Below are 144,179 nucleotides of genomic sequence, written 5' to 3'. Positions count from 1 at the left end.
GTATTTGGCTAAATCATAGTTCTGGCGTAAGTGTAAAGTCTAAAGATGACCCTGCAGACGTTGTCCTGCACAGTAGGCGAGAATGCGATCTACCTTTTTAAAATTTCCATACAAATTTTATTTTCAATTTTTCATATTTTTTCTAATTTTGGTCGAGATTCTTACATGAGAAAATATTCTGTAAATCCGTCGGACATGTTGATAAACAAATTTGTTGAGGAAATGAAGAAAATATATCCAGCCGTTTCTTAGTAATGCACAATACAGACCAATTCATTTTTTATATATCAAGAAGAAGAAGAAAAAGATGTTCATACGGCACTTATGTCAAGCTATGTCACATATATGTTGCAATGCAACCATTAGAGCATGAGTTATACTTTCAATTACCTAAATAAAATTCTGCCCCATTTTGCCCCTACATGTATGCAGTTAATGTCAAAATGCTCATTTTTGAACCGAAAATCGTCAATAACTTCGTCAATATTGAAAATAAGAAGAAACTGTCTTCGAAAGGTTCATGTTTTTTATCGCGACGGACATTTTTGTAGAACATTTGAAAAATCTAAAAAATATATTGACGAAAGTATCGTGAAAAACCTGTTTTTTGGTGGTCGTTCATAAATAACGACCCATATCTCGACTTATATAGCAGATAGAAATAAAATTTATATAGCAAAATTTTTCGTAGCAACTTTTTCTACAACTTTCTCGAAGACACCAATGATGTATCTTCATAATTGAAGGAAAGAGAATTTCCATCTCACTTTTAGGGGGATTAGTCAAAAAATTTTTTTTTCCAGAATATGGAGCTTAACATACTGAAACTTTTCTCCGAAGTCACTGAGACTCTAAAATCAACTTTTCATGGCCAAAACATTTTCGATCACGAATTCCTGGGTTAGAAAACACTGTGCACCGTATCGAATGACAACGGCCAACGATGCATAAACTTCGCAGCCTCCCGCGGAATGGTAGTCCGAAGCACCTTCTTTCCCCGCAAAAATATCCACAAGGCCACATGGAGATCACCCAACCAAGAAACGGAAAACCAAATCGACCACGTTCTAATCGACGGTAAATTCTTCTCCGACATCACGAACGTCCGCACTTACCGCAGTGCGAATATTGAATCCGACCACTACCTCGTTGCAGTATGTACAACACGCGTCGAAGTCGGACGCCGCGGCTTATTATTGGGCGGCTACAAGACGGTAGACTAGCCCAAGAATACGCGCAGCAGCTGGAAGTGGCACTTCCAACGGAAGAGCAGCTAGGCGCAGCGTCTCTTGAAGATGGCTGGAGAGATATTCGATCCGCCATTGGTAGCACAGCAACCGCTGCACTTGGCACGGTGCCCCCGGATTAGAGAAACGACTGGTATGACGGCGAATGTGAGCAGTTAGTAGAAGAGAAGAATGCAGCATGAGCGAGATTGCTGCAACACCGCACGAGGGCGAACGAGGCACGATATAAACAGGCGCGGAACAGACAAAACTCGATTTTCCGGAGGAAAAAGCGTCAGCAGGAAGATCGAGACCGTGAAGAGACGGAGCAACTGTACCGTGCTAATAACACACGAAAGTTCTATGAGAAGTTGAGCCGTTCACGTAAGGGCCACGTGCCACAGCCTGATATGTGTAAGGACATAAACGGGAACCTTCTTACGAACGAGCGTGAGGTGATCCAAAGGTGGCGGCAGCACTACGAAGAGCACCTGAATGGCGATGTGGCAGACGAAGATGGCGGTATGGTGATGGACCTGGAGGAACGCGCGCAGGACATAATTCTACCGGCTCCGGATCTCCACGAAATTTAGGAGGAGATTGGCCGGCTGAAGAACAACAAAGCCCCTGGGGTTGACCAACTACCATGAGAGCTATTTAAACACGGTGGTGAGGCACTGGCTAGAGCGCTGCACTGGGTCATTACCAAGATTTGGGAGGAGGAAGTTTTGCCGCAGGAGTGGATGGAAGGTGTCGTGTGTCCCATCTACCAAAAAGGGCGATAAGCTGGATTGTAGCAACTACCGCGCAATCACATTGCTGAACGCCGCCTACAAGGTACTCTCCCAAATTTTATGCCGTCGACTAGCACCAATTGCAAGGGAGTTCGTGGGGCAGTACCAGGCGGGTTTTATGGGCGAACGCTCCACCACGGACCAGGTGTTCGCCATTCGCCAAGTACTGCAGAAGTGCCGCGAATTCAACGTGCCCACACATCATCTATTCATCGACTTCAAAGCCGCATATGATACAATCGATCGGGACCAGCTATGGCAGCTAATGCACGAAAACGGATTTCCGGATAAACTGACACGGTTGATCAAAGCGACGATGGATCGGGTGATGTGCGTAGTTCGAAATTCAGGGGCATTCTCGAGTCCCTTCGAAACCCGCAGAGGGTTACGGCAAGGTGATGGTCTCTCGTGTCTGCTATTCAACATCGCTTTGGAAGGGGTAATACGAAGAGCAAGGATTAACACGAGTGGTACAATTTTCAATAAGTCCGTCCAGCTATTTGGCTTCGCCGACGACATAGATATTATGGCACGTAACTTTGAGAAGCCTACATCAGACTGAAGAGGGAAGCCAAGCGGATCGGACTAGTCATCAACACGTCGAAGACGAAGTACATGATAGGAAGAGGTTCAAGAGAAGACAATGTGAGCCACCCACCGCGAGTTGGCATCGGTGGTGACGAAATCGAGGTGGTAGAAGAATTTGTGTACTTGGGCTCCCTGGTGACTGCCGAAAATGATACCAGCAGAGAAATTCGGAGACGTATAGTGGCTGGAAATCGTACATACTTTGGACTCCGCAAGACGCTCCGATCGAATAGAGTTCGCCGCCGTACCAAACTGACAATCTACAAAACGCTCATTAGACCGGTAGTCCTCTACGGACACGAGACCTGGACGATGCTCGTGGAGGGCCAACGCGCATTCGGAGTTTTCGAAAGGAAAGTGCAGCGTACTATCTATGGTGGGGTGCAGATGGCGGACGGTACGTGGAGGAGGCGAATGAACCACGAGTTGCATCAGCTGCTGGGAGAACCATCCATCGTTCACACCGCGAAAATTTTGACGACTGCGGTGGGCCGGGCACGTAGCCAGAATGTCGGACAATAACCCGGTGAAAATGGTTCTCGACAACGATCCGACGGGCACAAGAAGGCGAGGTGCGCAGCGGGCAAGGTGGATCGATCAGGTGGAAGATGACTTGCGGACCCTCCGTAGACTGCGTGGTTGGCGACGTGTAGCCATGGACCGAGCCGAATGGAGAAGACTCTTATATACCGCACAGGCCACTTCGGCCTTAGTCTGAATAAATGAAATGAATGGTGTAATATTTGGGATAGGTTTGGGCGATGTATACGTTGTGACCAACATATTGAAGCAGTGAGATAAATTTAAGAATTAAAAATCAACAACATGCTCTACTTGCAAGGTAAGATCCATCCGATTAAAATGAATTAAAACTGTGTTTACATCATCGTCAAATATTCTACTAACAACCCGTGACTCAAGACACTCATTTGGATCACTTTGAAAAGTGATTTTTGACGTTTTTTTGAAGATTGGTCCTTCTGTGCGGCCCCCTGGATTTGTCATGCTGAAATCAAGAATGAACAATTTAGTCTTCTTCATGATTTCAAAAAGTATCAAAAACCATCCAAACTAAATCCAATCCAAATCCAATCTAATCCAAATCCAATCCAAATCAAATCCAAATTCAATCCAAATCCAATCCAAATCCAATCCAAATCCAATCCAGATCCAATCCAAATCCAATCCAAATCCAATCCAGATCCAATCCAAATCCAATCCAAATCCAATCATAATCCAATCCAAATCCAATTTAAATCCAATCCAAATTCAATCCTAATCCAATCGAAATTAAATCCAATCAATATCCAATCCAAATCCAATTTAAATTAAAAAAACAATGCAAATCCGATCTTTATCCAACTTAAATCCAAATCCAATATTAAAAATAGGGTCAGAGAGGGTAGTATATTCTATAATCGAGTGCGCTGACTTGCAGATGCAGTTAGTTCAATTTGAACATGAAGACACAATTGTGGCTTTAGGGGTGTGCCGAACACCTGCCGATACCCTATCGTATTTTCTTTCAATTAAAGTGAATTTTCTATGATGCGGGTATTGACCACCCAACATGGTTATTAACAGGGTTTGCAGAAATCGATTTCAATAGATAACGAACAACGATAAAAGAGAGGAAAAAACCTCTTCGAATCGAACAAGATCATATTTTTTTCGCTATGTAATGCATCATTAAAACCGGTGCCCCCCAGCCCCCCCCCCACCCCTAATTGGGGCTTATTAAAATAAATTTATCATGGGTTGTTGCCCCCCGAATCAGCTCATTATCGTAACAGCTACCGAAAAACTTCTCTCACAGTATGCTACCTATCCAGAGTATATACAGACATGATAAGTGAGAGTTTCTCTCACCCCCCTGGCGTCCTATACTATCACAAGGGGTTTGACAATAGCCACCATGTCCACGGACGGTAGCTCATTACCGTCCGTTGTTATTGTACGAAAATAAACATCATGTGTTTTGTTTACTATTTGTTTTGGTTAAATCTGAAAATTGTTTTCAAAATAATTTGCAAGATTTACATCATTGACCATGGGAATTATGTTATTTGATGATAAAATATAATAAACTTACGAATTGGAGGGAATCTACAGGTGAAATTAAACGCTACAAGAAATCATATTTCGTAGCTTGTTCTCCCGCTCCGAATCAAACAAAAGATATTATTATTATTTATACTGTGACGAGCATCACAGTTGAAATGGTCCGGGGATGCAAATCGAACAACATTCATTAGTGAAAATGAAATGAAATAAATGGTGTGCTGAAAGATGTTTCTCTCATTCATCTTTGGATTCAAACCCTGGTTATTAGATCTTGTGTTGACTGGATTGAAGAATAAACTTTCCTTCGATGGGACTCGAACCCACGACTCTCAGTACGCTAGACTGATGCTTTTAACAAACTAAGCTACGAAGGATCTCCGTCGACCTTCGCAACTTAGCGGCTACTGAATTAGCACGAGATTCCCAAATTGAACGCATAGTCGAAGCACTCACAATCCATTTGTGAAACCTACGCTTCCATATGTGGAAGGAAAGTGGTTACCTCCAATACACATATGTATCTACACTCTAGTACATATTTACATCGGAGTTCTTTCCTTTATTAGATCTTATTTTTACAATGAGTTGAGTTCTGCATCCATGTAAGTAAAACCACAGGACATAATTTGAAATCAACCACGAAACCACTAAATAATCCCCGGTATTCTTGCCTGACATGTGTTTGACTATAAACTGGACAAACATCTCGTTTCACCACATTCTGTTTGTTATGCTGCTGTAGTATCAACATCGTTTAGGTACCTCTTCCTGTGCTATTTTAGCACTGTAACATTCCTGTCCGTGACCGTGGCAGACCAATTTGATTCATGTCACCTCAGGAAAAAGATGGACACTGATATGGGAGGGAAGCAAACATTAATAACAACCTGAACAAAAAAAGGAATCCGCTGGAAATGAATTCGCTGCCCGCAGACGATAATGGCGCTCGGTTCTGACAGGACAGAGTAACACATGGAGCTGGTTCCGTGATGAAAACCTGTTGGTATTTGCATGCTCGATGTAAGATTCGGTCACTCTTGGCCAACGGGTCCGGATAGAATACAAGCGGAAACAAATAGGTGAGTACATATCTCACAGATTTTTTGTTCGGTTCTTGTTTGGGACCGTTGACATCAAGTTGTAAGCAAAAAGAAATTTGATTGTAACACTTTTGTTTTTATTTTCAGGGGATGTGTCCCGGGACAGCTATTTGTCCTGATATCTGAAGCATCAACGGATTCGGTACAGTTTCCCGTATCGCGATAGGTTGTATGAATTCGACTTTTAAGCAACTTATCAATTCGTTTTATGAGTATTTAGCACTGGTACGTTGGTGGTTGACAATTTGACATCGTGATAACTTCTTTTACTATAACGTCAGAGTGTATGTAATTAAGAGTGGCGACACTGTCAGAATTGGAACAAAATTCATCTGTCATTCCCATACAAAATCGCGTTCTAAACGAGCAGGAGACCTGTCAAATGCGGCACATGTCGCCACTCTTAATTACATACACTCTGTATAACGTGATAGCTAAGTCTTCTTTGCAGTTCGTCTGCATTTTTTGATATTGTAGCGTTCATAAAAAATCTACTCCGCAACGAAAAATAAGCGCCAGAAAGTCGCCTAAGAATAACATACCTCCAGAGAAAAGCAACTTTGATATTGAAAAAAATGGTTGCCACATGTAGGCTGACCAGATCATTTCGGTTAAAAAACGTATCAAAGGAGCTTGCAAAACGTAACATGTCAAAAAGCCTAAAAAATGATAAAATTAAAAAGCTGTGAAAATTTCAAAATTTATAAACTTAATTTTCATTTTCCGTGTAAGAAATTAGATATATTTTAGAATAAATCGTGCACCACCATAACCTTCTATTGTATTTAGTTAGTTGTGGAAAAATACTAAACTACAAATATTTCACTCTTCAAAGGACAAAAACACGAAGGAAAAGAAAATTACGCCTCTACCCATATTTAAAAAAAATTGGGAATTTTGAAATTTTATTCTAATCTACTCTTAGGCATGCATTAAGGATTTTATTATTGATCAATATCAAATACTTTTTTAATTCTGAATAATTGAAAATAACAAACAATATTCGAAGTACCCTGCCTAAGGCCGGCTTGGGCGTTAGAAGGCTAAGAAAAAGTAGTTTTAAGAAAAAATGTCAAAAGACAAAAGCGAAAGAGCAATAGGGTGGGATTATTGATTTCTCGTTCTAAATCCCCTTTTCATCCCTTTTCAAATCTGCGGATAAGAATAACAAGAATCTCAACAAGGAAAAAACATTAGTTAAATGTAATTTTCATTATTTCCATGAATATGGCTGGCGCATGAGAATAAATGTCAAATTTAATCAATTCACAGTCCTTTTTGATCGAAATTGATTTAAATGACGCTAAAAGTAGCCTCACACCTCGGGAATCTTGTCCATTGATTTTGTTCCCATGTGCTCCCAAAAAAAGCGGGACTCATGCAATTTCGTCGCGAAAAGTTAAAAAATCCTGGTCAATTTATAATCTGGTTTACAGCTCGGACTCTCGGAGATTTCTACCGGATTGAATTTCTAATTATTCATAACGGAATCCCATGAACTAGCCTTAAAGTACGTGGAGACCTTAAATCTAGACTTTAATCCGATCAAATTTTCCCTACAGGGTGCGGCAGAAAATAATGCGAAAATGTTTAAACTTGAATATTGGGTTGATTCGAGTAGCTAGTAACTACTTCTTGTTGAAAGTGTATTTGTTTATGTTTACTTTCAAATGGTTTAAAATGTGACTCGTTCAAAAAGATTACTTTTTTTGTTGAAGAAGAAAAAAAATATAATCCTTTTCTCCGACGCGAAAAGCTTTTCAGCATCGATGCTGACGCCAACGATTGCACGGACCAATTCATTTCACCGAAGAAAATTGTGGATGTTCTGGAGAAAATCATGTTTAAATTCCAAACCAATCCGACTGATGTAATGATGTTTGGCTTGGTGGCCACAACGGTTTGAAACTGCCGCCTGTTTTCATTTATGTTGGGTTTAAAATCAATACCGAATTATTTATCGGTATTTTAAAGGACCAAGGCTTCTCTGGGTGATGGCCAAATTCTCCGATGATCTTAACGTTGTCCTACGGCAGAAGAACAAAATGAAATGTTGGTTGAAAGTTTTGTGCCCCCCTAGCAGTCCGGATCTTAATCCGCTGTGTTATACGATTGGGCGTATATTGAAGCACGAGCCTGCAAATCATCGCACCCTTGTGTGAAGACCCTAACATGCACACGACAGTCGATGTCGGAGGACTAGACTAGGTTCGAAAAGGGTGTTTTAGCTCCGGCGTCGTCTTGAAGATATTATTAATAAAAATAGAGCACACATTCATTCACAATTTGCTTGAAAGGGCCTTATAATGTATGGTATCCCCCCGCTTATCCGGACCTCGCTAGTTCGCTGACTCGTTAGTCCGGATCTCGCTAATTTGGAATTTTCCGGATTAAAAAGTATCAACACCCATTTAAACACATTATGCTGTCAGTTTTCAAATTTGTCCTGTGATTTTGTTTTGGTTAATTTGTTTGGATCTGATAGTTCGGCCATACATTTGTCGGATCAGCGGGGGAATACTTTAACTGAACTCGAATGTTTATATTATTGCTTGGAGCAGTTCAAATGGAATTTGTAAGAAATAGAACCAATTTTCGCATTATATTCTGCCGCACCCTGTAGGTTTGAAACGGCTTTAAGCTCGACTTTGTTCAGCTGATTTACAAATTATTTTTTCTTGTCGTCGTTTTTTTACAGTGGGTGATTTAGAAACCTTTAGAATTAAGGGAATGATTGAAAATTAACTTAATCTGATAATTTGAATTTCTGTCCCTGCGCTTGATTTTATGGACGTTGAGGCGTGACCTAATTTTCAGGAAATACTTGCCTACCAAGTTACTAATTCCGTTCAATTCACTGACGAAATTGGTCAAATTTTAATACCTCCGGAATAAGCGGAAAAAAAATCATAGCATCTCACACTTTTTTATGGGAGATTTCTTTGTTGAGAGATGAGCCAGCCGAGGGACGCAAAAGAAGAACACTTTTTATGTGTGATCAATGAAAAAACGGGACAAATTGAGGATTTTTTAGATAACGGCGAGACAGCACAAAAAGGTCTAAAAAACGAGAGTGTCCCGTTAAATACGGTACGTATGGTCAGCCTATGACCTGGTGGATTCTGGTCATGAATGCTTTTATATTACGTGGATAGCAATGGAGGTCACATTTCCATTATTCGCAAAAAAATACGGCCACGCCAGCGAGTGGAGAAGCTTTTTCATAGATGGGTCAAAATTGGAAGACTCCACTGGCTTCGGCATTTTCAACGAGGTGGCGCAAAACGGAACACTTGCATGTAAATTAAGGCTTAACGATGCATGGTGGTGGTTTGGTTGATGTTTATAAACCTGATTTGATTGAACGAAAATCTTTCGGGTGAGATGGAAGAACGAGCCATTGTTGATTTTCAGTGAAAATCAAAGGATTTTTCTCAATCTTTGTGGTGCATCTTGATAATGAATATCTAATATTGCATTGTAATTGTGATAATTGCTCAGAAATGTCATACAAAAGATTATATGATTGATTTTGTGAGGTAGGCCATTTTGCCCCATTGGTGGCGAGCTTGGTGGTGTAGTGGCTATCGCTTCTGCCTTATAAGCACGAGGTCGTGGGTTCAATTGCAGGCTCGTCCCTTTGTATTTCTATCTTAGTTCTTTCTGGGTTTCACGTTCTACCAAAACGTTTCCTACTGTTATAACCTCCCACACATACCAAAAACCTCCCGTGGCACCTATGAGAGGTCGTAGAGTTCTCTGCATCTTTCTTAAGTAGGTGTCCAATAAACCATCCTTCCCCTTCCTCAGCATTCGCAAGGACGTGGCCAGGACAGATCTCGACTATTGCATTGCTTCCATCTAAGAGTTAGTGATTAGTCCCAAATCAATATCTGTGGTTACGGATGAAAGTGATACTACTCTCATACAATATTATTGGCTTGTACCACCTACGAATTTGTGCAAACTGCTAAATGCTAATGCTAATGCTAGGCCATTTTGCCCCATTGGTGCGTTTTGCTCTGTTCATCCCTATCTCCTGACCATTTTTCATCTTCTCCGACAGTCGACATCTGCACAGACCGGTCATTCACAATCATCATGGCTTGACGCTATTTTTTGCAATGACAAAAATTGCATCTTTCATCTGGTGTATAGCCCAAAGGGAAGCGTGCCAGTCGAATAGCGCTAGGCTTGCTGGGGAGGGCTTCGGTTCAATGCTCGTCTTCGGCCAAGTTTTTTGTAAGTAAATAAGGTTGGCGATGTGTATAAATAATCGTTTTTCGACGGAAGATTACAAATAGATTCTATGTAGGCACAAATACATACCTATTTCTATTTTTCTCTCGACCATAGACCTAATGCAATGGTATATTGATTTAATGCAATCTGTGCATGGGCCTCATTTTTCGGAAGGGTTTTTTTTATTTCTTCGAGATGTTCTTTGTATTGTACATAAGAAATCCTTCGAAAGTTCCATGGGAAAATATATAAAAAAGAAAAGCGTCGTCGACCAAATGTCATTTTAGAACAAATGACTTTGGCTTAGTTGGACTTCGGTCAAAGGGTGTGCTCGGTCAAACTACATATTCGGCCCAACAACTTTCGGTCTTTCTCTGTAGTTCGCACGTGATGATGTAGGAATCATTCTACAGAAGTTCGTCTGAATCTTCAAAATTTGCACGGAAAAGAGTGCGTGTTTTTTCTCTTGTTTTGGACAGCAGAACGATCGCGCAACCTGCCAAAATATTGTGTTCTGCATTGAGCGGCCGGTTATTTTTTTTTATTCCTTTATTTATTTGGTAGGCACTCTGTGTTACTTAACCGCTACTGTGCCGAGATCTACTGTGGTATTCTGTAGCCAGAATCCACACAGAATCTATTTTTAGATATTTCCATTATTCATTGTTGTTGCACTCTAACTTTCACCCTGAGACGAGACCTGCAAAGATGCTGCTTCTTTTCTCTTGTTTTGACACTTGTTCTTCTTTTCATCACAGTTGACCATCGAGTTTCAACTGTTTACTTGACTGTTTCACCTAAGCCCCAGGTGGACCCTTCTGAGCACAATAAAAGTGTATCCAATTCACGAAATAGTTAATTAATTTTTATAAGGATTTTTATACCGGGAACAAAACACAGGTTTATTACTGATTATTAACAAGCTAAACGGAAGGTTTGGAATACTCGTTAAAGTAAAAAAGGCTTGGTAAAACAAAAATGATGTGGAATATTTTATTTGGGATACCAATACTTTCACTCAAAAAGCTGCTGGTTGCACCTGACAGTTCGTGACAGCAGTTGACTGGCAGCAGCTGAAGTTACATTTTTTCCTCTTTGCAGGTCTCGTCTCAGCTTTCACCTACTCAGTGACTGAGTCAAATTGTATTGCCGTCTCTTTTCTTCCCACGGAAATTTTACTCAATTTCCGTCAAAAGCAGGATTACTCATAGTTTTGAGTTGTCCTGCTTTTGACGGAAATTGAGTAAAATTTCCGTGGGATAGAAAGAGAGAGCAATACAATTTTACTCAGTCACTGGGGTAGGTGAAAGTTAGCGTGTGTCGTTGCTGGTCCATCTCGTCGTGAGTCCATTGTGTTCGTTTTGTCCATGTCGTGTATCCAATGATCGTTGCATTGTCCGGTTGCTATATATCCGGGTAACGTTGGAGGAATGCCTCCGATAAGAACAAGGTGTCAGTCGTCATCAGGCAGCCGTGACGGTGAGGCGTGCACCCCAATACGCCACCGCATAGGCTGAGCATCCGGCGACTGACGAGGGTTTTGGTGGAGGGGCTGGGAATCGAACCCATGACCATTCGCTTGAAAGGCGAACGTGTAGCCAACTACGCTACGGGACCCCCCATATAGCGGCCGGTTATAAAATTAATCAGTTCAGTACGCGTTTTCTCTTGTTTCGGGCAGCAGTTGACTGGCAGCAGATGAAGAGAAAGGGATTTTTTTTCTTGTCCTATCGTGTTTCTCCAGTAGCTCTGCCGGCCGGTCGTCGAAGTTTAGTTTTGCTTTGTGCGGGAAGCGAAACGATCGGCCGGTCACCGAAATTTTGTTCTGCTTTGTGCAGGTACACGGAGAAAAAAAAATGGTAAACTCAACCATAATCTAGCTTATTTCAACTAATATCTTAGGTTGAATTGGAACCAAACAAAATTTTGGTTTGATTTGACCAAGGTGATAGTTGAAACAGACTAAAACACTATGTTATTATTTTCGCATCTTTTTAGTACATTCAACCAACATTTAGTTTGTTTTTACCAATCTGTTGGTTGTTTTATTTTGACAGTTCATCAAACAACCTAAATTATTGGTTGTTTCTAGCCAAAAGTTTAGCTGAATACAACCAAATACCAGCCTGTAACAATGCAAAATAATTGTTTGGTTCAAACAGATATTTTGTTTGATTCTACAAATGTTTCCATGCTGTTCCCCTTGCCTCTCCATTTAAATTGAATTCGTTTTCCAAAGTGAAATAAAGACAAATCATGTTTACAATTAATCATTTTATTTATTTTCAATAATGCTTGAATGTTTTATACTTTAGCGAACCCAAATATTGTTTCCGGTTTGATAAGGAAGTATGCTATAGTTCCGGTCGAATATGTCTATGTTTATCGATGCCCCTCCTTGAATTGGAAACAAAAAGGAAAACAAACGATTAATTTAAGGATGCTTACTTTAGTATTTCGTATTCTTACCGCGACTAGTATCAGAAGAGATATTACTAGTACATAAACCAAACCAGGTGTGACGGCCATTACCGAAGCAATATACCTGTATACTTATTATACCTGCAAACATGATTATCATAAGATGGTAATGAATTAGTTCTAGAGCAATGTTATACTTACAATTTGGAAAAATCCGAAGGAAAACTGCAATCACGCCTAAATCAATTTTTTCCCGAGGTTTGGTGCTTCCGAGTAGATCGTTATGTTTTTTTCTTTATATTTTTATCACATCAGTAGTCAGGCAGAAAACTCACTGACAATTGAACAAATTAAAAGTTTAGTTTGTTCTAAACTCAGTTTTTGTTTGTTTTCAAAGTTTACAAAGATGGAGTTTGAATCAACTTATTCTTCACGCTAAATCAACCTAATATTTTATGTTGGTATCAAGCTATCACAAGAGAAACAAATAAACTAATTATTGGTTAATAAAAACTAAATTTTAGATTAATTCAACAACAAAAAAAGGTTTGAAACAACCAAAATCAATGTGGTAATGACATATTTTTTCAGGTAGAATTAACCCAAAAAGAAACTTAATTTCAAACAAAAAGGTTGGTTTGCATTTACAAATTAACATTTAGAAACAACCAAAATTGTAGTTTGAAAAACAACCAAAATTATGGTTGATTCAAACTAACCCGATTATTCTCCGTGTAGGTAAGTTAATCAGAAATGAAAATTTAGTTCGCATTCAGCTGTGTAGTGCGGTCGATAATTAAAATAATTAGCGTTCGTTCGATTGTTTTAAATTAAACTACACGCTATACACGGCAGACCGTTTACCAAAAGGAACCCTGCCACACTCCCTACCCCATATATTCAACATCCCAGTGATTGCTTGTGGAAGTGCAGATGACTCGTCGGCTTCTATCAAAGCGAGTATCACGTCAACAATTCCCTTCCTATTCCTAAATTGACCTGCATTCGGACACGGCTGGCGCCGGTATTGCTTATATTTGGGTCACCAGTTCTTACACAATGTTAGTCCCAAACTTCATCTGTTGTGATTAATTATTTTAGAGCGTCTTAGGGGAAATGCTACAAGGTTAAAAGACTATTATTCTTCCATTTACTTCCACTATTAACTTTTTATGTATCAACAAGCAGATACGTATTTTGTTTCCTACTTGGAAACTTCTTCAGTGTTTGTTATCGACTACAAACACTGATAACAAACACTGAAGAAGTTTCCAAGTAGGAAACGAAATATGTATCTGCTTGTTGATACATAAAAAGTTAATAGTGGAAGTAAATGGAAGAATAATAGTCTTTTAACCTTTCATCTGTTGGTTCTCTGTGTAATTACAACTGACCTGGCAATAATGGAGTAGCAACCGTGGGCTGTCAATCATACTCATGCTCATCTTCGAAATTTACACGGAAAATTCTGCGGACTTTTTCAAATGTAAATTGGCGTAGTAAAATACAGGTCAGCGACGTGATAAATTTTAAACGACGCACATAGGAGTAAATAAGCCAATTCTTGGCCAAACTATTTTTTGTGGTTATTTGCGCCTGATATTCCTAGGACGAAGTAATAATTGCCAATTATGCAGGAAAATGCAATTTTTTGGCTAAATCTATCCACCTAACAGTGTAAAACCAGATAAAAATGTCACAATACATATGTTTTCAAATAAACCCTCGCGTTTTATGTAAAATCTCTTGCTTTCGCTACGCGAACGGTTCTAAAATTGCTATATTCCACAAAGTAGCAAGATACCCGTAGTTAAAGCTCTATCCTTAAATGGATTTTCTATCATTTACATAGGAAAAACACATTTAACTTATTTTAACCCATTACTAAAGATCCCAAAAGAAAAATGGTTGTATAAATTCGCATGCATAAAAGTAAACACTGTTTTTTGCTTGAACACTCTTTTGTCCTTAACCTTAAAAATTAGGGTCTGAAAAGGTGAAGCCTGTAGTGAAAAATATAAATCACCTGTATTTCATATACCGTGGCTTGAAACAACAACGATTACCATGTCCGAGTCGAAGCCCACAAAATATCATAGCTAGCCTTGACGAAACTATCATAATATGGCACCGTTCATAAATTATGATCACTTCAATGAAAACGAGTTCATCCTAAATCTAGGTAGTAACAGCTTTCTCTACAATGCAGAATTTATAGATAAGCGATTTCAATATAAGGTTTTCAAAAGATATCATCGCAACTCATGGGAGGCCAATTATTCTATTTGTGTCTTGACAAAATCCATGCTAAACAGCATGCTTTTTACTTTTTTTCTTTGGATTCGTTATATGTGGTAATTTACGAACAAATGTAAAAAATTTTGTTTAAAATGATGAAAAATCGCATTTTATTCAAATAGCTCTGAATCTGATTTGCGGACGTTTGCGGACAAGTTTTCACGTGGAATGCTTAGTCCATATCTTGAAGTTACACCCAAGTGATTTATCTTTGCCGGATCTTGCCGTATAGATTAACTTTTCCTCTAAAGAAAAACATAAAAAATAGAAAAAAATAGTGATTTTTAAGTGGTCATCACCTGAAACATAATATTTATAATTTCACCATGAACATGAACAACATGGAGACATACAACTGTAATCTACTTATTGTGTACTAATAATAGCTTGTTGATAACATTTATGTTGTGTAAAAATCAGATTTTCCAAATAATCCACAAATAAAGTAGATAAAATCCATTCCAATACCTCATTTTTGATCCATAATTATATTTTTGCCTTTCTCGTATACTAAGTATACGTAAAGGCTATAATTTCACTCCAAAACCAAACTTTTGATAGAAGGCTCGGAGACCCATAGTGTTATATACCAATCGACTCAGCTCGACGAATTGAGGTGATGTCTGTTTGTGTGTATGTATGTATGTGTGTGTGTATGTGTGTATGTGTACAAATTTTGTAGACACACTTTTGGAACTAAGCATTACTCGATTCACTCGCAACAAGTTGCGTTCAACGAAGAATGCGGTCCCATTGTTTGCTATTGAAAATTAGCCCGATCGGACATTGCGTTTCGGAATTATTGAAAAATCATTGTTTTTTCCCAAGGGTCCCCCCTTGGAAAAAAAATTTCAAAACCGAAAAAAAATTTTTTTTTCAAGAATGGTGGGAATGCATAGTAATTAATGCAAAAACATGCAAAAAGAAAGAAAATATGCGATCTATCCCCCTAAAGTGCTTTTTTGACCTTTCCTATGTGATTTTTTCAGTACATTTTACGATGCACGAGAAAGGCATCATCGCCGCTAGGTGGATTAATCTGGGTTTTTTACTTAATTTTGGGTCATTTCTAAAATTGCCATAGTATGCAGAATGTTTTTAAGTATCTAAAAAAAATATAAGAATGTATAAATGTTGAAAAAAAAATTTTGGGTTTTGTCCACGAATTTGTTCTAGTTACTCTTCTGTGCGACGGCGTGCCAAAAACTGTCAGCAGTGGCGCACATCTCTAGGTGTATGGATCGCTATCGGAAGACATTTTGGTTGAGTAATATTACTGGAATAGGCGAATAAACCACTAATTTCGTGCACACCTTGAAAATGCCAGCATGTAGGATAATAACCCAGTGAAAATGTTCTCCGATAGCGATCCGACGAACACAAGAAAGCGAGGTGCTCAATGTACAGCGAGCAAGGTTGCTCAATCAGGAGGACGTATTTTGGAGAAGACTTTTATGTACTACAAAGACTCTTCCGGTCGTAGCCTGAATAAATCAACGGTAATCAAACCTTAAAATGGGACGGTACAAACTCGTCTAATGACAAGTCAAGACGTTCCACTAAAAAGCTCAAAATAATTTTCTTAACAAACAAAACTTGCCCAACACACAGATAATATGTGTGAAATTCAATCAAACTTGAAGTTCTTATTTCAATTTGAAATTGATGGGAATGACACTAAACCTCAAGCATATTGTTCAGATGACTTTCATATATTTACGCTTTGGTTTTTCAATGCTTCTCATAAGATGCCTTTCTAATACGTTTTACTGCGAAGACGATTGTTACTTTCAGTTACTGCAAACCATAAATAAAACTCAATTGCATTATATTTGTTTTACATCGATCGTTTTATTTCGTTTTTTATATTATTTGAAATTCTTACGAAGCGTTACTTTCAAAGCAGAAAATTATATTTCCCTGCTGTTCTGCTAACAACGGTTTCATTTACAGTCATATAGTTGAGTATCACTTGTCAAGTTAGTAGAAATTAAATATATTTTCAAGACTAGTAGACGTCATTATACCTAGGCTGATTGACATTGTACTGCTCGTTTTGGTACTGAGGCTGATAGTTGGCGTAAGCCGCTGGAAGATAGGCATTCGTTGGTTTACAGATGGTACTGGTCACCGCTGGCAGTGTGATTGTTTTTGTAATGTACTGTGGAACAGGGGTGGTCACGGTGTTGGTAATCGTATTCGTAATGATCTGCGTATCATGCTGGGTCGATGTTTTGGTCAGAGTTTGAGTTCTGGTCTGCGGTGGTTGAGTAATGGTGCTATAACTGGTTTGCGTGATCGGTGGTGGGGGTGGCAACGTTGAAGTAATTGTGTTTGTGATTGTGCGGTAGACGGGAGATGGTGTAGTGATTATAGAGGTCGAGGTTGTTGTAACAGGAGGCAAAGTCGTTGTTTTTACAACCGTTTGGGCAGGAAGTGTACGTGTAATCGCTGGAAGAGTGACAGTCGAGATCTGAATAACAGGAGTAGTTGTGGTAATATACGATGTGCTGAAGCTGGTAACCGGAGGTAAAGTTTGTGTTTCAGTTCTAGTCACTGGTGGCAGAGTGATAGTTGGCCCAGGAACAGTGACAGAACTCGTGATTCTAGTCACAACAGGTACGGTTTGTGTATAAACGCTAGTCTGCACTCTAGTAACAGGTGGTTGCGTAATGGTATTAGTTATTGTTTGGGCTGGAAGCACTATCGGAGGCTGGGTTATCGTTACTACGTCCCTTATAGTTGAGTACACTGGAGAGGGCTTAACTAGGGTAGAAACGAGGGTTAATAACACTGGTGGTTGAGTGACAGTATTGTAGATTGTCTCAGGTGGAGGAGGAGGTAGAGTTTGGATCACAGTACTGGTACTTGTCACAGTGTTGTAAATAGGAACAGTTTCAGTGTAGTATTCGGTATGTGTGATTAGTTCTGGAACATATTGAGTGATCGCTGGAGCTTGAATAGTGATAGTTTGATAATCTACTCTTGATACAGTTGAGGTGATGTATTGCGTATCGTATTGCAGTTGGCATGACGGTTTAGGATATTCATATCCACCAAACTGCGCACGTGCTACATATCCATTATACTGCGACCGAGCTGAAGTCACTAGAGCTGCCAAAAATAATAGCAAGATCTCCTGAAAGAAAAATAAAACAAACAATAACAGATTATTCCTCTAAGAAAACAAGGTTCTTCCATCAACATGACTTATGTTGGAAAATCTTATTATAAGTTTTAGTCGGCAAAACATACTTTTGCATATAAACAATAAAGACGGATCCATAAAAAAATGAAAAACGATCCATAAATAACATCTGAATGTTCCTTAAAATGCTACCATAAATCCATAAAACAGTTCAGGAGATTCCATAAAGAATAATTTTTTGATCCATAACTAAGCTAAAATTTAGCAATTAATAGGGAAATATGTTCCATTAACATGGTCAAGAAAAACAATACAATTCTTGCTATTTTCCCATAAACATATGACAAATGATCCATAGATCTTTGGAAAATGATCCACAAAAAACTATATTTTGATCCATAAAACTTCAAATTTGCGCATTTTTTCGTGATGATGATCCATAATTTCAGTAATATGATCCATAATTTTAGTCATATGATCCATAATTCTGGCCATCTGATCCATAACTTTGTTCAAATGATTCATAGTTTTGGTGATGTGATCCATAAACTTTGATAAATGATCCAAAGATTTTATAAAATGTGTGGACCAATTAATATAGTTTCATTGGCCTTCTTTCCAAGCATTATGGATCACATTATCAAAATTATGGATCATATGACCAAAATTATAGATCATATTACTAAAATTATGGATCATCAACACGATAAAAAATGCGCAAATTTGAAATTTTATGGATCAAAATATAGCTTTTATGGATCATTTTTCAAAGTTTTATGGATCATAAAAATATTCTTTATGGAATCTCCCAAACTGTTTTATGGATTTATGGTATGAAACATTCAGATGTTATTTATGGATCGTTTTTCTTTTTTTATATGGATCGTTTTTGCACATTGAACGGTGCAAAGTAAGGGCTGCCGATTTAGTCATCTATACAATGCTCGCGAAAAATCTCGCTTGATATTCATGCAGAGCTACATCGTTTACCTCATTTGCATTTGCATAACTCAATTACATGTTTAAAAACCCAATTCTCAGTACCCAAACAATCTGCAGGACAAAATGAATTCAGGAGAAACTCAATGCGGCTCCCCAGCGGCAGCATTCCGGATTTCGAGCTGGAAGATCATGTGTGGTTAACAAATTTAAAGAATCTCATTATTTGACTGCCAGGTGGAAGCAACAATTCGAGACTTTGTTGAATAGTGGAAGTGACGGTGCACCGGCGAACAGAGTAAATATTAGCGACGATGGACAAGTTGTGGAGTTGCCTACACTAGATGAGGATAGAAAAGCTATGAAAGAGCTGAAAAACAATAAGACTACGGGGAAGGATCAGCTCCCGGTTGAACTTCTCAGACATGGAAGTGAGCAGCTTTATGAAGTTCTGCACCATATTATGTCGAAAATATGGGAAGACGAGGAATTGCCTGCTGAACTGGTTGGACGGCCTCATTTGCCCTCTCTTTAAGAAAGGGCTCGGACTGAAAAGCGCCGATTTCCGAGGACTAACCCTCCTTAATTCGACGTACAAAATTATGTCCCGTATTCTGTTCAACAGATTGAGACCGCTTGATGAGTCCTTCGTCGGCGAATACCAAGCGTGTTTTCGTGAGGGCTGATCAACGACGGATCAAATGTTTACCCTGAGACAAATCCTTGATAAATTTCGGGAGTACAACTTGCAGACACATCATCTGTTTATTAATTTCAAACCGGCGCGCCGCGTATGATTCAGTGAAACGGAATGAATTATGGAAAATTATGCTTGAACATGGTTTTCCGGCGAAACTGATACAGCTGATTCGTATAACGTTGGATCGAAATCAAGTGTAAGGGTTGCGGATGGAATATCGACATCATTTGCTACCTTAGATGGATTAAAGCAGGGTGTTGCACTCTCGAATCTACTGTTGAATACTGCACTCGAGAGAGCTGGTGTGTAAAGAAGCAGTACCATTACCACAAGATCGCCTATGCTCCTGGGATTTGCGGACGATATCGATATTATCAGGATTGATCGCCGTGCCGTGGAAGAGGCTTTTAAGAGAGAGACAGCGAGGATTGGACTCACGATCAATACCAGCAAAACGAAGTACATGGTCGCTGGCAATCAACGTGAGTTCATTAGTGGTGTGGTAGCGAAATGGTGCTGGATGGTGAAAAATTTGAAGTGGTAGAAGAATATGTGTATCTTGGAACATTAGTGACGTGCGATAATGATGTTACCCGGCGAGGTGAAAAGGCATATTGCAGCTGCAAATAGGGCTTATTACGGACTTCGTAACCAGCTTAAGTCCCGTAGTCTGTAAACGAAAACAAAATTCGCACTGTATACTACTCTAATTCTTCCGGTGGCTTTATACGGAAATGAAACACTTTATTTAATTATATCTTATCTAGATTGCTTTGAGAATGGGTCGTGTGTAGGGGATAGGCTCTCTTTGTTCACGCTCTCTTTCGCTTGCACATAAGCTAGTATTGCATATTTTGCCACATTTTTACTTCAGATCGCTAGACAAAGCTATAATCTTTAGATTTTTGCCAAGAAATCTGAAGTAAACTTTAATATACATCTGTAATAATCGAAAGAGAATGAACGCAAAGAGATACGCGTTTCTCCAGTAAGCAGAGCGATCGGCTGGTCACCGAAATTTTGTTCTACTTTGTACCGGTGAGTAAGGTAATCAGAAAGTGAAAATTTAGTTCGCATCCAGTTGTGTAGAGCGGTCGATAATCAAAATAATTAGCGTTCGTTCGATTGTTTTTGTTTTAATACAAACTACACGCTATCCACGGCAGACCGTTTACCAAAACGAACCTTGCCACATTCCCTACCACATATATCCAACATCTCAGTGATTTCTCGTGGAAGTGCAGATGACTCATCGGCTTCTATCTAAGCGAGTATCACGTCAACAATTTCCTACCTATTCCTCAATTGACCTGCATTCGGACACGGCCGGCGCTGGTATTGCTTATTTTTGGGTCTTGAGTTCTTACACATTGAAGATGATGTTAGTCCCAAACTTCATCTGATGGTTCTCTGTGTAATTACAGCCTACTTGGCAATAACAGAGTAGCAACCGTGGACGGTCAATCATGCTCATGCTCATGCTCGAATTTTTGAAGTCAAAATTGTTCTAGAAACTTATTCACCGCATAAAAATACAGCATTCAACTACTAAATCATAACAATAATTTCAATTGTTAGAAGCAAACTCGAGATTTACGAATAAAATCTCACATTTTTCACGCCAAAACATTTCGCAAGGTTGCAAAAGTGGCAGCCAAATCAATTCCCATTCAAAACAAAAGCTTCAAAACTTTCTACTACAAGTGTTTTTATTTGTATCTCGTTATATCCTCGTCAGATATTTGTTATTGAAAAATAACTATTTTTCTACATGTTTAAATCATTCTTTGGCATAAGATAAATTTTTATGGATAACAAATCAATCTTAATTACTATGTCTGAAACTCGATTCATGCATATTAGATTGGCCCAGCCTAGTATGGGGAGAAAAAATAAGTCATCGGATTCTACGGGGCACCCTCCAGGATTTTGCCTTTAGATAAGAAAATCATTCTCTGAAAATTTCAGCCTGATCGGTTATTGCATAAGCTGGCGCAATTGATTTGAAGTTAATATGGGGGTTTCGGCCGAAATATAGGTATGGAAAAATACACCTCTGTTACTATTTCGTACAGGAAATTGGATGGAAGAGCCCGATTGAGCCCAGATTTGGAGGAAATGAAGTTAACATGCCCATGAACAATTCGACATAAAATTCTACTATTACTAAATAAACTTTAAATCAGTTTTTTGCTGATTTATTTGGAGTTGGGTTGAGCACACACCGCCATAGATGACCATAAGCACCCGTCTCTCGAATACTCCGAGTGCTTGCAAGTCCTCCTCGTGCATTGTCCATGTTTCATGTCCGTAGAGGATTACCGGTCGCACCAGCGTCTTGTACATGGCACATTTTGTGCGGTAGCGAAGCTTTTGACGTAGGACTTACGTCTTTATTTACTATACTGGGTGTCATTTAGATTTTTAAAAATCGAGAGCGTTACGCTGAAAGGGAAGATTTCGAACGTTACTAACGCCTTTATCTTTCGATGGATTTTTAAGATTTATATATCAATCGACTCAGACACTCTCCAGCAATTTGCCTATTTCATTGAAACTTAAGATTATTAACGATAAGCTATTGAAAAATTTCAATTTTTGCAAAGCCAGCAAAAATTTTATATGTAGCCAATCCCGTGTATTCCTAACATGGACATCAGAATGCGGTATGTCTACCGCAAAATTTTCTTGGTGTATAAAAGAAGCAGTGCCTGCCGTGTGCGAGTCATTACAATTTGTGACAGCAGCGCTTACTGACGTGTTTTTTGCTCGCGCATTTTTCGTTTCGTTCGCTGTATTTACCTACACAACATGCAGTCGCCAGCGGTAGAACCGGTGTGTCTGCAAATATGCATGAAAGAAGTGGGCGCATTTTTTGTCATTCTATCCTTGATGATGGTCGGATGCAGGGCCAGTGGTGTCGGTTGCTATGGATGCAATCGCCCATCGCATCGCTCGAAGTTCACGGCTAGAGGCCGATGATGGCTGAGGCAGCGAGGGCAGCGGTGGTGGATGAAGAAGAATAAAATTAGAGAGATTTGGTCTGCTCATCCACGAAAAGTGATTGGTTTCATAATCCACATGATCCCGGGATGGGTATGAGTCATGGCATATGACGGACCATATGTTAAGTTGTGCTTGATATTAATAACGACACGTACATTAAAACATTGTTATAATATAACAGTTCTTTCCCCAGCAAAAAATCAACTTCACTGATAAAAATAAAAAGTTGATTAAAGTAATTACTTTCATTTATTCGCAGAAGGCAATTAGTAATTGCACAATCAACAATAGTGTTAATATCCATTTTAGATTAGATAATTTTGCTGTATTACATGTGAATGTTATAAAAAAGACCGTAAAAAATAATTTCCAGAAGAATATTTCAATAAACATTATGTTATTCTTTGTTTTTCATTTTCTGAGAATTTATTTTATTAAACTTGACGCAGACTCGAAGTTTGAAATCAAAACATTCAATAATTTTTCGTTGACGTATTAGCAGTACCTCCTCTATTTTAGTAGAGTTACTGCTCCTTGACCTGTTTCTTATTGTTGTGATTTTTTCAGCAGTAAGCACGTATGTTAGCGAAAAGAAGCAACGAAATTGGTGCTGTATTTCTTTGTTTGGAAAATGGGACAGTTTCCTATATAGTACATTTAGCATAGCACAAGTCTGAAAATTTTATTAATAGAATTTTTAAACTTCAAATACTACACGCAAAAAAAAGCGTTCCCGAATTCGTGAACCAGCAAAAATACACCGTGATTTAATTCATGAATTCGGGAACACCAGTCACGTTTTCCAGAACGTCCCAGAAAACGTGGTTGTGTTCCCGAATCCGTGGCTGTTGTTCACGAAAAAATACACCGTGAACTTGTTAGTTCACGAATTCATGAACGCTTTTTTTTTGCGTGTACCTTCAATAAGAAATCTATAAATGCCCTACATTTGCTGGAGTTAATGAGGGCTTAATAGTTAGAAACAAAGAAATTCTTATTATGTACTTAATTATTAGTTTTATTTCCAGAACTTGTCGTTTCCAATGTCAATACCTGTGATCAAACTCCATAGATCCAAAAGTTAGAAGTTAAATGTAAATACGTTACGATTATACAAGTCCTACGTCTACTCGCGGTTATGTTAAAAACATTATCCATTGCTCGTTTTTTAACGCAGTTTCTTCTGGAGCCCGTAGTAGGCCCGACATCTTCAGATGATGCGCCTTCGTATTTCATGGATAACATTGTTATCAGCCGTTAGCAAGGATTCAAGGTAGACGAATTCCTCGAACACCTCGAAGGTGTCCCGGTCTATCGTAACACTGCTTCCCAGGCGGATCCTGTCGCGCTCGGTTCCACCCACAAGCATGTACTTTGTCTTCGATGCATTCACCACCAGTCCAACTTTTGTTGCGTTTCAGGCGAGTGTACAGTTCTGCCACCTTTGCAAATGTTCGGCTGACAATGTCCATGTCATCCGCGAAACAAATAAATTGACTGGATCTGTTGAAAATTGTACCCCGGCTCTCCTCTTGATACCTTCAAGCGCAATGTTGAACAACAGGCACGAAAGTCCATCCCCTTGTTTTAGTCCCCGGCGTGATTCGAACGAACTGGAGTGTTCGCCCGAAATCTTCACACAGTTTTGCAGGCCATCCACCGTTGCTTTGATCAGTCTGGTAAACTTCTCAGGGAAGCTGTTCTCGTCTATAATTTTCCATAGCTCTACGCGGTCTATATTGTCGTATGCCGCCTTGAAATCAATAAACAGGTGGTGCGTTGGGACCTGGTATTCACGACATTTTTGAAGGATGTGCCGTACAGTGAAGATCTGGTTCGTTGTCGAGCGGCCGTCAACGAAGCCGGCATGATAACTTCCCACGAACTCGTTCACTAATGGTGACAGACGACGGAAGTTGATCTGGAATATCACTTTGTAGGCGGCATTAAGGATGGTGATCGCTCGAAAGTTCTCACACTCTAGGGGTGGCATTGCGCGTCTCGATTCGAACGAAATTTTATCGAGTCGAACATGTTTGGCATTACGGCTTGCGATTCGATCTCGAAAACGATTTATCGTTCGAGAATGCCTGGGGAGGTACAAAAATGATGAGATATTTTGGCATTATGGATACTCGACAGCACACTGGAAAACGACTCAAGTAGAATGAAAAACTATACCATTGATACCAATGATACCATTCTTGGCAGCTGCTTTATTCGTCTTTAGCTATTGGATCGCATCCTTAACTTCCCTCAAGGTGGGTGCTGGTTGGCTTCCATCGTCCGCTGAACTGCCGTGGCCATCTCCTCCGCTGCCTTGACTTTCACTGCCTGTACTCTCAGCGCCATTCAAATGTTCCTCGTAGTGCTGCTTCCACCTTTCGATCACGTTCGTCCGTCAAGATGCTCCCATCCTTATCTCTGCACATTTCGGCTCGCGGCACGAAGCCTTTACGGGATGTGTTGAGCTTCTGATAGATCTTGCGTGTTTCTTGAGAACGGAACCATCACCTCGCACTCCGCTTCTTCCAGGCGGCGTTTCTTCTCCTGAAAAAGCGGGTCTGCTGCCTCCGCTTCCGTCTATAACGTTCCACGTTCTGCCGAGTACCTAGCAGCAGCGCGACCGCCCACGCTGCGTCCTTCTCCTCCAGAATCCGTCTGCACTCTTCGTCGAACCAATCGTTCCGTCGACTTCGTCCCACATACCTGACGTTGTTCTTCGCTGTGAGTGCATGATTTGTTTCGGATAGCAGAACGATCGCGCGATCTGCCGAAATATTGTGTTCTGCATTGCGCGGCCGGCAAGGATGTTAACGATCATTCAGTAATTTGCGTTCGATCATTTAGTAGTTTGTCAATAACACATTCCAGAAGCTGAATTTCAAAATATGTTGTATGGTGGACTTCCAGTGCGAAAGTTTTTCTACAACTCTGCCTAATTGTTCGTTGTTTGAATTTCACTAGTAACGGAGTTATAGCTATAGTTTCAGTAACTTAGACTAAATGATAACAAAATTCCAATCATTTAGTTAAAGTTACTGCAACTAGCGCTCTAACTCCGTTATTTGTTGAATTCTAATAACGAACCGTTAGGCAAAGTTGTAGGAAAACCTTCGCACTAGAAGTCCATCATACAACATATTTTGAAACTCAGCTTCTGGAATGTGTTATTGACAAACTACTAAATGATCGAACGCAAATTACTGAATGATCGTTAACATCCTTGGCGGCCGGAAATAAAATCAGTTCAGTGCGTGTTTTCTCGTGTTTCAGATTCTCCAGTAAGTAGAGCGATCGGCCGGTCGTCGAAATTTTGTTCTGCTTTGTGTGGGTGAGTAAGTTAAGAAAGTGAAAATTTAGTTCGCATCCGTGTAGTGCGGTCGATAATATTTGGCGTTTTTCGATTGTTTTTGTTTTAAATCAAACTACACGCTATACACGGCAGACCGTTTACCAGATCTTACACATTGAAGATGATGTTAGTCCCAAACTTCATCTATTGGTTCTCTGTGTAATAACAGCTGGCCTGGCAATAACGGAGTAGCAACCGTGGGCGGTCAATCATGCTCATGCTCATGCTCATTCTCTCATACCTGACGCTGTTCTTCGCTACGTCGTTAATGGCTGCTTTAACTGTATTTCAGCAGTCCTCAAGAGGGGCCCCATCGAGCTCGCCTTCTTCCGGCAACGCTGCTTCAGTCGCTCTAGGTCGTACCGCGACGGTTGTCGGTAGCGAACATTGTTGATGACGGATAGTTCTGGGTGCAGTTTAACCATCACCAGATAGAGGTCAGAGTCGATGTTAGCGTCACGATATGCGTAATCAGCTTAAATTGTATGTTGGGGTTGTCCTGCATAATGCGAAAACGCGCGTTGTGAACTGCTCATGCGAAATTCCAATACAAATCTTTATTTTAGTTTTTCACGATTTACTCAACTTTACCTACTAATGATTTTCACATGAGAATATCTATCCATGTAAAACCAATCTATGTATGCATGAAGGTTCGCTAACTATACTTTTGAACCACTTGGCCGATTTCAACCAAATTTGGTACACACATTCTCTATCATCAGGCTAATTTAACAAAGGGGCGGGAGGCCATTTGGAAAAGGGGGAGGGTTGGCTGGTAGGGGTTTTGTTCAAAAATGAACTCTCATCTCTCAGGACTGATTTCAACCGAATTTTTTACATATATTCACTATGGGGAGCCGATCATATTGGAGGATAATTTGGGAATGGGGAAGGGGTCTGGAGGGAAGGGTATTGTTCAGAAAACGACCACTTCACAGTAACTTCTGAACCCCTGGACCGATTTTAACCAAATTTGGTACACACATTCTCTATCCTAAGGCGAAGATAACAAAGGGGGTGCAATGGTCATTGGGAAAAGGGGGATGGCAAGGGAGAATGGGTTGTTTTTAGAAAACGAGCACTTCTGTGTAACTCCCTTCCATACGCGGTAGATCTACCTCTGTGGGTTTCGTGCTACAGCAATGGACATTTTAATTGCATAATTTACTTTTCAGTCCCTAGCAAAGCCAAGGGAACATATAGCTAGTATCATATAAAGAAGATAGATAACAGATAGCAGCTAGTTCAACTCTAGGTCAAAATTTGAAAAGGCGGTAACAGTCAAAATTTAATCTTTCCAGTTCTTTGTCTATGTATATAAGTAGCTTCGTATGTACACGAGGAATCGGAAAGAATAAATTTTGTCTGTTACGCCCTATTCAAATGTTGATCTAGAACTGAGAGTTGAGTTTATGTATTTGCGTGTATCAAATTAGGGGGTCAACCACAAAGGGGTGTAGGTGACAAAAACATAGTTTTGAGGAAAATGAGAGTAAAGTTATTCAATATTTTTCGTTTTTTTTACAAATCTTATGAAAGTTCATAAAAACCTAATTTCTGTAAATTTTCACATTTTTTACAAATAACGTACAAAAAAAACACCAACATATTCCAGACGTGAATGACCGTTACGGGTAAAAGCGCCAAAAAAAAAAAAATTTTAAAAAGTAAATAAAATTTAAAAAAATACCAACATATTGCCGATCAAATCATTTTTGCTATAGTCCACTCAAATTTAACCAAAATGTTACTTACACCCCTCGGCTAGCCTCTCGAATATTTATATGAAAATTTAAATCATAAATAATTTTCATCTATATATGCCTGCCATTGCATGAATACGTATTTTGTGTGGCAAATACAATTGATACACTATTCCCAAACGATTATGTAGATCCCACATCGAGGAATTATAAGATTCATCTAATACCATTTATTTGCACTGGTTTTCATTATCTTTTGATTGATTATGCATTTCGCAATCTAGTTTATTTATTATTTATTCCATTTGTAAATTTTAAAAATTAAGCAGCTCTTCACTTAGTCTCGCTCCGATATCCATAGTTTAATATCACACACCCACACGAATCAAAGTCACAAAGAATATTCCCAAGGATGTTACTGAGTAGTTGCATCTTTATTTTGTGCAGCACTATGAAACCTTTCAACAGTCATATTTTGTTATTTTTCCTTTTTCTTTTGAGAAAAATAATTTTTATACGTCAGAATCACTGAAGACTTCCATGTTGAACCAATCATTGTATACCACTATTTTTAAATCACATTGAAATTATGACAGCATTGAACATTGTTGATTTTCACTGATATCACTTCCTTCCACAGTTTAATGCACTTGTTATGCATTTTGTTTGCTACTTTTGCACACTCACCATTTCAAGGCAATTTTAGTTTTTCGTCGAATTTTCGCACTGCACTATATCCTCATTCAAGTTAATTATCACTTCAAATCAATTCGAGTATCTGCATGCGTCCTTCAGCTGGTGCCACGTGCGTCTGGATGTTGCTCCTATCGTGGTCGGCGACACGAAGTTCTTGCCATCGATCTCCAACGATGGCTAACTTATAAATCTATACTAAAGCCTCGGTTGACACCGGGGCCTTATTTATATCTAATCGTTCTAGAAAAACAAAAGTATATGAAAATATATAAAGCTGATTCAGATCACCAATTTCTGGTGATATAAAGAATAAGACTGCTCAGCAGTGTGAAATGACCCTAGCGATCTGCATGCACATCGCAATGTGCTAATTTTATCACCACATTTGATAGCCATGAAATGCAATATAGTGAACGCTGATTGATACGCATTTTTGCAAGTTGTTGCATGCTGCATTGTATTGACCACGTCAATGGAGTGCAAATCTTTTCACTACTACCGGAAAAGGTAACATAACAAATCTTTACTTCTGTGGGCAATTTTTCTTGCGCTGTTCTTTTTTTGGTAAGAAGCCGAAAATCTCTCAAGAACCTTAATTTTTCAGCATGCCAAAACACCCACTTTCATTTGCCCGGGAATATAAACGAACCACTATATACAAGTCACTAACTATAAGGAATCAGGGGTCGAGTGAGAGGAGATGAAATCTCGAGACAATTCTAATTTACGATGGATGGTATTCCAAACAGATTAGTCGTTCTCTGAACTCACAGCTATGCATAGAAGCGTGCTGAACTTTATGCAAATTTTGCTTTTTCTAAAATTGGTACTGTCCAGAATCTTTATTTTCACTTTATTGTTTTCGAAGAACGTCTGGAGTGACTACAAATCCAGTTCCCCAATTTTTCTTCGGGCTGGTTTTGTAGTTCGGTTCAATGCACTGTCTGGGAGAAAATCCAAAGATTGAGAGAACACGTTTGGATAAGAAAAAATATTTCAGTTAGTTGGGATGTCTCAGATTGGGATGGAACCGGAACTTGAATAAAACTGATTCATTGTGAAATTTTGACATGTATTTTTCTCGTTGGGTTTATAAAAAGAACCAAATCAACAACAAATGGATTGAGCATATATGCAACATGATTTATTAGTTACTACAACAACAACAAGGATTGCATAGCGTAGACCATAATATGGTTGCATTTTATTAATGGTTTGCTTTTTTTCCATTATTTATAGGTATAAATAAAAAGCAACCAAAGGAAAATATGTTGCTGTTATTTAGACCCCTTTCAAATAAGAATCTCCATATGGGAAGCGACTTTGCTTCTTCCTTAAATCCAAATGTGATTAAAGTATATATTCACATGGCAATGACTATAAAGACAAGATTCCCAGATCATCAATAGCTGATCTATGGCAGAGTGGCAGCAATAAATAAAAAGCTCCTTAATACTTGTTATGGCAATCCACATTTAAAAAGTGAGCAGTTTGATGTTTTTATATTCTCTTAGCAATTTCTAGTCTATATTGTTGTCTAGTCTATATAATTGATTAATCCACCTAGTGATAATTGTGCCTTTCTCGCGCATGCGAACGTTTAAAGGTAATCATACCATCTACCAGAACTGCGGCAACACACGCGAGCTGGGAACAGCTTTCATAGTGATGGGCGACATGCAAAGGCGCGTGATCGGGTGGTGGCCGATTAACGAGAGAATGTGCAGGTTGAGGATTAAAGGCCGGTTCTTCAACTTCAGCATAATCAACGTCCATAGCCCACACTCCGGAAGCACTGATGATGATAAGGACGCATTCTACGCGCAGCTGGAACGTGAGTACGACAGCTGCCCAAGCCACTACGTCAAAATCACCATAGGAGATTTGAACGCTCAGGTTGGCCAAGACTAACATCGACTCTGACCACTTTCTGCGCCCAAAACTATCCGTCATCAACAATGTTCGGGCGACTGAAGCAACCTGATGTCGCCACCGAATACGCGCAGCATCTCGAGGCAGCGTTGCCAGATGAAGATGAGCTCGATGAGGCCCCTCTTGAGGACTGCTGGAATACAGTCAAAGCCGCCATTAACGACGCAGCGGAGGAAAACGTCGGGTATGTGGAACGAAGTCGACGGAACGATTGGTTCGACGAAGAGTGCAGACTGATTCTGAAGGAGAAGGACGCAGCGCGGACGGTCGCGCTGCAGCAAAGTACCCGGCAGAACGTGGAACGTTATAGACGGAAGTGGAGATAGCAGACCCGCCTTTTCAGGAGAAGAAACGCCGCCTGGAAGAAGCGGAGTGCGAGGAGATGGAACAGCTGTGCCGTTCTCCAGAAACACGCAAGTTCTATAAGAAGCTCACCGCATCCTGCAAAGGTTTCGTGCTGCGAGCCGAGATGTGCAGGGATAAGGATGGGAGCATCTTGACAGACGAACGTGTGGTGATCGCAACATTTGAATGGCGCTGAGAGTACAGGCAGTGAAAGTCAAGGCAGCGGAAGAGATTACTACGTCAGTTCAGCGGACGATGGCAGCCAACCAGCCCTTACCTTGAGGGAAGTTAAAGATGCCATCCAACAGCTAAAGACCAATAAAGCAGCTGGTAAGGATGGTATCGGAGCCGAGCTCATCAAGATGGGCCCGGAAAAGCTTGCCACTTGCCTGCACAAACTGATAATCAGAAACTGATCAGCTACCGGAGGAGTGAAAGGAAGGGGTTATGTGCCCCATCTACAAGAAAGGCGACAAGCTGGAGTGTGAGAACTTTCGAGCAATCATCATCCTTAATGTCACCTACAAAGTGATATCCCAGATCATCTTCCGTCGTCTGTCACCATTAGTTAATGACGGCCGCTCGACAACGGACCAGATCTTTACTGTATGGCAAATCCTTCAAAAATGCCGTGAATACCAGGTCCTAACGCACCATCTGTTCGTTGATTTCAAGGTGGCATACGACAGTATAGACCGCGTAGAGCTATGGAAAATTATGGACGAGAACAGCTTCCCTGGGAAGCTTACCAGACTGATCAAAGCAACGGTGGATGGTGTGCAAAACTGTGTGAAGATTTCGGGAGAACACTCCAGTTCGTTCGAATCGCGCCGGGGACTAAGACAAGGTGATGGACTTTCGTGCCTGTTGTTCAACATTGCGCTAGAAGGTGTCATGCGGAGAGCCGGGTGTAACGGTCGTGGTACGATTTTCAACAGATCCAGTCAATTTATTTGTTTCGCGGATGACATGGACATTTTCGGCCGAACATTTGTAAAGGTGACAGAACTGTACACCCGCCTGAAACGTGAAGCAACAAAAGTTGGACTGGTGGTGAATGCGCCAAAGACAAAGTACATGCTTGTGGGCGGAACCGAGCGTGACAGGGCCCGTCTGGGAAGCAGTGTTACGATAGACGGGGATACCTTCGAGGTGGTCGAGGAATTCGTCTACCTCGGATTCTTGCTAATGGCTGATAACAATGTTAGTCGTGAAATACGAAGGCGCATCATCTGTGGATGTCGGGCCTACTACGGGCTCCAGAAGAAACGTCGGTCAAGAAAGAATCGCCACCGCACAAAATGTGTCATGTGCAAGACGCTGATAAGACCGGTAGTCGGACATGAACATGACATGAAACATGGACAATGCTCGAGGAGAACTTGCAAGCACTCGGAGTATGCGGGAGACGGGTGCTTAGGACCATCTTTGGCGGTGTGCAAGAACGGCTGTTTGTGGCGGCGAAGAATGAACTACGAGCCCGCGCAGCTCGACAGCGAACCCAGTATCCAGAAGGTAGCTAAAGCCGGAAGTGTACGATGGGCAGGACATGTTGCAAGAATGCCGGGCAGCAACCCTGCAAGAGATGGCGTTGAGCGCAGCGACCGAGGTGGGCAGACCAGGTGCAAAACGACTTGGCGAGCGTGGGGCGTATTCGAGGATGGAGAGATGCTGCCTCGAACCATGTATTGTGGCGTCAAATTGTTGATTCAGTGTTATCTGTTTAGATGTAGACTAAATAAATGAAAAATGAAATGAATTTTGACAATAACTTTTGAGCCCACAGTATGATTCGGTAAATGTTCAATAGGAATAAATGGGATAAGATTTCCCCAGCGAATGGGATCTGTTAAGAGTAATTTAGTTGAAAAGTAAGCTAAATTTCTTTACGCGTTTTTGGCCTGAAAAACTTGTAATTTGGCCATAACTTCTGATCCCAAAGTCCGATCCGATCAACAGAAACAGTGGGACAGAATTTCCCGTCAATTGCAAGCAAATCGGATAACGGTAAGTGTCAAGAAACTGAGCTAGGCTATTTGCGCTCACACACATACAAACGCACGCACAGACATCACCTCAATTCGTCAAGATGAGTCGATTGATATATAACACTCACTATGGGTCTCCGGCCCCTCTATAAAAAGTTCACTAATACGATAAAGCGAAATGGGTTGGTGTTTTTTTTTTTGTTATGACATAAGGGAACTTCTCCTGGATTTCATCTCATAGCTCTGATATTCATCCTATCAAAAACAAAGGAATGGAAAGGTATTTGATTTATTTCTTAATTTTGTGATTTTTTCAGCAGTGGGCACGCATGTTAACAAAAAGAAGCGACCAAATCGGTGCCGAATTTCTTTGTTTCGCGATGAGATGGATATACCGCGGAAAATCAAATTTCGGACACACTCAAACTTCGGACACTTCAATTCGTATGGGAAATTTTCTGAAATATTTCATCGAAATGTTTCGTCAAGCTGGATTTGGATGACTAATAGTTTTAGCTTGTTTTAGTATAGTTACATTCTAATAAGACATGTTAAAACAATGCGACGAAATGATTAAAAGACCGTCTGAGCTGTGCAGTGCGAATCATTTTCATTTATTCTTCCCGGTACTGTGTAATCAGGTGTCCGAAGTTTGAATCTTTCTGTCCGAAATATGAATCCAACCCCGCCAGTGTCCGAGGTTTGAATCAAACAGAAGCCGGACATTTTCATAAATTGCAATTTTTTCTCGTAATATCTTGCACATATTAAATACGTAGTTCAAAGATGAATACTATACTTAGTGATTGCGATGGTGATTTAAACGGTGTGACTTAAAATGTCGGTAAACAGGGTGATTTTATATCAGAAAGTGCTTAAGCGTCCGAAGTTTGAGTTTGCACGGTATGTTCAGTTGTTCATGATGGTGATAGGGACAGTTAACATAACAGGATTTGCAACATTTTGTCGCTAATAAAATCGTCTTGGGAGACAAAAAATCGCTTAAGGAATTAAGGAATTGAGCCATTATTAAATTAAGGAATTAATAAATTATGGAATTAAAGAATTAAGAAGTAAAGAAATTAAGGAATTGAGGAATTAAGGAATTAAGGAATTAAGGAATCAAGGAATTAAGGAATTAAGGAATTAAGGAATTAAGGAATTAAGGAATTAAGGAATTAAGGAATTAAGGAATTAAGGAATTAAGGAATTAAGGAATTAAGGAATTAAGGAATTAAGGAATTAAGGAATTAAGGAATTAAGGAATTTAGGAATTAAGGAATTAAGGAATTAAGGAATTAAGGAATTAAGGAATTAAGGAATTAAGGAATTAAGGAATTAAGGAATTAAGGAATTAAGGAATTAAGGAATTAAGGAATTAAGGAATTAAGGAATTGAGGAATTGAGGAATTAAGGAATTAAGGAATTAAGGAATTGAGGTGAATTGAGGAATTGAGAATTAAGGAATTAAGGAATTAAGGAATTAAGGAATTAAGGAATTTAAGGAATTAAGGAATTGAGGTGGGAATTAAGGAATTAAGGAATTTGAATTAAGGAATTGAGAATTAAGGAATTAAGGAATTAAGGAATTGAGGAATGAATTAAGGAATTGAGAATTAAGGAATTGAAATTAAGGAATTAAGAATTAAGGAATTAAGGAATTAGGAATTAAGGAATTAAGGAATTAAGGAATTAAGGAATTAAGGAATTGAATTAAGGAATTAAGGAATTAAGGAATTATGACATTAAGGAATAAGGAATTAAGGAATTAAGGAATTAAGGAATTAAGGAATTAAGGAATTAAGGAATTAAGGAATTAAGGAATTAAGGAATTAAGGAATTAAGGAATTAAGGAATTAAGGAATTGAGGAATTATGAAATTAAGAAATTAAAGAATTAAGGAATTGTGGAATTAAGAAATAAAAGAAATATGTTATTGAGCAATTGAGAAATTAAGCAGTTAAGAAATCAAATAATCAAAGGGTTTAAGTGACGAAAACTTAGCTTCGAATAAAGGGCTGCAAAGCATTTCAATATTTTCTTTTTCCGTACTAGTTGAAAGAAACTTAAAAATATTGGCATGTTTTTTTTGTGATTTATTATTACTTTTATTATGATTGACGTTGAAAACAAAATAATGCATAGCCGCAAATCTCTCAAATTAAGGTCACTCCTGACAGAATCCATGTTTCAAAGTGCTCGCGTTTTTGGGGGCACACCACTCGATACGGAAGCAACGCACAGCTGTCATTTTTATTTTTTCACGCATGCTGCGACGCAGCAAAGCTGAATCAACAAAAATGACAGTTGTCCGCCGCCTCCGTATCGAGTGGTGTGCCCCCGAAAACGCGAGCACTTTGAACCATGGATTCTGTCAGGAGTGACCTTAAATCATCTTTTGCTATCCCTACCTCAAATTTGACCAAAATGCTACTTGCAGTTTTTTGCTTCTCGTTAAAAAATACGTTAATAAAAATAATAAAAAAAAACTCTGCTTATATCCCTCTCAATTCGTAACAACCGCTTGCAAATTTCAAGAAGTTTTCTGCATGGAAGTCATTTGAGTAGATAAAGCGGTCGTTAGCTTGTTTTGGGTTTTGAGATTAGATTCAAACCAGTTTTGAGATAATATATGTGTCTGCTTGTTTTATCAGCAAGAAAGCAATATTTCCACTTTCAGAAACCACTAAGCATCTATGGTCCCGGATTTAAATAAAAATCAGGCCGTTTGTTCGATAAACCCTATATTCCAGCGCTTCACCTGTGTATAGGAAAGGCATCAATATATTGTCGGGCCGCCACCAAACCGGACCGCGCGATTGAGCACTCGCGCTGCGACGCGAGTCGCGACAATTTGAAATATTTCATTAGTAGTGCGCATCATGCACGCATGGATGTACTATCATGCGCACTAATCAGAAATGAGTTGCGACGTCTGATAACTGCAGATATTTCATTTTATTGAAAACAAATTTTCGATTTTCTACTATACACGGAATAAAATCCCGTCAGCAAGCAGTCATTTCTCTTGAAAGTCTACAGGTTTGAAAAATAAAATGCGAAACAACAAAACTTTGTTTAAAATTCTCGCTATAATTAATCACGAATAAAACTCAACCTTGGAATTGTTAGAAGCTAAAGCAATGTATCTCAAACTAGGGTAAATATCTCAATGTTCATAATGCCGCGCATTTAAGTTCGAGTTTCACCAACGCCTGACAGCATCACTGAATTTATTGAAATTTATGCACAAAGGAAGATTTATGGTTGGGCCGAACAATTCGTCAAATTATTAGTTTTGAATTAGGTATTCCATCGCGTGCCTTACTGGATGCGAAATGCTTTGGTTTGCTCTGACGATATGTCAGAATTGTGCGAATGTTGCTTGAGCGTATCTAGTGGAATGCCATCAAAAAGGTGTTAATTAATTAAATAATAATAATATTCCATGACGCTGACTTTGGGAGGGTATATTCTGGTAGGTAGGTATATCAATTTTTTCACAGCAGATGTTGGTTTAATAGAATGAAATATATATATCGCGATCAAATATATGAATGTATTCGTTGCGCTTTGAAAGGCGATCAAAGGTCTTTTCAAGATTCTCCTTTCATTTTCTTTTATGCACATAAAGATTGTTTATTCATTCAACTACAGAGAGGGAAATGCACCTACACACTTATTTTTTTTCTGCCGTGCACCCGCAAAAAAAATATGCCGAGATTTGCACACCCAAGCGCTCGGTATAGCCCTGGCAAAAAAAGAAATTGCATTCTCGGCAATCTCAAATTTCATAAATGCCATTTAGTGCAGAGAAACTCAGCAACTTTTTTGCTGACTTCTCGGCAATTTTTCAATACCAATTCGACGAATTTATGATGTCAGATATTACTGAACATCTCAGTAAAAATTAACCAGCGATCGGCATTTTTAATATTTTCAAATTAAAAAAAAATGCTCATTTTTTTGTTGATTTCGTTTTTTAATAAATTGCATAAAACGGTGATCTGTCCATATCACCTCTTCAAGGGCGTAGCCAAGGGGGTGCAGGAGGGTGCGTCGCCCCCCTTGGAAAAATTGAACGGGTACTGAAATGAATTCCCTCAAACATGTGCACTTTACGATCCAATCATATACAGAAATAGGTGGTTGAAATTCAAAAGATTCCCAAAACTTATTAGGGCATCCAGGATCCATAATATATGAAAGTTCAAAACAACTCGAAACATTTCGGGCTCCAAAATTCTCCTTGAAATCCTTCTAGAAGCTCCCCTGGGAACTTCTGAATTCCTCCGGAAAGTTGTCCACAAGCTCCTCTGAAAATCGTTCGAAAATCCTTCACATGTAATTGTAATACCTCCTTATCTAGAAACCCCCCACTAATTTTTTTTATGAAATTCACGAGGAAATTCCTTAAAGATTTCTTTTCTTCTCTTCAAGATTTACTTCTAGATATTTCTTCGGCTATTCTCTCTTCAGAAAGAATCCGGCACTTCCTTCAGGCATGCATTCGAGAGTTCCGTCAAGAATTTCTTTCCAAAATTCTACCAGAAGTTTCTTTAAAAATATATGACGGAAATCATCCGATCTAGCTCCATAATTTCACTTGTAAATACATAAGAAATTCCTTCGGAAATTCTTCTAGAAATTCTCCGGTAATACCTCCAGGAACTTTACAGGGAATTCCTGGACGATATTTGGCAGGAATTTCATGGGAAATGGGATTTCGGAAGTTCCTTCAGAAATATTTTTTCTCTTCCTCTAGGATGTTCCGGATGTTCCTCTGAAGTTCCACCAGTAGTTCCTTCGGGAATTCAATCAGGATTTCTTCCAGGAATTCATTTAGCATTTCTTTAGGCATTTATCTACAAATTCCTCCAGAAGTTCCTCGGAGAATTTTTCTGGGAGTTCTTACGGGAATTCCTCCGCGAGGTTCTTTTAAGAATTCTTCCATGAGTTCCTCCTGGAATCCCTACGGAAGTTCCTTTGGGAGTTCATCCTAGAATTCTTATGAGAGTTCCTCCAGGATTTCCTCCGGAAATTCTTCCTGTAGTTCTTCAATAAATTCCTCCAGAAGTTCCACTGGCAGTTCCTCCGAGAATTCCTCTGATAATTTCTCCGGAAATTCCTATAGAAAATCCCCCGGGAGTTCCTCCGGAAATTACTTTGGGAGTTCCTCTGGGAGTTCCTTTTCAGAGAAACACCCGGAGAAACTGCCGGTGAAACTCCCGGAGGGATTCTCGTAGAAACTGCTGGTGGATCTCCCGAAGGAATTCCCGAAGGAACTGCCGGAGGAGCTCCCATAAGATCTCCCGTAAGAACTCCCGGAGGAATCTCAGGAGGAACTCCTAGAAGAATTCCTAGAGGACCTCCCAGAGAAACTATCGAAAGAACTTCGGGAGAAATTTCCAGCTTAATTTCTGAACAAAGTCTAAATGATTTCCTGAAAAAAAGCCTGAATAATTTCCGGGAATAGAAGCTACTGGTGGAACTCCCGGAGGAACTCTCGAAGGAATTTTCTGGAAGAATTTCTGAAGAAACTCCCGGGAAAATTTCCAAAGGAACCCCGGGGAAACTACCAGAAGCATTCTCGGAAACAAGAGAATTCATCTTATAGACAAATCTCTTCTAGCTGAAACCTTTGTTGGGGTTTGTAGCTGGACCATCATCATCATCAGAGGACCTCCCGGAGAAATTCTCGGAGGAGCTTCTGGTGGAAAATCTATATAAATTCCTGAAGAAGCCTGAATAAATTCCAATTTTGCCGAAATTCCCAGAAGAATTTTCAGAGGAACTGCCGATAGAACTACCGGAATTATTCTCGAAGGAAATCCTAGAAAAATTCTTGGTCGAAATGCCGGTGGAACTCCTGGAAGAATTCCAGGAGGAATTTTCGGAGAAACTCCTGGAGGATCTACCAGTGGAAATCTTGAAGTTTCTACCGGAATTCTTTCAGGATTTCGTTGCGAATTAATCTAGGAATTTCTCCGAAAATTCCATTGTTGATTTCATTTTCGGTATAATTTCTGTATAAATTTCCGGTGGAATTTCTGGAGAAATTCTTTGAAATTTTCACAAGAAATTATTCGAATCAATTCACGGAAAATTTTATGGAATTTACACAAGAAATTCGAAGATTTTTCGTGAAATTCTCAGGAATGTTTACTGGCAATTCTGCGGAATTTACACGGAATATTCTTATTCTTAATTATGGGAAACAGCACGAAATTATTTGAATTATTGCAGGGAATTCTGCAGAACTTATAAAGAAGTTCGTGAAGATTTTCTTGGAGTAAATAATGGTGGAATTTTCGGAACAATTCCCGGCAAAATTTATGGTGGAATTCCTGAAGACACTGCCGAAGAAGTTACTGGAGGCATTCCTAAAGAATCCCTGATAGAATTTCGGATAGAATGTCAGGAGCAATTGTCGAAGGAATTCCTGGAGAAAGCTTGCATATTGATTTTTCTGCCTATTTTATAATAAATATTATTTCAGAGAGGATTTGTTTTGAAATTCAGATGTATGGTTCTAGTTTTCTTGAACTTATGGAAGAATGCAGGATTTTTATAATAATTGTTATAGCCGATTTTATATTCTTTCTGAATCCTAAGTTCGTTAATATTTTTCTCACTTTATTTAAAAATATCTGATGAGCAATAAATCACGCATTTTTAAATCCATTATTGTTTTAATCATTATTGTTTCGATTTGGTTTCATGTGTTTTTATAAAACTACTATAAAACTACGATTTAGAAGACCAAAAAAGTTGCCCCCCCCCCCCTCTCGAAATTCTTGCTACGCCCATGCACCTCTTGTAACAATATCATCATTTGAGAAGCATTTGTAAAACATAATTGCGCTAATTCAAAAGCGTCATGTTACATTGTTACATGCCGTATGTTACATTTAAATTTTTTTGTGGAAATTGAAACTGAATCGCAACATGTTTTTTTTGTTTGATTTTTTCAATGGAAATATGATCTAAAGATGCGCTTTGCATTCATTGATTTATTGATGTGCATTTTTCACATCGCTTTTGTAATTTACCAAGAGCTTTTCGCGTAAAAAATTAAATTTGAAAAAGCACGTGGTCCGGGAGGTAGACCCCCCTCCTCCCATGTGGCTTATCGTGGTGATTTTACAACCCCTTTCCTCCTAAATATCCACGTGGTTTCTTTGACGGCCGCTGATTGAGATTTGTGAATGATTTTACCAACACTGCTCAGGAGTCGATCCGTCGTCTTGAGATGGGAAACCAGAAACCAGAAGGAGTACAAATCAGGAATTATAAACCATGCCGTAATTTGACGGCATGATTTATAATAAAATAGTGATGTAATTATGACGGTAAATGTATTGATCATAAGTGCCAGTGGACTTTCTACTGAGTAAACTAAGCCCGACATTCTTCTTGTCTTGTTTTGTCTTAGTACATGCACAGTAGGGTGGCTCAAATTAGTATGGGAAAAACTTTTTTCAATTTTTTTGATGGGCAAGATCTGAATGAGTATCGTGGTTCTTGATTGTAAATTGTGCCGTCTAACTGCAAATCAATGCTTTTGGATGTTTCTGCATGCATTTTTCCATATAACTTCCAACGACTTTAGCATCGCCCAAACGTTGACCGATTTGGCTGAAATTTTGTCCAGAGAATCAGGGCATCAAATAGAACCAAATAAGAGGGCGGCCCATCAACAAATTTGGAAAAGTGTTTTTTGAGCCACCCTAATGCATAGCTATTATTGAAAAGTATCCTGGAAATGTCGGTTGTGTTTCCGAACATTTTCTTGTCAGCATTATCTGTTGTCTGTTCTCCATGTCAGGATCGGCTCACAACAGCGTCTGTTCTCCATGTTAGGGGCGGCTGATCATCGTCCGAGTGCCAGCGAGGTACTCTAAGTGAAACTGTGCACTATGGTCCACCGGAAATAAGGAGGAATGGTCCTCCGGAAATTTAGGGGGTTTGGTGTCAGGCCCTGCAAACCAGCCAAAAAAAAACTCACGTAACGAACAATCAACAAGAGAGTACGGACCGGAACCATCGGCGAAGACCACTGCGACGAAAAGGGACTAACGATTGGAAACTCGGTTCGTGGAATTGCAAATCTCTCAACTTCATCGGGAGCACACGCATACTCGCCGATGCGCTCAAGGACCGTGGATTCGGTATCGTAGCGCTGCAGGAGGTTTGTTGCAAGGGATCAATGGTGCGAACGTTTAGAGTTAATCATACCATTTATCAGAGCTGCGGCAACACACACCAGCTGGGAACAGCTTTCATAGTGATAGACGATATGCAAAGGCGCGTGATCGGGTGGTGGCCGATTAACGAGAGAATGTGCTTCTTCTTCTTCTTCTTCTTATTGGCATTACATCCCCACACTGGGACAGAGCCGCCTCGCAGCTTAATGTTCATTAAGCACTTCCACAGTTATTAACTGCGAGGTTTCTAAGCCAGGTTACCATTTTTGCATTCGTATATCATGAGGCTAACACGATGATACTTTTATGCCCAGGGAAGTCGAGATAATTTCCAATCCGGAAATTGCCTAGGCCGGCACCGGGAATCGAACCCAGCCACCCTCAGCATGGTCTTGCTTTGTAGCCACGCGTCTTACCGCACGGCTAAGGAGGGCCCCTCCTGTGCAGGTTGAGGATTAAAGGTCGGTTCTTCAACTTAAGCATAATCAACGTCCACAGCCCACACTCCAGAAGCACTGACGATGATAAGGACGCATTCTACGCGCAGCTGGGACGTGAGTACGACAGCTGCCCAAGCCACGACGTAAAAATCATCATAGGAGATTTGAACGCTCAGGTTGGCCAAGAGAAGAAGTTTAGACCGACTATTGGGAAGTTCAGCGCTCACCGGCTGACGAACGAAAACGGCCTACGACTAATTGATTTCGCTGCCTCCAAGAATATGGCCATTCGCAGCACCTACTTCCAACACAGCCTTCCGTATCGGCGGTACACCTGGAGATCACCACTGCAGACAGAATCACAAATCGACCATGTTCTGATTGAAGGACGGCACTTCTCCGACATTACCCGAGTAAACCAAAAAAGCTCAATAATATCAAATGTTGATAAGATAGCAAAATGAGATATGGACATGATTGATATAAGAGATAAAAAATCAGACGACAATATCAACATTTTGCCCTAAAATATCGTGAGGAGATCGAGTTATGTTATTTGTAATAAGTGATCAATATCATGTGCCATTAGTTTGTTCTTATCCATATCTTGATATTTAAATGATATTTTGGTGTAAATTTTTGATATTGTTGCCTGTTCTTTTATCTCTTATGTCAATCAAGTCCATATCACGTTTTGTTATTCTGTTCATGGCCTCTGCCCGGGTATCGACGTCAGGAAATATCGTGGCGCTAACATCGACTCTGACAACTATCTGGTTTTGGTTAAACTGCGCCCAAAACTATCCGTCATCAACAATGTTCGGTACCGACGACCGCCGCGGTACGACCTAGAGCGACTGAAGCAACCTGATGTCGCCACTGCATACGCGCAGCATCTCGAGGCAGCGTTGCCGGAAGAGGGTGAGCTCGATGGGGACCCTCTTGAGGACTGCTGCAATACAGTTAAAGCAGCCATTAACGACGCAGCGGAGAGCAACGTCGGGTATGTGGGAGGAAGTCGACGGAACGATTGGTTCGCCGAAGAGTGCAGACAGATTCTGGAGGAGAAGGATGCAGCGCGGGCGGTCGCGCTGCAGCAAGGTACCCGGCAGAACGTGGAACGTTATAGACGGAAGCGGAGGCAGCAGACCCGCCTTTTTCAGGAGAAGAAACGCCGCCTGGAAGAAGCGGAGTGCGAGGAGATGGAACAGCTGAGCCGTTCTCAAGAAACACGCAAGTTCTATCAGAAGCTCAACACATCCCGCAAAGGCTTCGTGCCGCGAGCCGAAATGTGCCGGGATAAGGATGGGAGCATCTTGACGGACGAACGTGTGGTGATCGAAAGGTAAGCAGCACTACGAGGAACATTTAAATGGCGCTGAGAGTACAGGCAGTGAAAGTCAAGGCAGCGGAGGAGATGATCACGTCAGTTCAGCGGACGATGGAAGCCAACCAGCCCCCAACATTGAGGGAAGTTAAAGATGCCATCCAACAGCTAAAGACCAACAAAGCAGCTGGTAAGGATGGTATCGGAGCTGAGTTCATTAAAATGGGCTCGGAAAAGCTAGCCACTTGCCTGCACAAACTGATAGTCAGAATCTGGGAAACCGAACAGCTACCGGAGGAGTGGAAGGAAGGGGTTATATGCCCCATCTACAAGAAAGGTGACAAGCTGGAGTGTGAGAACTTTCGAGTGATCACCATCCTTAATGCCGCCTACAAAGTGATATCCCAGATCATCTTCCGTCGTCAGTCACCATTAGTGAATGAGTTCGTGGGAAGTTATCAAGCCGGCTTCGTTGACGGCCGCTCGACAACAGACCAGATCTTTACTGTACGGCAAATCCTTCAAAAATGCCGTGAATACCAGGTCCCAACGCACCATCTGTTCGTTGATGTCAAGGCGGCATACGACAGTATAGACCGCGTAGAGCTATGGAAAATTATGGACGAGAACAGCTTCCCTGGGAAGCTTACCAGACTGATCAAAGCAACGGTGGATGGTGTGCAAAACTGTGTGAAAATTTCGGGTGAACACTCCAGTTCGTTCGAATCGCGCCGGAGACTAAGACAAGGTGATGGCTTTCGTGCCTGTTGTTCAACATTGCGCTAGAAGGTGTCATGCGGAGAGCCGAGTGTAACAGCCGGGGTACGATTTTCAACAGATCCAGTCAATTTATTTGTTTCGCGTATGACATGAACATTGTCGGCCGAACATTTGCCAAGGTGGCAAAACTGTACACCCTCCTGAAACGTGAAGCAACAAAAGTTGTACTGGTGGTGAATGCGTCAAAGACAAAGTACATGCTTGTGAGCGGAACCGAGTGCGACAGGGCCCGCCTGGGAAGCAGTGTGACGATAGACAAGGATACCTTCGAGGTGGTCGAGGAATTCGTCTACCTCGGATCCTTGCTAACGGCTGACAACAATGTTAGTCGTGAAATACGAAGGCGCATCATCTATGGAAGTCGGACCTACTACGGGCTCCAGAAGGAACTGCGGTCAAAAAAGATTCGCCACCGCACCAAATGTGTCATGTACAAGACGCTAATAAGACCGGTTGTCCTCTGAAACATGGACAATGTTCGAGGAGGACTTGCAAGCACTCGGAGTATTTGAGAGACGGGTAGGACCATCTTTGGCGGTGTGCAAGAAGACGGTGTGTGGCGGCGAAGAATGAACCATGAGCTCGCCCAGCTCTACGGCGAACCCAGTATCCAGAAGGTAGCTAAAGCCGGAAGGGTACGATGGGCAGGGCATGTTGCAAGAATGCCGGACAGCAACCCTGCAAAGATGGTGTTCGCTTCCGATCCAGCAGGTAGACGATCAAACTTCTTGAAATTTAATCAGTTGATTAATTATTTTGTTAAATATCTTGGCTGTACATATGCACAGAACATGTTTCGAAATGAACAAATTGATATGAAATTGGCGAAAAAGAATGCACGTGTCTTGGAGGGACTCGAACCCTCAACCTCCTACTCTCTAGATGGGCGTGATAACCCCTACACAACAAGACCACTTAAAGGTCACGTTTGCGGAAAAGCCATCAGAATCCGAGTACCAACCTCTACCGCAGTGAGCTCTCTTTTTTGCAAATTGAATATCTTTCGGATTCTTGATTTGTCCAATTTCCACATGTGCTTTATTGTTGTATATCCACAGTCAAGCGAGTGCACCTTGTTTATTATTCGAGAGCATCACACTCTATGCCTTCAACAACGGGCTGGGAGGATTTGTATAGAGTGCGAATCAATCACACTCTGCTGTGCCAAAGGCTTGCTTGGCTAAAGCATTTGATGAGTGTGATTGCTATTGCTCTACGCATGCGGTCGCGTGTACTCAGACGACTAATGACGGTGGAATAACGACACTTGATTACAATTAATTGCATATTATTCGGCAACTCGGCCGTACGAAACCCATTTTTTTGTTCAATATCTTGGTTGTGCATATACACACAGGGGGGCCTCCCCCCCAAAGACCCGTGGTTTTTTTCGCAAATTTCATATCAATTTGTCCATTTCGAAACATGTGCTGTGCATATGCACAGCCAAAACATTCAACATAATTTTTTACGAGAATTTTACACTGATCTACGTGTTAATTTATCGAGCCAATTATTTTTTGACTAGGTTCACCGTGTAAGACTTGCAAGTGCCGTAACCCGGGGAAACATTGATCATTTTTTAAATTAGGTATTGTAAGTATTTCCTACGTAAGTGAAATCATCTAGTGGAATTATCTGGGGTTCCAACAATAAAAATCAAAATTTTCAAACAAAAAAAAATGGATCAACAAAGAAAATAATATTACCCATCACACAATTATAGGAACGAGCCTTGGTACGAGCTCAATGTTGGTGTTATTAAATTTATTTGGACTGCTTTTTTGGCAGCTTGCTATGAGTTCAAAAATTAGTGTTGATTTTATTTTTCAAATTTTAGCGAAAACAAATACAAATTCATCCGAAGGATACATCATTCAGTAGCAAATTTATTGATGATTAAGATACCAACTCACAATAAGTAGGGGAACTGTTCCGTTTTTCATCTCACTGAACATATATTCATCTCATCGCAAAATAAAGAAATACAGCATCAATCTCATCGCTTCTTTTTGCTAACACGCGTGCTAACGGCTGAAAACTATCACAAAAATAAGAAACAAACCGAATTTCTTTTCATTGCTTTGTTTTTGATGGGATGGAAATAGAAGCTATGGGATGAAGTGCCGAACAGTTCCCTCACTTGTAATAACAGAAAATAATAATTAAAATAATTAAATAGCATTTCCATAGTAGGTTTTGTATGCCTGACATTCTATGAATACGTATCTTGAGTGTCAAACACATTGGATACACTATGCCCATCGGGCAGTCGTCAGCCGAATAACAAGTATGCCAATGGACTGCTAATTAAGATTACAATTGAGTATTTTCCAGCGTTTTGTGCAAGAAAATTTTGAATTTAGAACCAGATATCAACTTACATATTTAAAATGTTCGTCAGTGAATTACATCTTTTAACATAGTGCGACAAGGATGAAGGAAGTAGCAATCAACGTTTGATAAGTATATGCTGTATCACGCTAACACCATTTATGCATCAGTTTGATGAGACATATCAACACTTTAGCTTTTTATTCAACACGATAAACTATATTTAATCACAGGGAACAGACATCCTATTTAGAAAAGCCATTCATAAATACACTGAAAAGTATGTTTGAGTTTATATTAAAATTCGTTATGCTACGTGTGATGGATAAATATATTCCCCATATATCAATCCGCTGGCAGCGGTATCGCGACAAAGAGCAATATGCGAATACGTAATTTAAACTTTGAAGCTCGAGCTAGACGTCTGTTCGCTGTGAATTATTCTCACTGTAAAGCAGGAACCGAGGTATGGAATACATACGAGATGAACTTTTCGAATATTTTTGGATTTTGTGCCATTAAAATGTTGCCTCGTTGTACAAAAATTATCAGCGAAAAATCATGTTGTTTTGCATTTTACGTACAAGACTGCATTTTTTTTATCCTGGTAATGATGAAATCGTTTTTACCAATGAATCATAGCAGAAAAAAACGATTGACTTATCAAAATCTGACCAGACCAAACTTACCGGAAATGTGTGTCGAGAATCTGTTGTGGTTAGCTACAGTTCGATTAACATCTATGCGTTAAACACATGGTTTAAACAGCTTTAACACTCGCAGATAGGGGGAATTTGTACTAAATTGGACACCTCATTTTCTTTTTTTGTCGCAAAATCGAAAGCGGCTGAAACCAGCGAACATTTGTAAGCCCCACACAAAAGAACTTAATGAACAATTCTTTTTTTTTAGTTAAAAATGAAATGGTTTGTGTTCGTATCCGGCTAACTCAAAACCGGATAGATGGATTTGTATTACTCGTTCGGCAGAAATGTTGGTCAAGCAAAAATCACGAGTAAAGTTGAGTAAATCGTGAAAAACTAAAATTAAGATTCGTATGGAAATTTCGCATGAGCAATTCACGCATTTTCACCTGCTATGCAGGACAACGTCTGCTCGGGCATCTAGTATCTAGTAAAAATCAAACAAAAACAAAATGCAATTTCGTCGTTATTTTCTTCAATAAGGCCGATACAAATATTTAAAATCTATTTTGTCTCCCTCCCCCTCGGATTTTTTTGCCAAAAAATAATATTTTGAGGGGGCAACAAAATAAAATTTGGACAATTTTGAGGATTTCCAAAACATTTTTTAACAAATTCGAGGAGTTTTTTGATTTTTTTCATTTTAATATTTATTTTTTATTATCCCCCCCTTGGCCTTTCGGAGACCAGTAGGATAAAAAGTCAATTAAATATTTGTAACGGCCTAATTTCTAATTAAAAAAATAATCTTTTAAACATCTATTTGGGAAATAGATAACGTGAAGAATGGAACTTACACTCGTCATGTTCAGAAAAGTTTGACAGTTTTAATGAAATAGTTTGCCGTATTTTGTATATCACTTTTTGGATGGCACATATCAGTCAGAATCCTTTATTTTAGATGGAAATGCATTAGTTTTGTATTGCATTGTTTTCTTAAAATTATGTTTGTCTTTTATGAATATTTTCCATATTATAACGTTCATATTATAACTGATGTTCCAATACTTGGAAAATACTTTTTTGTTCACCAATAAATTCGAAGATTTGCTTTGGGGACTTATATTGATCACATTTCCCCTACCGCTGATAATCATAGTTCAGTATTTCCCCTAAAGCGATGCGTGATGGCACGAGGAAGAGAATACCGTTACGTAAAGCCTTGTAAAACATGCGTGGCAAAATCGCAAGAGCTGTTTCGCAGACTTGTGATATCAACGCATAGTAGGTATTTAGCATCAACTAATGCGTCTATTCCGCAAATTTGAAACCGGAATTTTTGAATTTAATTATCGGCATAATTATGCAATTCAGGGAGATTTTTTGTTTCTAATATAAAAAGCAGATTTTCTACTGTCAATGCCAGCGGATTATTATTCGAAATTGTCACTGATAATAAAAAGAAAGCAAACAATAGCGTTAATTAGGGTAACCCAAAAATTAACGAAGAAATATATCATATAGTTTCAAAAGTGTTCTTTGATTATTAAGATGTTTGTATTGCTTCTTAAAGCAAGACCATGCTGAAGGTGGCTGTTTTCGGTTCCCGGATTTTGAGAAGTTTTCTGGTGAGAAACTGTCTCGACTTCCCTGGACACATTGAGTATCATCAATCCTTATGATATCCGAATGCAAAAATGGTAACTCAGTTGCGAAGTTTCGCAGTTAGTAACTGCGGAAGTACTGAGGAAACACCAAGCTGCGCGGCGGCAATGTCCCAGTGGGGGTTAGAATGCCAAGAAGAAGAAATATTACACTGGAGTCGATTTTTATGCGGGATATACTGCCCATGATCGCATATTTGTAACATATGCATTTTGGTTGATTTTGTAAATCGTTTGTCAATCCTCCCCACAAACTCAATAATTTCCAGCTTACCACAGATAAGCAAGATAGTAAATCCTATTTTACGGTTGTGGGATTAGACCCATTAAATTGAGCATTCTGAACGATTCACAGTTTTTTTACAAAATGAACAAAAATGCGAGTGTTACAAACAGGTTTGTAAAATGTCATCTGCATGTCATTTGACAAATTTGTTCATAACTGCAAATGACATTTTACAACACTGGTTACAAATATGCGATCATGGGCAGTATACGTACCGCGTAGAAGAACGCGTAAATATCGATAATTGCTTAAAAACGACTACATTGTAAATCTTCTCGAGTTTCCCGAGCTTTTGAACACAAAACAACTGCGTAAATCCCGAAAATCACGTAAATTCCAAAATCTGCATGAAAAACCGTGTTAAAAGCGACCCTAGTTTAGCTCTGCGTGAAGTTAAGTCAAGTTGTACCAAAAGTATTGGTTGTGGCGAAAGAATAACGAAGAACGAAAACTATAGATGAGATGTTGTTTTTCCTTTGCTTGTGAAGATTTATTTTTGGAATGTTAAAGAAAAATAATCAAAAAATAGTTCAATCAATTTCATCATAGTAATTGTTTGGGCCAGTCTAATGATTTTTTTTTTGCGAAAGCATTTGAATAAAAAAAATTACGTTGATTCTACATAAAAAATCAGGTTATTTTTTGCTACTTTCGACGGCAGCATCTCCCGTGTTCATCGTCACGAGACACACATCAACAGTGGTCGTCCGGGCAGGTGTTTTGACTTTGCAATAAACCGTTGTTTCACTGCCCGCGCAGCCGACTCTAATCGGTTGCCAAGTGAGCGGTCTGTGATAAAACGCATGAAGGTATCCTCGCGTGATTGGCTTCGATCGTGTCACGTGCGTGTGGTAGTCTGGAGCGTCCCACGACAATGGTTGTTTTGCTATGTTACAATCAATATGGTATTATTTGTCTGATTATTTTATTTTTGTATTATTATTATTATTTTTGTATTATTTTTAGTCTGATTATATGTAGGTTGTGGTGTTTCTGTGTGCGTACTTTTGTGCACGTCGTGACTATCTTTAAATCATGTTTAACCAATAACGTTATTTCACTCTTTTTTTACATACTCAATGTCTCGCCGATGTCTAACGCCGAAGATGTTGCATCTCCAGGGACCATCCGAGAAAAAAGCTTCAGTATTGCAACGCAGAGTCTCCCACTCATTTCCTCAGTTATTCCCAAACCATGTAGGGTGTCCATTCGAAACCAGTTTACGAATTCTTGTCTTTTCTTCAGTTAGAGGAACCTGTTCCAGTATTTGAAAAAATAATTGAACATTATTAATAATTATTTTCATGAGCATTAATAATGAACATAGTCAGCAAATGAAGTAATCATGAAAAACGATAGACCCATCGGAATGAGAAATCATTATGAATTGATTGATGAACATGTGCAATAAGTCGATTATACCTTTGACCCAGGAGATTAGATTCATGTGAAGAAGCATGTGATTTCATCAATCGTGGTATCAGTATCCGAGTTTTCTGGCTTTTGTAGTTAAATCTAGAGTAATTTGAAGTTTTATTTCATGTTGCGTTTTAACGGGATCATTTGCTCATCGCAAGCGTTCTCCACAGTATTTTGCTGAAGAGCAACATAAGTTTTCCACGTAGGTACGACGATAAACGATTGTTTAAAGTCGTCTTGAACGGTCTTCTCAGTGCAGTGATAGCGAACCGTTTACAAGTGGTAGTGAAAGTTAGAATTGAAGAAGCAGTAAATATGCTAATAAGTTAGATTAATGTAAAAGAAATCATACGCAGTTACACTGATAGCTGACAGTCAGCGACAGGCATCACCTCACCTCCATTCACAAAGCAAAGTTGAGAAAGGTTTTTCATCTTTGAACTAATTATTTTAATTTCTCAGACTAAGTGCTATTAATAGACTAGGTGCTAAAAAATCTTCAATAAAATCACTTGGACTAGTAGATCCAAACAATTGTGCGTTTTTTTTAGTCATTTAGGCCGTTACAAATATTTAATTGACTTTTTGTCCTACTAGACTCCGAAAAGTCAAGGGGGGGGGGATAATAAAAAATAAATATTAAAATGAAAAAAATCAAAAAACTCCTCGGATTTGCTAAAGAATGTTTAGAAAATCCTCAAAATTGTCCAAATTTCATTTTGTTGCCCCCTCAAAATATTATTTTTTGGCAAAAAAATCCGAGGGGGAGGGAGACAAAATAGATTTTAAATATTTGTATCGGCCTTATTAGCACTGGATATACCTTTCACGGTGACTTTAAACGATCGTTCGGTTGATGAAAAGAATCAAGTTCTATGTGCTCAACAACCTTACAAACTTTCAGAAAAAAAAAGTTTTTATCGAACTAATTGAAACGGTTCCGGGACAACAGAAAAATCCTTTTGGAATTCCAGTGGAGCTGCCTTATCTATGCTTCGACGCTTCGCCTGTTTACGGCAGATCAGTATTGAAGGCATATAATTGGTGTGAGGTTCAATCGTGATGCTCGGGAAACCCGCGATCGATGATGTTTTGTACCACCCAATCTTGATATTCTTGAGACTGTGGAATTGGTTGCGGCGTTGAGTGGGTTTAGCGCAATTAGGTTTTTTTTAGATAGAGGGGAATAGTGCAATATGCCTCCTTATTTTTTTTTCGATAAATCGGTGGTTGATTTATCGAAAAAAATGAAGGTGGCATATAAACCGAAATTCCGAATCATTCCAATGTACGAATTTAGAATTTACAAAATAGCTACATATGTAACGCCATGATCTACAACTTAATAGATAGATTTATGTAAATTTCCAACCCATTTAAATGCATGAAGAATAAACGGTGGACACATAGTTGTTTGTCTGTTTAAGCGGATTCAACGAAAATCTGACGAGTAATACTAAGTATAGAGTAGGCAAGTGAACTCGCCGTGTCAATAATGAACAGCTGATAATGAAAATATTCGAATTCTAAGAAACATACTTTTGATGTACAAGTTTCTACAACCGGAAAAAAATGTATTTAAGTTACTGTAACCAATTCTACCCAAATTGTACTACTCTGCCTCATCTGAAAAAGTGACGTATGCGTTTAATTAAAATACACAAGTTTCATTTTTTTCAGTAAAGAGTTCGATGAGTAATACTCGTTAACACCATTTGAAGAAAGAAAGGTTGGAAATGTAGTAACGATTCGCGAATTGGGTCTTTGTGTGTCTTGTGGCCATTTTATACCATTCTCTCACACATAGTTGGCGGCCGCATAGACGATTAAGAAAGAGCAAAAAGAACCATCATTGAATACCATAGGCAATTCTCCTTACTTCGTGTGTAATGCTCATTATTTAAAACTTTTCGATGTTAATTCATTTGAAGGAAATGTTAATTGTGCTTCAACTGATGGATAAGCTGATAGCCATAGAAAAGGCATCTTCGGATGGGATTTTAGGATTTCCCAGTAATTATATTACGTTCGTTGGTCCAACCTTCAAGATTAGAAAACATGGAGATATAATTATCATATAGACAGATGTATGATTCAGTGGAAAGTTAGTATCGATTGGCTTAGCTCCGTTTTTTGTTTTGAACTAGTTTTAAAGTTAATTATCTGGGCACAGCATATGTTTCGAAATGGACAAATTGATATGAAATTTGCGAAAAAGAATCCACGTGTCTTGGAGGGACTCGAACCCTCAACCTCCTACTCTCTAGATAGGCGTGATAACCCCTACACAATAAGACCACTTAAAGGTCACGTTTGCGGAAAAGCCATCAGAATCCGAGTACCAACCTCCACCGCGGTTAGCTCTCTTTTTCACAAATTGAATATCTTTCGGATGCTTTATTTGTCCAATCTCCACATGTGCTTTACTGTTGTATATCCACAGTCAAGCGAGTGCACATTGTTTATTAAACGAGAGGATCGCACTCCATGTCGCCCAGCAGATGGGTTGCTATCCGGCATTCTTGCAACATGTCCTGCCCATCGTACCCTTCCGGCTTTAGCTACCTTCTGGATACTGGGTTCGCCGTAGAGTTGGGCGAGCTCATGGTTCATTCTTCGCCGCCACACACCGTCTTCTTGCACACCGCCAAAGATGGTCTTAAGCACCCGTCTCTCGAATACTCCGAGTGCTTGCAAGTTCTCCTCGAGCATTGTCCATGTTTCATGGCCGTAGAGGACAACCGGTCTTATTAGCGTCTTGTACATGACACATTTGGTGCGGTGGCGAATCTTTTTCGACCATAGTTTCTTCTGGAGCCCGTAGTAGGCCCGATTTCCACAGATGATGCGCCTTCGTATTTCACGACTAACGTTGTTGTCAGGTAGACGAATTCCTCGACCACCTCGATGGTATCCCCGTCTATCGTAACACTGCTTCTCAGGCGGGCTCTGTCGCGCTCGGTTCCGCCCACAAGCCTGTACTTTGTCTTTGACGCATTCACCACCAGTCCAACTTTTGTTGCTTCATGTTTCAGGCTGGTGTACAGTTCTCCCACCTTTGCAAATGTTCGGCCGACAATGTCCATGTCATCCGCGAAGCAAATAAATTGACTGGATCTGTTGAAAATCGTACCCCGGCTGTTACACCCGGCTCTCCGCATGACACCTTCTAGCGCAATGTTGAACAACAGGCACGAAAGTCCATCACCTTGTCTTAGTCCCCGGCGCGATTCGAACGAACTGGAGTGTTCGCCCGAAATCTTCACACATTTTTGCACACCATCCACCGTTGCTTTGATCAGTCTGGTAAGCTTTCCAGGGAAGCTGTTCTCGTCCATTATTTTCCATAGCTCTACGCGGTCTATACTGTCGTATGCCGCCTTGAAATCAACGAACAGATGGTGCGTTGGGACCTGGTATTCACGGCATTTTTGAAGGATTTGCCGTACAGTAAAGATCTGGTCCGTTGTCGAGCGGCCGTCAACGAAGCCGGCTTGATAACTTCCCACGAACTCGTTCACTAATGGTGACAGACGACGGAAGATGATCTGTGATATCACTTTGTAGGCGGCATTAAGGCAAGTTCTCACACTCCAGTTTGTCGCCTTTCTTGTAGATGGGGCATATAACCCTTTCCTTCCACTCCTCCGGTAGCTGTTCGGTTTCCCAGATTCTGACTATCAGTTTGTGCAGGCAAGTGGCCAGCTTTTCTGGGGCCATCTTGATGAGCTCAGCTCCGATACCATCTTACCAGCTGCTCTATTGGTCTTTAGCTGTTGAATGGCACCCTTAACTTCCCTCAAGGTGGGGACCGGTTGGCTTCCATCGTCCGCTGAACTGACGTAGTCATCTCCTCCGCTGCCTTGACTTTCACTGCCTGTAGGGGAAACTGGACACACATGATCCCCGGGGACACATGATCCCCCCCTGTTTTCTCGAAAACTAATCACATTTTTATACCACTGATATGTGCAAAAGGATTCGCTAGATATATTATTGAATCTGAGTAACATTTGATATTAGTTACTTTATGCATATGGGTTTTAGAGAGGTTTTATTATTTAAGCATTCTCAATCCTTTTTTTCTTCGAAGGAGAAAAGTTCAATAACTTTGAATATGTCCAACCAAAACGTGTCAAATTTTTACTGGACAAAGTTTTATTATTGTAGAATTGAATAAATTCATTGTATTAACTATTGCTTATTTCAATTTAATACAATAAACAAAATAAGATAAATACTCAACATGGACACACTTGATCCCCCACAGTTTGGACACATTTGATCCCGATATTGCATATATTAAGGCGTTTGTTGTATACCATCGCATATTATTGTATTGTATGTAACTAAATTGATCTGTTAAAATTCTTTTCTAGTTAAACAGTATAAATAATTTTTATTTCCCTTTAATTTTGTCAATCAGGCAATACACGCGCAATTTGAATGTCTCAATAGCCTTATTTCATTAACCAGAACAAATTGTAGTTGAACATACTTAGTTTTGATTAGTTTTATCAAATGCATTTTAACATTATTTTCAATGAAAACGAGTATAAATTAAGCTTTGAAAATGCTCAATAAATCACTGGGCTTAATATCAGTATTGTTCGATTTGGTTTCAATTCTTTCCGTTTAAATTAGGGGAAGTTTGCTTACAATCACCATTTATTTGTAAATCTTCCTAAAGAATTTTTAATAAAAGGCTCATTCACCAACTTTTGGTCAGTCGTTTAAGAGAAATCGCATTTGTGTAATAATAACACGCACTATGATGTTTAAAGGATGAGTGACAGGGCCATATTGATGTATGAAGTCAGCATCCTGGTATGATCACGGTTTTGGTATTGGTAGTAGTCTGGCGATCTCGATGTATCACAGACTTTTTTGTTGGTCCCAAAACAGGCCTTCAGGGATATTTACCATTGGTCATGGCATTTGCCGTGTGGCCAATTTTCAGAAGAGATCCTCTTGAGAACATCATGGTTGTCGTGATATGACCACTGTTTTTCAGTGGAGTGAATGGTTTGCAGATAAATCATCATCACCATGCCAACTTTGTTGCTATAGCCGACATTCTATCTGTCACTATTACTGTATTCGAGAACCAAAATACTTGCCTTGCTTAATAACAACAATATTTCATTTTCGCACGACTGCTATTACGACAGACTATGAATAATTGTTAGGATTTGAGAATAGACCAATTTGACCTTTCATTAGGCTTGGAAGAACCTAAACATATTCAGCTCATAAAGGGATCAATTTCCCCCTATATGGGGATCAAGTCTCCCGCAAGTTTTGAAAATGCCAAATTTTCTATCTTTCGGCAAAATCGAGTTTTTGGTAACTTTTATGAACAAATAATTGCTTCCAATGACGTTTTTGAATAACTAATTAAATTCTTTATCAAGTCCATCAAAAAGCGTGCAAATCAGTGCATGTTACATCGAGAAATATTCTAAACAAAAAGTGGGGATCATGTGTGTCCAGTTTCCCCTACTGTTTACATTCTGTTTACATTTACGTTTACGTTTAAAAAAATTGGTATTGAATATTGGTCGGATCGAATTGTGCGCTCAAAAGTTATGAATGATCCCTTGATGCCCTCCTGTTTTACCGAGAACCAAATTAGTTTTGTTCTAGCGTATTTTTAGCAAAGATTCTCAAGACCAGCGGTTCTCAACTATTATTATCGCCGTAATGGAAATAAGCATAACTAACAACATACATGAAAAACGGACCTAAAACTAACGGAATAGGGTTATGCGCTAATTCGTCCATGGCGCTAGTATCCGTCATATTAAATTCTAAATCACTAAATACTCGCGAATCGTAAACTAACATAATGAACTGATCATCTGGCGAGATAGAAAAAAGTGTACACTACGATCTGCATTCATTTAAATTACACTCCAGTGTTACTTACTTGAAATACAGTCAAATTTAAAGTTGAGAATGAGACTTTTTGCACAATTTCCTACGTTATCCGTGCGACGAAGGAAAATTTAGTCCGTTCACTGCTATAGAAGACGCGCAACATCGTTACCAAAATCAACTTAATTCACTGATTTTCACCGCACTTTTTCACACAAATTTCTCACTGCGCACTAAATAAAAGCAATGTTCATTGCACAAGTGAAAAATAACTGCCGGAAGGCGTTCAAATGATCTGTTTTTTCAAACTTTGGATCCTTTGAAATTTATTTTCTTCGTCGCCTTGTTTATAGTCGAAAAACGCGTCGCCAAACTGGCGGTTTGAACTGAAATAATCGTATGTTACACATCTGATAATACATCATGCAGTCAATAAAAGTGGGGTTTTCAATTATTTTCCGTTAGCGTAATAAAAAAAGTATATATATATATATATATATATATATATATATATATATATATATGTTTTCATACACTCTCGCCATTCATACTTAAATTTTGCACTATTCCAAAAGTTTGAAATAGGAAAAACAATTTCATAATAGAAATTTGTTGGCAGCACTATCCACGTACATGTTAAGCTTATGTGTTAGTTGTTTGACAGACTGAGGCACTTAACTGAATGGCAGTACAATCAAAACCATTTTTATGCGGTCGAAATGGGATTGCACTTGGAAATTTTTGTTAACTGGAACCGAAAATAAACTTTCAAATTTGATTTTCGAAATTGACCGACATGATAGTTATTCTGCATAAGGTCACAGATAGGTCGTCCAGTTATCCAAGAAATGGCTTAAGCTCTACAGTCAGGAACAAAGATTTGCAGTCCTGTTTTAAGTATGGTACATGCTCCTTGTGGTACAGAGAAAAATATGGTAGACCTCGTGGTAGACAGCATATGTTATTGGTCATCCAAGAAATCCCTGGAGTAACCCGCGCTTCTCAACTCTTCGAAAACACACGGTAGCAGAATTCGTTAACAGTTTTGTCAAGGGTATTGTTTTTGTTTCCCAAATTCGTTCATTTGAGAGGCTCATGCATGTATAACACTTAACGCAGCTGAGACTCTTCATGATATTTACAAGCTCATTATTATCAACGGTTAGTAAGGGAAAACGGACACCAAAATACTTTAAGGGTATTGTTGTATTATTGACAGGGTTGTTTCAGAATCAAACACTCAGAGTATCGTTCATAATTTTCACAATTTAGTATACCAGTCAAAGAGTCTTCATGCCAAAACTGAGCACAATTGGTTAGAAATCATTAAGGTCCCGATGGAATCCTTAACTTCCCCTTTGTGTGTATCCAGTATTTTGTGCTTGATAATGGCGGCCGAGTGAGTGCCTTTTTGACATTCAAGAGGTAGAAAATATTTACTTATTTTAATCAATGTAGGCCGTGATTCTCTGGAAAATATTGGCACTCATCCGGTATCAACAAACAAACAAATGTCAAATATTTATTGTTATGTTATCATGGATTTGGTAGTTTTCTATTGCTCTATTATAATAATTTTATTTTATTTTTTAGGGATGTGGAAGCAACAATATATCGGCAAATCTATAATAATAATAATCAGTTTTTTTTTGTAATTGGAAAGGAATATCGACGTCTTTTACACCTACTCCCCATGCACATCATGTGTACAAAATCATTCCGCCACAACTTGTGACACAACACTTCTCTGACAGGGAGGCGAAAGTGTCCGCAGCGGATGGACTGGTAAACTTTCAGTTGCTGGATTACTGAAGGCACCTCACTATTTATCATCTTCTATAGAATACCTGACCACCATACTGTGTGAGACTTACTGACCCTTTATCAGGTATCAGAACGTCGGCTCCAGGGGCACGTTCACCTCAATTCGGGAGATTTGTGCCATCGCCTTCACAGCCTTTCTCATCTCGCACCTGACGGAAAAGGAAGTGAACAAAAAAGAAAGGAATATGGATGGAAGAAAAATGGGAAGTTGAGGAAAGGTACCCTTGAAGAGGGCATATAACGTATACAACACGTACAAAAGCTCATAGCTCCTTACCACAACGGGTTATGAACAACAGAATGCTTTGAAGGTTCAGGTTTCTGTAGTCAATTTCACTTAGTAAGTGTTTACCAAATATTTGGAAACGCAGTTGCGCATAAACTGGGCAGTTACATATCAGATGATAAGAAGTTCCATAATCGGATTCACAACCATCACAGACAAAGGATTCAACACGTTGAATATTTGCCATGTGATAGTTGAGTCGGCAGTGACCTGTCAAGGCCTTGACTAAGACACTGCAATTCTGTTTAGACAGATTAGCTAAATAGTTAGCTACTACCGGAGATGGCTCTCGGATATACAATTTTGTTTGTCGACATGAATCCAAACTACTCCAATACCGTTTGTGCTGAGTGGAAGCCCAAGAGCTAATCAAACGCTTCACCCAACACTTAGATATTGGAATAGCTGGCTCAGGACCAAAAAGTCTTGTGATGCTCCAGTGCGAGCTAACTCATCAGCCAATTCGTTTCCAGCTATGGACGAATGGCCAGGTACCCATATAAGGTGCAATGTATTAACTGAATTCAGTTCCTCTATTTGAGTTCGACATGCGATTACTAACTTCGACCTTGAGTTGGCCGAAGCGAGGGCTTTGATAGCTGCTTGACTATCTGAACAGAAGTATATTACTTTGCCCATTATGTGTTTCTGAAGTGCAGATTGCACTCCACACATAATGGCAAATATTTCCGCTTGAAAGACAGTGCAGTGTCTGCCCAGTGAGTGTGACTGTTCCAATCTTAGCTCACGCGAGTAGACACCTGCACCCGCTCTACCTTCGAAGAGGGAGCCGTCAGTATAACAAACAATGCTGTCCGACATACTTCTCTCCAAATAGCCAGATGTCCACTCATCCCGCGAGGGGAATTGTGTTGAAAATGTCCTATAAGGAAAACTACTAGCGAGTGTGAGATCACTTGGAGCAAGGACTGTTCTGTCCCAATCAACCATGAGTTGTAACAACGAAGTGTGTGTAGAACTGCGGTTTACAGGATTCTCTTCCAAGAAACCGAGAACCCATAATCGGTAAGTACAAGAAAGTGCTTCTTGTTTGAGATGTATGTGTAGTGGGACAACGTCGAGAAGAACCTCGAGAGCAGCCGTGGGAGTCGAAGAGAACGCACCAGTCATTGCCATTAGGCACATCCTTTGAAGATGGCCTAATTTAGACTGAATTGTCCTCACTTCACCCTTTTGCCACCACACAAGACATCCATAAGCCAAAATTGGTCGTACAACTGTTGTGTAAATCCATTTGATATATTTAGGTTTAAGACCCCAAGTTTTACCAAAAGTTCGTCGGCATTGGCCGAAAGCCATACACGCCTTTTGACTCTGAACTCAATGTTAGGAGTCCAGGAGAGCTTGGAATCAAGAATTAGTCCCACATACTTTACCTGATCCGTTACATTGATTTCAGAGTCAAAAAGATGTAATGGGCGAATACCGTTACGGTTACGTTTTTCCGTGAAAAGAACAATAGATGTTTTATTCGGATTAACCGAAAGGCCATATTGGCGACACCAACTTTCGACTGCCTGAAGAGCGTTTTGCATCAGGTCGAATAAAGTAGTAATACACAAACCGACTATCAATATTAGATAGTCGTCAGCAAATCCATAGGTAGGAAAACCGCCATTATTGAGTAATCTCAATAGCGTATCTGCAACGAGGTTCCTTGGGGGCAGCCACAGACACTTAATTTCCTAATCGCTGCTTGACGTAATGTCGAGTAGAGATGTCGGTTTTTAAGCATCTGGTGAATCCATTTGGTAATTATATTAGGTAGCCCATGGCATCGTGCGGCTTCCAATATTGCATCGAAAGACACGTTGTCAAAAGCACCCTCAATATCTAAGAACGCACCCAAGCATGATTGCTTTTGGGCAAATGCTTTTTCGATGTCGTAGACAACCTTGTGTAGAAGAGTCACGGTGGACTTTCCAGATTGGTAAGCATGTTGATTAACATGAAGAGGCATGTTTGCCAAACAGTCATCACGAATGTGATGATCGATAATACGTTCTAAGCATTTCAGAAGAAATGAGGTCAGACTGATGGGTCTAAAACTCTTTGCTTCTTCATACGAAGCACGTCCTCCTTTTGGGATAAACTTTACAGTGACATCCCGCCAGGATATGGGAATATACCCAGTAGCAAAACTGCATATTAAATATTTTTCAAAACATGTTTGATATGCTCAAAATCCCTCTGAAGAAGAACTGGATAGATCCCATCTTCCCCTGGAGATTTGTAAGGAGCAAAACTATTAAGAGCCCATTGAATCGATTCAGTAGTTATGATTCTACGAGCCTGAGCCCAAGACCCATAACTACATGAAAAGACATCAGGAACATCCGAAGATGCAATATCTACACATCCAGGGAAGTGTGTATCAAATAAGTGCTCTAACGCTTCTTCGTCAGAAGAAGTGTAGTCGCCATTTGGCTTGCGAATTTCGCCAACTTGGAAATCCTTGGATCTCGCAAGAATTTTATTCAATCGAGTGGCTTCACTCAAATTGGAAACATTTGCACAAAGGTTTTTCCAGCCGAATCGTTCAGCAGATCGTAGAGCCTTCTTGTATGCTTTGCGAGCCAACTTGAAAGAATCCGTCCCTGCTGAATGGCGTCTGTTCCAACTCCTTCTACACTGCTTCCTGAGCTTAGCCAAATCGGAATTCCACCACGGGGTTCCTCTTGAGGTTTTCACAGAACGCAAGGGGCAAGCTTCTTCGAAAGCTTCCACGATATGCAATGTTGTAGTATCAACGGCATCATCCAAGTCGGTAGGAGTTTCAATGGATGGTAGATATCCATGAAATTTTGTCGAGAGCAACTCTGTATAGAGATCCCAGTTGGTTGAACGGGGATTTCTAAAACGCAAGGTCTGTGAAGAAACATTCAACTGATCAAAATAGATGTAGCGATGGTCAGATATGGATTCCTCATCTGACACATGCCAATTCGTCAACTCGTGACTGATTCTATTGGAGCAAACGGTTATGTCTAACACTTCTGCTCTATTAGATACCATAAAGGTTGGGCGATTGCCTATGTTAAGTAAACTAAGTTCGGTACTACTTAAGTATTCCATCAAGCTGGAGCCTCTCAGATTGATATCCGAGCTACCCCAGATGATGTGATGAGCATTAGCATCACTGCCGACAATTAGCGGGAGGCCTTTTGAAGTGCAATATATGACAACTCGTTTGAAAGCATCCGTAGGGGATGGTTCATCATGTGGTAAATAAACCGAACAATAGACGTATTTCCTGACGGGGGATCCGCCAGTTGCATCAATTGTGACAGCACATACATCTCTGGTTGTTAGTTCAGAGATAAGTGTAGCAACGATAGCGTTGTTAACAAGTACACATGCACGCGGCATTGATCGAGAGTTTGCCATTTTATTACTGAAAGCAGCAAAAACCGGGTTCACTAGGTTACCTAGGTAAAAGCTACCCTTGCGAAAATAGGGTTCCTGCACCAAAGCCACTTGGGATTTGCCATTTTGCATAAGTCTACAAAGATTAATCGTTGCTGTTCTTTTGTGCTGAAGATTGATTTGAGCTATCCTAACTGTAGCCATTGTGAATTACGATAATACACTCCACAACTTCAACATTTATGTGAACAGCAACGATGAAACCAAGTCGGTATCGTTTCAAGAACGTCAAAGACGAAACACAGAGTACACTGTGAAAAACGCATATAGCGAATCCATATAGGTGACAATTAGATGAAAACTAAATAAAAACATACTCATAATCCCACCCTTATTTAACCTCAAGTTGAGATTGAATAAGAGTAGCCGATTATTCCGGAGAAGCAAAAGTCAACTACGCCATAGCTCCGGTTAGCGCAATAAGGGCTCAATACTGTGAAGGGTGCCCTGGTGCTTCACAGGCTCCGTTAGCGGTTAGGTTCTTTTTAGACCCCCCTAACCATTCATTCATAAGCACGGTAAGCATAAAGCCGCATCACACCAAGAATTAGGGGTCACCTGTATGGTGGACTTTTACCACTGGAACAGGCAATCCGTAGCGTTATTCTTAGCCAGACAACCGGCTGCCGACACCACACGGCTATAAAGAGGTAGAAAATATTTACTTATTTTAATCAATGTAGGCCGTGATTCTCTGGAAAATATTGGCACTCATCCGGTATCAACAAACAAACAAATGTCAAATATTTATTGTTATGTTATCATGGATTTGGTAGTTTTCTATTGCTCTATTATAATAATTTTATTTTATTTTTTAGGGATGTGGAAGCAACAATATATCGGCAAATCTATAATAATAATAATCAGTTTTTTTTTGTAATTGGAAAGGAATATCGACGTCTTTTACACCTACTCCCCATGCACATCATGTGTACAAAATCATTCCGCCACAACTTGTGACACAACACTTCTCTGACAGGGAGGCGAAAGTGTCCGCAGCGGATGGACTGGTAAACTTTCAGTTGCTGGATTACTGAAGGCACCTCACTATTTATCATCTTCTATAGAATACCTGACCACCATACTGTGTGAGACTTACTGACCCTTACAAGAATTTTCTAATATGCGTTAACATTATTTCAATTACGCACTGGTATTGTCGAATAGTGCATTGTTTTTTGAATTAACGAATATATAAACGGCCCATTAGCGTGGTGACAAATTCAATGGGCATGTTACGGACTAACAATAAGTGTATCAAATCATTTGTGCTTATTTGTGAAATTCACTAAACATAATTTGCAGTTGACTTGATAAAGTTATATGATGCATGGGGAGTACAAAAAGCGTCGATGTGTACGTTGCGCATCTTTTGGAGTTTTGCCTGCTTGCGATTGGGAAGAATGGCTAATGCAATCGGAATCGGTTTTAAGAGTTTAGAGTAGTGAATTCACTCTTCCAATATCTAAATAACGCTTCACCCAGATGTCTGTTCTGGTTGCATATATGCTTTCTTTTTGTAAAAACATTGATCATGACAAGGATCATAATCATTATCTTGTGGTTAAAACCTAAAAAATAGAATAAAGCAATTAAATATAAGAAATGCAAGAGAAAACAACCAAATCCTTGAGCAACGTAATTGAGAATATTTGACGTTTGTTTGTTTGTAGATACCGAATGAGTGCCAATATTTTCCAGAGAATCAAGGCCTACATTGATTAAAATAAGTAAATATTTTCTACCTCTTGAATGTCAAAAAGGCACTCACTCGGCCGCCATTATCAAGCGCAAAATACTGGATATTTTAGTTCGATCAACCCAATTGTAGTTCTGATATCCGGACAGCCACATTCACAATCCTCTGGAACTTTTTGAACCACGTTTTTGGAATTTAACACCCGTCCATAATATGTGACTATATTCTATGAATCTGCTGAGCAAGCATCCTTGAACCAAAAATATACTGGCGCGACTTCATTTGACTAAAATTGACAAACTATAATTCTAATTATCGTCTCCCACATCATCTGTTTTTCCATCTCATCCGTCACCCTCTATCTGGGCAGCAGCCAACGAAAGGTGCATGCCTGCTAATTGTATTACATCTCTGCTTGAACCTGAATCTTACCAACAACCGATGAAGTAATGCGGCTTGTGTTGACCGTAGCAGATACAAAGTGTGTTTTCAGTGTCAACCCCTCCCGGTTGCGGATCTCCCTAGTCGCCGACTAACCGATGACCGATTGCACCGTTATTGTTCGTCAATTATCACTTTGAGAAATTACTCCACACATGGGCCTGCTCCATCGGTGGCCCCCACTTTGGGAAATTTGATATCGAACTATTTAAATGATGGTCCAATATGGTGAAGATTAATTTTAGTTTCGATAGCGAAAGGTTCAACAAACCAAAGTTATTCCTTCTCCGCAGCAGCCATATTTGGAGAAAGGATTCAACATGGTAAGATTGATGAGATTTTATTAGAATCGGCTTGTCTTTTAATTATTCTATTTGCCTCCCACAGAAAAGTTTTTTACTCATTTTCGTCGTATTCGTTGGATGCCATGGTCAAGGATTCCAAGGGTACTATTATCCTAGACCAAGCATTCAATTGCAAGCTGTACCTGTCCAGACGGTATACCGAACGCAAACTCTCACGCGGAGCATACAATATCCAGTATACCAGACACTAACTCACACCGTCCAGTATCCAGTGTACCAAACACTTACCCAAACAGTTCAATATCCTGTGTATTTCACATCAACGGTGGTGGACATAAGATACATTACCGCGCACTCCACTCTCATTCAGTCTGTGACGCAATATCAAACCAGAACCGATACCCTGGTGATCAGACCCAGCCCAGTGACCCAGTACTCAACCATCGTGAACACTGCCACTGTAACTAAGACTGTAGTGAGCTCTGTTCAGGATGATAGCCGTCCAACCAACGCGTACCTTCCTCCGGTACCGCAAGTTGACGATGAAGCCCGCCCACCACCAACTAATGCATATTTACCACCGTTCTCTGGCAATGCTCGCAGCAGCTCTAGTGGGATTTTAAGCTCAGACTTTGGAAGTTCATCGGGAAGCAGTGGAAGCAGCGTTCGCACTTCACCATTCGGAAAGCAGCCAGTAACGCTTAACTTGGGAGCTTTGCCGCCAGTGTAGCACGGCGGGAAATTCTTGCATACAAGTTGTATAAACGTGGCAAGTGAGGTGAAAATGAGTGATTGGATGTGTGCGAACCGTGGAATGATACTTAGGGTATAAATTAGGATATTATAATGATTACCTGTTTTTGGGTAATCTATCATTTTTACGTGCTGTTTCAAGAAAAATGCAACAAAGAATAAAACAAGTAAAATTTTATGAATCAATGTGAATATGTATCGGTTTTACTTAATTTAACATGCAGTAATATTTTTGAAAGTGTGCGTGAAACTTTAGTGTCCCTCTTAAAGTGTTAGTGATATCGCTCATCAAGCTGAAAACCGGAATGGGGGACTATTGAAGTTGGATTTTTCTCGCAATCCGTACGTTAAACCGAACTTGCGATAGTCTAATTAGGGGCCATTCGATAGTCGTTCATTCCGGTTTTCAACTCGATTAGCGATATCTTTGATGCAACTATTTTAGCGCCATTTTTATTGATTTTGCTCAGTGACCAATACTTTTAACTTATTCTTATGCTTAAAATTTGTGAACAGTTTTTTGGAATACACAAACTTCCTATATTCTTCTACAGGCTTGATTTTTTCGCCGAAGCTGGCAAAATACCAACTAGGGTAATACGTCCTATCGTTGTGGTATTTCCTAATGTTGCGGTAGTGTTGAAGTAGTCTATTCTGGATATAATAGCATTCAAAACAATTATGGGTACGCTAAAACTCTTCGGATTAACGACTAGAACAGCTTTTGTTTGACAAAATTCCGTTCAAAATGATGAAAAATCAACATTTTTCGTTAAACATTTGAATCCTTTGAGCCTATTATTGCGGTAGTGCTAAGGTCCTATTGTTGCGGTATCGCTCTCCATAAGAATTACATGCAATACCGCAACAATAGGAAATCCACTATCTGTCAAAAACATTCAATCCATCTATTTAGACGGATACTGGTTCTGGCGATGTGGATGTTGTCCAACGCAATTTTTAATGCCTATAAGTGGAACACTTTAAAAATAGAGGCCTTCGTGCAGTTGTATCGACGACAAACGTTTTACCGGCAAGGACTTTTACATGTAGATACTGAAGATTCTGATGCCTTAGGTGAACCATTGCGATAGACCTACTGAAACCTGACGGAAGAACTAAGCTGGTTTACTATGAATGGTGAAAAAGTCTCTTTTTTATCGTGTAGACAGCTATAAGATGTGTTTGGCAAATGCACATGTTACAACGTTGTGAGAGGAAAGGTCCTAGGACTGGTAAAACTGGAGCTCATCTAGGAAAATACGTGGTTTTGTCAGTATTTATCTTTAAATAACGAATAGTAAGAATCGTAAGACACTTGATTCAATTACTCTTAAGAAATGGCCAAATAGACTACCATTTTTGCTAAACTATGTAGGTAAAGATTCTATAAATTCGTGCCCTTTTTTTTGTTGGGATTTTAACCACTGCGACCATTACGTTGATCTATTGTGGTAATTCGTGCCCTTAAAACAATATTGAAACTATTGTAATTCCCAGGATGACCTGACGCATTTGTAGCTTTGACAACACCTTCTAGGGTGCACTGGCGGAGTTATGCTGGGAATGTTTCACTGAAATTTTATTATATCTGATCAGAAAATTATTTTGAGCTTTTAGTCGAACGTCTTCACTTGCCACAAGACGAGTTTGTTGTATCTTATTTCCAGAATTTAATCCCACTACCCCACAAACTCGTTTTATGACAAATAATTATTTCCCCCAATACTATATTTCACTAGAAATTTGATTAGTTCTTGAAAAACTTTCAAAGGATTTCTTGGAGTTACTGTCGAAAGAATTTTTGAAGAAATCTGGGAATTTCTTTGGAAATTCAAATAAATATTTCTCAAGCAATTTTATTGGAAATTCCATCGTAAATTCCTGTAAAAATTCCTTGCAAAATACCTTCAACAACTTCTTTGCTAAATCTATCCAAAAATCTTTCAGGCTTTGAACATTTCTGGGATAATTCATTCTGAATTTTTTCTTTCTTCTGAAAATGCTTATGAAATTCTTTCCACTTCAGGAATTCCTTCTAGAGATAATTTGAAATATTACGCCTTTATTTTTTGTCATTCCTCCTGGGATTCCTTCGGAAAATCCTCTGAAAAGGCCTTCGTAAATTCATCCAGAAATTACTTCGGAACTTCCTTTTCGGATGGGTTTCAGACGGAAATTTCAAAGGAATTTCCATATAAAATTTTTGAAAGAGCTTTTTTAAATAATTTCCGAAGGATTCCTATAAAAAAAATCTGAAGAAACTCCTAAGTGAAATTTCAAAGGAATTCCAAGAACATCTTACTAAAGTTACTAGGACGAAGTACTGGAACCACTTGTTTGAGAGTATCCTTCAATAATTGTTGATGCAAATTCTTTTATAAAATTGAAGAAGTTCCTTATTCAATTTCTGCAGAAAATCTTAAGGCAATTTTCAATGGAATTCATAAAGAAACTGATTCTCCATGAAAAATTTCGGAAAAAATCTAATGGGTCTCATAAATGTATTCCTAAAGAATTTTTGAAAGGAATTTCTAAATGAACTTCTGTATAAATTCCTAGAAGAATTTGTAAAGGAATTCTTAAAGTAATTCCTATAAGAAATTTCGAAGGATTTTCTGAAAGAATTTTCCAGAAATATATTTCCAAATATAAATAGAAAAAAAAATTGTAATTCCGAAAACAAATTGGAAGATTCGCTGGGAAATTCCTCGAAAATTCAAAGCAGCAATTAAAAGAAATCGGGACCAATTTGCGATTTGGGCGTAACTTATTTTGTAAGCAAACATTGTTTCATAGATTCCGAAGAATGTAAGTGCTTTTCTCCAAAACTAATTCCCTTACCTGATAGAGGAAAACTCATTCTATCGGATACATATCGTGGCCTTCCCGGGAAATGCTTGTTTTGGCAGGGATTTGCCTTCCAATGTTTGTTCACAAAATAAGTTACGCCCAAATCGCAAATCAGTCCTGAAATATCGAAAGTCATTCGGAAATTCTTTCACGAATTCTTTTAGGAATTTCTTCAGAAATTCTTTTTAAAATCCTTCTGAAGTTCCTTCAGGAATACCTACGCAAATTGTTTTAGGAATACCTTCGGGAATTCCTTTAGTCCTTCCGATGTTTCATTAGGAATGCCTTTGGAACTTGCTTCAGGATTTTCTTCGGAAATTGATATAGGAATTTCTTTGGAATCTATTTCAAGAGTTCTGCTAGTTCTTCGGAAACACCTGGAAGAAATTCTTTGAATATCTTCGAAATTTCCCTTAGGAATATCTCCAGATCTCCAGGAATTCGTTAGAAAATTCTTATAGCAATTTCTTCGGTCATTCCTCCAATTTTTGTTTTAGCAAATCTTCTAGAGATCCTTTAGATCTTCGGAGACTCATTTTTAATTTCCTTTGAGCATTCTTTCGGGAATCTCTCATAAAATCCTCCAAAAACTCTTTTAAGAATCCTTGCAAATTCTTTTGGAAAAGAGAATCCTTTCGAAAATTCGTTAGAAACTCCTACGAAAACTCCTTTAGAATTTTCTATTTCATTCTTAAATAATTTTCCGGAAGAATTCTTTCAACAAATTTTCGGGAACAATTCCTGCAGGAATTTTGAAAGCAGTATTAAATTGTTTTACTTAATGAATTTCTGGAGAAATTTATAAAGGCCTTTCAGGAGGTTTCACGGAAGAATCTCTGGAGGAATATTCAAATGAACTGCTGTGGGAATTTTATGAATTATTCCTGGAGGAGTACCCGAAAGCGCCCAAAACCTGACTGAGTGACCTGACTATATGCGATAACTGGCATTATGTTGCTGTGTACCGTTCTCAAAGTTTTTAGCAAAGTTATCCTAGGCCGGATTCAGGAGAAGATGGATGCGACTCTCTGGCGGCAGCAGGCCGGATTCCGTCCCGGAAGATCTTGTGTGAACCATATTGTCACGCTTCATATCATTCTGGAACAGGTCAACGAATTCCAAGAGTTCCTTTACTGGGTATTCATTGACTACGAAAAAGCTTTCGACCGTCTCAATCACGAGAATATGTGTGGCGTCCTGAGACAGATGTTCCTGAGAAAATCATCGGCCTCATCGAGCAGTACGAGCCCCTCTCGTGTAGAGTACTGCACAATGGGGTCTTATCCGACCCTATCCTACCCTATCGGGTCGTAGCTGGCGTGAGCCAAGGATGTATTACATCACCGTTACTATTCCTCATGGTAATCGACGAGATTCTGGTAAGTGCGATTGACCGTGAACCAAACCGCGGACTGCTATGGCAGCCTATAACCATGGAGCACCTAAACGACTTCGAATTGACTGATGACGTTGCACTCCTCTCCCAATGGCGCTCTGATATGCAGAGTAAGCTCAACGACCTTGCCGAGCGCTCCTGTTCGGCAGGTTTAGTCACCAGCGTCAACAATTCAAATCGTTGGATGTAAACACGGTGGCCCCTTCCAGTTTCACAGTAGCCGGGCAATCAGAGGAGAATGTTGAAAGTTTCCAATATCTTGGAAGACAAATGGCTTCAGACGGCAGTACAAATATCGACATGTGGGCACGGATCAAGAAAGCAATGCCTGCCTTTGCGAGCATGAGAAATATCTGGAAAAACAGACAGATAAGTGAACGCACCAAAATTAGTCATCCAGAAGAACTTTCATGCATACCTTCAGAAATTCTTCAATGAATTCTATCGTAAAATACTCTAAGTAATCCTTTAATAATTCATCCAGTGATTTATTACTAAAATCCTCAAAGATTTTTTTCAAAAATCCGCAGCAAATAAATCTAGAAACACCTTCTGAATTTCGTTTAGAGAATCTTTCGAAAATTACTTCCAAAATTTGTCTAAGAATTCTTTTGCTAAATCCTCCGGAATTTCCTTGGGAAATTCTTTATGCAATCCGCCGGAATTACTTTTAGAAATTACAAAATAAATTTCTAAAGGAATTTCCGAAGGAACTTGAAAGCCTGTATTTCTCTGTGGATTCCTCCAGGAATTCCTTCGGATTATTTTCCAGGGATTTTTTCGGAAAATTCTCAGAAAATCGCTTCGGATATAGATACAGTAATTCTTTTGGAACTCTAGGAATTCTTTCAGAGTTTCCCTAAAGAATTCCTTCAAAAATTCCTGTAGGAAATCTTTCTTCGGAATTCGGAAGGAATCCTTCGGAAATTGTATCAGGAAAACCTCACGAAATTCCCTTAGGAGAAATCTAGTGGATTTTTTTTTTGGGAAATTTCTTTAGAAATTCCTGCGGAAATAAGTTTAGGAGTTTCTTCGAACTTTTTAAATAAATTGTTTCAGCAATTATTTCAAAGGAGAGGAGAAATCTAGTGGATTTTTTTTGGAAATTTCTTTAGAAATTCTTTCGAAGAGTTTCTTCGAACTTTTTAAAGAAATTGTTTCAGCAATTATTTCAAGAATTTCTTACAGAAATTCTTCCAGTAATTCCTTAAGAGATCCCTCTAGGAAAATGGAAGAATTCTTGTGCAATAAGATGCTAACGGATCTGAGGAAATTGTCATAACCCCGCCATTACAAGCTTATGCATATGACCGCTGCTACCAAATATGGTATTTTGGAAACAGATGTGGAAAGTGAGGAACCAACTAAGAAGATTTCAAGGTTGGAAAACCGCATGCAAACTTAAACTTATATTTCGTCGTTAGTAGAGCTCGTTACCGTTAATGGATTACCATTGAGTATGTTGCAATATCCAGCCTTCCAACGTATATGCCGTCTTATCGAAGAGAATCTGCATATTTCCCGACATTTGACCCCGGATTCTATGCGATCGGTTAGTATATTTTACATTTAAGTCTTTATTGAGAAAATATAAATCACATTTTACCAAATGAATATTAAAGGTTTTAAGGAACGTCGCGGGTCAAATACGTGTACTTATTCGCAAAGAAGTTAAGTACTTATTAGCAAATTCAATAAATAATCCCTCAGTAAACATCTCTAAACCGTTAATTTCTTTCATTAATTTTTGCATTCACTATTTGTGCCAAAACAACACGGACAATTTTGAATGAACTATGTGTCACCAAACCCACAAATGAGAACATAGTCGCTTGTTCATTGTTCCACAAATGGATTCAAAAACACAACCACGAAGTCTTTATTTTAGGTGCCATCATTTTGAACACATTTTGGGTTACATTACCGCTAGTTTTATTTCGTAATTCGGAAGCAACTGTTCTTACACTACTTGGACGACGACGGTTTAGTTGTGTTATAAGAAATATGTTCATTACATCACAACGCTTAAACAAACGGCACTTTGCTTCAAACAACTCCCATCGTTATTATTTACACTAAAATGAATAAAAAACTACAACTATTGCTAACAATTGCTAGAACACAGCGTTGAACTTTGTATCAACAGTGAGATGTTGAGTATTTGATTGTTTTCTTTTCTCTCGTTTGTAAGTAAGGAAATGTGGACCCTCGAAGGTCCAGCTTGCGGACGGAGGCAAAGAGAAGCTACGCTTCTGGCATATCTCATTTCTACGACAGGACAGAGTATTATTTCTTGTTCATACGACATCGACAAAAAGCTAATAAGTTAATTTCAAATCAAATTGTATCGATCCGGTTCCGGTGCGAGGAAGTTTCGATTCACGGAGGCTGTTTGTTGTACCGGGAGGTAGGCATTAGTGGGCGTACACGCAACCACGGTTTCCGTCAAACGTTCGGTGACGGTTTCGGTGCGAGTTCGGGTTATGGTTGGGGTTTCCTCGTCCGGCAGGTATGTATTGGCAGGTTTACAGATCGATTGAGTACTGGCGGGCAGTGTGACAGTTGAGTAGATTGTGGGCGTGGATGTAAGCACTGGAGTAGTGGTGATCGTTTTAGTGTCCCGAACGGTGACCGTTGAGACACCGGCAGTGATGGTTGTTGTACTGGTGGCTTTGGGAGTAACGGTGCGGATGATGGTACTGGTGGTTGGGGCCGTTGTTGTGATCACATTGGTCGGGGTGAATGTTCTCGTGATGGTGGTCGTTGGGACGGATGTTTGCACGACAAACGAAGGTGTGATGGTCCTAAAATGAAGAAAACATATATTAGCATGGGATTGACATGTTACATATCTAGGAACTGAATATAAATTTGTCAGCACTTATATGCTGCTGCACCCAACCATGACAGCAGGGAACATGTCTCTTAACGTCACTTCCCCGTGGATACTGTTAGTTTGGAGACCTGCTCTAAGATGTGATGAGGTCTGACAGTGGGATCTTTTGAACATCTATAAAAAAGTTTCATGTAGCGGGGGACCAAAATCCGTACAGCCCCGAAATCCGTGCACTTCGTGTGATATCACTAAATTAAAAGGTGCTTAGGTTAAAAGACTATTATTCTTCCATTTACTTCCACTATTAACTTTTTTATGTATCAACAAGCAGATACGTATTTCGTTTCCTACTTGGAAACTTCTTCAGTGTTTGTTATCGACACTGAAGAAGTTTCCAAGTAGGAAACGAAATACGTATCTGCTTGTTGATACATAAAAAATTTAATAGTGGAAGTAAATGGAAGAATAATAGTCTTTTAACCTTGTAGCATTTCCCCTAAGACGCTCTAAAATAATTAATCATTAGGTGCTTAGGGGAATACATTTACAAACCATTTATCTAATTCTAAACTTATACTTAACAGTAAGCTTTCTGGCTGTTGAAATGGAAAATATGCCCTTAAATTAAAATATCGCAATTGAAAAACAAATCGTCACCCAGAAAACGCAAAGTTTCAGCCGTCATTTTGTTACGTGGCGGAAAGAACGGTGTGATATCTTTCTACCAGCATTCTAGCCTTCACAGATAGGTACACTGCATCAAGTGCTGACAGTTGTGTCATTCCACTCCTCGAGTAAAGCCGAGTGACACCGTCTTGAAATGGCGGGCTGGGTTAATGCCACAGTTTCCTTCCGTCCCGTAACACCGTGACAGGCCTTGGGGCACGCCGTACCAATCGAGGCGTCTGGCTTACCCAACCAGACGGGAGTAGGACCAGTTTATTTCTACCGGGCTTACGCCGATCCTGCTTCGAACATCGATGCGTCGACCCCCGCCTCACTGTATGCAGAAAGATAGCTATGGGATCAAGAAGGCGACTATTCCAACTCGGTTCGCAACAAAGCAACGGAAGCGATCCTCATCGTAAGGAAAAGTTTGAAGAGGTAAATAGGAAATAGGGAGAGGAATGCATCGGATGGGAGAGAGATGGAACAAAAAAGACGAGTGGCGAAGCAGTCGTTGAGGAGAGCGCTAACGGGGCACCTATAGCCAGCATGCAGTTCGCACTATACGATGTAGATAGGGTCAAGCGGCGTCCTGCCGAGTTTGACGTTTGTAATGGCGCAACTCGATGAGAGTATCCACTTCACAAATATCAAGAGACCTGAAGCTGAACCTACTTAAGCTTCGCCATTTAGTTCTTGCTGCAAAGCAGGAACAGAAAGAGTTTGCGGTTGAACTGGAAAGTGGTAGCAAAGGCGAAGAAGAACACACAAACTACTCCCCTATCCTTTCATAGTACCTCAGCCATGGTACAGGGGACATTAGATTTCGCGCTCAGTGAAAGAGCGCAGAAAGGAGGACCGACAAGCGCTGAGGGACCTGCCAGGCAACAAGCGCTACCCACGGAACGTCAAAAAATGTCGAAATAGCGTAGACAAGAAAAGTAGGTCAACGAAAGTTGCAAACAAGGGTGAAGGGCGTAAGAGGAGGGCAAGAGCAAAACAAGCCAGTAGAACCTTAAGTGAAGCTATCTGGAAGAAAAGCAAGGATATATTGATGGAGCAAGGAAATTGCAGTCCTTCGAAAAACTTGCCTCAAGACCAGGAGAAGATTGCGAAGAACTCGTTCGGCGAAAGTGAGAGAGGAACGCAGCGAGCTATTCAAAGCGACGATGCTGGGCCTAAACAAGGCCACCAAAACAAGCCAGAAATGTTGCGTTGACAAACTGTGTCAGAGCGCCAACTCCAAGCCATGGGGAGACGCCTATCGGGTGCTGATGGCCAAAACAAGAAGAGCATTGGCTTCTCCCGAACGATGTCCAACGAGACTAAAGATAATTGAAGTACTGTTCCCGCACCACCAACTTATTGACCGCCAGCATCGAGGGTAGCAGCAGAAGCAGAATAAGAGGTGACGATGTTGACGGTAGAGGAACTACTGACGATGATGAAGCCACCAGGAAACCTTGCACCGTACAAACTTATTCGTCTAATAGATTCTGTAAGGAAGCTATTGGAGAAGTTAATCCTGAACAGGCTGTTGACATATGTGGAGGAGGTGGGGGGATTTTCGAGCGAGCAATTCGGATTTCTGAGATTACGCGTCCAGCCGGCCCACACGTGGCGTCATAAAATCAGCGTCATATCTGCGAACTCGTTGCTTCGCTGTACAAGATGCTAGAAAGCTTCTTATATAATCGAGTACTGATCTTCCAAACAGAGGAAGGCTAGCGCTCCTATCACAGCAGGCGTCCCGCAGGGATAAGTCCTGGGTCCACTGCTGTGGAACGTGATGTACGATGCTGACGACGGAACGATGACCGTGTACGGAGACTCCACTGAGGAGGTCGATCAGTCTTATCGATAAATGGTTGCGCAGCAAGAAACCGCATTATAAAACGGAGATGATAGTCGTCAACAACTGAAAATTGGTGCAGCAGGCGTCAATTAGAGTCGACGGCTGTGACATGACCTCCAGATGTCTTACACAATTGGGGATGATGTTTGACGATAAACTGCGTTTTAGCAATCATGTAAACTACGTCTTCAAGCGTGCGTCGACGGCGAGAGTGGCAATATGGAGAATGATGGCGAACAGCTTTAAGGCGTGTTCCCCATATAGCAGCACAGTTCCGACTGATTTGGTTACAGCAATTTTTATGTGACATGATTTGGTCATATAGAAGTCACAGAAACTCGTCTATGACAAGTGTGCTGCTTAGGGCAGCAAACGCAGGCTGATGGCAAGCGTGGCGGCTTGAATACTGCGGTACGGAGTGTCTGGGCGTCGGTGTTGAGCGCAATCTGCATGAAAATTGGAAAGTACTAGACTGGTACGCCTGAAAGTCATCAGCGCATACCGCACCGTATCTTGTGAGCGGGACAACTTGACTAAGGGCTGGTGGACCCACCGCCTAGTTCCAAATGTTTCGGTCTGGATTTGTAGACCTCATAGAGAGCTAAACTTTGGCTTGACCCAGTTCTTAACATGCCACGAATGCTTCAGGTGGTACCTGCACAGGTTCGAGCATGCGGCTTTCCTCGCTTCACCGCAATATCCCGTTTTGCATACTTTGAGGTGTGCGTTCGATTCCCACCAATGTTATATGCATGTGGAATAGACACTACCACACCACCGATAATATCGTCGAAAGAAGGTTTAAGAGCATAGTACAGTGGAGTGCTGTCGCAAGAGTAACGAATAGTGCCCAGAGGTGAGCCAGCCAAGGGCTGAAAACCTCTTAAATAAAGACGATAATAATAATAATAATAATAAGTAACGAACAGGATAGCTGACATCCTACATCGAGTTTGGCGCACGGTGCGGCAGAAAGCCACCATTGAGGAAAGCACTGCCGTAATCTGAAAAAGTGACGTATACGTCATTTTCCAAAAATGCTGCTAACGAGTAGTACTTATCGAGCTCTTTAACAGAAACAGCTACCAGCTACCAATGTCGCAATTATTATCAGCTTGTGGCGAGCACGTAGCCACAGAGCGTGGCGTCTCAGCCGGTTGGGGCGGAGCTCGCGCTTTCGGAGAACTTCACATCCGCGAAGGCTAGATCCACTACCGGGGAATATTTTGGGTCGTCAGGGCACTGTTGAACTTGAAGTTATCTCCAACCGGAATCTTTTGACCGACCTCGGTACTCGTTTGATCTTGTTTCGTTTGAAGTGAGAAAGTGATTTGTGTGGTACACAAAACTTAAAGTCAAAGTACAAAGCCGGTTGAAAATCAACCGATCAAAGTATTTGATCGAATGCACTCAATACAAAATTCAATCAGAAAACAACATTATATCGCACATAAAACAATAATGATAATCGTTTTGTGAATTATTCAAAATAATTATACATACGGTTCTCATTTCAAGGGGAGTACCTCGAACAAAAATGCGTAATGGCGGATGTATTACAATTCACATAAAAGCTGACGAAATTTTAAAATCGGAAGCCTCCTTTCAAGAGGTTTGGAAGCCTCCTTTCAAGAGGTTTGGAAGCCTCCTTTCAAGAGGTTTGGAAGCCTCCTTTCAAGAGGCTCGGAAGCCTCCTTTCAAGAAACTGGGAAGCCTCCTTTCAAGAGGTTGGGAAGTCTCCTTTCAAGAGGCTGGGAAGCCTCCTTTCAAGAGGCTGGGAAGCCTCCTTTCAAGAGGCTCGGAAGCCTCCTTTCAAGAGGCTCGGAAGCCTCCTTTCAAGAGGCTCAGGCCTCCTTTCAAGAGGCTCAGAAGCCTCCTTTCAAGAGGCTCAGAAGCCTCCTTTCAAGAGGCTCAGGCCTCCTTTCAAGAGGCTCAGAGCCTCCTTTCAAGAGGCTCAGAGCCTCCTTTCAAGAGGCTCAGAAGCCTCCTTTCAAGAGGCTCAGAAGCCTCCTTTCAAGAGGCTCAGAGCCTCCTTTCAAGAGGCTCAGAGCCTCCTTTCAAGAGGCTCAGAAGCCTCCTTTCAAGAGGCTCAGGAAGCCTCCTTTCAAGAGGCTCAGAGCCTCCTTTCAAGAGCTCAGAGTCTCCTTTCAAGAGGCTCAGGCCTCCTTTCAAGAGCTCAGGCCTCCTTTCAAGAGGCTCAGGCCTCCTTTCAAGAGGCTCAGGCCTCCTTTCAAGAGGCTCAGAGCCTCCTTTCAAGAGGCTCAAGCCTCCTTTCAAGAGGCTCAGAGCCTCCTTTCAAGAGGCTCAGAAGCCTCCTTTCAAGAGGCTCAGGCCTCCTTTCAAGAGGCTCAGAAGCCTCCTTTCAAGAGGCTCAGAAGCCTCCTTTCAAGAGGCTCAGAAGCCTCCTTTCAAGAGGCTCAGAGCCTCCTTTCAAGAGGCTCAGAAGCCTCCTTTCAAGAGGCCTCAAGCCTCCCTTTCAAGAGGCTCAGAAGCCTCCTTTCAAGAGGCTCAGGCCTCCTTTCAAGAGGCTCAGAGCCTCCTTTCAAGAGGCCTGGAAGCCTCCTTTCAAGAGGCTCAGGAAGCCTCCTTTCAAGAGACTCAAGCCTCCTTTCAAGAGACTCAGAAGCCTCCTTTCAAGAGGCTCAGAAGCCTCCTTCAAGAGGCTCAGAGCCTCCTTTCAAGAGGCTCAGAGCCTCCTTTCAAGAGGCTCCAGGCCTCCTTTCAAGAGGCTCAGAGCCTCCTTTCAAGAGGCCTCAGAAGCCTCCTTTCAAGAGGCTCGGAAGCCTCCTTTCAAGAGGCTCGGAAGCCTCCTTTCAAGAGGCTCGGAAGCCTCCTTTCAAGAGGCTCGGAAGCCTCCTTTCAAGAGGCTCGGAAGCCTCCTGTCAAGAAACTGGGAAGCCTCCTTTCAAGAGGCTCGGAAGCCTCCTTTCAAGAGGCTGGGAAGCCTCCTTTCAAGAGGCTGGGAAGCCTCCTTTCAAGAGGCTGGGAAGCCTCCTTTCAAGAGGCTCGGAAGCCTACTTTCAAGAGGCTGGAAAGCCTCCTTTCAAGAGGCTGGAAAGCCTCCTTTCAAGAGGCTGGGAATCCTCCTTTCAAGAGGCTCAGAAGCCTCCTTTCAAGAGGCTCGGAAGCCTCATTTCAAGAGGCTCGGAAGCCTCCTTTCAAGAGGTTCGGAAGCCTCGTTTCAAGAGGCTCGGAAGCCTCCTTTCAAGAGGCTCGGAAGCCTCCTTTCAAGAGGCTCGGAAGCCTTCTTTCAAGAGGCTCGGAAGCCTCCTTTCAAGAGGCTCGGAAGCCTCCTTTCAAGAGGCTCGGAAGCCTCCTTTCAAGAGGCTCAGAGCCTCCTTTCAAGAGGCTCAGAAGCCTCCTTTCAAGAGGCCTCAGGCCTCCTTTCAAGAGGCTCAGAAGCCTCCTTTCAAGAGGCTCAGAAGCCTCCTTTCAAGAGGCTCAGAAGCCTCCTTTCAAGAGGCTCAGAAGCCTCCTTTCAAGAGGCTCAGCCTCCTTTCAAGAGCTCAGGCCTCCTTTCAAGAGGCTCAGGAAGCCTCCTTTCAAGAGGCTCAGAAGCCTCCTTTCAAGAGGCTCAGAGCCTCCTTTCAAGAGGCTCAGAAGCCTTCTTTCAAGAGGCTCAGGAAGCCTCCTTTCAAGAGGCTCAGGCCTCCTTTCAAGAGGCTCAGAAGCCTCCTTTCAAGAGGCCTCAGAGCCTCCTTTCAAGAGGCTCAGAAGCCTCCTTTCAAGAGGCTCAGAAGCCTCCTTTCAAGAGGCTCAGAAGCCTCCTTTCAAGAGGCTCAGAAGCCTCCTTTCAAGAGGCTCAGAAGCCTCCTTTCAAGAGGCTCAAGCCTCCTTTCAAGAAGGCTCAGAAGCCTCCTTTCAAGAGGCTCAGAGCCTCCTTTCAAGAGGCTCAGAAGCCTCCTTTCAAGAGGCTCAGAAGCCTCCTTTCAAGAGGCTCAGGAAGCCTCCTTTCAAGAGGCTCAGAAGCCTCCTTTCAAGAGGCTCAGGCCGAGGCTGGAAGCCTCCTTTCAAGAGGCCTCAGCCTCCTTTCAAGAGGCTCAGGCCTCCTTTCAAGAGGCTCAGAGCCTCCTTTCAAGAGGCTCAGAAGCCTCCTTTCAAGAGAGCTCAGAAGCCTCCTTTCAAGAGGCTCAAGCCTCCTTTCAAGAGGCTCAAAGGCCTCCTTTCAAGAGGCTCGGAAGCCTCCTTTCAAGAGGCTCGGAAGCCTCCTTTCAAGAGGCTCGGAAGCCTCCATTCAAGAGGCTCGGAAGCCTCCTTTCAAGAGGCTCGGAAGCCTCCTTTCAAGAGGCTCGGAAGCCTCCATTCAAGAGGCTCGGAAGCCTCCATTCAAGAGGCTCGGAAGCCTCCTTTCAAGAGGCGCGGAAGCCTCCTTTCAAAAGGCTCGGAAGCCTCCATTCAAGCAGCTCGGAAGCTTCCATTCAAGGAGCTCGGAAGCCTTCTTTCAAGAAACTCGGAAGCCTTTTTTTCAAGAGGCTTGGAAGCCTTCTTTCAAGAGGCTTAAAAGCTTTCTTTCAAAAATTAAGGACGTTATATGCATGGATCTTTACTACCCTGACACACTTTAAGCCTGATCTACTCGGAAGTTAATTTTTCGTAATCGTAATCCGCAATTACGTACTTCTTACTTTTGAGTGCCTTTCACTTAACTTTCGGGTTGTCCCATTTTTAACAGAAATTAGTTAAATTCGACGAAATTTTGACAGACTGAACGTGAATCCAAGAGCCTGTTATTTAGTGAGTAACTTGGATTGACCACCATAGCACATCGTACATCGCGCAAGATCGATGAAGATGGAGCTCTTTGCATGCTTTGCACATGTTATCCTTATAAGCTAAATAGCGGAAATCAGGCTTGTAAAACGTCATCTGCATGTTATTTGACTAATTTATTCATAACTTTCTTTAGAAGCCAAATTTATTTCATAATTTTAGATGTACTCATAACGCTTGAGTAGGGCTATTTTTTGTGTTTTACATTGCTCTAAAAATAACATCTGAGGCTGGAGAGTGGAAACTCTCCAAAATGTCACGTGTCATTTGACATAATGTCATTTGAATGACATTTTGCCTCCCACGCCCCAGATTACATATTTACAGCAATGTCTTGTTAGACAAAGTTGTAGACACATTTAAGCACTATAAGTTCGTCATACATCATGAATTGATAGCTACCTTCTGGAAAAAGTTCTGGGAAAATTATACAAACGAATGCAAATGACATTTTACAACACTGGCGGAAATTATCGAGGAGAACCCCCACCGAGTTTCATCTTACCTCCCTGGCACTGATTGCGAATAGAACACTTACCTGGTAACTGTTTGAGTGTTAGCCGTTTCTTGCACGACGAAGGTTGGCGTAAGGGTCCGGGTCAGAGTGTTGGTGGAGTCGAGTGTGATCAGCACAGTCGACGTGGGCGTAACGGTGCGGTCCACGGTCACCGAGTCCAGATACGATAGTCTGGTCGAGGTTGGCGTAACAGTGCGATTGACCGTAACCGAGGCAACGTAGAACAAGTTGGTTGAAGTTGGTGTCACCGTGCGGTTGACGGTGGCTGCAGCCTCGTAGAAAAGGTTTGTGCTGGTTGGAGTTACGGTTCTATTTACGGTTACCGACGGTAGATAGAACAAACTCGTGGAAGTTGGGACGACCGTACGATTAACAGTCACCGATGGTAGGTACTCGAGATAGGTTGATGTGGGAGTAACCGTTCTTGTGATTGTTACCGAATCCAAATATTCCAAATTAGTGAAAGTAGGTGTGATTGTTCTTGTAATGGATACCGACGGCAAATAGCTCAGGAAGGTCGATGTTGGTGTGATCGTCCGAGTGACAGATGTGCTTTCAGCGGTGAAAACGCTGGTAATTGTTGGAGTCACAGTGCGTGTGTTCGTCACGAAAGGCGTTTGACTAATAACCACCGTAGTTGTTGGAGTTATCGTTCGTGTCGTCTCAATCGGTGGTCCACGTGATGTAATTGTTTTGGTAATAGGAGGCAGATTTACTGTTGTGGTAACCGGATCTGCTGGTGGAAGATATTCGTTACACAATCGAGTTACACTCGTGGTAGTTTCGGTAACGGTGGTTGGAATCGTCTGCGTAACAGTTTGTTGCTGAACAGCCGTCGAAATCTCTGTCTGTACTTTGGTTTCGGTTTCTGTTAATGTCTTGTACTCCGTGCGCACTTCCCATGGGCAGGTTGGCGTCGTGTAAGTGTAGCCACACACATCCGGTCCTCCTACGCATTCGTTTGTTGGCTCGGGGAATGGTACGATTGGTTTGTCATTCGAGTACCCAGTGAAAACGTTTTCTGACCCACTTGGTTCGAGCACATTTTTCAATTGCTGAGCTTGCGAGTCTAATCCGAGTTCCAGCAACGGAATGTCTGCATGGCAGACAGCTAGCAGCGAGGCAATTGCCAGAAAGCGAAAAATCTGAAAAGAGGAGAATAGATACATTTCTTAGTGTTTAGATTAGAATAATTTGAAATTAATTCTAATGAAGTTGTTAACTGGTTTCGAACTATCCCAATAAATGACGCACAGGTGGAATGTCACCTTGACGACATCCCAGAAGAAGTTTTCGTTTGAAGCAGATGCTCAAAACTGAAGCACAATTAATTATACCACACAAAAATGACAATTTTTATCGAACACTTCCTTTTTCATCATGTTTTTTTTGTATATAAACTATGAAAATTCAGTATGTATATCCCTCCATGCCCCTTAATTGTGACGAAGTTTATAGACGGTCCTGAAAGTGGATTTAAATTTTTCTTCTGCAACAGGTTTTCAAAAAAAATCGACGAACAAAGGATTTCGTTACGAATCAGTGAAAACATGTTGCAGAAGTCAAGCGGAAACTGGTATCCGTGAATATGCGGTGCTTCGTGGAGCCCATCATCCAACTAAATAACCCGGTCCTGAAACCTGCCATCGCTGATTATGGTCACATATTGTTGTCGATTCTTTTCTGCGGTAAGAGGGGTACCGTACCCGTTTGCATCTTCAGCGTATGTTAATAAGATTATAAATATTTGAAAACTGCGCAGCCGGAGATATAACGACCTTCTGTGGCTTTTATCACGTTCGGCTCTCGGCCTATGGGTGATTCCGACTTGTTTGCAAAGCTCCGTCAACCGACCTGTACGTTTGTACATTGGTTCTGAGTGATTCAACAGAATCACTGGATACTCTTCGGGCGATGGTGTTTGGAAAGCCCATTGGCGAAACATAAACAGTAGTGAGGGAATGTGATGTAATGATGATGAATGAGCGCAGGGCAACAAACTATTTAAAGTAGACCACCGTCACCGTTAAACAACCATTTGAACAATCAGAACACAATACACATATTGAATGACCTTGTGTTGAGGACATATCTAACATAGTTTATTTTCAGACAAGTCCAGACCATTTCGTCAACCATGGGGTGAATGAATGGTATAATTTCCATTGAGCAGATGTATTGAGAATTAAAAGTTGATGACGGATCATTATGGCATATATCATTAGCATTAAACACATCATTATTCGCAAGATTATGTGTCCAGGGGATGACTCCCAGACTTGGATCAAACATATTGTACCCATCATCATATGAAACTGGACCTACGGTTTTACTTCCAATTCGAGGGAAGGCACAACCAGATGTTTTTGTGCTAGAAAATGCCTATACTGGGATCGAACCCAGGCCCACTGGAATGAAAGGCAGTTACGTTTATCACTCAACCATCGGTGTCGTTCATTTTTAAATCTGTTCTTCATTACCATCCCTCTTAGAGCAAAGGAAGGAAGTTGGAAGTGAGTAATGGACCCCCTAACGATTAAAATTTACTTCAGCAACTCCGCTTAAATGAGTGGCATAATCTTTAATCATTCTGTAGTTCGGGCTCGGAACAAAAACACGTAAACACATTCAATTTTACTTATACAATTGTCATTTTAAAATGATGCAGCTGGTGGGCTAGTAATGGACATTTTAGCGGGTTTGCATTCATAATTTAAGTAATGAAACTAAATACCAGTGTCCAAGTCAAAAGGAAATGCACGGAACTACTATCCTAATATGAGAAGCAACTGTATTTAGTGAAAGTTCGCAGGAAATCGTTGATTCCAGCGTTAAATTTCGGTTTTTGCTCAGGGGGTCCATTACTTGTGCTCACTTTCTATCGCTCATTGATGAAAACCAAAAGTATTTTTACGGCGATAATTACAGTATAAACATCGGTAGGAAGTAGGAAGGCTTTTCAACTATGTATTCTACATATTAGCATTTCCACAGTTATCAATTGAAAGGGTTTCTATGCCGACAAATGTACGATTATTTATCTTGTGAGGCATATACAATAGATTTTCGTGGGATTTTTTTTATTTCCGCTAGAAGTTCTTTAGAATTCCGAAAGAAAATTGTTCGGAAATTCTAAAGACAATTCCATGATATTTCCGATAGAAATTGTTTAGGAGTTTTCAAATAAACATGTTTTGATTATTCAAGTGCAAGAAGAATTTCATGAAAATTCCGTATGAAATTCTTCGGAGTTTCGCCAGACAATCGCATAAAATGTAAATAATTAAAAAAAAAATCAACGAATAATTGTTCAGAACTTTGATGGATTTTGTCAGGAATTCTCACGGTAAGTTTACTGGAAATTTCTCTAAAATTCTTCAGAATTTCAAAGTGATATTTTTTCACGGAAAAGTATTTGGAATTTAACATGTTTTTTTTTATTTTGAAGGAATTTCTTCGGATTCCTACGGATTTTTTCTTACTTTGTATTTTCTATAATAATAATATAATTCTTCAGAAGGTTCTAGTACAAAAACCCGAAAACCAAATACCCGAAAAACGTTCACCAGAATGTAATATATAACCAAAAGACATTTACACAAATTCAACATTTCCCGAATGATATTCACCCGAATAAAATATTAAAAATGATTCCCAGTTAAAATCGAATAATATAAATTAATAAGTTTCTTTCTGTATTGACCGCTGTATGAGAAACATTTTCAACGCTAAAATCAATAGTTTAAAACTAATTTAATAATGTTCTATTCATTTGTGAACCACAGAGCCATTCCAGTCAGCTAATACACCAAGTCTCCCGATGAAATATATGACTCTGCAAGATTTTCCAGCTAATCATTTTTATCTGTGATCGTTCTAGATTTCTTAGTTATTGGTTCAGATTGTAGTGAACATTGAACTTCGCAACTGGTATTTATTTCATCCAACTAAAACTGTTTTAGAATTTAAGAAAGAAATGCCATTTCACGGAATACAAACGAGATGACTTAGCATTGAAACTATGATTGAACTCTACTTATTTACACGTTGCTAGTGTTTTGCAATCCGGTCTTATTTATTATTATGGAGTGCGAAACGAACACATCTGCCCGGTATAAGGCAAATTGAAGAGAAAATGCCTTCTCATGACTGCCTGGTATAAGGCGAAGGGAGGAGATAATGCCTTCTTAAAATGATTGCGTTTGCCAGGTATAAAATGAAGGGAAAAGATAATGTTTTACTTGAATGAACGCATCTACCCGGTTTAAGGCAAATTTAGGAGATTATGCCTTCTTTGAATCATCGCATCTACCCGATATAAGGCGAATCGAGGTGATGATGTCTTCTTGAAACGATCGCGTCTGCTTAGTATAAGTCGAAGAGGAAAGATAATGCTTTCTTTCGATGATCGCGTCTGCCAAGTATAATGCGAAGGTAGGATATAATAACTAGAGGTTTGCGCCGCCGCCGTCGACATTTTTGCATTGGCACGCCTTCGTTCAAAATTTTCACGCCGGTGGTCTATGATTTTCCACGCTGATTCAAATTTGAAGAAGTCCGCAAAACCTTCCGTGAAAATTTCGAAGATTCAGTGGAGTTTCCGTAGATTTTTGATCCCTAGAACATCACGTTAGAACTCCACAGATTTTTTTGTGGAAATACCAATGATTTCCTTTAAAATTCGAAACAATTTCTTGTTAGACAAATTTTAGTGTAAATTTCAAAAGATTTCCCGTTGAAATAAAAATGAAATACTCGTCGAAATAGAATTTTTGAACGAAGACGAGTCTATTGGCAGAAAGCCGAAAACCACAACCTAACAAACATTGGAGGTGAATATAGCGCTTATATGACCAAAACTAGCCGTCTATAGCTTAGATAGCTAAAATTGTTTGTTGAAAGGTGTTTTGCCTGACGTATGACCTAACAAACCATTTGGCTGAAGCCCATCTAGTCTAAAATTATTTAGCCGAAAATGTAATTTGGTCGAACAGTTCCTTTGGCTGATGAAAGAGGGTTGCAGAGGGTTATTTGGACAAGATGGATTCGGTTGAATGTGTCTTTGAGCTGAATTAATCATTTTGAAAAAAGCCGTTTAGCCGAATAGGTCATTTGGCAAAAATGTTGTTGGGCCGAAGAGGTTGTTTTGTAGAAAGGACATATTCGGGTCAAATCACTTTTTCTGCTAAACGACATTTTCGAACAAATCGAATCGGTCAAATGTCGTTTTCGGCCAAATGACATTTTTAGCCAAATTAATTGTTAGGACAAACAACTTTTCGGTCAAATTACCAGTTCGGCTACTTTTGGCCGAATGTCTTTTTCGGTTAAACCATTTTCGACCTAATACCGTTTCGAACAAACGTTTAATTCGGCCTAATGGAATTTGGCCAGATGAATTTCGGCCTAACGTGTTATTCAACCAAGTGTCATTCGAAAAATGGCATTTCGCCGAATGACTTTCGGCCAGACGACAGGTAAGGTTTGATAGAAAAGTGTTTGGCCAAATATGTCATCTGGCCAAACAAACCTTCAGGCAAAAACCCATCTAGCCAAAAATGTTATTTAGCCAAAATGGACATACGGCCGAATATATCATTCGTTCGAATGGCCATTTGGTCAAAAAGACAGAAAATCCATTTGGCCGAAAATGTTATTTGAAAATCAGGTGAAACAGTGTTTTTTTCGGTCCAATTACCAACTCGGTCGAAAGTCGCTTTGGCCAAACTGTTTTCTGTAGTATAACCATTTCGCCCAAACGTTCATTTCGACCAAATGCAATTCGGCTTGACTATTTTCAACTTAATGTATAATTCGGCCAAATGGCTTTCCACCAAATGATTTTCAGCCAAACAACCCTTTCTCTTTTTTATAATTTCCATTGAATTTCCGAAGAATTTCTTATGGACAACACAAAAAAATCCTGTAGAAATCCAACGAAATTCCTTCAAAATTCCGATTTTTTCTTCGTTGAAATACCGAAGAGTTCCTCGTATTTTTTTCAAATCACGTAGAAGCTCTGAACAATTTTAGTTCAAGTTTCGTAAAACTCGTGGAATTCTTCAGAATTTTACATAGAAATTTAAAAAAATCACATGTAAATTACGGAGAAGGGTCGTTTGGCCGAAACCCATTCGGCCGAAAGCCATTTGGCCGAATGCCACTAGACCGAAAGTTGTTTGGCCGAGTATACCATTTGGCCAAAAGTCATTTGGTCGAAAAGGTCATTAGGCTGGAAGGGTCGTTTGAACGAAAGAGTCATTTGGCCGAAATGGTCGTTTGGCTGAAATGGTCGTTTGGCCGGAAGGGTCGTTTGGACGAAAGGGTTTTTTGACCGAAAAGGTCGTATGGCCGAAATGGTCGTTTGGCCGGAAGGGTCGTTTGGCCGAAAGGGTCATTTGGCCGAAAGAGTCGTTTGGTCGAAAGAGTCATTTGGCCGAAAGAGTCGTTTGGTCGGTCATTTGGTTGGTCATTTGGTCGAAAAGGTCGTTTGATTGAAATGGTTAATGGCCCTTCCGGCCTAATGACCCTTTCGGCCCAACGACCCTTTCGACCAAATGACCCTTTCGGCCAAATGACCATTTCGGACAAATGACCCTTTCGATCAAATGATCCTTTCGGCCAAACGACCCTTCCCTGCAAATTACAATGAATTTCTTATGACTATTTAGAACAATTTGCTGTTGAAATTCAATTTTTTTTGTTGATGTACACATTTTGAACAATCTCCTGTAGAAAATCTGAAGAATTCTCCGTTGTAATTTCGTAGAATATTCTACAAAAACTATTTTTTTGTATTTTTCGACCAAACCACCCTTTCGGCCTAACGATTTGTTCGGCGAAATGACAACTTCGGTATAATAATTTTCGACCGAGAAGTGTAATTGTTGCTGAAAAATGCTAAATACAAGCAACAAAAGAAAATAGATATAATTGCTTTTCCTCATCTGTCCTGTCAACAAATAGCTATATTTATGTCTAAACACTGATAATTGAAAAATTTTTAAGGACAAGCATCCCGGAATCTAAAATAAATTTCACTCGCGTTTTCGCTTTGCTGCGACCGAACCAGTTTGGGACAAACGCTTATAACGAGTCGAGTTTGTCCCAACATTTACAAGAAAGGACAATGTTGTCATTGGCAAAGTGTTAGTTTTACATACACTGCACCATAGTGCCAGGATACAGTTTTAAGCGGAAAAATGCATTTTACGCCAAAACTATATTTTTTAGAAAAAACTGTTGTTCTGCAAATTGTTAGAAATAGTAAGGCCATCATTATGGTGCTATCAAAAAAATAGGGTGGTCAATCAAACAAAAAAAAATTGGAGATATTTTTTTATTTCTCGGAATACTGACATGTTATGTTCAACAAAGTTGTAGCGCAGCTTATTCCAATAAATATTGCTAAAAAAGCTTTTTCTGTAGCTCTTAAGTTGGGTGATTTAGAGCAGTTTTACCTAATTGAATTAGGGTGCACCTAAAAAAAAACAGTATTTTCGATCTACTTCTTTTGTTTTCTCAAAAAAGTCGTCTTCGGGTGACTTTTATAGCTTAAAAAATGCAACTTTTGGTGGGTCAGAATGATCAATATCTTTTTCCGATTAAAAGTTATAATCGTTTATCTGGCAAAATTACAATTTTTTCAAAAGTTGATTTCTCCGGTTAGGGCTGACAAAAAAAAACATGTTTACACGGCATTTGAAAGAGCAATTTATATTCTTTATTATGTCAAAAATTGAAGATATGTTATTTTTTTGTCGCAAGTTTTATTAATTTTACTGAAGTCATGTTATTTCAAGTAAATTGATATAACTCGACAACGGAAGAAGATACAGACGATGTTATTATAGACCATAGTGCACTGCTTTCGACTTAGTGGCCTTCAACCAAATGGTTTTAGGTCTTGTGATTTTTGCCCAAACGACCCGGCCTAAACGTTTTGCCGAGAGTCATTCAGCGGAAAGCTATTTGTTCGAATTCATAAAGTACGTCACGCAAAAATTGACCTTTTTCAACCCCACTTTCTTATACAATACACTTTTTGTATTAATCCTCTAGATTTATTGAATTAAAGCGAACACGAAATTATTGCAACGCTTTGCTTTAACTTTCCATTTATTTATCGGATGAAAACCAAAATTGCAGAGCAGTTTTATACATACATATTAACTTAAGTCTACATACATTGAATCAATTATTGCAGGTTATTAGGTAGAATTCTCGACACTTTCGTTTCACAACGTCCAAAAGAGCTCGTACAGTCATATCTGATACCTTTTACTCATTTTTCAACAACTCCCTACGCATGTTTTTTGCATCCTTGACTATCTTATTGGTTTTACTGAGTTCCCATAACTTAGCAGTTTGGTTCGGAGGATTCATGTCCTTGGGCACAAAATGCATTGAATAAGTCTCATACCATTCCAGTACGCCTTTAGAATAATGATATGAAGCTAAATTCGGTCAAAATAAAGGTTTTTCATTGTGCTACTCCAAAAATGGCACTCAGTCTCATAAATTTCACCATTGATAGTAGGTACCTAATGTGAAGAAAATTTCACTTCTCTTTTCACAAGGGCAAATGTCCTGCCGAATTAGGAATTTTGATGCAAATTTCGACATTTTCTTTTTTTGAAACGATCATCTACTTGAAATTTATCTTTCCCGGTGTAAAATACCTGCCCTGGCGTTTGTTGGAGGTCATCTTCCACATATGTTTTGTATTTGGTCAACAGCTCCGTGAAACAGTTTGCTGCCTTTCATCATGGTTTGGGAAGTTTTGAGCCTTTAGGCTTTTAAACCAGCTCTTGCATACACCTTCGGAACGTAACCTTGGAAAACACCGACTTTTTTGACAACATAAACGTTGATATGTTGGGATTTCTGGTGAATTTACTTCTAATCTTTCCTTCCGTCTTCCTTCACATGCTGCTCCCGGTTTCCTTCTTGCTCCACGCCTGTCATCCAAAGCCAATTAGACATTGAACCCCTATGACACTCTTGAAACGGTTGAGTTACAGATTTCCAGCATTTTTCCTAAAGCAAGATGGGACAGCTTCGAATTTTCCAAGTTAGCGTATAATTTTTTGTCACGCTTCTCCACTTAACTCACTTCCATTCTGAGCGCAACAAACCACACAACCTGTTCGTGGATAGTTCCTAAGCTGAATAACACTTTAAGCCGAAAGATATTTAACCGAAATTCAGAAACAGTTATATGGTCGAAAATTATTTGACTGAAAATGCCGTTTGGCCGAAATGGTGGTATGGCTGAAAAAATTGTTTGCCCAAAATATCATTTTTAACACAGATTGACAGAGAATTTCTGAGAAATTTACTAAGAAAAGGGTCGCTTTTTACGCGGCTTGGTTTTGTAAATTATGGCCATTGAAGTCAATAAAACATTAAGTAAACCCCATAAAAAATCAACAAAAAGTCGAAAAAAAATCTGACGGTATTTAAAATGTTGTGGAAATTTTTATAGACCGAGAAATTGATGATATCTAACCGCGTTAAAACCGACTCCAGTGTACTGAAGTGCTTAGGTGTAAAAATTTCGATGACCTAAACGCAAGAGATATGAAACATCGATGTGTACGATGTGCCTTACGGTTTCCAAAATCTAACCTCATTGTACAGTAGACGTTCGATAACTGCAAGTTATTACTTTTTGGCAAAAGTGTTCCATTATTGTGGGGGGATTGTATTACAACCGGATAAATAACTGTCTTGTACCTAGAACTTGGCACAAAACATAACATGTTTGAAAAATATTTGTATTTTTTTTTCGTTTTGGCAATCACATACATTCAAAAGAGTACCTATAATATTCTATAGACTTATGATAAATTTATTTCTGAGGAGAACAGTGTCAACAGATCCCACATTACATTGGTCGAAAGTTGACAAACTTATGCTCATTTCTCCACCAATTACTTTTGGAAGGTCAAAAGTCTACCACGACTTAAAACCTTCAATATTTTGATCTCAATATCTTAGGCTGCTCTTCTTTTATCATAAAACAGCGTTTAAGATTTTAGGAACATTTGGAAAATAATTCGCATCCTAATAAATAGTAATTAATATGAATGTTTGAATCGTACGAACAATCCCAGCTATCAATTTATTTGATTGATTATGCAGTTTCGCCGATTCTGGTGGCAACCATAGAACAGATATTTATGTGCCAATCTTAGCCGAGGTAGGCCGACACTTTGACCTTTGTGTAAACGCAATTTTTATCACACGTTTCGGATTCAAACCGATACCTCAGATTTATAGCAGACATATCTTTTCAAATGTACTGATGCAGTTATCACACTCTCTATAAATGGAATCACCGGCACTTTTATAATGAGATGTTTCCCCCTTAGCCCGTCAACCATCCTGTGAACTGCTTGTATAACTTTAACGACTCTGTTTTATAACACAATAATAATATTGAACATGTGCAGGTAAATAAACACAAACATGTGCGAAGATTTAACGCAGACGTCTCATATTAATATACAAATAAATGTATGGAACTCTTAGATCATGTTAATGGTCCGCAATATCTCCGTAATGTCGTTCTGTTCGCTGTGACACGCTTGAAGATTATTGGTTGTACAAGACAGGTTTTCAGGCTTTGAACCATTTGTTTAATATTTAACATATAACACATTTTTAGCCATTTGAGAGCAAACTAACGTATATCGCATGGCAGAAAAAAGTTTAAAGGTTTTCGGCAAAGTATTCATTAATTTTTTTGGATTACCATACAATTCCCATAAAAAGAAAAAAAAATATTGAGATACTTGCAATTCATTTTCTCGAATCTATGTTTTTGTTACTTACACCCCTTCGCTTCTTACCCTATTAGTTACTATACTTTTCTGTACAACACTCAAGTAGCGGCGATGGTATCCTCAACTATTAGAAAACCGGTGATGTAACTTTTTACTTTCTTCTGTATGTATTATGAATTGACTGATTACAAAGTAATTGTCCTGTTTGTAGCAGCATCAGAGAACCGTGAAGTTGTAGACGAATGATTAATGGAACTACTAGAGAATTATTGAATACTAATAGCCGTGCGAGTGCGCTTACGACTTGCGGTACGGAGTTTGAAGCCGAAAATAGATGACCATGTTGAACACTTGTTAACATTGTGATGAGTATTAATTGCATCTTATAAATTCTACCTATCTGCGATGATGATGACTAGTGTGTGTTGCGTTTTTGTTATATAGAATAATTAAAATAACTATTTTGTATCGTTTGCCATGTGTTCCCTGAAAACGATTCAATGCCATGAAATTGCTCATTCATTATATTAGCAAGTGAACCTACCTCCGTACTAGTGAGTAGAATATGATTTAGTATATGCTTAATTCAGTTGGGCATACGCTCTGCGCAGCTAAGCCTATTAATTATTTATTCACTAATTTCAACCTGCGCTCCTTGGCTGGTAGCTGCTTACCGACAACCGTACGACGTTAGTTGGTACCGTATCGATTAAGGCGGTATACTTAAGGTAATAAAACTAACACAGTCAAGGCCACCCTGCCATATAGAAGTCATCCGTTGCATCCTCCCATTATTGGAATGAAGAGATGGAGATGGAGATAGTATCGCTCACCGACTGGACAGGAGATTCGCACGTTAATTGTATCTTTTGAAACATCTTAAACAGCGCAGCGGCGCAACAACGCTGAAACCGGATAAGTCACGAGTCCAAGGCTCGCTCATTAGACTAGTTGAATTTCAACAGAGTATTGTAAACACATTCGATAAATTATTTTGTTTTGAAATACTATTTGGAATAGATAATATGATCTATAACAAATTTTGTACAATTAGGTTCTTTACTCATGTGCTTCAAGTTTAAGCTATAATATTGTTCTGGTAGTTCTGGCTGAAAAAACAATACGGAAACATAGTAGATTTAGAGTATTTGAGAACAATACCATCACACCATCGGTGAATGCATTGAAGTTCCACCACAATGACTTCCAGAGGAAGTACTCGAGTGAAATGGGCTTCATTGAATTACTCGACCACTCAACATGATCTCTACTATGAAAACCATACTTGAGTATGTAGCCTAACGCAGAAATACTTCAGTAACGCAACCTTTGCACTTATTGTTTGAATTTCAATCGCTAACCAGACTCCATTATGAATGATGGTGATTTTATTAGCAAATTAACTTGAAGACGCGCATTTGCATACCCATTGGACGTCTTGGCTGGGTAATCTTTGACGGGTGCTAACCGCTGGCCAAAACAGATGCTAATTCTATTCGTTTGGACCTATACATACATTCCATTACGTCACATTGGTCATTCAAGGAATCGCATAAATAAAAAGAACCGCCCCTCTGCTTAGAATAACGCAACTCCACCGTTCAATGCTGACTAATTGTTCAGCTGCTCTCAGAGTAACTAATTTGCTCGGCAGAAGCCACCCGTCGGCAGTAGCCGGATGAGAAATGCAATAAAAAGCAAGCGTGCTGTTGCCGATTATTGTCGCACATTTCTCATCTGTTATTTAGAAGTGCTTGTTGAGTTGGCGGTTTTCTTTACACGCAGTGATTTGCACACACGGTAAGAAAACAAATTGACTGCCACCTCTTCTGTTTGTGGTTGCGAGAAATTCTTCGGCACGCACAGCAAGATCATGTTAAAAGTGCTTTTGGATCCCCGATATTTATAATTTAGTCATGAACGGTGTTTTACTAGCAAATCGGTTTTACTAGCTGTCGGTTCCTAATTATGATGAAAATTTTAACTGTTTGATTGGAATATGGATGATATCCATCATAGATCGTCCTCATACTTATTCATTCTCCTATATGTTCAGTTGTTACTGAACCGTGTCCATCATAAGTTTATAGCATTTGTCATTATGAGGACCCATAAAAATAAATGGCACACAGTATTATAAATCTGTAGAGATCTTTGATTATGCAGTCTTAAAACATAGTCGGAACGGAAGCTTTATTGCCATAAGCTTTTGTTCTGGATGATTTTTATGACTACACAGCAGAAGATCACAACAAAATCATTCAAGATAGCACCTAAAAACTCTAAAGTGTACTAAAACTGAAAACTTTTGATTTTGATGTCTGAATTTGAATATTATTCGGCAAGAACTATAATACTTTGCGTTCAGAGAATATTAATAATCGAGAGGTGAAATAACAGAATATAATATCAAAATATTTCAGGCATAACACATTTTGTTATTACAATATCAAATGAACAAAATTATTTTTCGTTTTCTAATGAAATATCTGACCATGTTATGCGTTAAGCATTTTGGATATTAGCTTTTCTTATTATTTTTTGTCATGTTACCTCTTATTGATATTAAGTTCATACGAGCTGCTGTTTTCAAGATATTAGCTTCTGCTCGGGCTCTATTAACAAAATGATGTGGCGTTTGCCATATCAAAAGGTATGCCATAGAAGAAGTAAACCACATAAAGATAGCAAAATAGTGCCTAAAATTAAAAAAAAAGGATAATTTTCCTATGCATTAATATGGGGTCTTCTTTTTGATTCAAATACCATAAAACAGAGCCTGAAAATGGTAGAATAAGGTCGAGAAAACAGATTGAAAAAATGTTTGCATCAATCATACACACTTATTTTTTTTTACCGGGATCTCAGCAAAAAATTACCGGGATCTCAGTAAAAGCAAACTTTCACCGAGATTCGCACAGCCGTTCCCCAGTAAACATGTTTTTTGCCGAGGCTGAAAATCAGCAAATATTTCGTCGAAAATCAGCTAACAAACGTCATTTTTGCTGAAATATCAGTGTTAAATTTTGCTGGCGCACGGCTGTGCAGATTTTTGCCGAGCTGCAGAAATAAAAACTTAGTGTGTAGATACAGTTGTTAGAAGCAAACTTTTTTTTCGACGAAAAACCAAAATAACTTTTGATCCACATGAGATATGGCAATGCAAAGTTCATGAAAAGTTGCACCCTGCAAAATTCAAAAAGTGGTCTGAACCCTAAGCATATGCGGTATTTCGAAAAATTTCGTTTCAGGTGGTTCGAAACGAAATTCCGCGGAATTTCGCGGAATTTGAGCATGGCGAAATCTGATTTCTTGATTTCGTTTCGTTTCGTAAAATTACACAAATTTTGCTAGAAAAAACTAGCTTTTAACGAAATTTAACGGAATTCCGCGGAATTTCGAAACAAATTTAAACTTATACCGTACTTTATCAAAAATTTTGGCTGCACCGCTGAACAAAATCATAAAGCTGTTTTCAAAGCTTTATGTTATACAAATTTTTCTATTAACGCTTACTAAACAACCCCATACTGAGTCGACAAATACGTATCAAGTTTTCTTCTATAAAACATATTTAGCGTTTTGTTAGAAATATACAGCAGAACACGAAAAGTATCTTTACCTATTCAATCCTACTTTTTACAAAAGTGATCCGACTCAATATTTAAGACGTCTGGCTTAGAGTGTAAATGTAATCCGATATGAATCAGATCAGTATAACTTTCTCAAAGAAGCAAAACCACGCCACGGGATTCCTAGGGCCCTTGTGAAGTCTTTTTCTAAGCACCTCTATCTTATTATTTCCGATTTCTTCACCTCCGCTTAGGCCTCAAGAAGGCCTAATCCTAAACATAATGCAGCATTCAACGTTCAAACTAAAATTTGATCTTATAAATAAAACGATCAGAGGATTGAAGATACTTCACAACAACAGTCAATATTCGTCGAATCATCGAAATATACATCCAGCCCCCAAGATTTAAATTTCAATTTTGTGATATTATTTGACTATTTGCACAATATGAGTGCGGAATCGATCGGTCATGGAACGGTAGTTTGTTCAATCAGTATGTGATCGACTGTGTTGATGCTGGTCATGCCAGCTAGTGCGGGAGAACACGAGATGGAAAAAATAATGTCTGAATCGAAGAGCACAAAATTATGTCGTGCAAAATCGATCGTGTTGTAGAAGCTTATTAAACGAGCACAATGATTTTGCCTTGGATTGATTTCAAACACGATTTTTGTCTTCGTGATTTCAAAATAACTTCGTTTACAATAAATATTTAGTCGCTTACCAAGGTTGCTTCACATGAATTACCTTTTCAACTAACCAAAGATTCCTTTCCCGCGACGCTCACGGAGATGCAGAGCATTCCTCGGTCTTTTATAACAATGAGTGTCAAACTAATTTACCTCTCCTAATCCGAAATTGACTGTAAGGGCGAGACCGGCATTGTTATTGGTCATGAATTAGAAAACCCGGAGCAAGTTTATTCAGATTATTAAGATTATTCAATTGGTGAGCTGTGCATATTTGCTGTTTCTCGGCCAATCATGATTAGCTACTACGATATGTACAGTTAATCAAACTATTTAATGACTATTTGGACAATATGTAAGGAACATTTTCTAGATCTTCGCATGGAATGAAAAAAGAATCCAGCACGGGTTGTAAGATCATTAAAATTGTTGAAAGTTCTTCACTCATGATTGGTTTCAGCCTATACTGACCATAACAGCTGTTTCTTGCACACTCCACACGGAATCCAAATTTATTAGTACTCGCGATTCCAAGGGCACAAAATATTTCTTCATACCTGCCAAACTGCTGTCGTAAAAACTTTGCGATCACATTTGAGAAATACATATCTTTGTGCATTTTAGAAAGGTTCACAGGATTTTTCTAGTGGGCAAATGTTGGCTATTGACAACTCTATATCTGTGTATAGGGTAAGACGGTATAATATGCCCCCCCTAAGGCAACTCCTCGATAACTTTTTACTTTTCAACGCAATTCATGCAAACTTTGTGTTATTTGGTAGTCCAGGAAGTCGCAAATGCATTGCCCTTGAGTAGTCATATAAAAATATTACAGATAACACGTAATAAAGCTTTTTTGAAAAGTCGTGAAAAATGAATTTCAAAAAGTGCCTGGGCAATACGCCCCACCTTAACCAAAGACGTTTCAAAGCCCTTCATTAGTATTTTATCAATCCCATAACAAAAAGGCTACAAATCCTTATGCGCTTGACATTAAAAACCAACATAGGTCCATTTAAGCAGGTGTGAATTACATTTCAATATTCTCCATATAATTTGGAAGCAACTGCTGCAGGCTCGCTGCGCTTGTGTCCAGTTGGTAAGGGCATATCGTCCTGCCTACACTGAGGCGTTTTGGCCAGTGAAACATGTTTTCAAAAATCGTTACATTTTTGAAGATGGAAGCAATTTTATATCATTTTAACCACTGAGAAAAGTTATTTTGTTGCCCAACTGAGTGTTCCAGTGCAAGTTTTGCAGATAATATTCCAGAGTCGCTCCAGAATGTTGAGCAAACAAACATTAAAAGTTACATCAAAACTATAACTTTTTGTATTTTGCTATTATTTTCATTGTGTAGTACAAAAATACTTCCACATTCACATAGTATGATGGGTTTACAAATACTTATGGGTACCAACTGATTTTGATCCTTAATTAGTTATAGTTTTCTAGAAATCAAAGGGGGGCGTTTTGGCCAGGTGGGGCGCATTATAGCGTCTTACCCTACGCCTGGAAGATGTGTTTATATGAATGTGTATCCCACTAGATAATAAAATCTATGTATTCATTTTCTAATTTTAGGCTAGCTCATTACTATAAAACCATCAGACAATAAGAGTAAGCTTCAGCATAATCACATAATTCTCAAGTGAAATAAGGTTTTAACGATTTATGAAATATCTCACAATTTCTTTATGTTTATATAATTAGGCCGTTACAAATATTTAATTAACTTTTTGTCCTACTGGTCACCGAAAGGTCTCAGATTACGGAGCACACGCGTCACGATGAATTCCTTTAAAAGCGGCACAAATGCTGGGGTATTGCATTATCGTTAATGGTATATAAACAGGAACGCGGCGAATCATCACTGACTGCCTCTTCTGTTATAACTATTGGTCGCAAAACAGTTATTCGACTTCGAAAAAGGGAAATCAGAATTGCATACATAACGTACATAAAACCAATTCAAAAAATATTCCGCGGAAAAAAATTAAATTTCGTTCCGTTTCGTAAAATTTCGAACTAAATAGACCTTGATTTCGTATCGTTTCGATGTCTCGAAAGTAAATCTATATTTCGTTTCGTTTCGTTTCGAATCATCATAGACATTTAACATTTCGTTTCGTTTCGCTAGGGTAAAAAGTGTTATCGCATACCCTTACTGAACACCACATTGCTGTGAAATTTGAAACTAATAAGTTAGAGCAAAAAACTGTTTTTAAGGGTCACCCTAAGTAATCTAGGGAAAATTTGCTCTAAATCGGCGAATTGAAGACCTAGGGAAATAATTTTTTGGCAATATTCTTGGAAACTGGCTGAACTACAACTTCGTGGAATATTGTATACCCGTATCTCTGCAAACATAAAATATTATTTTTTTTAATGTGGCTCATCCTAATTTTTATTAAAACCCCAATAAGCCTCGTACCGCTAGGAACAACTTTGAAGAACAAAGTTTTTTTTATATCTCTGCTATTTTCAGCTTGAAGCACTTATTATCACTTTGTCTGCTACCGGGACCAATGTGCATTGGTTTTTCGGAATTTCAACAAAAGTAAAATCAATAAGTATGAGAAGTCACTAGCGAAGTTTTACACCTAAAAGAAAGGGCCATTTTTCTTGGAGGATCAGGATCCCAGAAGATTCAAAGACATGTCCAACTTGTTCAAAATTCCCTCAAATGAAACGAAAGATTCTGGAACATGTCCATCTGCTCCAGAAACCCTCAAAATTTGCTTCATTGATCTTGTTTTGCAAAATCATGAAGTTTGAGATGACGAAAGCGAGGCTTCATAAATGATCAAAAATTACCATTTTCCTCGGGTGCACCATTCCGGAACATATGCAAGTTGTCCAGAAACCCTCAACCTGAGCTCCATTGGTCTTGAAGTTTGAGATGTCGCAAGCGAGACTTCATAAATGATCAAAAATGGCCATTTTTCTCCGGGGCACCATTCCGGAAGATTCCGGAACATGTCAAAGTTGTCGAGAAACCCTCAAAATGAGCTCTAATGGTCTTGTTTTGCAAAATCATGAGGTTTTAAATATCGCAAGCGAGGCTTCATAAATGATCATAAGCTCCATTGGCATTGTTTTGCAAGATCATGAAGTCTGAGATGTCGCAAGCGAGGCTACATAAATGATCATACCCTAGTAACATTTTGGTTTTATGCTGGCTTTCTAACAGTCTTGTAGAGTAAATTATGGTATTCAAGAGCGTTATAAAACTTAAAATGTTACTTGGGTAAATGGCCATTTTCCCCCGAGGCACGACTAAATGACGAGCTCGGTGGTCTAGTGGCTATCGCTTCTGCCTTATAAGCAGGAGGTCGTGGGTTCAATTCCAGGCTCGTCCCTTTCCTACTTTGTATTTCTATCTTAGTTCTTTCTGTGTTTCACGTTATACCAAAACGATTCCTACTGTTATAACCTTCCACACATTCCCAAAAACCTCCCGTGGTACCTATGAGAGGTCGTAGAGTTCTCTACATTCTTTCTTAAGTAGGTGTCCAACAAACCATCCTTCCCCTTCCTCAGCATTCGCAAGGACGTGGCCAGGACAGATCTCGACTATTGGAGAGTGCATTGCTTCCATCTAAGAGTTTTAGTGATTAGTCCCAAATCAATATCTGTGGTAACGGATGAAAGTGATACTACTCTCATACAATAGTCTTGGCTTGTACCACCTACGAATTTGTGCGAACTGCTAAATGCTAATGCTAATGCTTATTTTCCCCCGAGGCACGACTCTGAAAGATTCCGGAACTTGTCCAATTGGTCCAGAAACACTCAAAATAATCTCCATTGATCTTGTTTTGCAAAATCATGAAGTTTGAGGTGTCGCAAGCGAAGCTTCATAAATGATCAAAACTGGCCATTCCCCCCAGGACACCATTCCGGAAGATTACGGGACATGTCCAACTGGTCCAAAAACTCTCAAAATAAGCTCCATTGATCTTGTTTTGCAAAATCATGAAGTTTGAGATGTCGCAAGCGAAGCTTCACAATTGATCAAAACTGGCCATTTTCCCACGGGGCACCATTCAGGAAGATTCAGAAATCCTAAAAATGAGCTCCATTGATTTTATTTTGCAAAATCATAAAGTTTGAGATTTCGCAAGCTAGAGTGCATCACTGAAAGAAAATGGCCATTTTAAACGACGGACCAGGTTTCCGGAACATTCCCGAACACGTTCAACTTGTCCAAAATCTATCAGAAATTGATCTTAATTTGCAAAATAATGAAGTTTGACATGTCGCACGTTGACTTATAGAAGAGCTAAAAAAGGGTTCCGACTGGTGCCAAAAAACCTACCCCAGTACACCCCGGAATATTTTCAAAATCAAGTGGCCAATCCAAAATATTATCCCATTTCCTGAAACTAGAGATCTAACCGATTGTTTTGAGGGGTTACTTGTCACAATCGGTTGAGAGATACAGAAGTTACGATTTTTTTAGTGACTAAATGAAAGCGTGAATCGCACGTTCAGGCTTTGAGGGTTAACAAATCACTAGTCAAAAGACCATTTCAGATTCAGATTCAGCCTCTCGACTGAACTGCACTTTCGGCCGTAAGATTTTTTTCTGCCATATGGCCTTTTCGGTCTAACGACATTTTCGGACGTATGACTTGTTCGTTCATAAAGCCTGTTCGACTAAATGACTTGTTCGGCCACCAAACGTCTTATTCGGTCAACTTTCAGTATATTAACTATTAATCGTTCAATTCGGCAAAAAGGAATTTGGCAAGATGATTTTCGGCCTAACGTGTTATTCGAGAACTAATCAAGCAAACGGAATTAAATTTGGCATGTGGAGGTATTACAAGCCAAGAAATGTTTTTGTGATAGTTCTGAAGGGGGAGGCTTTCATACAAATTTGGCATGTCGAGGCTTTTGAAAACAAAACAATTTTATACGTGTCTGAAACTTGATTATGCATATGTACAACATGTGATAGATTTAGTTCGGAAAAGGTATTGGAGGGTAACTGCCCCTTCGGAATTTGGTTTCATCAGTACCCGCTAAGCTGCGGTGGACGACGGAGGTCCTTCGTAGCTTAGTAGGGAAAGCACCTGTCATGCGAACTGGGGTCGTGGGATCAAACCCCACCGAAGGGGCGGTTACCCTCCAATACCTTTTCCGAACTAAATCTATCACATGTTGTACATATGCATAATCAAGTTTCAGACATAGTAATTAATTTCCACTCCGGGTGGCTTAATACCCGGCATATAGGCAATTAACTTTGAATGTACCGAATTTTATACGGTGATTCAAAGCCCCTCCTTCTTCCTGAAGAATCGATTTATTAATCAACTTCTAAATAAATTAAGAATGCAAAATAAAAATCAGAGGAATAATCAATTTTAGGCGAGACGAAGTTTGTCGCGACTGCTAGTAACAAATAAATTCACGCGATTTTCGCAAAGACTCTGATACCAAATTATTTTTTATTTTATTTTTTCGCCAATATATGCTCAAAATTTGAAAGAATGTTTACATTTTTTATTTGCTCGAAAATAGTTAATATATATAGTGAAATTATTTAAATTTTGAGTAGTCACTAAAAAGATCTCTATTAGGGTACAAAAACCCCAACCCTTCTGTAGAATTTGTACGGTTGTTAATCCAAAAAATAAGTTACTAGATAATGGTCACTTGTTTTTGAGATCTATACTAAGAATACGTTAGAACTAAACTACTTTGGTTTTCGGTGAAACAGTGTATGTGTATGGGTATGTCCCCTGCACAGATAAGTTGCCTTTTGCTAATCGCTTGCAGGATCACTTCAAAAACGAACGTATTATAGGTGGCCGGGAGACTCACAGCTCCGAGATCGGACTATTGGCTCAAACGTTATGACCAAAATATTATTTTTATCAGCCATACACGTACGAGAAAGGCACTAACACTGATAAGTGGATTAATCTGGATTTTGTTAAATAAACATTTTTAATTTTTTTATATCGCTTTTTCCTGTTTTTTTATGAAAAATATTTATTTTGTTGAATATTTATTAATTGACAATTTTGATTCGTTTACCTATGAAATTTTTTTCCATTCAATTCTCCGCGAGCGGTAATGGCTGCCAGCTTGCCTGTGGGCTAGTCTTTGATTTGACGTTTGTTGAGGTCAACTGCACTCACTGTTCCAAGCATTTTGATCAATATGATAAAAAATGAAGGTGCTAATGAAGTGGATTCACGCCTTCTTATTTACCACAATGATCAAAATGCTCGGAACGGTGGGTGCAGTTGACCTCCATAAACGTCAAATAAGAGACTAGCTCACAGGCAACCTGGCGGTCCTTACCGCTCGTGGAAAACTGGATAGAAAATTCTTCCTTATATATTTGTTTTATTTAAAAGTGCAAATATTGGAAAGTTCTGCGTTATAAAAGATTTTTTTTTTGTTTTGCATTATTTAGGAAAATTTTATATTCATTTAACCATGACCATGACCAGATGAGATTACTATCGGTTTTCTTAATTTTCATGTTGGTGCATCATAGCTACGAGTACTGGGCCAGCTCCAGTGCGCAGTTCAGCCGGATTTCAGATCAATTTGCTTGGAAATTTGTGCTCAATAATGACGCCTTCGAATTTCCGGTATTGCGGTATTGATTGAGTTCCAGGTTAAGTTAATCCGGTATTACCAATATTAATATTTTTTTATATTATTTCTAACAATAAAAAATTGTTCGTCTTATGGTGTAAGAAAGCACTTCTTATTAATATGCAATAGAGAAATCATCACTGCCCAGTGGAGAGGAAATTTAACAGGCAACGCAAAATCTACGATAACAGATAATTTTATCTCGATTATTTATATTGTTTTATTTATAATCCATCTAACAGAAGTCCTAATTAATGCTTTTAAGCTATTGACGCATAAAACATTTATTTTTTTTTAAATTTATACTGTAATAGTAGTTTGTGCAACAAGTTGCAAAAAGATGATTTTTTCAGCACGAGTTGTACGTTTATCCAACGAGGCTTGCCGAGTTGGATAAATACTACGAGTGCTGAAAAAATCGAGTTTTGCAACAAGTTGCACACGCTATTTTTTGCAATGACGAAAAATGGACTTTAATTTGATAAATCTGTTCCAAAATTGTAGTCTAATTTTCTCCTTCTTGCCAATAAATTATGTTGCTGCGGAGAAGAATCAGATTCCATGTTATCGTGCCACATTGCAAAGTTCAATGAGCCGTGAAGCGATAGATGTACTTGCCTTTTGAAATTTTTTGTGTCAAGACCACCAAACTATTTAATTTATTACGAGGCGCATAGAATACATTATTTGAGCACTTACCCAAGCTAATTTAGCAAAATGTAGTCACGTAACAACTGTTCTGGTGTTGATTTTTCATTATAGCACCCAAATGAGTGTTATAATGAATATTATGCAACCCATTTTAGTTGCATAATGTTCATTAAAGCATCCATTTCGTTGGTATGGAAAAGTAGGCCGTTTTATCACTCAAAGACGAACTGTAAACCAGATATTATGCTCAGGAATTGCAAAAAAATTGTTTAAAAACTTGAAAAAAAATTAAATCGAAGCTCGAGGGCCAAGCCGGCCGATTGACACGGTCTCTCCCTGGAAGCAGCCTTTGATCATAGCGTACAAATCGTTTTTGAATTCGTTCCTGCTTGACAATCCAGTTTCCTGGAACTAGCGAGGTATAGAGTTCTCATGTTAAACCCCTGCTAACGATTTGCACGATCAACGATCTCTGAACGAAGATCCTTGAAGGTTAGTCTGGAATCAAGTAGTACACCCAAATTTTTTACTTGACTAACCATCTGAATAGTTGTTTCGCCAATTTTGTAATCCATATCAACAATGGCTGCAGAGCGGTTCGTGGAAGGTTATCACGAAGCACTTATGGATGCTGAGCATCATGCGATTAACTTCGCACTAACGGACAAAAGCGTTCAACAAAAATTGCAGTCGTTCACCGTTGGCAAGACTTTCAACGACAATATAAATCTTGAGAACTACAGCATATAAAAGTCTGACAACGCCTAGCAAAGCAGCGACATCGTTAAAATAGATTGCAAATATAAGTGACCCATAATTACTTCCGAGAAATTTGAGAGCCAAGAATGCGCAAAGTCTTCTGTCGCGAAGGTATGACTTCAATCACTTACGTTCGACGCACGAAGCTTAGTCAATTTGCATAATAATGCGATGGCCGATTTGGTCGAAGGCTGTCTTCAAATCAGTGTACCATTAATGATTGATGGGATGGAAAGTTGATGCCTGGGTAGAATCCATGTTGTCTAGGGGAAATTATCGTTCTCGCTTGAGCGATAAGATAGTCATTGATGACTATCTCCAATTCCGAACATCGTTTTTATCACCATGCTTGAAGATTGGGTTCATGAACGTTATTTTCCGTTGTACAGGAAACCTTTTTCGCAAGTTAGTGAGAGGTTGAAGATGTAGCTTTTTATACAAGTTTAACATAGCCCACTGTCAAACGCCACCACATCCTAGGCAGGCACCACAACTCGCAGATGGCCTGGAGAGGGATCGTCATCCCCCGAGTCAAAATGATTTTCAGACAAGTTTAATGCGTTTATCAGTTGTAAAAATGCACGAGCGTAATGTAACTAAAATATGCTTGATACACTTTTTTAAAGAAGCAGTGATAAATATCTCTTTACAAAACGATGTATTATGACTGACTTTTTGATAAATTTACGTGATGAGCCAACGTTACATCCTAAGTTAACCCTATCTCCCCTTTATAAGAACTGTTGAAAAACTGGTTTTGTATAATCAACAACAGGTTCCCCCAAGGCACTTGTTAGTGGTGCCTATGATCTGTGTGGATAATAAAAAATATTTTAGAGATAAGGGTATACTTTATATGTAGTACGATAAGCTATCGACTGGCCCTCCTTAGCCGTGCGGTAAGACGCGTGGCTACAAAGCAAGACCATGCTGAGGGTGGCTGGGTTCGATTCCCGGTGCCGGTCTAGGCAATTTACGGATTGGAAATTGTCTCGACTTCCCTGGGTATAAAAGTATCATCGTGTTACTTTTATATATAATACATATAATACATGCTATAGTTTTATTTTCAGTTTCCAAAAATACTAATAGTATTAACTTTCTCCCAAATGACACAATCAGAAGCTGTGATATTCAAAAACCAAACGAATACACTGCGGTCGCTTTTTATACGGATGGCTTTTATGAATTCCTCGGACTACCTTATTTTTACAAGTACCTCCTAATATTCTTTCGGTTTGTTGTGGATTTTTAGTGGAGAGTAAACTCCTATTTTATGAAATCCAATGGTTAGAAACAAGCAAAAACAAACCCCGTGAAAGCTACCCCAGTGTCACTTATTGGTGATTAAACTGGTATCAAAATAATACGAAAGAAAGACTTTAAAATTTCTTTCTTTGTTATTTTTCACTTAATCATATTACAATCAAAATGATACTTGGAATTAATAACACAAATGTGAGTTAATGACATATTACCATCCTTTAAATTTCACGTTCTCCTTATGTACATTTTTGTCATTTTTGTAGGAATTGAATCAAACAACGTGCTGACTCGTTACGTGCGTATCACGAAAGCCCAATAAAATATATTGTTTTCAAAACCATTTAAATCCAGAATATAAATTAAGCAGCCTTAAAACATCAAACAATATTTATGTATATACCAGCTGTTGACCTTACAAGCTAGCTATCAGTCCAATCTACCCCTAATAAGCAAATGGAAGCTTCCTAGTTCACGCAGGTCACCATACAATCCATAGGCCGGGTACAACTTACAAGTCGAACCCCATCGCATGACAAATTGCCGATTTCCTAAGACGACCTCTGCCAACGTCCAACTCGTTTTCAACAACACTCATCGCCAATCAAAATAAAGCGTTACTTTTTCGGGCGGACACAGAATGCGCCTCATCCAGTCAGTCAGTGCTCGCTCGTTTGGTTAGGATTCGGAATTTCATCTTTTCGGCCTTGAACCATGGGACCCGCAATGTCGTGGCAGATTGTGCGACCACGGACGGAGGCTTCTTCTAGCGCAATGACAGAGAACCCGTACACATGACATGTAGAGGCAGCGTACAATGCGTCATTCGCATGCAGAAAGCAACCGAGCTCGCCGAGGGAGACATGCTGAGAGCAATACACAGAGACCTCTTTTGTTTGGTTGGGTTCCGCAGAGCTACACGCTGAAAACGATACGGTTTTGTAAAATCTCGGATCAAAATAGTTTTTTAAAAGAAATACATGCCATATGTCAGGAATCAGTTTACATATATGTTCACATATTGAAAACAAACATTGACTCAGTCCTACGACCCATTTTTTTATCTGGGTATAACTACTATAAGTCTATTTATTTTTGTTCCGGCAGAGGCCTGTTATGTGGTGCGAAAACATTTCTGTGCTATTGATTTTTAGTGTGCACTTTTGTAGGCCACGAGTGGTATCTATTTTCTCTCTGAGGTTTTGTAAATTTTAATTAGGCATTGTGATTAGCGATTCATGTCACGAAGTTGGGGTCGCAAAACGACGTTTGAAGCCAAATTCAAGTCGATCGCCGTTAAGTCTAGGTCTCTTATGTCTAGATCTTTTTGTTTAACGTACTGTATGCTATGGTCAGACAAGTAAAATTTCTTACTCTGATAGCAAGTGCTTTACCTTCAGAAACCTTCCTCTCAACTTTCTTCTGTTCTTTTGTTTTCAAACAATGCTTCATAAGAATTACTGTAGAGACAGACAATAACTCTAACTTATCGGGTATAATAGTTAGAAATCAATGCGTTTGTAATCGTCGAATCTGTCAGACAATCACTTCCAAATTAGGATAAGTTGCTAAACTGAGCTGAAACGTTTAGACACAACAGAGAAAAACACGATTTTTTCGGAAAAAAAAATCTAATATGGTTTTCTTATTATATTCCATTTGACAACCAAAACAACTATGAAAGTAAAACATATTTACAAACCAAACCAAAAGTGTCCAGGGCCAGGGAGTCATGTTTTAAATATGAGTTTCAGGAAGAATAAAATAATTTATCCTTAGGCCATGTATAATGTCAGATTTCTAAATCGTATTTTTGATATGCATAAAAAACGTTACCCTTCGTTTTGGGTCACTAAGAAAATACAAAAGAGTGCGGTCAACACACCGTCGGCGGATGCTCACACCATTATGCCACATAAAACATGACATTTTAAGGAATCCTTCATCCCAGGTGCAGCTGACGGGAAAAGATTTATTTCAACTGACTTGTTTCAGGTTTGTGAGCTCATTTGCATTCCAGATGAGCACGTCCTCAAAACACTATCTCATCTGACAATCAGCGGGATTTATTTGCAAAACTCCACCGAGTGGCACTGGAATGTGGAGTGCTACCAATGTGTGCTGAAAGATGCTTTTCGGGAGTTTGAAAATATGGAACCTCGTTAAGCTTTGAATTAATCTTCCGTTAAAGTTCCTTATTTGCGAATCGTAATTTATTCGTCGTAGCGTAAGAAAACTACTCAATAGTTTTGCTTCACATGAACTTGGAGCCGTGGTATAATTATCATATCATCCACGGATAAGTTTTCCATTGCCATGCGAAACGGGTAATTTAAATGCTAAATCCATTAGCGACGAACCCTTTGTTGATTCACTCAGAAATACGCACGCGTGTGTAAAAAATGTCCATATGCGGTCACGCGCATCCCAACAACTCTTCTCTAGCCTAGACCACGCGATTCCAAATAGAAGATTCAATGACCGCCGCCACACTGCCCGACCGATCAATGGACGAGAGGTGATCATCAATAATTGCAAAATTTCCTCCAGTGCTGAGCAAACAAGCCACCTACTACAACATCATATTTTACGCACATCATTAGTATTGGAGGAGAGCAGGAAAAAAAAACTGACCACCAAGTTCACTGTCAATATCTCGAATGTATCACTGGGGGAATGTTGAAGATGCGACTGCATCACCGGCTCAGGCCATGTGATCTCCGGAATGGGTGGCAACCAACGCGACGGCGCTATCTAACTGGTTTTTGTGGGAACTACGTACTTCAGCTAGCCACCGACGATTGCGTCTTCAAGGTGCATGTAATTCAAGGATTGTGTTCATTAACATTTTATGTTTGATTTTATCTGGATCACTTTCTAGGAAGTCGTATTTGAACTAAACAGTGGCAACATATTGTGAGGCAAAAATTGTGGGTTTAGGCGAAGAAGGTATTTCAACAAAGCTTTGGAAATATTATTTGCGGATAAAATAAAAAGTTTAGAACATTTGGGGACAATAACAGCAGAAAAGGTCAATTAATAGAGAAGATATAAATTTACGCGTGAAATAGTACCCAATGCAGAAATGTTATAATTAACGTTAATATGTATATGTACGAGAAACAACACTCAACGCCGTGAATCAAATCTTCATGTAAAATAATTCTTCAGCGAAGAAAAATATGTCGATCCGCGTCTTCTCTTCCTCACGAACCTGTATAACAAGGAAGCTGAACTTTATGATAACGAATCAAAATTCAAGATGGCTACCATGTGTTGAAAAATAATCCCCCATACATCATCATATTTTCGTGTTTGATTGTGCTTATTAACAACAACTTCTTAGACATTTTTTATTTAAGATTTAAGAAGTTTAGGATTAATTAAAAAATTAATCATGTTATCCGCATATCTCAGCAGCTGATTTCCTAATTATAACAGTGGAACCTTGAATCAACTTGATCGATGATATCATATCATTAAAGTAGCATTTAATATCACAAAAATGTTCGCGAAATAAAGAAAAACAAATTATGATCACTAGAAGGTTGAATATGCAGAATTCTACAAGAAAGCTATCGACCTTGTATATATTTTATTGGCTAATGAGCGGTCTTCCTATATTCAAAATGCCTGAGTGGGGCTATTCAATATCTTTGACTAGTCGCTCATTATCTTCGGTTTTGAAAACGATACCCACTTATATAATGCCAAACTTTGGTATAACCAGCGTAGGTTACGTTATTCGTCACACCCCAAACAAACAAAAAAATAATCATCCAACGTAGAATTCACTCCGATGGTGACAAAATATGTTTATTCTGTTTGATTCGTCTGCTATGGCGGTGGATCCGGTTTTGCACTCCCGCCTTCTCAATTAGAATGGTTGTCGCACCAACTCGCTATTGATCTTCTGTCTGATTGGTCATAATCCATCGCCATGCATATTGCATATTTGCTGTAGTAATAATCGAATTACGGGGCTCAAATTTACGCGTGAGTTAACATCCGTTTTTGTGCATGCATTGGAAACGCCGTCGCTTGCGTTTAATATATATAATAATTGGACTGTGACTAAATAAGTTGCATCGTGTGATTGCGTTGTGGAAATTAACGAAAAATGTGTTTTGAACAGGCCGGCAAGCCTATTAGCAATATGCGAAATATCGATAATCGTCTCGAATTGAACGTAACCTACGATAGGGAACATCGTATCGAAACAAAGAGGCTTTACTATCGTTATGTTGAATTTCATGATAGATACGCTAATAGTTTCAACAAGTTACGAAATCAGATACTTCCGCCTAAAACCGAGACGAAGGCCATTTACATTCCAGCTCTATCATGTGGTTCTACAACCATATGACTCACGTTGCGGTGGACCTTTTTTCTGAAATTTTGGATTAGCACTATTTTGAATTTGGCAATAACTGTGAGATTTATCATGCGTAGGCTATAGATGTGTGGGTCGTTAGCAGCGGCATTTATCGTAATTTTGCGCAGCAAAGGCAGACATGTGCACTCCGGCTTCGATATTGTGACGTCCGTGATGCACAAGGATAACATTATATCGATTATAATATACCGGTGAAAAAATTGTTAATATCCACGGAAAGTTCATTTTAATTTCCATAGAAAACTATTCGACTTTTTTTACGCAAATCTCGTAAGAATTTCACGAGAAATTGGACTGAATTACAAAGAGAAATTCTTGTGAAATTCCATGGAAAATCGTTTTCAAATTCATGAGAAATCCATCCGAACTCCCAAGGCAAATCGAGTTCCCACGAAAAAAAGTTTCCACGTGATGTGAAAAACGGTTGAATTCAAAACGGTGATTTGTTTGTTTTCCACTGAAAATATTTCAAATTTCCAGGGAAAAAACGTTAGCGCCTTTATTAAAAAAAAAAACAATTCTTTGGAAAAAATCCTTGGAAAATTCGTATTAAATTTCAAGTAGAATTTTCGAATTTTTAAAAAGAATTCATTCGAATTTTCAACGGGAATTCATTCGAGTTTCCAAAAGATATTACCTCGAGCTTCTAACCGATATTCATTCGAATTTTCAGCAGAGATAGATACTATCAAATTTCCAGCGAAAAATCATTTGAATTTCAAACAGAAACTTAATTCGAATTTCCAACGGAAATTCATTCGAATTTGAAATTTCGTTGGAAATTCGAATGAACTTCCATTGGTAATACGAATCAATAAATCTTGGGAATTTAAATGGATTTCATTTGTAAATTCTAATGATTTTTTTTTAATAATTAATTGCATATTATTCGGCAATTCGGCAGTACGTAAACCATTTTTTTGTTATGCACACTGCACAGCACATGTTTCGAAATGGGCAAATTGATATGAAATTTGCTAAAAAGAATCCACGTGTCTTGGAGTAGGTTGGTTGAGGGTTCGAGTCCCTCCAAGACACGTGGATTCTATTTCGCAAATTTCTTATCAATTTGTCTATTTCGAAACATGTGCTGTGCATATGCACAACCAAGTATTTTGTTTTTAAATTATCATTTCCCGTCAAAAATTGTATCTCGTTTTATACGCGAGGAGAAGTGGATGAACGCTGTCATCAGAGGAAAAGTAGAATCACTGAAATTAAACTCGGCAAGGTATAGCCAATGGAATTGAAAATAATTTTAAAAATTATAAAAAGAGATTTTCTTGAAAATGATTTATTAGGCGGGATTAGAAATTCAATTGAGATTAAAAGTAGTACCATTTCCGGAATCATTTCAAGAAAAAACTTCATTGTCATTAACATACAAATTAATATATGTATAATGTTATATGTAAAAATTCTAACCTCATGCTATATATTATTTATAAATAAATTTCATTTTGAAATTTTGAAAGCTGCATTCCATACTTCGCTGTGAAATTTTGTTCATGATTCTACTTTTTCTTTTGATGACAGAATTCATTCTTCTTTTAGCGTATTGTCTCAGTCCACGGATACAAATTTCATCCATTTGCTTCAAAAATATACATGTTTACTTCCAAAATGGTAAAATGTTTGAATCAAACATATTTATTTTAAAAAATAAATTAAATCCCTGTTTGTTTTATACGAACACTAGTGGGCAGCCCCTCGCTCGCTCGCTCAAAAGTAAACAAAAACTCGAGTTCGGATCGGATCCGATCGGAGGTCAACAAAGGAGTAGGAGCAAAGCGTGGAATAATATTTTTTCTTGCTTCCAAATTGATGATAAGGATGTTTTTCAGGTACAGAAAGGTAAGTAAATGAAATATGAACGATTAGAATTGTGAAATCTGGTAGTCAAATGCTACCGTTGGAAATTCGAAAGAATTTCCGTTGGAAATTCGAAAGAATTTCCGTTGGAAATTCCAATGAATTTCCGTTGGAAATTCGAATGAATTTCCGTTGGAAATTCGAATGAATTTCCGTTGGAAATTCGAATGAATTTCCGTTGGATATTCGAATGAACTTCCGTTGGAAATTCGAATGAATTTCCGTTGGAAATTCGAATGAATTTCCGTTGGAAATTCGAATGAATTTCCGTTGGAAATTCGAATGAATTGCCGTTGGAAATTCGAATGAATTTCCTTTGGAAATTCGAATAAATTTCCTTTGGAAATTCGAATAAATTTCCGTTGGGAATTCGAATGAATTTCCGTTGAGAATTCGAATGAATTTCCGTTGAGAATTCGAATGAATTTCCGTTGGAAATTCGAATGAATTTCCGTTGAAAATTCGAATGAATTTCCATTGGAAATTTGAATGACTTTTCCGTTGAAAATAAGAATGAATTTCCGTTGGAAATTCGAATAAATTTCCGTTGGAAATTCGAATGAATTTCCGTTGGAAATTCGAATGAATTTCCGTTGGAAATTCGAATGAATTTCCGTTGGAAATTCGGAAGAATCTCCGTTGGAAATTCGAATGAATTTCCGTTGAAAATTCGAATGAATTTCCATTGGAAATTCGAATGAATTTCCATTGGAAATTCGAATGAATTTCCGTTGGAAATTCGAATGAATTTCCGTTGGAAATTCGAATAAATTTCCGTTGGAAATTCGAATGAATTTCCGTTGGAAATTCGAATGAATTTCCGTTGGAAATTCGAATGAATTTCCGTTGGAAATTCGAATGAATTTCCGTTGGAAATTCGAATGAATTTCCGTTGGAAATTCGAATGAATTTCCGTTGGAAATTCGAATGAATTTCCGTTGGAAATTCGAATGAATTTCCGTTGGAAATTCAATGAATTTCCGTCGTAATATCGATCAAATTTCCGTTGGAAGTTCGAATGAAATTCCGTTGGAAATGCGAATGTATTTCCGTTGGAAATTTTAATGAATTTCCGTTGGAAAATTGAATGAATTTCCGATGGAGAATTGAATGAATTTCCGTTGGAAATTCGAATGAATTTCCGTTGGAAATTCGAATGAATTTCCGTTGGAAATTCGAATGAATTTCCGTTGGAAATTCGAATGAATTTCCGTTGGAAATTCGAATGAATTTCCGTTGGAAATTCGAATGAATTTCCGTTGGAAATTCGAATGAATTTCCGTTGGAAATTCGAATGAATTTCCGTTGGAAATTCGAATGAATTTCCGTTGGAAATTCGAATGAATTTCCGTGGAAATTGAATGAATTTCCGTTGGAAATTCGAATGAATTTCCGTTGGAAATTCGAATGAATTTCCGTTGGAAATTCGAATGAATTTCCGTTGGAAATTCGAATGAATTTCCGTTGGAAATTCGAATGAATTTCCGTTTGAAATTGGAATGAATTTCTGTTGGAAATTCGAATGAACTTCGTTGAAATTTTGAATGAATTTCCGTTGGAAATTCGAATGAATTTCCGTTGGAAATTCGAATGAATTTCCGTTGGAAATTCGAATGAATTTCCGTTGGAAATTCAAATGAATTTCCGTTGGAAATTCAAATGAATTTCCGTTGGAAATTCAAATGAATTTCCGTTGGAAATTCAAATGAATTTCCGTTGGAAATTCAAATGAATTTCCGTTGGAAATTCGAATGAATTTCCGTTGGAAATTCGAATGAATTTCCGTTGGAAATTCGAATGAATTTCCGTTGGAAATTCGAATGAATTTCCGTTGGAAATTCGAATGAATTTCCGTTGGAAATTCGAATGAATTTCCGTTGGAAATTCGAATGAATTTCCGTTGGAAATTCGAATGAATTTCCGTTGGAAATTCGAATGAATTTCCGTTACAAATTCGAATGAATTTCCGTTGGAAATTCGAATGAATTTCCGTTGGAAATTCAAATGAATTTCCGTTGGAAATTCGAATGAATTTCCGTTGGAAATTCGAATGAATTTCCGTTGGAAATTCAAATGAATTTCCGTTGGAAATTCGAATGAATTTCCGTTGGAAATTCGAATGAATTTCCGTTGGAAATTCGAATGAATTTCCGTTGGAACTTCGAATGAATTTCCGTTGGAAATTCGAATGAATTTCCGTTGGAAATTCGAATGAATTTCCGTTGGACATTCGAATGAATTTCCGTTGGAAATTCGAATGAATTTCCGTTGGAAATTCGAATGAATTTCGTTGGAAATTCGAATGAATTGCCGTTGGAAATTCGAATGAATTGCCGTTGGAATTTCGAATGATTTTCCGTTAGAAATTCTAATGAATTTCCGTTGGAAATTCGATTGAATTTCTGTTGGAATATCTGTTGAAAATAAAAATGAATTTCCGTTGGAAATTCGAATGAATTTCCGTTGGAAATTCGAATAAAATTCCGTTGAAAATTCGAATGAATTTCCGTTGGAAATTCGAATGAATTTCCGTTGGAAATTCGAATGAATTTCCGTTGGAAATTCGAATGAATTTCCGTTGGAAATTCGAATGAATTTCCGTTGGCAATTCGAATGAATTTTTATTGGAAATTCGAATGAATTTCCGTTGGAAATTCGAATGAATTACCTTTGGCAATTCGAATGAATTTCCGTTGGAAATTCGAATGAATTTCTGTTGGAAATTCGAATGTTGGAAATTCAAATTTCGTTGGAAATTCGAATGAATTTCCGTTGGAAATTCGAATGAATTTCCGTTGGAAATTCGAATGAATTTCCGTTGGAAATTCGAATGAATTTCCGTTGGAAATTCGAATGAATTTCCGTTGGCAATTCGAAAGAATTTTAATTGGAAATACGAATGAATTTCCGTTGGAAATTCGAATGAATTACCCTTGGATATTCGAATGAATTTCTGTTGGAAATTCGAATGTTGGAAATTGAATGAATTTCCGTTGGAAATTCTAATGAATTTCCGTTGGAAATTCGAATGAATTTCCGTTGGAAATTCGAATGAATTTCCGTTGGAAATTCGAATGAATTTCCGTTGGAACTTCGAATGAATTTCCGTTGGAAATTCGAATGAATTTCCGTTGGAAATTCGAATGAATTTCCGTTGGACATTCGAATGAATTTCCGTTGGAAATTCGAATGAATTTCCGTTGGAAATTCGAATGAATTTCCGTTGGAAATTCGAATGAATTGCCGTTGGAAATTCGAATGAATTGCCGTTGGAATTTCGAATGATTTTCCGTTAGAAATTCTAATGAATTTCCGTTGGAAATTCGATTGAATTTCTGTTGGAATATCTGTTGAAAATAAAAATGAATTTCCGTTGGAAATTCGAATGAATTTCCGTTGGAAATTCGAATAAAATTCCGTTGGAAATTCGAATGAATTTCCGTTGGAAATTCGAATGAATTTCCGTTGGAAATTCGAATGAATTTCCGTTGGAGATTCGAATGAATTTCCGTTGGAAATTCGAATGAATTTCCGTTGGCAATTCGAATGAATTTTTATTGGAAATTCGAATGAATTTCCGTTGGAAATTCGAATGAATTACCTTTGGATATTCGAATGAATTTCCGTTGGAAATTCGAATGAACTTCTGTTGGAAATTCGAATGTTGGAAATTCAAATTTCGTTGGAAATTCGAATGAATTTCCGTTGGAAATTCGAATGAATTTCCGTTGGAAATTCTAATGATTTTCCGTTGGAAATTCTAATGATTTTCCGTTGGAAATTCGAATGAATTTCCGTTGGAAATTCGATTGAATTTCCGTTGGAAATTCGATTGAATTTCCGTTGGAAATTCGAATGAATTTCCGTTGGAAATTCGAATGAATTTTCGTGTGAAATTCGAATGAATTTCCGTTGAAAATTCGAATGAATTTCCGTTGGAAATTCGAATGAATTTCCGTTGGAACTTCGAATGAATTTCCGTTGGAACTTCGAATGAATTTCAATTGGAAATTCGAATAAATTTACGTTTGAAATTCGAATGAATTTCCGTTGGAAATTCGAATGATTCTCCGTTGGAAATTCGAATGATTTTCCGTTGGAAAGTCGAATGAATTCCCGTTGTAAATTTATATTTATTTTCGTTGTAAATTCGAATGCATTTCGGTTGGAAATTCGAATGAATTACCTTTGAAAATTCGAATGAATTTCCGTTGGAAATTCGAATGAATTTTCGTTGTAAATTCGAATGAATTTCCGTTGGAAATCCGAATTAATTACCTTTAAAAATTCGAATGAATTTCCGTTGGAAATTCGAATGAATTTCCGTTGGAAATTCGAATGAATTTCCGTTGGAAATTCCAATGAATTTCTGTTGGAAATTCGAATGAATTTCCGTTGGAAATTCGAATGAATTTCCGTTGGAAATTCGAATGAATTTCCGTTGGAAATTCGAATGAATTTCCGTTGGAAATTCGAATGAATTTGCGTTGGAAATTCGAATTTCATTGGAAATTCGATTGAATTTCCGTTGGAAATTCGAATGAATTTCTGTTGGAAATTCGAATGAATTTCCTTTGGAAATTCGATTGAATTTTCGTTGGAAATTCAAATGAATTCCCGTTGAAAATTTGAATGAATATCCGCTGAAAATTCGAATGAATTTCCGTTGGAAATTCGAATGAATTTCCGTTGTAAATTTGAATGAATTTCCGTTGGAAATTCGAATGAATTTCCGTTGGAAATTCGAATGAATTTCCGTTGGAAATTCGAATGAACTTTCGTTGGAAATTAGAATGAATTTCCGTTGGAAATTCGAATGTTGGAAATTCAAATTTCGTTGGAAATTCGAATGAATTTCCGTTGGAAATTCGAATGAATTTTCGTGTGAAATTGGAATGAATTTCCGTTGAGAATTCGAATGAATTTCTGTTGGAAATTCGAATGAATTTCCGTTGGGAATTCGAATGATTGTTGGAAATATGAACTCCGAACAAAAATGAAATTTCTAACGCAAATTTATATGAATCTATATCGGAAATTCATTCGATTTTCCAACAGAAATTCGTCCATTCTTTCAACGGAAATTCATTCAAATTTCCAACGCAAATTCATTCGAATTTTCAACGGATTTTTTTTTTAATTTCCAACAGAAATTTGTTCCAATTTCCAACAGAAATTTCTTTGAATTTCCAACGAAAATACCATCTCATTTCCAACGGCAATTCGAAAATTGATCTGAACTTGCAACGGAGATCCATTCGAATTTCCAACGGAAATTCACTCGGATATCTATTGGAAATTCATTTGAAACTCCAATGGAAGTGCATTCAAATTTTTATCGAAAATTCGAATTTCCATCGGAGCTATAGTCGAATCTTCATCGGAAACTTATTCCATAATTATTTAGTATTTCCATTGGAAGCTATTTCGAATTTTCGGCAGAAATTTATTCACATTTCCACAATAATTTATTGAAAATATATAATAAAGTATCAAACTAGCAATGATCCTCCATCGACTGCCTAAGTATTTCGTTTTAATGAATCCTCTTTCAAATTTGTTTCTATATAAAGTCCGTTCCATCACACTACTGTTTTCACAATTTTACTTGTTAATTCATATGAGAACATATTCTAAAAATCCTGCGAATATTATTACAAGCAGAATTCGTTTTCAAGTTTATGTGAATATGAACACAAACCGACCCATTTTTATATATAAGATTAGATCCTGTTGTAATATTCCTGCTCGCCTTCGATCGTGGCGATTAATTAGCGAGTTTATTCTTGGAGAATCATCATCCATTTTATATCGATTTGTTGACAACATTGGACGACTGAAGGTCGCCAGTTCCCATTCATCCCAATATATAAGGGGGTGATTCAAATATGATGTTAAACATTTTTGAGAGTTTTCAACACTACCACAGTCATTTGCACAGTATTCCTCCCCACTTGACAATGTGTCATTCTTGAACAATCTCCATCGATCCAAACAGCACCCCTAAAATTTCCAATGCCGATGATCGCTTCAGGGCAGAAGATCGGGTGACATCAAATATGCCGATCATGATCCTCAGCATCTCGTGCGTATAATTTGTGTCTGCATATATAAAGGCTTTAACATATTTGGCTATCTGACACTCAACCTGCACCCGGCAAAACCGGTCGTTCTAGTCTGTATAGAATCGTTAAAATTGATTTAATACGCAAATGAAAACCGTAGGAAAGCTCGCACGATCACATCATTTCGCATCTGCTGCCTGCTTGACGAATCGCGTCACGTATCCGCGTATGACGGACAATTTCACGAGCGAGAGTGTTATCTACTCGCCTTTTTCGCCCGAAAACTTCTCACGATATGGTCATGCCGCACCGTAGATAGCAATAAAATATATTGCTTGATTACTTTTGGGCAATGTTTTCTCCGTGGTGACCAGCTTCACCGTCCAGATTGAGATATTGTTGTGAAGTAGCACGCCAGTCTGCATGCGAACTGGAAAAGGTGCAGCGCGGGAAGGGTCCTCAGATGAGTTATTTTCGTGGCATCGATCGTTGTCGCGCGCGATGATGATAAACACTGGACAATGAAGACGCAGTTCAAACCACGCGGGGAGGGATGTTTTTGGACGGTCCTACGGACAGTAGTGATGAGACACTCTAGATTCATCCGGTTGAAGGTGAGCAACTATTGGCAAAAAGAAAGAAAATCTGCCTGACTCTTCGGCGGGCTGTTCCATTGTGAGATCATGCACGTTATTTATGACCTTCCTGGGGAGCGGTTAATGACGCTGAACTCCATAGGTATGTACACCTATCATCTATAACGACCTATCTCAAGGTAGAGGTCAATCACTTGTAAGATACCTCAATAGATCGATTAAAAATAAAAGTTAAAATTCTGATAGATGTCGACTTTACTGTCGATATACTGTAACGTAACAATGCGTTTTGAATATGTATTAGATTCTGGAATTTGTTCTATTCACCTAAGATTTCAACAAACGCTTCCAGTGTTCATCTCGTACATATTTGAAATTCTGTGATATGTGTTGTGGAGAAACATTTCCTTTCTGGGCATGCCAATGATAACTGTAAGTAGGTTCGATAACCACTCATTATCAACATCTGAAATCAGATAAGCAGAGCTGGGTAAATGAGTACTGCCCAAAGCTCCGTTTATGAATTATGTAACAATGTAATGGAGGTTAAAAAGACTGTGGAAGTGTTACGACCTACACAAAATTTTTAAGTATTTCATGAAAAAAATATTCAAGACAAGGTTGAAAAGGTCATAGGTCGAACGCTTTTTTAAGCTAAAATCCATCAATTGAAGCTATCCGAACAATTATGCAAATTTGCATAATTGCATTAAACAGTTTTTCAATTTATTGTTAGTTTAACCTTTACTATTAAAACCGGTTTCAGATTATCCGAATATGCACCGAAAAAGAGGGCACACATTGCTAATTGAAATCAACAATGCTGCGGGGCAACAATACTGCAGTGCGTACCGACAAAATAAAATGGGTTTGGCTGATTATCTTTTCCTTTATTTTAACTTCGGTGCTGTTGGATAAGGGACGAGTTTTTCCTTGCGACCAACAGCCATCAGATGCGCTGAGGTCATATGTAATTGGTCCGGTTCGTCTCTTGGCATGATGTACGCAGAAGAATGTAAGTCGACCTAGCTTGTCATCAACAATGACTGGAAGCGGCGGTCACTGTTCGGTGTTAACTCTGACAATGCAGAGTGCGATTTTCTGTCACGATGAGATGAAGTCATGATTTTCGGAAGAGTTGCAGAACGGCTGGGTAAATATAAACATTAGTAATGCTGAAGTATAGTTTCTACACTGGAACCAGTAAATCAGCTTTGGCCATAGCTTTTGAATGCGGAAAAGGAGGATTAGTTGTCTCAAATGTGATGGATTTTTTTGATTGTCATTTAAATGCATTTACTAACAGACCCGACTAACTTCGTTTCCCCTAAAATTGATTTATTATCTGCTTAGTTCTCGAGTTATTCAGAAATGTATGTTTTATTTGTATGGGAGCCCGTCTTTCCAAAAGAGAACTCAACCCATCTTAAGAACCTTCCCCGGCATCAAAAACCTCGCTATAAAAAAAATTCATCAAATTCATTTTTATGTATAAATATGATTACACTGGACGACAAAATTATTAAAATCGCTTGTATTCCCGATGCTCAAGTGTTGTATTCCAGGTTGCATCTATAGTTTTCGACGTTTTGAATTGACTGGTGACTGGCGTTAGTTGATTGATTGGGAAAATTCCGAGATTATTTGATCACAAACTTTAAGAGAGATCACCGCTTATATTTAGTTATTTGCTTGTTTGCATGATTGCATATTCATAGAAGGTAAAATACTGAGTGAACACGGTATTTTCATCAGTACAGATCATTAATTATATTTATGGCTTTGTGCTGTGAAAAACCGAAAGCATTTGGTCATTGCTATGAAAAAATGTTCAAATTTTGCGTGGCCAATAAAAAAAATCTTTAGGAAGGTCAAAACATACAAACCACCCTGCGGAATAAATAAGGTTGTCAATCCAAAAAATAACTCACTACCTAAAGGTCATTTGTTTAGAGGATCTATACTAAAAAATACGCTAGAACAAAACTACTTTAGTTCTCGATAAAACAGGGGGTGATCAAGTCTCCCCACCTTCCCCTAGAGACCGATTGGGCATGAAGTACAGACCAATTGTTCTTCCAGGTCAACTACCTCTGGTGTCAGACCGACATCAACCCAGCTTTCCACACAAATCCCTTTGCATATTATATGCACTTCAAAATATTTCAATGCTGGTAATTTATATTAACCCTTCTATTACCAGCTTTCTTTTTGAAAATAAAAATTTAAATCTTTTTGGTTGTAACTTTATTGTCTTTCACCATTTTTTTCACAACTTTCACTATAAAACGATGAAGTTTGATATGTCGCATTATGGTATTCGCCTATTTCCGTAAAATGACCACGCAGCAGGTGTCAGCAGAACGTTCGGAATCCGGTATACATGCCATATTTTGGACCGTTAAAATTTCTGAATAAAATTGGCATATTTTATGCGTACTACATTATGATATTCAAAATATCTAAAATATTTTTTTCGGAAGGATGCGTTCTAGAAAATGGCCAAAAACCAACACACATATTTAATCCGGAATAACTCCGGCACCAAGAGTTCCTGAAATTTGAATAAATTCTGATTCTTTTGGTAACAGTTGCTAAATTTATTTATTTTATTTATTTATTGGGAGCAGGGAAAAGCCCGCTTGAGTTGAACAGTTAGAAATTCATTAGCTCTCACTCAAGCGGGCGTAAAACCTCCTCATCTTTTCTATGCATCAACAGATTACAATAACCAAATGATACAATTCGGCTTAAAAAACTACATCCAACAATAAACTTAAATCTAGGCCTAGCTACTACTGATTGTCATTTATAATGTGAGAAAAGTTCGTACGGAGAGTGTTACGAGATGAATGGAGATCGAATCCAATGGAGCAGTTATTGAATATACGGCACATGCTAGTAAATGGCTCGTTGTGACCATAATTAGTTCGTGCACCATGAAGAAAGAGGAGAGAACGAGAGCGAAGATTCCTATGGCTAACATTGATGTTTAGCATGGAAAGCAGTGGGGGACAGTCGATTCTCGATTGCAAGAGGTCTGCAATGAATATCGCCCGAGAAGTATTGCGACGGACTGTTAAGAGCTCTAAATCTATAAGCTTGCAACGGTCTTCATAGCTGGGTAAATTTGAAGGATCTCTCCATGGAAGGCGGCGTAAAGCGAAGCGTATAAATTTGCGTTGAACAGATTCTATTCTAGCAATATTGTTCTGGTAATATGGAGCCCACACTGCGGAACAATATTCTAAAATCGATCTGACTAAAGAACAATAGAGTGCTTTGAGGCAGTGGACATCATCGAAATGCTTTGCAAGTTACGTACGCAATATGGCTTTAGAAGTTACGTACGCAATATGCTCTCTAAACGTTAGCTTAGAATCTAACATCACCCCGAGGTCTCTGATAGAAGATTCTCGCCGGAGACTAGTGGAACCGATTTTGTAGTCGTAGCTAATCACAGAACGTTTGCGGGAGAATGACATCAAAACAATGTTTAAAGACAAAAAGTTACAGCCAAAAATATTTTTATATAATTTCATTTTACCTCTTTTTCATTTTAGATAGTGAGTTTTTCAGACTATTGTACCAAGACAAGTCTAATACTTAGGCCCAGCCGAAGAGAATCATTATCATGGCGAACGCAGTGACATCAATGTCTTAGCAAAATTATTCCCAACGAGAATAATAGACATGGCCGGCAATGGTAACTTTCATGCTTTATTATTTTTGAAGCTGGTGCTATATAAACACAGCAGAGCCTAAGACGAATCGATTGGTAAGAAAATTTTGCAAATCAGATCCATCCTTTCGTGAGTTATTGCCTCAAAGAAAACGTAAACTTATTTTATATATAGAAATAAGAAGAAGAAGAAAGAAAAGAACAGAAGATATTCGATACTTGCAACAGATTTGCAGTTATTGGACCGCAAAACTTAAAAACGATGTCAAACTCAATAAAAGCTCCATTGCGCTGCGCAATCAGATGCACTTTGATTGCATTCGACATAGACTGATAACCGATTGATATCAGAAATGTGTTTCAGTTATCGAACGGCACTCGCTAACTGAATCAAAAACATGTTGCAGTTATCGAACGGCTAGTGTACATGACAGCTATCCCTATCCGTATGTCATCTATAAAAAAAAATCGGTGTAATATTAAGTAATTTTTATTTTGTTTAATGCTGCTTAGGTTAAGGTTAGAGTCTTCTGCTATATAAAAAAAAACCCTAGTCACATTATTATCATTCCTTTTCTTCTGTGACACTAATTATGAAACTACCGATGATTAATGATTTATTTATTTATGATTTCTTAAGCTAAAACTGTTCAGAGTTCATCAAATAGCTGTGCTTCAATGCACCTTGCATTTTCAGAGTATCTAATCTCAACCTGAGATCACAACAAACAACTATCAAACTTTGTGGAGCAGCCCAGTAAACGTAAAACAAAAATATGCACTTTGTTGACTGATGACTAGTAGGGGAGGGGAAGATCGCCAGATGTCACCGGGAAAAAAGTATGCTTATGGAAATTTCACACGGTGTGGTATAAGACAAGATATGACGACACTTGCCCACAGATAGACCATCTTTCTGATCGATGGACGGCATTTTTCAGACGCTATAGATGTAAGGCCCTAGCGCCATCCTTTGCCGTGCGGTAAGATGCGCGGCTCCAAAGCAAGACCATGCTGAGGGTGGCTGGGTTCGATTGCCGATGCCGGCCTAAACTATTTTCGGATTGGAAATCGTCTCGACTTCCCTGGACATAAAAGTATCATCGTGTTAGCCTCATGATATACAAATGCAGAAATGGTAACTTGGCTTAGAAACTTCGCAGTTAATAACTGTGGAAGTGCTTAATGAACACTAAGCTGCGAGGTGGCAATGTCCCAACGGGGGATGTAATGCCAATGGAGAAGAAGGAGAAGATGTAACGCCCTACAGAGGCCTGAACATTGACTCGTTTTGACAAATTCTGCAGAGCGTTACGAATTCACGAAATCATAGAACGATGTGTTTCAATATCTAATGCATGGCAGTGGGCTGCTGAACAGTACCGCCAAAAGCTGTACGGGAGGATTGGAGATGCCAAAGGATCTGGCAACGTATAAAAAATATCTTACTCCGAAAATATAATTTTCTCAACATTGACATTCTCCGACATTGAAATTTGCCCGAAAATAACATTTCCTCAAAAATAAAATTTCCCTTAAAATGATATTTACTGCATTTTAACGGGAGTTGAATTAGTTTTGAAATAAATTTAAACGAATATAATAAATTTAGTTTAGTTTCATAACGCTGTAAAGGAATTACCCTAATTTGCGATACGCAAATTATGAACGGCCACTTATCATTGTTTTTTTTAAAGAAGTCAACAATGATTATACAATCAAGCCAAGTGGTGAATTTCAAAATCACCACATGGTTTCTACTCCTATTATGAAAAGTTCAAATCTAGCGTAATAATTTCAGTACAATAGAAGTCGATTGTTTAGCATAATTGAGCAAACGATCTACGGATGTTTCATCTCCATGGGCGTTGTGATTCTCTCAATTCGTGCTCTTGAAAAAATACTAGAAAAAGCACGTGTTTTCAAAGATGGCCGGAAGTAGATGAAAGTAATGAAGATACAGATTCGATTGACACCGTAAGCGAGCGGCAAGTGTGAAATGAATAGAAACTGAAGATTAGCAGAGGCCCATATGAGAAAACAAACATTGTTGAAATCGCTGTTATTCTGCCTAATGTCCACCCAGGAACGGCTTGGATAGTGACGTGGTGATCTTGACTGTTAATTCTAATAGTCATTAGGCTGAATTACAAGTGAGAAGCGAGTGAGTAGTGAGTGATAAGTGAGAAATGAGTAGTGAGTGGGAAGTGTACCCATTTTAATCATCGTGCATCAAAAAAAATCTTACACCCTTCATTTAATCCCAATCTAAAAGTACTCGCCTTTTTCAAGGGCACACAAATCAATACTAAAGCAACGCACAACTTTCATTTTTATTATTTCAGCTTTCTTGCATCGCAGCACGCGTGAAATAATAAAAATGACAGTTGTGCGATGCTTCCATAATGAGTGGTGTGCCCTTGAAAACGCGAGTACTTCTAAATTTAGTTAGATTCCGTAAGGATTGTCCTTAAAGATGTGTTTGTAGTTGTAGCATCAGGCCTACTGTGTGATTTTGACGTTTTCCGACCAACCATTTCTTCAAAATTCTTCATAACGATCTTCGAAGGTTTTCTTATCAACCATTTTTTTAGCATTTCTTACCAACGATGTCATTTCATTAGGATTATTGAAAACATAAATCAAAAGTCAAAACACGAAAAACTTTAAACGATCTTTTTCAAAATATTGATACCAATTGACGCCGTTGAAAAAAAATTATTTTTCACAGCTCTACTTTATCGACCTGCTAAATTTTTCGACAAAAGCAAAAAAAATAGATTCTTCATATGTACTACTTTCACTTTTAGAACTTGTACAGGGGTTAAACAAAAAGGTTGAGATAGGTAAAAATAAGTCGAAATTCAAATCAGCATAACTTTGCGTATAATAATCCGATTTTGATAAAACCAGGACCATTAGAAGCGGGCACTCTTCTAGTATACTGTTCTTCAGCAAAACCATAGATTGGTATGTTCAAGATGCATTTTTTCCACTGCTTGTCATTTTATGTGACGTTTACTTTCGTCATATTTTATGATTTCTCCAAAAACTAGAACTAATATGCCGACCAACGGTGGCTGCAGATCGAGAATCCATTAAAACTACGCTGAGATATGGTCATTTCCGTAAAAACGGTTCCGTGAACATGGTGAAATGATAACAGATCGGAATAATGCAAATATGAGTATCTGACTTCATGGATTTGCGAGACGATGATTACAGAAACATTTCCAGAATGATAGTGTCCACTGCCACCCTTATAGCAGGTTCTATGGGCCTTCCAGGAGGGGCCGGTTTTGGCACCATCTGGAACCATGCATATATGGGTGTCAAAATTCATGTTTTGGCAAGACGAAGAATATAGGATCTTTATTAGAGATATATTTTGAGGACTGTGAGACTCTTTGGCCAATTTGTAACAGGTTCCGGAAGTTCTACGAAAGTGACATTTGTTCAGGGTGTATGGCCAATCCCGCATCGTTTTCACGAAAATGGCCATATCTCTGCGTATACCTATCGGATTTACGATCTACAGCCAGCATTGGTCAGCATATTAGTTCTAGTTTCTGGGGAAAACATAAAACATGATGGCAGTAAACGTCATATAAAATGACAAGCAGCAGAAAAAATGCATTTTTAACATACCCTCGGAAAACCCGGAACACCACCGGTGGCCAAGGGCCAATCAGAGGTTTTGCATAGGGCCAGTATACTAGAAGAGTTTCCGCGTCCGATGGTCCCAGTTTGATCAAAATCGGATCATTCTACGCAAAGTTATGCTGATTTGAACTTCGACAATTTTTTGCCTATCTCAACCTTTTTGTCTAACCCCTGTATATTACGAACCTGAAGAACTAATGATGTTGCACCTTTGCATAGTTTTTTTCGAATCGGGATTGCTCTTCAGTACCCTGTTTTCACTGTGATTAATAGTAACTTCTAGATATTTTACTTGTAAGGTAATGCGCTTCTTTAAAGGTATTTAGCGAAATGATCAATAGTGAGATGAAACATTTATTTTTCCGCTTTACAAGGTACAAGGTTTGAGGCTTCACAAAAGTTGTAGCAAAAGTTCGTTATTTCATTACTTTCGGAGATTTATTACGTTTTAAGGCTCCTCTAGACCTAAGCGATTTCATCGCCGCGACGGCGACAACTATATATATATATAGATTATAGTCGCCGTGATTCTATCGTTGGGTCGCTGCAAGCAATGTTCTATTTACACTTCCATACCAACGACGACAAAATCGCTGTCGCCAAGCGATAGAATCGCGTCACGACTGCCGCATCGCGTGTTTTTGGGGGAACCTTTATACGAACAACTTTCAATATGTTCATTAGAGTGATTCAAACAAACGAAGACATTTGATGTTTTATTAATCCTCCCAAAGTTTTAGCTAGTTTGCACAGTATAAAAATGTTACAGCATATATGATGTAACAAAAAGGCTCCGTTCAATTCGACTCATTTTTCCATCACTTTTTAAAATTACAGGTTGTCATTACTATGGAGCTTGTATTCAATATTGCGTACAAGAAAAAGTTGAATGTAAAATTAAATGTTATTGAGCACAAAAATATGGGTTCAAATATTTCCATGGCATGTAACTTTCAGAATTTTTAACTGTGTGGATGTAACTACACTGAGCACGCGCAGTTTGAAGTTTGTATGGAAACTTAATACCTTCGAATTGTTTACATAAACTTATTTTTAACTCATGATGTCTGAGGCGTCAGTAACCATAGTTTCCATTCAATAAAGAATACAGATTTACCCGATACTGCAGTTCCTCTCATTAATATTCCTGGCTGTGTGGTGATTTCTAAAATAATACCTTTGTCCCAAATACACTGGAGTCGCTTTTTACGCGGGTCGCTGTATACGTGACTTTTTGATGGATTTGTTTAATTACGCGTTGTTTCTTCCCGCGGAATTTGAAATTGATGTCAATTCTGTAAAACATCCATCGATAATCACTTAGAAAACTTTGTATTTGGCTAAATCATAGTCCTGTCGTAAGTGTAAAGATGACCCTACTGTCTTGCACAGTAGGCAAGAATGCGTGTTGTGATCTACCTTTTTAAAATTCCCATGCAAATTCAAATTTCAGTTTCTCATTTTTTCCAGTTTTAGTCGAGATTTTTACATGAGAAAATATTCTGTAAATCCATAAGACATGCTGATAAACAAATTCGCTGAAGGAATGAATAAAATCTATCCAGCCGTTTTCTAGTTATGCACAATACAGTCCAATTCATTTTTATAAATAACAATAAGAAGATGAAAAATATGTTCATACGGCATTTACGGCAAGCTATGTCACATATATGTTGCAATGCAATCATTAGAGCATGAGTTATACTTTCCATAACCTAATTAAAATTCTGCCCCACTTTGCCCCTAAATGTATGCAGTTAATGTTAAAATGCTCATTTATGAACCGAAAATAGTCAATAACTTCGTCAATATTAAAAATAAAAAGAAACTGCATTCGAAAGGTTCATGTTTTTTTATCGCGACTGTCATCTTTGTAGAACATTTGAAAAATCTAAAAAATATATTGCTGTAAGTATTGTGAAAACCCTGAAATAACGACCCATATCTCGACTTCTACAGCAGATAGAAATAAATTTTATATGGCAAAATTTTTCGTAGAAACTTTTTCTACAACTTTCTCGAAGACACCAATAATGTATCTTCATAATTGGAGGAAAGAGAATTTCGATCTCACTTTTTGGGGGATTAATCAAATTCTCCGAAGTCACTTAGCCTCTAAAATCAACTTTTCAAGGCCAAAACATTTTCGATCACGAATTCTTGGGTTAGAAAACACTGTGCGTTGGTTGGGTGTAACAATATCAAAGTGCTGTACAAAGTGATTCTAATCCGGAATTATGGGAATATAGATTCAACTCGCCGGCCGTAGCCGGTCATTTTGGAGAAGGTCTACAAGCCCTAACAGTCCCTTTATTTCATTTTAATTGACAATGAAAAGTCATTCGACCGTCAGAATATTGTATGGATGCAACGAGAGAAGAGAGAGAAAAATCGTCAGCCTTACATGCATAAAATTCACACAAAGTGGGATTCATCTAGAACAGGGCTGCCCAACGTACGGTCCGCGGGCCGGATGCGGCCCTTGGCTCCATTTTTGTGGCCCGCACGGCGTGTAAGAAAAATAGTTAATAACCGGCCCGCAAGTTTTAATTGATTCAAATTATTGGTGGAAGAGTAGATTATCGAAGAAACAAACTCCCATTGTTGCAAAAACGAATTCTAAAATTACGTTAGGGCCAGTTTTTTTGTAAGTGATATTTTGGAAAAACGGAGAACTTGTTAAGGAATGCATATCGGCTGTTGTTGACATCGTGTGTCCTAAGAAAAAAGCCTCCCTCAGTAGCATTACTTTGTCGCGGGCACGGTGATAATGATTATTAATAATTCTTGTAGAAGATTTGAAAAATTCGTTACGTGAAAAGTTCGTCTGCTTCAGATTCTACTCTTTCGAAGTCGATGAAAATACTGATGTGACAAACATGGTACAGGGAGCTGTCTTTATACGGGGAAGTGATGATAATCTTCAAATCACAGTGATACTGGCAGCAATGAGTTGAACGACTACCAGAAAAGACCTGAGGAAAACTGACCTGAAGGAGCTTGGACTTAAAACCTTAAGTGATTTTCAACTGATGGAGCCGGAACCCCAATAATGTGAAAAAATAATGGAAAAAAAACTTGCGTTGTGACACTTCTAGGGAAAAAGGAATCACATGTGTATGATAATATTTATCTGTACATTACCTTATTCGTCAGGGAAATCCATGGGCGAAAACAATCAATATTACTTTGCTGAAGTAATGACGCTCGTCATTATAAAATCAACATTATCATCGCGAGAATACTCAACCTCCACGAATTCCAATGGTGTTGACAGAAATAGAATCAGAAAACGGGGATTTGCTGTATTATTAGGAAATTCGTTGATTAAGCTATGGTACCATGCTTGAGAGATTTAATCTCTTCGAAAGCAAATCGCACCATTTTAACAAAATAAAGGAAAACTAATGTTCGAACTGAATGATCCTGAATGGCTGAGAGTTAGTTGACTTTTCTAGTAGATATAACCAAACATCTCAATGACATGAACATGAAGCTGCAACACAAGGATCAACACATCGAACTTCTATTATGCATCCTTAAAGCTTTTGAAACAAAACTATCAGTTTGGCACAGTTGGTCGCTGTAAAGTGGTACATCTTGTTGAAATCAATACATGCATGTCTGTTGAGTCGGCTGGTAAAACCGAAGTTCTTAAACTGAAAGTTTTATTCTTACATTTTATCAACACCTTTTACTCATGTGAATACACTGAATTCTGATTTTAAACGATTTATATTTTCTAAATTTTACACTCATCCTTAATGTTTACCGCATTTTAATCACCATGCGATTTTCTTAGAATTATTTAGGATTTTTCAGAACTTGTTGCAAGATATTTCTTTCTTGTTTCTTGTTGCAAGATATTTTCTTTCTTCTGAACCACATTATGTGCTCGTTTAAGATTGATAGCCTGCTTGTGAACTTCGGTCACCGATTGCGAAATCGATATGCATCGAGTACGGCAGAGTATTCAACAATTCCATGTTTCCCATTAAATTTTCAACTAAAAGACCTGTTACATAAAAAACGAAAATAAACAAAAAAAAATTTGTACGCAATATAATCTTGTTTAGTGCTTTTGACCATTCTAAAAACATATTCAAAAATGTTCCGAGTATTTTCTGGCCCAACAGCAATCTGGAAATTGGCCCGTGGTTTCAAAAGGTTGGACAGGCCTGATCTAGAACAACACAAAGATGAACTACACCATACAAGTACGGTCGTATTAGTGGTTATTTTCAGTTATTTTTCTTGGTTTTATACGGAACTAGCTGTATATACCCGGCCTTGTTCGAAGTTGCCAGTTTGATTCGCAGTTTTTTGACAATCGGAAAATGAATACAGGGTGTTCAATAAGCTCGAATACAAATGTTTGATCATTGTGTTTGTAAGCCCAGTGTATATATCCTGTATTAGTATTGGTGTCAGCGTTAGCGGTATATATACGCTAACGAATGTGTGTCAACATGTGCATACCTCGCTTTTATTTATAAGTCTTTAATCATAATCATATAATTTGTATACCTTTTATAATAACCCAATTTGGAATAAAGGATACTTCACTATTGATCACTATGCAAATCATTCAATTTGATCATTCATAATCATTAATCATATCGATCGTAAATCATTAATCATACACATATTGTGTCAAGATTTAATCACGATCGGTAATCGTTAATCATACTCCAACGGATTTTTTTATTATTCATAATTGTTAATCATTGTCAAAAATGAATAAATCATTAATCATAATTTTTCATCATAGAGTTGAATGATTTAGTCATAACAAATTTGATCATTCGTTGGAAGCTTTATTTATTAACGCTCTAATATAGTAATATCCCTATTTTATCACCCCCTGGTGAATTTTGGGGTGATAAAATAGGAAATGTGACAAAATCTGAAAAAAAATATTTTAGATTTTTTAATTCATTTCACAAATATGAATCAGTTTATGCCTTGGAAAGGTAAAATGCGTGATTGGCACCCGTTATTTCTTGACAAAAAGGCTTAAAAATTATTGACAGGTACTCAGAAATGATTTCTAATAAACCACAGGCGGTGAGAGTTATTTTATGAAAATCATTTTTGTTTGCGGTATTATTTACAAAAATTAAAAGAAAGACTAAAATTTTCAAGATTTTTTGGGGTGACAAAATTGGGTCGAAAACGTGAAAAAACCGGGACGTGATAAAATCGGGTCAAAAACGTGATATCGGGAGTAGACAAAATCGGGGAGTGACAAAATCGGGTTGACACTGTATATAGATTTCTATGGCCCTTTTACCTTTTCAATAAACATCTTTCAAAAATAGAGAATATTTGCACCAAATCTGGTTGAAATCGGTCCTGGGGGTTGGGAGTTACACTGAATTGCTTGTTTTCCAAAGACAACCCCTCCCCCTATACCCTCCTCTTTTTACTAATGCCAAATTTGGTAGAAATCGGTACAGAGGTTCAGAAATTACACTGAATTGCCCTTTTTCTGAACAATACCCCTCCCTCCAGACCCCTTACCCATTTCCCAAATTACCCTCCCATATGATCGAACACAACACTGTGTTTATCATTTTAAGTGCATATTTAACCGCAGGAAGAGAAATTGTACTCTCTTGAAGATTGTTGCACAACGGAGTCTTGTCTAATCCCATCCGAGGTGTAGCATCTCTCCGTGGTACAGCGGTTCTCAACCAGGGGTACATGTACCCCTGGGGGTACCTTCGCTGGCCTAGGAGTTACCTCAGACAAAAATGCGTAATGGCGGATTTATTGCAATTCCAATGAAAATTTGTTGATGAAGCTTCGATAATTGTTTAACTTTTGATTCTAAAACTTTGTGTTGTACATAATACGCATGACGATCTGTAAATCAAAGATTCTCTATATAATCTTGCCTACCACACTAGCACAGTGTATGAAGAACTTTAGGACAAAAGGTTAAAAGAACAAAACAACGATGGCACAAAATTTGAAAATCTTCGATGTAATCTATCTGATCGAGAAAAGAAAATGTATATGCTTCCTAATTTAAATATTAGGAAGCTCCCATTTAAAAGGCTTTAAGGACTTTATTTTCGAAAAGCCGAATAGCTACGTTGCAAGAGGCTTGGAACCCAGGCAGCTCAAGTCAGACAAAAATGGTTGCATCAACTTAATTGTGACTAAATCTGGTCACATATGAGTTGCAATAATCTATGTGCAACATGTGTGCTGCTAGGGAAGCCCCCTTTGATGCGGCTCGTAAGCTACCTTTCAAGAGCCTCGGAAGCCTCCTTTCAAAAGGCCTTTCAAGAGGTTTCGATGCCTCCTTTCAAGAGGCTCGGAAGCTTCCTTTCAAGAACATTTGAAGCCTGGTTTTAAAAGCCTCCGAAGTCTCCTGTCAAGAGGCTGCTGCTGTTTGAAAGAAGGCTTCCGAGCCTCTTGAAAGGCGGCCTCCGAGCATCTTGAAAATAGCTTCTGAACCTCTTGAAAAGAAGCTTCTGAGTCTTTCGAAAGGATACTTCGGAGTCTCTGGAAAGAAGGCTTCCGAGTCTTCCGAGTTGTGGACTCGAATTTTGGGTTGCCTTTCAATACGCTCAGAAGCTTGAATCAAAAAGACAAGTGCTGCCCTTGCAGATTTGAAAAATATGTATAAATTCTAACGGAATTCGCACCAGAAGTGAAATCAGTGCTGTTGTATGATAGCGAAAAATGGTGTGATTCAGCGGAAAACACTCAACAGCCGCAGATGTTCAGGAACGAATGCTGTTTATAAATCAAGCTTTGTGGAAGCCGTTCAGCCCAGCAAAGCTACTTCGTTAAAACCTCTTATCTGTACATCTATTAGCAAACTAAATTTAACATATTTTTGCCTGATTTCGGCATTCGTATAGTCTATTTTCAAAAAATAACTTTAGCATTAGCATTAGCATTAGCATTGTTACGGTGTAATCCGTAGATTGGACACTAGTGATACTCATGTTTTACTTTTGAGATCCTTATCTAGAATGCTATCAGAAATCAAGAAGGGGAGTGGTCCATGATTCCAGTCTTAACCAAAAATAACAAAAGCATGAGGATTACTACTCCTGGCCACGCCCATCTTCACCGTAACTAGGGAGAGGAAGGAAGTGTTGATGTGGTACTTACTTAACGAGAGGCCACCGACTTAGCGACACCCTCATAAGCACCACGGAGTTGGAAAATGAGGAAGGTATTCGTTGGGTTAGGATTTGCCTGTAGCTGGCAATGTAACCGTGGTAGATCTTACCCCGTAACACACCACGTAAAGGTGTCTACCCAGCATTACGGGTATCTATTTTCAAAAAATAACTTTGCTCATAAAATAAAACATCGACATATATTTCGATATAAAAAGGTACCGGCGCCGTTGGCTTTTTTCAAGATGAAAAATGGCCTGTCACGCCTTACCTCTGATACGAAGTGATATTGTAGGTCCTGGCCCATGTGTTTTCAGGTTCGAAATGTTATTCTATTGTATTCGTTGACGTATTCATTGATAATGGCTACGTTTATAACAACAAGCTAGCCTTCAAAAGTTGACTATTCACTCTCATGACATCACAACATTCAGCCATTTAATATCTTAAGCGACACCAATTGACGTAGCTCAGAAAAGCAAATAAGCTCAGCCCGAATACGTTCAACCATAAAACACCGGTTCGAGCATCGAATTAAAACACTCATTTAGTACCAAGTAAACATTTATTGCAGTCTATCTCAGCAAACGTAAAAGTCAACCTCCTCTGTGCAAAGCACAAATGGTGTTCCAATCAATCACACGGTCACCAAGAGATTGCTCGCTTACATCACTTTTCCCATCATGCTATCCTTGCATGATCCTTCGTAATGACGTTCGACATTTACCCATTTATTTGATGGACACTATCCGAATGCTATCGGCACTCACCATTTTTCTCGCCTCCTCAACCGGTCACTGTCTGAAATCTGTATGCAATTAACTGCAGCACTTGATGAGCACCTCCTTGAAAACTAACGCACTTCCTCGTGTGTCCTTGCGTGTCCTTAGATTTTGCTCGCCCTCGTCAGGGGTCTTGGCATTTGCGCACACAGTTCATAAAATTCACTCGCGCACAGAGTAACGCACCGATAAAGCGAAAGTAAAGTACACTCAGACAGCCCCGGACACCACCGATCCGTAACCCGATCCCGAGAGAATGTGACAACGATTATAGCGGTCAGGTGAAAACACAAATGAGGACTAAAAGATGCCTCATCTTCCGACTACGTTTTTATACCACCGCGTGGTTTCGCTCTTGCTCCGCGTTGTGTCGTCCAAGGGGTTGGCGAGCCCACTGCTGGTCAGCGGAATGTTTGGTATATAGAAGAAGATTCTCTTTTGAGACAGGGTGTGATAAAGATGCGCCTTCTGGGCGCGAGAGTACGCGGCATTAATGCTAAACTATGGGCACCTAATTACTTGCAACGAAGCTATTTTGTAGGGTTGAACGTAGCGGTGCATAGAACAGAAACACGTTGGAGCATGACAATTACCGTCCAGTCTCAAACCATTCTTTGAGCTCAAGAGTTTTGCGATGCACTAACCAACAGCATAGTGATGGTTAGTGCTGGTGATCTCTCCACTCTCTCGCGTCACCATGCACGCCGGTAATGAATGATACGGTCTACCTTTGGTCAGGCGGCAGCCGGTTTTTTCTTTTAAATATGTTATGAGCAGGAGCTCTACCTGTTTTCACCTACATACTTATATACGTCTTGATCGGTTTTTGAGAGTTTTTGGCGATAAAGTAAAAAGGAAATGATTGTCAACTGCTGGAGAAGTGAAGAATGTGCATCATTAATCAAACAGTTCAATTCTTGTGCGGTTGCGAATTTTATTGATGATGCTCTTCTTAAATCTCTATGGCCACAGTTCTGATTCAAATTCCAAGCATAATTCATATTTCAAGTGCTCGTTGCGACTACAGGGAAATGATAAATTCCCGCTGCTGTTTGAGGTATTTAATTACTTGTCATTACTAACCACATATGTCATTAGTTACTATAGCCAACCAACCAATGATGCCAGGATTTTTATAATTTTGTAAAGAATTCTTGTAAATTATGTATGGGCGAGATAAGTTGGCCTTAACATAAGCATTGAGCAATTCGCACAAATTCATAGGTGGTAAAAAAAACTGGACTATTGTATGACAGTAGGATCACTTTCATCCGTTACGACAGATATTGATTTGGGGGACTAATCACTATCTCTTAGATGGAAGCAATGCACTCTCCAACAGTCGAGATCTGTCCTGGCCACGTTCTTGCGAATACTGAGGAAGAAGAATTGGTTAGTTCGACACCTACCTAAAAAAGATGCAGAGAACTTTACGACCTCTCATAAGTGCCACGGGAGGTTTTTTTTTTAATTGTTAATATGGAGGGTTTTAACAGTAGGAATCGTTTTTTTTTTTGTAGAACGTGAAACACAGAAAGAACTAAGATAGAAATACAAAGTAGGAAAGCGACGAGCCTGGATTTGAAGCCACGACCTCCTGCTCATAACGCCACTAGATCACCGAGCTCGTCCGGTATGGGCGATATGAGTTGTCCTTAGGCACAAAAAAATCTGTACAAAATCTTAGCAAATGCAACTCTTTTGTACCAAATTCTACAAAACTATAAATTGTGTATGTTAACGGTACCGATAGTGAAGGTATTAGTAGATCCCTAAAAGAAAGTTTTTTTTTTAAATCGATAATTATGGGAAATTTTAGATGTGTGTAGTGAAGTTATAGTGTTTGTGTAAAAAAGGAGCTTTAGGATTCGGTTCTGGATGAGGATGATCCATTTAGATAGCATATATATATAAACCATAGTTTCCTTATTCCGGTTGGCGAGGAGTAGCGCATGATATCGTTCATACTATTTAAAACAAAATATCTTTGTGCTTCATTTCATTAGGAGCAAGGGAGTTAAGCTATCAATTCATTTCATTTTTGTCCCGAAATACACAAAAGTTCTTTAGTACTTTTGGCTATCTCAGTCTTAAAAAAATTCAGGGGTTGTGTACAAGACACGTCCGCTCGACGAAAACTACGTAAAACAATTTTGTGCATTGAGGAATGCAATGATCATCATGTATGAATATTTTAAGATAATTCATTCGATTACTTATGTCACTGATTTAGAACAAAATTTACGAAACTTAAAAATGTTGAATACCGTCGTCAGGGATGGCAATGGATCTGGTTCCTACCGGATAACAAAATCGTTCACAAAGGTTTCTTATAATTAGGTTTTCTTGTCGTCATATAAATTAAATCTATTCTAAAAGCAATCTATGTAGCTGAAACAGTGACCCCTTTCTCACCCCCAATTGACCCATTCGTCTTCCCCGACGACGGTACGATAACTTAAAATTTTCACTTTAAAAACCCATGTGGTAATGATGCTTTTCGCGATTCCGACTGTTGGATTCGACTTAGTGTGGTTAATGCATCCAAAGGTTAATTGCCTACATTTTCAAAAGAAAGAAAACGCCTTTGGGTAGCCCCCCCCTCTTTGTCAGTCCACAGCGTTTATTAATCGAAAGCGTTCCAACTACACAGACAGAAAAAGTTGTTGAAATTTACACTAATGTAATGTACATAAAAGGAATGCCAAAAAAATCATACATTTAAACGATATTGTCACCTGAATGTGTGCAATTTCTATTGCATTATGTAACTATTTCTCACTTAACTTTTCAGAATGACCTAAGTAACATTTTTTTCATGAATTAATTTGAGTACTGCAAACAAAAGCTTCCATGTTGGTCTGTTGATTGCAATATTCAAATTAATTTATGAAAAAAATGTTACTTAGCTCCTCTTGAAAAGTTGAGCGAGATTTATACGGTTTGAAAACATAATTCACTAGAAATTGCATACATTTAGAACAAATTTGTTGAAAAAGATTCTATGCCCAGTATAGTTTAATTTCCGGCGTCTTTATTTTTTACGTGCTGATTAGTTTTCATAATTTTTTTGTCAATATCTTGATTTTTTGTACATCACTAGTAAGTGTAGTAATATATAAATGGAAATACATAGTGGCGTATAATTATTAAATATGGAAAAATATTATTTTGAAACAAAAACTCTATGATTGATATCGGTAAAAGAAATTCGACTTATTTTTCGAGAGTGTTCATTGATGATGTCATCAATTCTTGAGTCGAGGTCCGAAAGTGGCATTATGGATACAATATTCGTGCAACCAGTTTATTAATATAACTGCAAGAATGGTTAATATAAATTCGGAGTCGAGCCAGCCTAGGGCTAAAAGTCTCCTTAAGAAAGAAAGAAAAAAAAAGATGGGGGATCCGTTTCAAGAAAGTATGCGTTCCGAAGTTGTACTGCCGTCATACAAATATGCATGTTTGCTGGAATTCCCTCTAAACATGGGACAGCTATGCGTATAACGGTAGTATAGTCGTATACAATAAGCCCCGCATGATTGATACATATCATAAGAATATTTGAAGTGCATTCACACTTCCTGAATCAAGATTGAGTCCTTTTGATTTTGGCGCGAATTTTATAATAAAAATATAATGAATAATTTGCAGTTTATCATAAAATGACTTATCATTTTCATAAGTTATCCTTGAACCTTGAAGATGAATGCGCTAGTAACGTTCAAAATTTTACATGATTTCGTGACGGTCCTCAATTTTGAAATTTTCATTTTACACCCTGTATCCGAGTATTCCCCTTAGACGTTTCGGCCATTGGATGCCACATCTTTTCCAGGACGAGAACGATTGACCAATTTAGCCCTTGAAAAAGGCCACATCCAATGGCCGAAACGTCGGGCAGAGTAAAACGCTAATCGTTTCATAGTTTTTTAAGACTGAGATAGCCAAAATTTCTACATAAAAAATTATTTCCAGTCGTTTCCAATACCATACATTCTTTAGAATAATTTAGCTGTTACTCAGGCTAAACGACCTCGAATTGGCTGATGACGTTGCACTCCTCGCTGAACGGTGCCCGGTGCTCAACGACCTTACCGAGCGCTCCTCTTCGGCAGGTTTAGTCATCGACGTCAACAAAACCAAATCGTTGGATGTAAACATGGTGACCCCTTCAAGTTTCACAGCAGTGACAACCTGTGGAGAATGTTAAAAGCTTCCAATATCTTGGTAGCCAGATGGCGTTAGACGGCGGTATCAAGATCGACCTAGGCGCACGGATCAAAAAAGCAAGGGCTGCCTTTGTAAGTTTAAGAAATATCTGGAAAAACAGGCAGATACGTGAACGCACCAAAATACGAATTTCCAACTCTAACATGAAATCTGTGCTGTTATACACTAGCGAAACATGGTGTGTACCATTTGAGAACACTCAACGACTGCCGGTGCTCATCAACAGATGCCTGCAGTATATAATTCGGGCCTGGTGACCTCACAACTGGATCTCAAACATCGAGGAAGTTTGGCTGGGTCCGCCACACGTAGGGGCGGAAACGCAATCTGTAAACAAGCATTAGACTTGTAGACTGGAACCCAGCGGGACATCGCAGCAAAGGCAGACCCAGAGGCTCATGGCGACGAAACTCAGTTGAAGAAAAAATCGATGTCGCCAAAAGCGTTATAGAAACATAATAGTTACTTATTACTCCTTCAATGATAAAATTAACAAGGGTGTCGCCGGTTGTGGGAGATTTAGTTTCTGTGGGTCATGCCACTTTTGGCCTTTTCCTTGTCAGTGACTAAACAAATGCGTTTAGTTTGCTCCGTATGTTCAAATATCTTTGAATATATTTGCATTTTTCCCATATGGCTTAAACCTTGATACGATATTGTACGGTTGAGCACATTTATCGTTATAAATCTTCATATATTGCAGTTGCTTACTTTTTTTGAGGCCAAACAGCAAAAAACGACGATGAATGTCCACAATATCTCATTTGAACCAGCGAAGTCTCACCCGCTACACTTTTTTTTTTTTACCCGCCACTCTCCCCCACACCAAGAAGCTCTGGGACGAGCCCCCTGGAAATGGTCGCAACTAACTCAGCTCAACTGGCAACAAACAAGCAAGAACAAAATAAAACTACATGAATAAGAGCTGAGTGTCAAAAACGCAAATGGAATAACAAGAAAAGAGAGTATATAGTTAACTAGAAAATACGAATCCCAGTGGAGTCTAAACTCCTTTTAAGGGACACTATATAGATACAGGGATATATATATACTTTTGAGCAGTGTATAGCGGGATAAATCTGGTCATATTATCAGGAGCACTTTAATGCAGCTAATAATATGCAGTCCCCTAATCCCTAATCCTACGGTATAAAGTGACCCATGCCAAGGGGATGCATGGTCTGAGGGGTGAAATAAATAGCAGGCCGCTCACGGAGCGGGCACTCCCACAGTATAGCGTTCCCTTACCACGTTATTGTGGAGCTCGGGCGTGGCGGACCTATTTTTTCGCGTGACTCGTGGGACCAAAATGTCGACCAAACCAAAAAAAAAAACAAATTTGAGTGGAGAGGAAGAAGCGTCTGACGAAAGGGTGGATCCCTTCGCCAGACGAAGTGGCCTTAACAGGGGCAGGCGATACAGAAGAGCGTGGCAAGTCGGAGGAGCCGACCATCGAGATCAAGATGGCCAGAAAATGGAGGTGATTACAGACGTAACGGACGTAATCATATCCTTTCTGGACAACGGCGGGAAGTACAGCAAGGACCTTAAGAAGTTCGTGCTGACCCTCTGCAACATGGTTGTAGAGGCAAAGCAGGAGTGGAAGTCCTTGCTACAGGCAAGAGTTGGCAGTGAGCCAAGCGGTGGAGGCCAGGAAGGAAGCCGAGTCGAAGATTCGAGTCCTTACGCAAGAAAGGCAGCTGACAGAAAGCCAGACTGCAGAACTCCGCAGACGCATGGCTGTTACTGGAGCAACTCCAAAGCTTAGTAAGGTCAGTATGGCAACATACCTGAAGGGTGCTAGCGCCAAACCGGTATTGCACGAGAAGAAGGGTACTGAGATCCGAAGGTTGAGCACGTAGCCGACCCTAAAGAACGATGGAAACCAGTTTCTCCTTCTACGAGGACTACCGAAGTTCGCCGGGAGGAGGGCCTGCCCTGAAGGGAAGTTGTGAATCCCAAAAAGGCGAAGAAGGAGCGAAAGGCGGTAGAGGAGGTGAAGGCGCCATTGGCCAAGAAGGGGAGTGCCCGTAAAAAAAAGGGCACACCTTCCAATGGTCATGGCAGGAAGGACAGAGGCGATGCAATTATCGTCAAGGCTGATGGTAGGAGCGATGCTGACTTTGAAGGCTTTGCGGGCGATAACAAAGCTCACTGGCCTAGGGGATGATGTCAACTGCATCCGCAGAACGCAAAAGGGCGAGATAATCCTCGTCCTGAAGCGGGATGCTGCGCGGAAGAGTTCCGCGTATAAAAAGTTGGCAGAAGAGGTGCTGGGTGATGCGGTTCAGGTGAGAGCCCTATGCCTAGTAGAGGTAATCCAATGCCGAGGCCTGGACGAAATTACCGAAGCCGGTGAACTGGTAGCTGCAGTGAGAGATCAGTGTGGCGTTGAAATCCAGGATACCGCGATTTGGTTGCGAAAAGGTTATGCTGGAACGCATGTTGCCTTATTCCATGTATCTCTGGCTGACCCCAAAGAAGGTACTGTATAAAGCCTAACTGAGGGTGGGTGGGTCGGTATGCTTGGTGAGCGCAAACTAACAACCTCAGGTCTGCTTCAAGTGCTTCGATTATGGACATAAGTCATATGACTGCAAAGGTCGTGAGCGGAGTCGGCTTTGCCGGAGGTGTGGAGGTGAAGGTCACAAAGCTCACACCTGCCAGGCCGCACCGAGGTGTTTGATCTGTGGTCCTGGCACAGATAACAAACACGCATCTGGTGGTCAGGCCTGTCCGGCATCCAGACGGGCTCGGTCATGCAAGTAGCTTAGCTAAATCTCAACCACTGCGAGGCAGCGCAAGCGCTGCTACACCAGTCGCTACACGAGAATAAGACTAATGTTGCCTTACTGTCCGACCCGTACCGCATCCCTGCTAAACATAGCAGTTGGGTTGCGGATAAGTCCGGTATAGTGACCATCTGGACTTGCGGGAGGTATCCCATCCAGGAGATAGTGACATCTCCTGATGATGAGAGTTTTGTTATAGCAAAGGTAGATGGAGTTTACTTTTGTAAGTAGTTGCTACTGTCCTTCAAGATGGAGCATAGAGCAGTATACTAATGTGTTAGATAATCTTGTAGCGAGACTAACTGGTCTTAAACCATTGGTTGTCAGGTGACTTCAATGCGTGGGCAATGGATTGGGCCTCTAGGTTCACTACCGCTAGAGGACATATCCTGCTAGAGTCTCTAGCGGTCAGGGTAGAAATATTTCACAGTCAGTGCAGTGAAAAATATGGATCTCAGTATAATCTGCGGTCGCCTTCATCGCCGCCGTGGTGAGTGCGACTGGGTGCAGCCGAAAAATCATTTCCAACACCGACCATTCAATTTCGCATTCAGCCACTCACAAGCAGTGGTGCAATTTATCAACAATGCCTGCTGAGTGTGATTCTTTTGTTTTGTATTTTTCTTTGCTCCTCTTTGCCTATGACGGTGCTTTTCAGTCAGAACGACAAAGCAGGAGTAGCTTAGCAAACTCGGTTTAATTCGGCATAAATTTCATGTCATTGTCTTTCAAGTGATAGTATTCACCCATGCATTTATATAGGGCCGTCGCATTCACACAGCAGCGAGTGAACTGAATAGACTGTCAGTGCGGGCTGCGTGTGCAATGAGAAGAGAGGTCTTTTGTTTACTTTATCTTTAATTGTTGCTGCTAACCATTTTCAGTTTTCACTGCTAGGAAGTGAGTGTAAAGAGGGAATGGTATCAATATCCAACAAATTTCAGTCACTGATATTGAGAATTCGCACCACTGCTCACAAGCCGCTCTGACAGGCTGCTCAGTTCGCGGCTTACCGTATGAATGTGAGTGGCCCATTTAAACGCGTGGTGAATTTCTTCAATTTTGTGGGTGAATGTGTACATTTTGCTGTGGTAAATTTCATCTTCGCGGCGCATTGGGTGATGTGAGTTCTGTTGTTTACTTTTCTGCCTCTCCGGGAATGTGAGGTTGATTTCAAAGCAGGAAGAAAATAAAAAAAGATATAAAAAACATCACCTTCATCCAGTGCTGCCGAATATTTACAGCGGTACTAAACGTAGTCCTGCTGAACGAGGGTAAAGCGTCAACGTTCAGAGGATCGAATGGCGAGTCATGCATCGATGTGGCCTTCTGTAGCGCGGGATGGACAGTGGAGCCTCAATGGAGGGTTCACGAAGGGTATACTGCCAGTCATCATCAGGAAATACGTTTTATGGTCAGCTATACCCCCAAAGTTCGACCCAAAACTGCTGGAAGAATCACTACGGTGGTAGGCCTTAGTGGTGATGAGTTATCCGATGTCCTAACACGAGTATGTGACGTGACAATGCCCAAGAGGACTATGCCAACCGGCAACCGCAAACCAGACCACTGGTGGACGAGCACGATAGCTGATCTTCGCAGAACCTGTCTTAGAGCTAAAAGAATGTTGCGACGTGCTAGAACCGAAGCGGACAGGCTAGAAAGACGTCGGGTGTTCCAAACAGCGAGCAGAGCTCTGAACTTCGAAATCAGATGTAGTAAGAAAGCCTGTTACCGCGCAATCACATTGCTGAATGCCGCCTACAAGGTACTCTCCCAAATTTTATGCCGTCGACTAGCATCAATTGCAAAGGAGGTCGTGGGGCAGTACCAGGCGGGTTTTATGGGCGAACGCTCCACCACGGGCCAGGTGTTCGCCATTCGCCAAGCACTGCAGAAATGCCGCGAATACAACGTGCCCACACATCATTTATTCATCGATTTTAAAGCCGCATATGATACAATCGATCGAAACCAGCTATGGTAGCTAATGCACGAACACGGATTTCCGGATAAACTGACACGGCTGATCAAAGCGACGGGTGATGTGCGTAGTTCGAGTTTCAGGGGCATTCTCGAATCCCTTCGAAACGCGCAGAGGGTTACGGCAAGGTGATGGTATTTCGTGTCTGCTATTCAACATCGCTTTGGAAGGGGTAATACGAAGAGCAGGGATTAACACGAGTGGTACAATTTTCAATAAGACCGTCCAGCTATTTGGCTTCGCCGACGACATAGATATTATGGCACGTAACTTTGAGAAGATGGAGGAAGCCTACATCAGACTGAAGAGGGAAGCCAAGCGGATCGGACTAATCAATAACACGTCGAAGACAAAGTACATGATAGGAAGAGGTTCAAGAGAAGACAATGTGAGCCACCCACCGCGAGTTTGCATCGGTGGTGACGAAATCGAGGTGGTAGAAGAATTTGTGTACTTGGACTCACTGGTGACTGCCGAAATTTACGAGCCACGTCGATTTTGTATGCCAAAGAGCTTGATTGCCAATAAAATCTTTATCGCGAATGATGTCCAACGGATCGGCGGTGCAAAGTCAGGTGCGTAGGCCTATAGCGGGTGTAGCATTGTCTATTATCCGATACGGCGAACCAGCATAGCATGGTCCAAAGCACTAGAGGCCGGGTGCAATATTAGGAAAATAATCAAGGTACACCGGATGATGTGTCTGAGGGTTGCAAGCGCATACCACACCATATCTTATGAGGCGGTGTGCGTCATTGCTGGGATGATGCCGATATACATACTTCTGGAGGAAGATGTAGAGTGCTTCAACGACAGGGACTCGGTGCAAGTACGACGTGTCAAGAGAGCAGCTTCGTTGCTCAAATGGCAAAGAGCATGGGACACTGCAGGTGAAGATCGTTTGATCCACAGACTGATTCCGGAGGTATTGAATTGGATAAGTAGGAAGCATGATCAGGTCATCTTCCACCTATCACATGTGTTGTCTTAAAATGCCTGCTTTAAAAAGTTCCTGCAAAGATTCGGGTTCCCAGATTCTGCGTAGTGCCTGGAATGTGTAGATGAGGTAGAATCGGTAGAGCATGTGATGTTTGCATGCCCGCGATTCGATTTGAACGCAATCCCATGCTGCTTGTCAGCGGCATGGATACACAATCCCGAACAACCTCGTTGAGAGGATATGTCGGGAAGAGGTTATATGGAATGCGGTGAACACAGCGTCTCAACAGATTATGTCGAAGGCTTGGGAGCCTCCCTCTAAGTGTATCGAAAGCCTTCTTCCATGCAGCTCAAAAGTTCCAAGAGGCTCTGAAGTCGAATTTCAAAGGCTCCGAATCCGCTTTGCAAGATGCTCCGAGTCCAAGGTTCGAAAATCCCCTTTTAAGTGGGTCGGAAACCTCCTTTCAAGAGGCTTGCAAACCTCTTTTTAAGAGACTCGGAAACCTCCTTTCAAGATGCTAGGAAACCTGCTTTTAAGTGTCTCTTTAAGTGTCCTTCTTCCATGCAGCTCGAAAATTCCAAGAGGCTCCGAAGCTTCCTTTCAAGAGGCTCGGAAGCCTCCTTCAAGAGGCTCTGAAACCTCCAAAAGTCCTCTAAGTAGCATGATGACTGCATTTAATTTGGTTTTGAACAATAGATTGAATAATTAAATTTTTAAACAATTTGGAGATCCTTATATCCCGTTAGTTTTCAGATCCGGTTGTCATATTATCGGAGTTCTACTTATTCGCACTCAGTGAACTTAATCCTAGAATTAGAAAAAAAGGCACCTTAATAAAGACTAAAAAACACAACAATCGGCTTTTTGACTGACGTCTGGTATTTTGTTCATACAATGAAAACGGATATCATTTCCTAGTTATTCAAACGTAAATTAGTTGTGGGATTTCCACAGTTATGGGGTTGATGGAAATCTAATAAGATTTGTAATAAATTAAACTCGCTAATTTAAATCTTGGGGCCATTAGTCGAGTCAAGTACGAGACACTGAAGACGGCCTCACAGTTGAGGTCGACATACGTATCTGCAAAGATAACAAAACGTAGTGGAATTAAATGGAAAGTACTAAACTCGTCTTAGACGGTTGAACAAACATTACAACAAACAACAACCAGTTCAAATATTGAAAAACAGATAGCAAATTTGTGCATCATCGGAAAATGAAGTTTGCTACACACAATCTCACGCTAAGCTTTGATCAATCTACCACTCCGGACGCCCTTCCTGTGGAGCAAAGAGCTTACGATTTCTAACCGATTATCTTCATGGAAAGTTTGGCGATTGTCTTCAGCCTACACACTTACAAGATCATCTCGACCGCCGGGTGAGAAATATTCAATGCCGCATCTCGGCACGCATAGTGTGATGAATACTAGCTGTTGTTAAGAAGATTTACCTAACTGTCCAACAACAGTCGCACCGCGCACTGCCACCGACCGTGTTGAACTTTGACGGCATGTTGATATTCGAGTTCGTTTGCTCTGCGATGCTATTTGAATTCCTAACTGATTCAAGGATCATGCAGACGTTTACGGCGTAATCCGATGCGAATAGATACGAGGCAATTTTGACTAATCGTTTACTGATTTGACAAGATAATTAACAAGACCAAGACCGGTATGTCATTGTGCAGAAATTATTGCTCCTGCAATACTGTTTTGTTTGTACCATGACCTCTTTTGATTGGAATTCGTGCATGTTTTTTGCAGGATATATTGAACACTGTAGAAACTAAAATAAAATAGATAGCTTTTTCAAAATGTCAGACACAGCATTTTATTCAGTTGTTCAAAATCTTTCTTCAAAATAACTGAAGTTTGTTTCATTTAGTATTTCAAAAATGTTAACAAAGATCTACAAAAAAATATATATATCAGACAAAAGAATACTACAGCACTATAAAAGAACTGGGTCGCATTAAATTTTTAACAGGGAGTGTATTACTCCGGATGTAGTTGACTAAACCCATGATCTACAGCTTTTTTCTATTATCTTTGTGTTTGCGATTTGATGTTACAAATCATACTATTCGTGTGTGTATCGTGAATTTGAAATGCCAGATACAACCATAGGTATATAATAGCCAAAGTCTATAAAATTCCAACAAATTAATTCAAGAATCAATAATTTATGTTTCAGGTAGTCGATGCAACGTTTTATCATTCCTGTTGTCATGGGAATTAATTTATACCGAACCTGTTTTTCTACCAATAATCAAAACGTCTTCTAAAATTCTTGCCGTTTTATTTGCAGCCGCATCTGATAGTTCGGATATCTAATTTACAACCCGATGTGAAAACTTCTTAGCGAGAATTCGATCAAACTTTTGTCTCAATTGTATACTTTCAACGGGACTCATATGAACTTTTGATTTGCATCACATTATACTCTGTTCGTCGCAATAGGTCGATTATTCTTCAAGTGCAAATAGTTGCACAAACGATCA

The 144,179-nt window shown here is 39.3% G+C and overlaps 3 protein-coding genes and 1 long non-coding RNA gene across 4 annotated transcripts; 1 reads left to right on the top strand and 3 right to left on the bottom strand.

Annotated features, from left to right (window-relative positions):
* Positions 1 to 12,323: 12,323 nt before the first annotated feature.
* Positions 12,324 to 12,852, bottom strand: LOC134215450 (uncharacterized). Its single transcript, XR_009980169.1, has 3 exons — positions 12,637 to 12,852; positions 12,484 to 12,576; positions 12,324 to 12,411 (listed from the first exon to the last, which is right to left on the bottom strand). It is a non-coding gene; the product is annotated as an uncharacterized LOC134215450 (long non-coding RNA).
* A 3,707-nt stretch (positions 12,853 to 16,559) lies between these two features.
* Positions 16,560 to 28,362, bottom strand: LOC134215449 (hepatitis A virus cellular receptor 1-like). Its single transcript, XM_062694638.1, has 2 exons — positions 28,275 to 28,362; positions 16,560 to 17,872 (listed from the first exon to the last, which is right to left on the bottom strand). Exons 1-2 carry the CDS (start codon positions 28,275 to 28,277, stop codon positions 16,742 to 16,744), a joined length of 1,134 nt encoding a protein of 377 aa, XP_062550622.1. The 5' UTR covers positions 28,278 to 28,362; the 3' UTR covers positions 16,560 to 16,741.
* A 35,029-nt stretch (positions 28,363 to 63,391) lies between these two features.
* LOC134215448 (uncharacterized) lies at positions 63,392 to 64,473 on the top strand. The gene is made up of 2 exons (XM_062694637.1): positions 63,392 to 63,546; positions 63,611 to 64,473. The coding sequence occupies exons 1-2, from the start codon at positions 63,544 to 63,546 to the stop codon at positions 64,256 to 64,258; spliced, it is 651 nt and encodes a 216-aa protein (XP_062550621.1). The 5' UTR covers positions 63,392 to 63,543; the 3' UTR covers positions 64,259 to 64,473.
* A 5,889-nt stretch (positions 64,474 to 70,362) lies between these two features.
* LOC134211141 (mucin-2-like) lies at positions 70,363 to 132,039 on the bottom strand. Its single transcript, XM_062687781.1, has 3 exons — positions 131,714 to 132,039; positions 79,196 to 80,319; positions 70,363 to 71,334 (listed from the first exon to the last, which is right to left on the bottom strand). Exons 1-3 carry the CDS (start codon positions 131,714 to 131,716, stop codon positions 70,863 to 70,865), a joined length of 1,599 nt encoding a protein of 532 aa, XP_062543765.1. The 5' UTR covers positions 131,717 to 132,039; the 3' UTR covers positions 70,363 to 70,862.
* Positions 132,040 to 144,179: the final 12,140 nt, after the last annotated feature.

The sequence above is a fragment of the Armigeres subalbatus genome, chromosome 2 (assembly GCF_024139115.2).
Source record: "Armigeres subalbatus isolate Guangzhou_Male chromosome 2, GZ_Asu_2, whole genome shotgun sequence".
In the NCBI taxonomy this organism is placed as follows: domain Eukaryota; kingdom Metazoa; phylum Arthropoda; class Insecta; order Diptera; family Culicidae; genus Armigeres; species Armigeres subalbatus.
This window is presented reverse-complemented; position numbering and strand designations above follow the sequence as displayed.

What these genes read in the sequence shown, in the direction of transcription:
- LOC134211141 (XM_062687781.1), bottom strand. An exon ending in AACACTCAAACAGTTACCAG is followed by an intron (nt 71,335 to 79,195) that starts GTAAGTGTTCTA and finishes TCTTCATTTTAG; the next exon opens with GACCATCACACCTTCGTTTG.